General features: G+C 44.7%; 2 protein-coding genes across 2 annotated transcripts; one reads left to right on the forward strand and one right to left on the reverse strand.

Moving 5' to 3' along the window:
* The first annotated feature begins 16,412 nt into the window (after positions 1-16,412).
* Positions 16,413-19,419, forward strand: LOC8025357. Its single transcript, XM_029988056.3, has 2 exons — positions 16,413-16,693; positions 17,808-19,419. Exons 1-2 carry the CDS (start codon positions 16,413-16,415, stop codon positions 19,417-19,419), a joined length of 1,893 nt encoding a protein of 630 aa, XP_029843916.3.
* An 11,777-nt stretch (positions 19,420-31,196) lies between these two features.
* On the reverse strand, positions 31,197-81,693 carry LOC115327112. The gene is made up of 9 exons (XM_042289634.1): positions 81,607-81,693; positions 81,291-81,363; positions 59,731-59,819; positions 58,235-58,327; positions 56,805-56,864; positions 52,997-53,080; positions 43,189-43,425; positions 39,103-39,166; positions 31,197-31,264 (listed from the first exon to the last, which is right to left on the reverse strand). The coding sequence occupies exons 1-8, from the start codon at positions 81,691-81,693 to the stop codon at positions 39,149-39,151; spliced, it is 741 nt and encodes a 246-aa protein (XP_042145568.1). The 3' UTR covers positions 31,197-31,264; positions 39,103-39,148.
* Positions 81,694-144,179: the final 62,486 nt, after the last annotated feature.

Here is a 144,179-nt window from a genome sequence, read left to right on the forward strand (position 1 = left end):
ACTTTAGTATTGTATTCCGGTACGTTGGGCTTGTCGTTTGGCGATCAACTTTTGTTGCATTACAACCACTGGAATAAACATTTGTTGGAAAACGATCACTCCAAGAAGCACGTCGTTATTGGGCTTCCTAATTAAAAGGTAGGCCGCGGGTGTTCCAGCTAGTCATTCTGAATGGGTTGGTGGTTGCCTAGCATTTCAAGCGCGCGAGGCTCTGGTTGGTGTGTGCCGTTCCAACAGCCGTACATACTTGCACTGTCGATCAATGTTAAAATGTGCAACGCAGAACGTTTGTGTTCCGTGTGTATCCACCCAATAACTTTCTCTCGCGTATTGCCGTGTGGTAACTCGTGCTGTTTTACGATATCATTCACGCGATGTCGTATACGTGGGCATACCGATATCCACATGTAGCTTCACGAACGCTCAATGTCCATTTTGAAAAAAACAGCGCGAAAAACACACGGACAAGAAGAGAGAACACACACAACTTTCCATTCTAGTACGCTCAATATCGTGTAACGTTTCCGCGGTATATGCCGGCGTAATTCATGTTGGTAACTTGGTATCCGTTCTGAGATATATATGCACGCGATATAATATTGTATTCTCCTTTGGGCCCGTGATTAACGACCAATATTTATAAATTGCGTGGCCGTACAGTATGTCCATGTCGTAATCTATTCCAATAACCACCCTTTCGGAATTTCGGCAGACTAAAAAAAATTTAGCCGGAATAGTAAAACATCTAGCAACATTGGGTGATCGCCGCCATTACGCAGGGTTCGACTCGTTCGACCGGTCGGCGTGCAGCGTGTATACTACAGTGTACTAGAATACTTGGGCAGTGTTGGGACCGGAGCGGCTCGGCAACGGGAGCTCGTGAGGGCGCGTGTATTGACAGTTCGTGGCGGCGCTGTAGTCGAGTTATCCGGCTCGCGCAGCCCGCCTTTTTTTTCTTTTTTTTCTTTTTTCTCTTTGAGCGGTGCATGTATCGAAAGCTAGGAGCGCGAGCTCATAGCGTTGGCAGCTGCCCTTGGTGCACGGGGGCTCGTGCCGCCGAGATGTGCCCTAGAGCAAGAAGGTCGCGCTTGTAGCCTTTCCTGCGGTACAACACAAGGTGAAACAGAGTATAAGGCACGTAAAAAAAGTCAGTATTTTCAAATCTTTTTTTTTTTTTTTTTTTAATTTTTGCGGTAGGTTAATGAAATGTTTGATGGGCCATGTTGCAATTGCAGCTTTAAAGGGAGCCATCATTAAAGGCCAACCTAATTTAAAAAGTTCGCGAACAAACAACGAGCTTTGAGCGAAAGTAACAAGGCGTTCGTTTTTGCTGTGTTTGTCCGTCTATTTTCGTTTCTTCCTCAAGCTTAATTATCTCTACCAACCCGCTCGTTCTGTCCTGAGATATTCATCGCAAAAATTTTGCCTTTCTTCACTTAATTAAAAAAACTGCGCGCTGAAAGCGTGAATGAGGTTGTGTTGATATTGATGCGTAGAAGAATGACGCAGTTGTTTCTGTCCCCTCGTCACTAACTCGACAGCATTTCTTCGGTAACCTCGCCGGCGCCACACATCAAGACGACTAAGTTACTATTCTACGTATTATTTTCATAACGCGGTTTCTGAATCAAGCGAAGAAAGGCAAACTTTTACGATTAATTTTGCGAACCTCGTTGCCTTTTCGCGAATTGTCGAAATTGTGTTTGCCTTTAATAATGACTCCTTTTAAAACTGCAATTGCACCATGGCCAATTAAGCCGTTAATAAACAAGTTAACTAACAGATCTTGGTTCATTATTAAACATTGCAACGGTTATTCACCCATTCATTGTCCACCGAGCCCTAGAGATATAACGAAAGACGGCATCCACATATCTGCCACATCCTTTTTTTGTAAAATATGTAAAGTTCTGTAAAGAATAAAACAAAAACACCCTGAATGTCTGCGTGAACTAGATACGCCCCCTGTGGAACCATGGGTGTTTCCCTTGGAATACCCGGCTCAGGCGAGACTTACCTGGTTGTCAGAAAGCAGCTGTCGGTTAAATGTATTGTTGTGAGCGTGTAGGTTTCAGATGGTTTACCCTCAAGAGGATAATGCGCTGCATATTGTAACCATGTATGCGCTGCACATTGTAGCCAATATTTCAATGCCGTGCTGTAAACTATTACAACTTTTTCCTTGCCTGATCTACGTGGGCTCATGTTTTCTGCTCAAAATGATGTGAAATAGTTGCTTGTTTTCTTTGAATCTTATAAAGCATTACTTGTTCAGCCCACATTGTCTCAGTTTTTGGACTTAAGTTAAATGTTAAAACGCGTGATAAAAATTGTCACGGCTTATAAGCCATTTCTTACAAGTGAATGTCGGGTGATTCTCGGATGGTCGTGGCAGCCACGAAAAAATAGAAGATTCTCACACCTTTGCGACCGTCACTTGGGTGGTTCGTCGCATAAATGGACACAAGAATGAGTGACAAAAGAAGCGAGCTGATTAAGGTCAAGAAAAAGAAGACGGGCAGAAAAGAAGACAGAGAAGTTAACCTGGGGTATTAAAAACATACTAAAACAATCTCGAACTTTAGTATGTGCCGTTTCGTTCCGTTACAAAATAAGATAGGAAAAAAAAAAAAAAAAAAAAAAAACTGCTTCCGAGTTTTAGATATCCCTTTCAAATATCTAATGTTCGGCATTTGCGACCAAGGAAATGGGCATTTCATTTAAAATGCTCACCATCCGACAAACCGAAACCGCTTTTTTAAAGTCGCAATTGTTTTTATGTAAAGGAAGGGTAATGTAGCTTGTACCGTCCAATACATTGAAGCATCATGTTGCTAACGGTCGTGCCGCAGCGTAATTGATGCCGCGGTACGACTGCTGGCAGGTCGTAGCTGTATCAGAAATCCTATGTGCACTCCACCAAAGCGGCACTAAAGATTCATATTTTCGCGCGTGCAGCCGCGCACGCGCACACCTTCCGGATAAGGCGCCGGACGCGACACCTGTCGCGATCAATACCACGCGCTTCAGGCGAGCCCCTTCGGTCCCAACACTACCCAAGTATTCTAGTACACTGCAGCGTAGCCGCCGTAGCGTTTTGAGCTATGGCTTGTGCGGGTGTTTTCCTGATCACCTGTTGGTCTAATGATCTATCGATACTGCCACATATAAGTGACAGAGAGGTGGAGCAGTTCTACAGAAGCCATTCAGGCACAAACCGGTGCATGGAAAGAAGCTAACTTCTTCATCGGAACAGGCAAGTTCTTTCTTGTTTTGTAGTGATTTTTTTTTTAGTAGCATTCCATAATTTTAATACAGTTAATCATAGTGATCGAGCTTTTAGCGTGGCCACTCCGAACGACCCGGTACGCTGCCCCCGTCGTGAGCTTGTCGTTCGGTGACAGCCGAGAACTCGCTCTTTTCGTTTTTCGTACCCCTCCAATAAACTTACGACCGCGTACCAGTAACTGCAAAAGGTGCCCCACGAGTCACAACCTTGAGTATTCAAGAAATCGTAATCGCAAATCGCACAGAACCGCAGAAACGGTTGTACGGGTGGGTGGCAGGCAGCATTTAAAATTCCTTCCTCGGTAACATTTTAAAGACTAAGAAGTTAAGCGGTTTATGGCATTGCTCACAAAGCTACAGAGTAGACTTTCCAGAACCACTGATGTATTGGGTTTATTTCACGGCGTTTGTAAACGTACCACGTTTGTTTGAACCCACTCAAAATGCGACATCGCACAAAAAAAAAAAGTGTGCTGGAACTGATCTTTATTTGCACAGAAAATATGCAGAGCTGTTCGAGTGTAACACCGGTGTGTAATTTTTTTTTTATTTCATTCAGTGCAGGAAGTTTTTTCATCAAAGGTTCCTGCTACCGAAGCAAGGGGAAGACCCAAGAACAACATACAATATGTTCGGGAATAAAAACCGTTGAACAAAAGAACAATTGTTGAACATGCTCTAAACACCAACTCTTTGGCTGCATTCTCACAAATTTCCAAGCTGATTAGTAGTGTAACGTCCCTAAACGTCTAGCGGTACGGCCTTGGCACTCTGTTCAGGCCACCACCCCAAAAGTTCCCACGATCGCAAGGCGGGTTCGAGTGATCTTCAGATTCGGTGTACACTGCATTTAGTCTGTACACCCACTCCACCCGACGTCTGTTTTCTGGAAAACTCTTTACCGGCGTGAGTAAAGGAAACGAACTTGCGGAAGAAGTAATCATGCATCTACACGCCGAACAAGTACCTAAAATGGCCTCGGTTGCAGTGAAGAAGCACTGAAGGAGGGAGCCGCTCGCGCATGCGAGCCGCGCACTGAACCGCGGCCGTACCTCTCTAGTTAGACGGGGCTCGACACACGGCCACACTACTACAACATATAATCGTTCGCGATGCTTCCGCTTACGGATGATAAGAGCGTTTTCTTGTCTAACCCGCGAAAGTTTTGTAAACAACACGAGGGCTCGGTTTTTCTTTTTGAACACTTTAGAAATTGTCTGACACGTACATTTTTTTTCGTCTCCGTCAACGTATCCATCCTGCGTACACAAAGGTACGCAGAAATGCGATGGCATATTGAAGCGGCGCGCGCAGACTGGGACTCAAAGTGTAAGCAGCACCGTTGTAGGCGGTAAGATGCAGGCGGTTCTGGCGGGACCCCTGCGTGATGGCGGCGGACCTAGTTGCAGTTGCGTGCAACAGGTGGCACTCCATTCCGAAAGGGGTCTATATCGGGGTATCGTGCTCCAATATGGTGTTGATACCAATAACCGCAAGTTCTATCAGGATATTGTGCTCCGATATCGTGTTGTATACCAATAACCGCAAGTTATATCAGGATATTGTGCTCCAGTACCCTGTTGTATACTAATAACCGCACACTATATATCGGGATATTGTGCTCCGATATGAATTCCCATTGTGCGTATTGGGTTAATTGGATAACAATACGTTTTTATTGGTTTCCATCAACTTCGTTGGAATACAATATCTCCAATAAGCCGGGTTCATATTGGCCTTTTTTCAATAGGGTTGTTATTTTTCAAAACGGAGCAGGCTTCATTTACAGGAATACGAGCGTGGTGGCTCACTGTTCTACTGTCGTCGTAGTTGCGGCCCACCAACTTTAAAGACTTCCTCACAGCACACAACTCCCTCCACTTTTTGAGGTAGCATTGCATTACCAACGCGTGAAGGCCAGACAAAACACAAGGATAGTTATACTGTCACAAAAAATTAGGCAGCGAAAAGAAAAAAAAAAATCTCGACGATGAAAAATCATAGAACCAACCAGTGTGGCGAAATGGGCACCCCCATTCCATTTCAATCCCCTTCCGGGGAATGAGAGTTTCAGATAATTCCATTCCTTTCAACTCCTCGGAATGCAGGCACTGGGCCCATTTTCACTCCTGGAATGACCGAACTTCACCATTCTATTCCTGTAATTTCTAAGGGTGAAAAAATGGCCACTGACAGCCACATTGTGTTACTGAAAAAAAGCAGCATAAAGCTGTTAACGTTATCGAACGCGAAGACGACTGCAAAAGTATGGAAAAACATCCTCAAGGCACTCATTCTGCTAAGCCGAAGGGTGGTCGCACAAAGCGCTTTGTGTCAACCTCTTGTCACTGCAGATATCCTGTACGAAAATGTCAGCTACAGGACGGAATGAAAAATGCCGGTTCCGCCTGGATCTGAAATTGGGGCGCCAGGTTATATCCCGTCTGGAACCGCGCAGTTCCAGACGGAATACAAACGGGTGCCCCAATTTCAGATCCAGGTGGAACCAGCTGGTTCCAGTGGTTCTGCAGACCCACTGGTACCTCGCAGTACCAACCGGGATACAAACCAGTGCCCCAATTTCAGACCCAGATGGTGCGCCGCCGGAATTCCCGCTGCGCTCACCACTGTATTCTACAAAAGTATTTCGCGCGATGCCCTTAACCGTTACAGCGAGAGCTCGTCGCGATTTCAGACTCAGGCGAAACAGCCTGGGTCTGAGATCGCGACGAGCTCTCTCTTGTAATGGTTAAGGGCATGTTGTAACATGCGCATCACTGGCTTTATTATGTGTACGCCACATGTATGTAACAGCTCAATATTGCGTACGAGGATGCATCCGAGCATAAATTACAGCGCAGCTGATTGCGACGCGGAAATCGGACAAGGACGCCACTTTTCACAGATGAATACAGACTGCTTCGAAGGCGTCATTTTAATAAACAAACTATTTATTAATGCCAGCAAAGATACGGTCGAAATCGGCTGAAGACACTCACTGCATTGCATTGGTGGTTCACTTATGCCCATCCCACGCAGCCCATTACACTTATAAAAAAGAGTTTGGTGACCACTGCATTTTAACGTCACTCCACGGAAACCACTGCGAAGAAAAGACGATGCGATGTTCAGACTTCGGGCGCAACCTGACGCAGACGAAGAAGCAGACGGCCTCCAACGCGCGATGCTAAGCCTTGCGATCGGACTTTTCGATGGCAATACCGTCGCTGGACTCTCACACTGTCGTGCAGAACCTATTGCGAATAAAAGTGGACGCGGTTATGTCTAGCGACGCATGCTCGAGTAGGTGTGAGGAGCAGGATGATTGCTGCAAGAATCTGAAGTAGAAAATCTGCCCGCCAGCCACGTGTGAAATAACATATTCGTTTGCGAAAACAATTGATTGGTTCGCGCAGATCGTTACCTCTCGGAAACGATGGAACAGAAATAGTGGCGGAGGAATACAATTAGATTCCCTTTAAGGGGCATTTGCCGCTACCTTCATGACTTGTAACGCGTGCAAATGACCTGCGAGATCAAACCCCATGCTCGCGCCAGCAGCGGGGGCGATTTCGTAGAGGTGAGGGAGATGTTCGTGATAAGGCCCCTCTTTTAGGTAAATGGTCAGCTAGAACGAGAGGGACAAACACAGACAGGGAGAAACAGAGACATACACACCGCTGACTATCAACTAAGACTTTATATTTCTTCTTCATCACTGTGACCCACAAATTCACTCCTAAAGTAATGCCAATGAATGACCCTAAATCCTTACAGTACACTAATAAATGAAAATACTGATTAAATAATATTAAATTAAAATTGAAACAAATTAATTACATTAAATTATTAATTATTAATTTTGGTCCAACCCACAGACCACCGCCGAAACATGTCCCTCCTAGTCCCTTTCACGGCGCCGTGCCACACTGCAAAAACTGCCTTTCTTTCTTGCTGACCGTGATGGAGGGCATGCTCACGCAGTCGTCGCCGGTTCGCTCAATGGCCAGGGCCTCGAGGATCTCGCGCGCGAAAGCATTCCTGTGTCTGTTAATAATGGAGACGCTACTAAACTAAACTTCAGCCTGTTATTAAGGCCCCTCTATCCTGGGAAAAGTGGCGCCAATCATTGTTGTGAAAATGCTCGATATACGCGACGCGCGCCACTTCTGGGAAGAGCATGGTGTCTTCAATCTAAGCTCAGTGCTACGCACTGCCGCATGATCTTCCCAAGGGCTGAACGTTGCGCATCGACACACGTTAGGCTACTTTTAAAACATGAAGGGGCTTTAAGCCTGGTTCAGACAGTTGCGTTTGACTGCGTTTGACTGCGTTGCGGCAGCGAGAAACAAGGACATCCCTGCTGCTTATATCACGTGCCAAGATGATTCCCTGAATTGGATTCCACGCTTCATACGAAGCACATACGTGCCGGTGACTCGCTTTCGGTTATCGACGCAACACAGTCCAACGCACTCAAACGCAAGTGTCTGAACCGGCCTTTAGTTCTTGCAGGGGTTGCACTACAACATCTCCCTCACCTCTACCATATCTCACCCCGCTGCTGGCACGAGCATTGGGTTTGATATCGTATATCACTTGCACGGATTCTCGCGCAAACAAAACCAGCAGCTTTCATAGCGTTGTACACGTGCTCCGCGGTAAACCAATAAAAGACGACGACAAAGACAGTCATTCTAATTCAACCTTGGATAGCAGGGAAGTATACAGCCTACTTCAGTTTCAGCAAGTATTTTCACGGCACGACACAATCCTCATGATCTTATAAGGCAGTTCCAGGGCCTCCTCGCACACCTCCGTGGGACGAAGCGGACCGGCAAGGTTGAATCTGCTTCTTTATCTCGGCTTGTGATGATGGATCAGAATCGTCAGATTAGCGTACGGTTAAGGTAACTGTCTTGAACGTGCCCATATAAAAAAAGAACAGATAAACTTATTACCTAGACATTTAGGCCTTTACCTTAACATATTACGCGCTTAATATAGTACTTTACCCATCGTTTCTGGGTGACACTAATCTTTCCCATGTGGCACCGAGACACTTGAAGTGACATTCGGTTGAAGTGCACTAAATTAAATAGTCTGGCAGGGGTACAAACGCGAAGAGTGAATTTGATCAAGGGGCTTAATGTTCAGCGGAACCTCCTAACCCCCTGCCGGCCACCTACATAGCTGGAAAAGCTACGAGTGGGTGGCAGAGGAAGAGGACGCGTACGTTCTTTCTTTGTCAGGTACCCTCTTCAAGTACATACCAAAAAGCATTAGGAAACAACAACAACAACAAAAACGAGAGTCTGACCTGTCGACCAAAATACTGCCGCCGCAGGTATTTACCGTTTGCAACGAGGGAGAAGAGGTAATACAGCGGAGGAACCAAGATGGTTGATGTGCGATGAAGGAGAAAAGACTGAAAGGGTAGAGGGAAAGATATTGTACAACGTCATGTTGAGTGGTTTTTGCACGAAACGTGACGTCGCGTTTTATGGCAGGAGGAAGCCTTCCTCGGGTTGTCGGGAACATATTAGTGTCCAGCTCACTTTTAGACATAATAGAGAATTTTAGAATGGGGAGGGCCAACGCTGCTCGGGAAACCCAAAGCGGTTAGCCCCCTATTTTAAAACTCTCTTCTAACAGAGAACAAAAAGGGCTGTGCATTTGCTGTGCTTCGTTTCGGACTACGTCAAAACGTGAAAGCATTTCGACTTTTTGTTTTTCTTTTTCTAGAAGACAGACTTATTTCATATTCTCAATGCGTTGTAAGGAAATGTCCGTATAAGAAATAGTTTCCTTATGTCACCATCGTGAGATGCTACTACAATAAACTCTTTAGCAGGGCTGACAGTTGAAAACAACTTTCTACTCGGCCTAGGGTTGGCCATCGAAACGTCTTTAGAGTACTGAATTACTTGAACAAAAATATAAAGACAATATTGTTTTTTTTTTAAACATTCTATGCGTTTTTACATGGGGGTTTCCCGGTCGGGAATTTTCACAAAACGTCGGTGTCCTCGAAAACCCAACAGTGAGCACTAAACCTGCGAGTTCATATGTTCTCTGTGATTCAGCACATTGTTAGTCAGGTCGTCGACCTGCTTTTTCACTGTGCATCCAAGCATTAGTCTCTTGATTAGTTTACTTTTATGGAAACCAGTATCAGCGGGCTTCTCCCAAGTACGGCCGAAGACATTCGTAATCCTTCCCCGGCATAATTACAGTCGTCTCGCCGCTGAAGGTGCTCGTGAAAACGTCCAAATTTTAGGTTCGTAACAGCGTCGTAGTTCTCAATCTTGCCTATTACTACTGCATCACTGGTTTTCTGCAACAAGGGATACGTTTGTATCATAAAACTAAGCGAAAACAACTTAAAGGGATACTTCAACGAAATTTGAAATATTCCCGTCATGTTCAAAAATAGGTTGAATATGATCCACAATATCCGTAAATGACCATCGCACGTTTGTATTTTGAGCCTGGTGGCTGTATTTTTCGTTGTAAACGGCCCACTCTGGCAAGCGCTCGGAGAGGGCCTAGCGGAGACCACGTGACATCCAACGCAATCGTGACGAAGGTCGTCTCAGGACGAGCAAAGCTACGGCGAGGCTGACGTCGATAGGATGGCCTAGTCGTTCCAGCCACCGAAGCGGCTGCTTTTGTACGAATTTTGAGTGACGGGTTAATCTTCTGTAATCTTGTAGGGGGACAATAGCGACTTCTGTGACACACAAAAGGCATTCTCGGGAAAAGGGGAGTTCCTCCTGCCCCTCTTCTCTCGTCGTGGCCGGATCCGAGACAACCTCCGTCACTAGCTGTCAAGGTTCCTAGACGGGCATTACAAGCGAGGCGTTAGCGACATCCACCCGGTGCTCTTTGCTAATCGTTAAATTCGTTTTAAAATTCCTTTTCGCGACTTTTTTTAACAATATATTGGTATGTTCGATGTGATGCTGCTTTTTTGAACACATATAGACCAAAAAATTAGCGCCGAAATTTCGTTGTAGTATCCCTTTAAGATACGCGTGTCAAGAAATAAATATGTAATATTAAGATACGCGTGTCAAGAAATAAATAAAAAGAATATGTTTTTAGAGGAATATTGACGGCGAAAGATTTATAAGAAAGTCTATGACGTCACGGGTCATTCCGGAATCACCATCTCGGGCATTTGCTTTTTCCACCTCAGTGTGACGGCCATGCCGATCTACATCTCGTCCACGCGCCCGAGATGCCGAGAGAGAAAACAAGTGGAAAGGAGGTGACTGCCGGCTGAAACCGAAACCAATGAACCAAATTGAAGCCACCTTATGGCGATGATGATGATACTGCGGCTGATCCCCTTATAACGGGCGGGCTCATTTAATCGTGTTCAAGCCTGGGGGTGAATTCAGCGCCCCCTGTGTTGTGTTTGATGCCACCAATCCTCCTGTTGTCTTTTCGTCCGCTCGATGGTCTTCCAAAAGGCATTATTGACTCTCTCGCTTATTGTCGAGAGGCCCAGCGCTGTCGCTAGAGGCGGGTCACCTCCGTGCAGTTGGTTCGCCTCTTCAGTGGGAGAAGTGGCAGATGGCCGGATTCCGCCCCAATGGAGTATCATGTGCTCCGCTGTTTCGCTTTCAACCTCGCACACTAGGCACACGGTCGACTACACATTATCGTCGAAGCGTCGTTTGCACACTAGTGTGCGCAGGGCACCCGCACGAGCCTCGAACAATAGACGGCTGCTCAAGCTGTTGTCGTACAGCCGTGTCTCTGCAGTGATTTGATGTTTTAATTCCGCATACATTGTCAGGGTTAATTTTGTCCAAGCAGCTTCCATCTATTGCACATTCTTCTGTTCGCGAACCCTCTTGCGCACCACAGACTCCCATTGTTTTTCTGTGGTCGCCTCCACCGGTTTTATGAAGAAGCCGAACTTCTTCTCCAGCTGGTAAAGGCGCTTTCGCCAACGGCTTGGCAGAGAAGTAATATGTGTGTATACGAACAGCCTCTTGGCCAGCGGCCCCGGTCCATGAGACTAAGCCGCCCGTCGTAGGAAATCTTGCTTGTCGCCTCCCTCGCTTCCAGAGACGACCAGCCCAGGTTCCCCTGCGCTGCCTCATTCGTCACCATGCCATGGCAGCCGAGCACTTGGCGTTCCACTTCTCGTTGTCTGCGCTCCAAGGTGGTTCTTATGTCACATGGTACACACACCACTGCGTTGGCGAATGTCAAACCTGGCACCACCACCGCCTTCCACATTTCGCAGCCCACTATGAACCTTTTACAGCTCCATAGGCTGCGCTTACGTAGGATGTTAGCTCCCTGTGCGGCGGATTGACGGAGGTCGTCGTAGTGGTCTTTCAGGTAGTCTGACTCAATGGAAAACACAACACCTACGTACTTAATACTTGCTCAGTACCGGTAATACGTCAAGGCTCAATCTGAGGCGGTCGAGCTTTTCTTTTTCAATGCCCACGAATCGTATCACGGCGGACTCGGATGTGTTGTACTCGAGACCAAGGACGGCAGCCTTATCAGCACATACGTCGAGAAGTTGTTGCGTCTCCGTTTCACAGGCCGCCGTCAGCACAATGTCGTCCGCGAAAGTGAGACCCGGTAGCACCCAGTTCACGGCCTCTCCGTTTTCCAGGTGCAGTAGCGAGAAGCCCAGTCCTGATTCTATTCAACCGCTGCTCTAGTCGCACGACATACAGCATGTAGAGAAGCGGCGAGGATCCTTCGCGCAATGGACATCCTTCGCGCTATCCAAGTGTCACTACGCTTTCTTCTGTTCTGACCTCTCCCTCCTGAGTTGTCACCGTGTTGCATGTGTGTGGTCTACTGAGTCGGCATATAGAGCTGCTCCAGCCTTGATAGAAACTTGTCGTGTGGAACGCTGTCATAAGCCTTGGCGACGTCTAAGAAGGAGTATATTAGTCTTCTCTCCTCTTTTCGAGTCACTTCAATGCACTGTGTATGTGTACGCGTTGTCTTCCAGTCGTCGGCCACGACGAAACCCTCCTTGGAGCTCAGTGAGAAGACCCTCTTTCTCCATGCATGTTGTCAAGCTCTCTTTCACGATGCATGCAAAAACCCTGTACACAATGCTGGTGACTGTAAGGGGCCTGCAGTTCCGGAAGTAGCGTTGATGTACTAATTTCTTTGGTACAAGCACAACCTTTCATCGCCTCCAGTCTTTAGGTAAAGGCTGTCTTCCGATGAGAATCTCGGTGAAGATCTCAGCCAGGTGTTCTCTCGAATCCATCTGTAGTGTTTTGAGGACGTATGCCTAATCCTGGAGCTGTGCTGCTTTTGATGTGGGCTAGAGCACGTACAAGTGACACCAGGCCAGTCTTCTCGTCGAGACTTGCGAGGGTACATTCCGTGCTGCTCTCTGTGGCGATAGTTTGGCGTGGCGCCGTTTCGTGCGGTGCGAACACTTCCATCAAATTTTCTGTGAGACACTGGTCAAGCGCGTCCACCTCAAATCCTGTGCGCTCGTCTATGGTGACTGGAGTTTGATCCCTGCCCATCCAGGGCTCCCAGGTATTTCCAAAACTTTCTGGGCGCATCTTTCCCACTCGACCGTATTTCCCTAATTTTATCTATGCCTGCAGCAGCTAACTTTTATTGTATGAGTTGTTTGGTGGCGTTTTTTTTTTGTTCCTGGTACATTTTCAACTTTTCAGCGACCTCGTGGCTGGACCCCGTGTGGAGTGTGAAACGGTGCTGCCGATTCACCTCTTTTCGCAATTGGATTACAGCTTGGACCTCCCATCCCACCGTCACTTCCGTCGCCTTCGGCCACCATGACTCTTTGTTGAATGCTGTCTTATCAGTTGTTTTAGTGTATCTACGTATTCCACGTACCCTGATATCATACTTCCTCTGGTCGCTCTTCTCAAATATTTCAACTACCTTAGCCGCAGCTGCGTGGAAAAGACACGGCCGACTTGTGTCCTGATGCTTGTTTATTTTTTTATTCCACACTCCTTTAGACAGCTGAAGAGTAATTCTATTGTGATCACTGCCTAGACTATTCTCCCCCGCTTCGTCAATTGGGGCGCGTACCAGGTATCGCCCAAGATGATGTGAGATCAGGGCGTAGTCAATGCAAGATCTGCTGTCGCGTGCATCCCATGTATATTGGCCTTCACAATTGGAGCTTAGGTTGATCCCTTCTAAGTCTAGCTCTTCCGACAATTTTCGTAGCACGCGCCCATTGTCGTCTTCCCGTCCATCCAACTCGTGTAAATGTCCATTAAAATCTCCCATGATTAGCAGAAATTTTCCGCGTGCCATTGTTCGTGTGTCGTTAGCTATACACTCCATAGAAAGACGGTTCTCCTCACGGCGCGCGCTTCCCGAGAGGTACAGAACACACTCTGCCACCCAGTTAACCACGTGTGTTCCTTGCACCCCTGGCGCTCTCTTTGCCAGTCTGACCCAGTGCGCCAAAAGGCCCCCACTATGGCGCCTCGTGTGTCAGCGTCCTCTGTCCACCCGTCACGTAACTACTGGGATGGAAAGATCTGTATAGTTTGTTTGAATCTCTGAAGAACTGTTGCCATTTTACAAGGCTCCCAAGAAGGCTTGCGAGCGTCGCTTTTCATGTTCTCTTTTCTTGTTATTATCTTTTTTTTTATTATTGGAATCCTCATACTTTTTATTCAATACACCCTTTCCGAATTTCAGTGCCATCTGGTACCAATGGCGGCAACGAACCTGTGGCCTGCAGTATTCTATCAGGCACCGTCACTTTCGCAAGTCAACAGCAAGCGAAAATGTGCTCCTTCACTGTACAGTTCTTTCTCGAGCATCTTTTTCAGTGACGTTGGCCACAAAGATGTAACCAGTCAGAACAAAGCGCCAACCCAGGTAGACGCCTTGATAAAGTTCTATACATCAAGGGACTTTGAAGTCGATTCTGTGCTACTAACAGATTAACTGGGCTCGAGCTATGGAAATGAACGCTTACGCAGCTCTCGCAGTCAATTTTTGCTTCGCATCGTGCTAACATCTCGAATGTATAGGCCTCGAATCCTCAGCTTAAGCTTAGGAGTATATCTTCAACATGTTCCTCCATCAGTAAACAAAAGGCCGTCTTTAGTACTGCACGGACATAGAGCCATTAAATGAGCTGCGCTTAGAGTATCGCCACTCCGTTCCCAAACATTGTAGTGGGCGCCTCCATTTTGGTGCTTGTGGAGAGCAGACGCAACTGTCGATCGTCGTCATTCAAACGTGAGACTTCCTTAGCATTAGATTCGGTGTTAGGAAGTTCATGTAATATTGCTTTGCTTTGTCGCGAACTGTTTAAACATTTGTGAAGGACGGAAACGCGTTTTCTGTGATTAAAAGAGAAGCTTAAGATAACTGGCAACCATGATTTTAAACCACAATATGGCCAAGTGTAGTTACTCTGAAGAGTAGCTTATTGAGTGGCACTAATACGGCACATAGGCCATTTTTCAGATGATGATGATAGTGATCAAAGGAGGGTCTATTGCGCCCGCCTCCTTTGAAATTGTAACATGGATGAGAGTGTCTAGCTGCATCACGGTCCATTCAATATTTTTTACAGCGGCGGCCTAATAACACGCAGTGTCCCCGAGCAAACTGACCTCAAACGAGCTAAAAAAATGCTTTCACTACCTTTACATTTGCTTTTTTTGCCATTTGTTTCCTCAGCATAAAAGGGTGCCTGTCTAGGTGGCTTTGTTTGCGACGCGAACCCGCTATCGGTGAACATTTTTTCGTTTGGTTCCTTTTTCTGCACTCGGATATGACGATACCATGATACAGTTTGGCAGGCAAGCAGCTCGACCTTCTGAAGCTCGGTCCAAAAATTATGCCGGAAAATTGTCGGCACGCGCCTGAAAAACACCACCCGAACAGCGCGGACCCGCCGCCCATTGACCACGCGAACCCCCTTGCCAAAGATAGGGCAACGGGAAATGACCACCCGAATAAACGAGGCTCTTCGGTTGCGGGAAGCCCCTTGTGGTAACTGAACCAATCTCGGGGGAAGAAGGTTTACCGCACCCACTAATCTATCTATTAGCTGCTGTGCTATGTCATGGCGTCATATGCCCGCTGCGGGGGAAGCTACGAACGCTTCTTCCCTTGGGAGCCAGCTGCGCGTACCGGCTGTCGCCTGTTCTGCAGCAGGCTCCCGTAAGACGTACTCAATTCTGCGATTGGCGCTTTTCTTTCACTTTCTCTCGTGGCGCCGAGCGAAAGCTTCGGGCTGTGGATAGCATGGTCCGGAGCAGGGTGTAAGATAGACAGGTGGGGAAACGGCCCATAGAAGCCTACCGCAGCGCCGTCACCGGATTGTGTACTCGTCTGCTTGTGGGTACCGCCGATTTGCGACAGATGGCGCTGCGGCGAGAAGAAAAAAATCGGAATCGGATTTGCATGGAACTTTATGGGAGAGTGCGCAAAATAAACCAAGATCACGACAGTCCTCCATTGAAAATCCACGAGAAACCATCTCCGTCAGTTTAGCCGGTCGCCACCGGTCGCCCACTCGGAGTGAGAGTTCGCGGTGCTCCACATAGATGGCGCCACAGAAAAAGAGAAAACCAAGGAGGACACAATCCGGTCGCTCAATTGGCTCTTGTTTCCCCACCTGTCTATCTTACACCCTGGTCCGGAGCTTGATTCTTATTAAGCTGCTTGGCAAACTTCGCGTGTTACGAATACTTACCTTGAGCATACGCAAGATAAAATATGACTGAGGATTCCTACTATATATGGATGCTTATGCGAGGCCAATAGGCTGTGAGCGCTTATGCGCCCTTGGATGTGTGTATTGATTTTTCTTTACACTTGAGCATTACACTTTTTTCACATGAAACACATACTGCGTTAATAAAAAAAGACTGATGGAATATACATTAGCAAGTTTGAACAGATAGGTACGATCACAGGCACAAAGAAAAAAACAAGTAGGTGGCTCTCAAGCACTGGTTACCGCTCATCCTGTATGTTCGATTGAGGATCAAACGAGAATATTTACTGACGCTTTCACTGAAGTCAGTTTTGTGCAGCATCTGTTAAAGCAGTGCACCCTCCATGTCTCCTTCCAGATTGCTGCTCGTCACAGCAAGAAATCTCGAACAATGAATTGGCCGCCAACCAGCTTACGATCCTTCTTTGTGTTAATTGTCGCCTTGACCATCGTGGTCGTCTTTTGTTTCGGCGTCTTCACCAAGACGGCCGGGCCGTATTTTGTGGTGTTCCCCAGCGAAGACCTTCCTAGCGTCAATCACCTCGCACCTCGTATTCAAACATCTGGATGCACGATGCCACAGTTCGACCCCTTTGACCCGTCCGTGAAGAAGCACTTCAAAAAGGCGAACGGCAAGGCGTGCCCTGGAAATCCCAACTTCATCTCAACACGGTCGGTGCACATTTGCTTCTATGTTGGGGATAAAAGAGGGCGTACTATTTTTTGTTGTTGTTTTGTTTAGGCTTTAGAATACAATAAGAAAGTCGTAAAATCTTCATTAAAGGAGATAGTGCAGGATAGTTAAACGGTGAGGGGGGCAGAATATAGGAGGCTAATTGTAACGATAAGTGAAATCATTACCTAAAGTTTGTTAATAATGTTTTAATTAGTGAAAATAAACATGGTTCCAATTAGCAACTTGCTGGGCGTCAGCGAAAGCTACTAAATCACTCAATTTGATAAATGTTTGAAGCTCGTGGGAAGCACGATAATGGTGCAACAGGCGCAAAGCCGGAGACGTGAAAACGTTGATGATTTGAGACGGGAAAACCACGCGGGCTTGTTTTCGCAACCCCAGCCTTGAGCCTGTTGCACATGAAGGATATTTATCGGCCCGCCGCACTTCCCAAGCTTTGCAAGGATGGAGGAGGAGGAGGGGAGGAGGGGGAGGAAGAGGATGAGGAGCTGAGGAGGAGGGGTATACCCTCCCCTCAGTACCCTTCCCTCCTCCTCCCCAAGAGCTGCGCTCTAATTCGGCGTTACTGGGTGTTGTAAACGCCTTTCATTTTTTTTCTCGTCTCACCGACACCGACGTCGACACCGACACCGGCTTTTTTGCGAAAAAAACAAAAAAAACTAAAAAGGTTTTTGAAAAAAAAAGAAAAAAAAAAGAGAGTTAAAGGTGAATTTGAGAGTATTTTTATCCCGCGAACCTGAATATCGCGTTCGTTTTCCCCGAAGGTGTAACTAAACGCGAGAATACACGAAGTATCTCCAATTAGTCGTCACGTCATTAAAAAAAAAAAAAAAAAACTCTTTTGGCCGCCAAGCCCGTGTCACTCGTGAAGGCAGCGCGTGCAATTGCAAGCTTGCCAGTTCGCCGATTATCTGATTCACTGAGTCCTGCGGATTTAATGTAATGTATTTGTACCACTCATTGTTTTATTTCCCGCAGAGAGAATCAAATCACCTAGACGTTGGGGCTTCAAAAACGAGCACTTTTGCTAGAGGAGTCTTTGAACTTAAAAAATAACACCAAAACTGTTTGTCTTTTTTTTTTTTTCAGAGATGGTATACCTTTCATCGAGAAGGCGGCCCTCTTGTTACATAAGGTTCCCCTCGAAGATGTGGACTGTTTTTATCGGGAAATATTTCGAAACCCCCGACACTTCATGCCAGATAACAAGCATTTCTACGGAGAGAAAGTCCCGCTGAAATTCGGCGAACATCTAGACAAAGAGTTCGTTCTCGTGGAGTGTTCCCAAAAATCGAAGCTTACAAAGGTCTTCCACAAGCAATTCTTGCTCAATCCCATACTAAAAAAAGACGTGGAGTTGCGGTGCCAGGGCGTAAAGAGAAGCACGTCACACAACTTGAGCGTTTTGATTTTAGGTTTGGATTCAGTGTCTAGCTTAAACTTTGCGCGGCATCTACCCCAGACTGGAGCTTTTGTTCGGAAACAACTTAAAGCATTTGAACTCTTTGGATACAACAAAGTTGGAGACAACTCTTTTCCAAACCAACTTCCCCTCGTCACTGGAATGAAAGAAACGGAAGTCTACGATTCTGTTCTGCACACATTCTGTGACAAACTTGACTTGATCTGGAACAAATACGCGGAGCGCGGCTACAGAACTATGTTCATGGAAGAAACTCCATATTACAGCCTGTTCAATCATCACCTAAGTGGCTTTCGAAATGCCCCTGCCGATTACTATGGTCGTCACCTTTTTCAAGCCATAGATGTTTTTCCTAACCAAAGGAAGGTTGACGGTGTGTCCTGCTTAGGGCCACGCATCCAATTTGAGATGCTGCTTGACTACCTAGCCCAGTTCATAAATGAAATGAAAGGTCGACCATTTTTTTCTTATACCTGGATTAGTGAGATAACGCATAACACTTTAAACAATGCTGGAAAGGCAGATCTACCTTTCCTCCAGCACTTTCAGAAACTAAACAACTCTGGAGTTCTCAACCAGACCGTGGTAGTCTTCCTCAGTGACCATGGTGTTAGGTTTGGAGGCATTCGAAAGACACTTATTGGGAAGTACGAAGAAAGACAGCCTTTCGCTTTCGCGATTTTTCCGCAGTGGTTTCTGGCATCGTATCCTCACGTTGAGGAAAACCTTCGAACGAACCAGAGGCGACTTCTTACCACTTTCGACATTCACGCAACGTTGATGGAGCTCCTCGACTTCCCTCAACAACCCCGTCCACGGACCAAGTACGGCCTCAGCCTCTTCCACGAGATACCGGAGGCACGGACGTGCGCGAACGCTTCCATTCCGTACCACTGGTGTACTTGCCAAACGGACGAAGGCGGCCAAGTTCCACCGGCATTCGCCACTCTTCTTGGCGAACACCTCGTAGCTGAGATCAACGAGCGAATTTCGAACGAATCAAGAAGATGTCACGTGCTTAAGCTTGACAAGCTTATAGACCTTAGGACCCGCCTAGCGTCGCCACGGGAGAGGAATGCCACTGTCAAGCATTACTGGGTCACTCTTCAAGTCACACCTGGCGGCGGCGTTTTCGAAGGAACGCTCCGAGTGAATGAAACGGGCGGAGGCGTGTCTGTGCTGGAAGGAGTGAGCCGGCTAGATAGCTACGCGGACTCAGCCCGATGTATCAGAGACCACTCGTTAGAAATGTTCTGCCATTGTTTTAAGAAAAAGTGAGAACGATAATAATGTTTTATATATGTTTTTCACCGTTCGTCTCGACGTTGTCAAGTACGGCCTGGGGGCGCCGCCATCTTGCTGCTGGTGTGGGTAGATCGTCTGATAGACAGGCACTGCTGAGGCGTACCCACGACCTCGACAATGCTTGACTATCAGACGGTCTAAGCACACCAGCAGCAAGATGGCTGCGCCTAGAGGTTGTACTTGAAAACGTCTATAGTCGCTGACAGCTTGCAGGGTCCGGCTCATTATTTTAACGGTGCCTGCTTTGCGATTGGTTCTTCAGCGACCTTATCGGCCGATACCGCAACGTGAATGGCTGTGATAATCTCGAGACTCCCATGCCCTTCATTTCTCAAGCTGTCTCTGACTCGCTGCATGTATCCCTTTTTTTATGGTGGTCAATAGAATCATTAAACTTTTACTGTATTGGCGGATTGCATGGTTTGTCATCAATAGCATTGCACATCTTTTAATGAAACTATTATGACTGATCTTGGGGTGTTAACAGTCGCTTCTTACCAAGAAGCAATAAAACTTTATTTTGTTACGACGAAAAAGTTCACAATAATTTTCATTCAGATAATGTTTTGCTCCCTTGGTTTATGCGAGCACACTCAATGCCATGCCTTCTACGACTGCCTGTAAAGGTACGTAACCTTTATTTTTGAGGCTACGGGCTTGATTCTTAAAGGTTCGATGCACGTACCGGTAAATAAAAAAGTAAAAAAAGACACGCTAAATTTTTATCCAAAATTAAATTTTATTGTAACGCACTTGCTCTGACAATTCATGAGTTGCGATCAAAATGTTCAGATACTAATTTTGTAGCATAAAGAGAAAGACTAGAGCAGTAATGCGCACCTAGTAGTCGAAGGCGGGGACCCCCCATTGGTCATTATGCCAAAGGGCGTTCTGTGAACATTTAGAGTTGCGCTACATGAACTTCTATGGTACGTGCACGAGCGCAATGAAGATTTCAGAATAAACTGGAAACCACCCCTACAAACAAATATTCCTATCCAGAGTCACGTCGTATCGCCAATTTTCAATAGATTTTCTATAGACCTTCTTTCAACCGAAGTCAACAAAGTACAGACAATATAGGAAGGCTATTGAATGTTTATCGAAACGTGTCAATAGACTTTGTCACCACACTTTTATAAAATATCTATAGACTAGATTTGATAGAGTAAGAAGAAGCAGTGCGGAAAAGCGACATCACACCCAGTTGGAAACTCCTTGCAGAGGCTGCTTTTTTCGACTGCGTCAAATAATTATCACTGCTTGCAATGCTTTTTAGTTGGAAATAAGAGTCACCAATCACTACAGAGCACATTTAATATTATTGGCGATAAAAAGCAATATACTTGTAATCTTTTTATTTTCTCGGGTGGCCCTCGCTTAAATGATTGCCTTTCAAGTGTAAAGTTTATGGCCGTGGATCAGTGAAAACTACTGAGTTCGGGTGACCCTCGCTCAAATGATTGCCTTTGAAGCATCAGTGAAAACTAATGAATTACTAGTGTCCCGAGCGCTCCGTAGCAAGTGAATTTCCGATAGTTGTGATGTTGAGTCAAGGAAGTTATAGTGGGCGGAAGGTGGCGTCCGCATTTTCCATACATAAAGCGATGTATAACGGTAGTACGAGTGGCCACAAAATGTCCTCTCATTCACTCGGCTATTGAGACGATTATTTTCCAGTGTCTTTTTACATCTACTAAGTTTTCCATCTTTGACCACAGTCTCGGATAATTTTCATCCTGATTAGAAAACTCAGTTAATGAACGCCGCCATGAAAATATGGGGCAAATAACCTCGTTGTCATGGCATTGCCATGGCAACGCGATTGACGCGATGCCACAAAATGTTGCCTTCGTCTTTAGGCCATTGAAACGATCCTTTTCCTGCGTCTTCTTTGTTCTACAAGTTCCAATCTCTTACCACAGCATCAGGCCATTTTCATCGCAAAAAAAAAAAAAAAAAAAAAACTCAGTTCATGAGCGCCGCCATGAAAATAAAGGGGGGGGGGGGGGGGGGCAAACAACTGCGTTGCCATGACATTGCCATGGCAACGCGGTTGTTTGCTTTATATTTTCATGGCCGCATGCACTGAATCAGTGTCGGACAGGTGAGATTTGGAGCCCAACACTTGCCTGACAAGTAGGAAGTCGGCGTGTAGCGGACGCTGTCGACGCCGAGCCGGGAGCTTCGGTCTAGAGCGAGTCGTCATAGCGCGGCTTTGGGAAGCGAGCTATGTTAGGGCGGGTTAGGAGAAGCGTACAAACCCTGCGTCCAGCAGATGTTCGTTTCTCTCCGCGATGATAAGAGTGTGCATTCACATCGAAACTTCTTTTGGTGCACCGATCGTATCGAAAGCAAGCCGCGACAGCGGGCGGACGAAGCAGACCGCAGGCACGGAGCAGACGACCGAGCGGCGAGCGGGTCGGTGGCGTCGGTGCGCAAGGCAGTCCGGGATTGAATTCTTTTTCCGGCGCCGCTAGGTATGACGTCATGCCTGGTACTGCCCTACTTAAACGTCCTTCTGGTGAGTGCATGTTTCCCTGGATGCACTGTGACAAACTTAAATGAATGCTCAGGACTTATTATTTTTTTCCTCGCGAAATGTCAATGTATACACCAACTCAACTCTCCTACGTCACGCCGCGGTGGTGGCGCGCCGGACGCACTTCCGGTCTGGAGCGGTGGGCAGAAGTCGCCGTGCCAGACATGCATTCCTGTGTTCCTTTGGAATAAACGAGACAAAACACCTGCCTTCTCGTCAAAATGCTGCGATGGGGGCTTTACCAAGACAGTCTGGAAAGGTTTGAAGATCAGTTTTCATGTGTTTTTGCACCCTCCGTTCGTCCGAGAACGTGGACAGTAGCCGTGAAAAGGGCAAACCAGACGCTGTCGAACTACGATTGCGTGTGCGGGCCACAATTTGTGGTCGCCAGATGTATTTGCTTTGTTCTAACATGAACGAGGGAAAACCCTCAAGTTGTCCGGACCACCCACGGGTTCAGTGCGTCTTCAAATTCACACGGCCGCCTGATCGTTCGAACTTTCGTCTGCTCTTTCAAAGTTGTCTGCTTTTTGTCGTCTGCTCGTTCAAACAAAAGCGGCCCGTAGACCAAACTTTGACCCGGTGATTGCAATAAGAAGTAATTGCAGGCCTCAAAAGGTTTAAGTAGGCTCGGTGTAAACAGTAGATAGAAGATGTTAATTATTGGTACCGGTGGCCATCACCTATTTGTTACGCTTGGTCTGTTCCCGCTTCCGATTTTCAGTATCGACGTCGATCATCGCCGCTATCTTTTACACTTTTGCAGCACGAGCGACGTCGAGACCGAAAATAGCTACAAGAATCTCTTCATGGTTTTGGCGTCCATTTCTACAGCGTTCTTGCGAATGAATCGCCGCACGTCAAACTATTTACGGAAAGTTTAGCGGCGTAACGAGCCTTGATATTTTCGCTCAGGCGATTCAAGTGGTAAGACATTGCGATGAGAACGTAGAATCGACAACTCCAACGCGAAAAAGAGTATGCAGACTCACACAAAAGCCTACAACGTGACATTCGAATGGTTTGTTGACGCGGGACGCGGTGCTTCTTGCCCGTACTCCATTGCGCGTGCGTTCGAACTGTCGTCTGCTCTTTCAAACTTGGCTGCTTTTTGTCGTCAGCTCGTTCAAACGACAGCGGCCCGTAAACCAAACGTTGACCCGGTAATTGCGATAAGAACTAAGTGCAGGCCTCAAAACACATTTGAAGGTTGGTTGGGGTAAGTCGGCTAAGTGTAAACAGATACAAGAAGTTGTTGATCATTGTTACCAGTGGCCATCACCGACTTGTAATGCCCGATTCTACTTGCGGTTTTCAGTATCGATGTCCACCATCTCAGCTACGAATTTCAGTCCGAGCGACGTCGCGACTGAAGATAGCGAGCAGAATCTCATCGTGAAAGTCAGGCTTTAGAGACCATTCTGCGGCGTCCACGTGAAATGAATCGCCGCACGTCACATTATTCACGCAAAGTTTTGCCTCGAAAGTTTTGCTGAAGCTGCTCAAGTAGTCAGACATTGTTAGGAGGGCGTAGAATCAACAATTCCAACGCGAAAAAGAGAACGGGGACTCCCACCGACGCCGGCAACAACGCAATTCAATGGTTTGTTTATGGGCGACGGCGGGCTTCTTGCCCACCACCCACCGCGCATGCGCGGCGCCGGTGGCGTCCGCTAGGAGCGCTCTGGTTTGTTTGTAAACATGAGTTGGTGTATAGAAAGGCGATAGAAGCGTTGTTAGAATTTATGTATGTTTTTATGCAATTTTTATACAATTTTTATCAAGTCTATTTACACAAAGGCCTACAGAAAGTTTAGTTATAAAAAAAGTCGAAAGGTAATGAATTGTGAATAGACAGATTGACACATTTTCTTCAGAATATCTATAGCCTCTATACATACTTTTCTATAGCAATTCTATAGAAAGTTGATACATATTTTTTGTAAGGGCGGCTGTACAACACTAGAGCGCACGACACTAGAGCGCCGACAGTAGAGCGCCGACAGTAGAGCGCTACGACGTTAGAGCGCGCGACTCGAGAGCGCAGCGACGTTAGCGCGCGGGACTCGAGAGCGCAGCGACCTTTGCGCGCATGTCATTAGAGCGCCCGTCACGAGAGCGCAGAACCAGTCCAACGCGAGTGGCCCGACCCGACGGACCACTTGTTCGGACATCGCGTTCACCGCGCGCGAGGGAGGAGGAGGAGAAGAGGGTACAGATGAGGCATACCGTCCCCTCCGTACCCTCCCCTTTTTCTCCTCAAGAGCTCCCCTCTAATTCGGCATTACTGGCAGTAGTGAACATTTTTCATTTTTCACTTCGGAGCTTATTCCTGTACTACAGTTCCATTTGTCTTTTTAGGAACTCGTTTTCATAACCGGCATCTCCTAACATTTCCCACTGTCCTTTGACGGCTTGCGCGATGAAGTGCACACATGATTTCTCCATAGCGTTCCTAATTAGTGATTTCACAACACCTGCTTTCACCGACTTTGCGTGGCAACGTTTCTCACTTAAAAACCGGCTTTGCAGCTATCTTTCCGTAGTCCCAGCAAAGACCACCCTCCATGTGAATACGCAAATCCATATAACTACAATACTCCGTTGTCCGGCTGTTCTACAATGAACATAAGCTCTGGAGCTGCACCCCTTACTGCCTGTTCAATGTGTAATATACTTTTCCCGAAACGCGGAAATCACTATATCGTCAACCTATCTCTTTATAAAGCCTGTGCACGGCGAACGGTCAGCCAACGCATCAGTGACCGTAGAGTACAAGTTGTTTAAGTATATTTCTGCTAGCATCGGAGCAACCGTTGCCTGCAAATGCAAATCAAGAATGCAAAGAAAACTGTTTATCGCTACTCCTGATTTTGACTGTAAACTCAACAAATTCAAGTCCAAGACCTCTGAAACTTGCTGCATTAGTCTTGCCTTCACTAGAGATTAATTATAGTCCTTTTATGACCATTGAATCAACTGAGCAGCCCTTTTCATAAAACCCCTCAAGGACATTGATGAGTTCATTTGAATTCTTCAGAGCGAGACTCTTCTCCAGATGAACCAGATTTAAGCCTCGTTGAAGGAACCACGAAACAGTGTTTCGCCATGTGCGGTTTTTTACTTAATTACTGTACGCAAGGGCTTTTCGGGCTCGGGTTTATCAAGCATGATCATCATCCACCAGCTCACCTACGCACTCACAATCTTTGCGAATTTGCGATAGATCTTGACGCATTGGTGCTGTGTCTCTGGAGACGTTTTTTACAAAAAAAAAGCTGACCAACGAATCCTATATAATCAATCCTTTAAATTTATTACCGCAGCACAAAGAGAAATAACAACTCGAACATAAACGTTTTAGACATGATTAGACACCGAACATCTACAAGAGGATAGTGCCTATCCTCTTGTAAATGTTCGGTGTCTAATCATGTCTAAAACGTTTATGTTCGAGTTGTTATTTCTCTTTGTGCTGCGGTTGTTTCTTCGATATTCAATACATTTCTGAAATCTTTGGTATTCGAATATTTCTGAATCAAAGCACTCTGGCTCGGCCCTAGAAGATTGGACTACTTTCTAAGAACAAAGGTGGAGAAGCTACGGTTCTGTAGAATGGAAAGAACGTACAAAGCGATAGACAAGTCTTTTTTCTTCGTAGACTCTTTTCTGAGACATGCAGAACGGGCATTGCCTTAAGGTTGTGTTCATCAATAACAGAAGGTGACGTCGTCACCGTACTCGACGCGTCAAAGAATTAAGATTTTGGAAAAAAGTTGTCAAATATATTTCGCAGATTTGCAGGGGAGGTTTTCCAGTGTCCGTCAAAAGGCTGGAAAGCTCTGCATCCGGTAAACTTGCGTTGAGCTTTCTTCCGATGAGGTTTTTACTGAGATTTTTTTGGCGGTGACCTTTCTTCATAACGGTTATGGACGTCACAATAATATTTAAAATTATTTGAGGGACGTTTAAGTAGCCACCATTAAGATCGGAGCCCAAATGCTTGTCAAGAATAGACCAAATATAGCAAAACGTAAACCCAACTGTAGTTCCGGTACCTATATATATGCCCAACCCTACTTCCCTGCCCCCTTTTCTTTCCGATGTCAGTAAACAATTGGATAGAAAGAGTCGTATCCGTTTTATTTTTATTTTTTACTAAAGGCATATTCAATAAATCAAAAATCACCAACGCTCCGATAAGGGGAGTAGCACAATTTTGTTCTGTCTGTGGAGCCGCAGGTCCATTACATATTTTGCGGTTTTCGCTCAACTGGGGTGCGCTCTCGTGTCGCGCGCTCTTGTGTCGCGCGCTCAACTGGTCATGCGCTCTCATGACGTGCGCTCTAGTGTCAAGCGCGCTACTCTCGCAGCGCCCTCGTGTCGCGCGCTCTAACGTCGGCGCTCTAGTGTCGCGCGCTCTAAAGGCGCTCTCCCGCTTGCAGCTCCTGCATTGTTTTCTGAAATCCAAATTCCGGTTCACCATCCCTTTAAGGGCTAGTTTCCCCAGTTTCGTGTCCATGGGAAAATAAATCTCGACACAACCCTCTGGACAGCTACCGCCATCTATGAGCAACGGCGGCAACCAGACAACCGGCTGGATGTCACATCGAGTAAGGTCACGTAGAACGCTCTCCTTCTAACTTTATGGTGAGGCTTTGGCACCACATAATCATGTAACGTAACTGTGATGCAACGTCATTGTGCCACATGATGTTATAATTTCTGTGCTATACACCAACTCATGTTTACAAACAAACCGGAGCGCCCCTTGCGGAAGCCACCCACGCCGCGCATGCGCGGTGGGGGTGTGGGCAAGAAGCTCGCCGTCGCCCATATACAAACCATTGGAATGGGATGCTGTCGGCGTCGGCGTGAGTCCCCGCGCTCTTTTTCGCTTTGGAATTGTTGATTCTACATCTTCCTGGTGATGTCTGACTACTTGAGTGGCCTCAGCGAAATTAACGAGGCTCGTTACACCGCAAAACTCGGCGTGAATAATGTAACATGCGGAGATTAATTCCGCGTGGACGCCGCAGAATGGACGCTAAAGCCTGATTCACGTGGTGAGGTCCTGCTCGCTATTTTTAGTCATGACATCGCTCGGGTTGCAAAAGCCTGAACAGTAGCTGAGATGTCGACGTTGATACCGAAAATCGCAAGCAGAATCGGACCGAGTGAATCAGGCATAACAAGTCGGTGATGGCCACTGGTAACAATTATCAACATCTTTTTATATCTACTTTTTACAGCGAGCCTACTTACCCGAAGCAACATTCAAACTTAAACGTCTTTTGAGGTCTGCACTTCTTATCGCAATTACCGGGTCAACGTTTGGTCTACGGGACGCTGTCGTTAGAACGAGCAGACAACAAGCAGAAACGTTTGAGAGAGCAGACGACAGCTCGAACGATGAGGCGGCCGTTTGAACGTGATGACGCACTGAACGTAGTCCGCAGGTGGTTCGTAAAACTTGACGGTTTTCCCGCGTTCATGTTGGAACAAAACAAATAAATCTGACGACCACAAATATTCCTGAATTCAATCCAAAGTGCTTTCCGCCCAAACAATCGTGGCCCGACGGCCCTTGTTCACGTTCTCGGACGAATCGAGCAGGCAGGAAACGCATGCAAACTGACCTTAAAACCTTTTCCAACTCTTTTGGTAAAGCCTCAGTCGCGGCGTTTTGACGAAAGCAGGTTTTCGTCCGGTTTCTTTCAAAGTAACACAGGAATACGCGTGCCCCATGGCGGCTTCCGCCCACAGCCCCAGACCGGAAGTGCGCCCGACGCGCCACCACCGCGCCGTGACATAACAGAGATGAGTTTGTATATATATATGTATATATATATATAGAATGAGTTTGCATCCCCTGGTATGCAGCAGAGTGAGCACCGCCTCGGCCGTTGCCACAGTTCTTTGGCAGGACACCGCGAGGTACCTGCCTTTTTTTTCTCTTATAAAAGGTGTCACAAAAGAAAATTTACACGGTCTTTTTTACCTCAAAAATAAACTAGGCATTTTTTCTTTGCGACGCCCTGTACATACTATCATAAAATATCGCGCAAGTGGCCACTTCGTTCAATCGCCCACTAGTAACATTTCCCAGACTGCAGATTGCACTTTAACCGCCCGCTTTGACCGAACAAGCGCCCATATCTAGGTTAACCCAGCTTTCAATAAAAGTGAGAGCGCTTTACGTAGTCACAAAAAACTACAGAAAAAAAAAAAAAAAAAACAACAAGAAGAGCAGCTTTTACCTTTACAGCTTGCAGTCAGAGTGAGGGGCCACGTGGCCCGTTGCCGACTAGAAACAATACCACATAGATGAAAAAGCCTTCACGCTACTCCCGTGACGTCGCCAGTGTAGAAAATATTTTTATTTTTATTTATTTATACTACCGGCCGCCGTGGGGCGGCCAAGGTAGGAGGGATACATGGATCAAGTTTTACGAAAAAAGCAAGCACAGAGTGTGGCAGCGCAGCATAAGCCACAGCATGGCAGAAAAACTAGACAGCCGTGCGAGGATTGACCGTCGTGGCCACGACTATTAGCGGCGAGATGTTTTGGTGGCGCCCTCCTATGGTTCCCCCTTGTGACGTCATTACCTTGCAAACAACAAGTTCAATGGTGTTTGTAAATAGCATGGTGGAAGCTTGAAATCATTGCGCTCTCAAAGGAACACTGTACCGTCAAAATTAAAGTTCTTTCATTCCTCCTATTTCCGTCGATGATAAATTGTTTTCTGACGTCATAGTCACCGTTCGGCCAAACGTGGAAGTCCGACCACAGCGACACTTTCGGTCGCGCACGTCGCCAATAACGTTGAAAGAATTAACTGCTCGTATTTGTATATTGTTTATTTTGGTGCAAGTGTCTTTCCCTAAAATACCGCAATTGCAATGCATAATTGCAACAACATTATTTCCAGATTTGCAGCCGCATATGCGGTTAGGGGAACATCAGTGTCATGTCTGGGGAAGCACACACGCTTCCGTAGAGCCATCCAACAAAAATCAACCAAGCCATTGCCTCTCCACTGCTCCCCTTCCCGTCAGATCCATCTTTTGCCTCGATCGGTCGTCGAGACCTTTGACGATTATAGACCCCATAAAAAGTCGACAATCGACACTGGGGGTCTCGAAGACAGAAGCACCGGTACCCTTTGTGACATCACTCGAAGGACGGTGTGAAAGTTGAGGAGTACCGCGAACTTCCATCTGTTTCATTTTTATTATGAAATCTAACGCACGCAAGAAAAATGGGGTTTTCGTTCTTCATTTCATAGGAGACATAGACTAATTCCGGTGGTTAATTGTCCAAAGTTCGAAACTCGTTGCACCGCCCTTTAAGCGTGTTTTATATCCGAGACGTGAGCTACGATCAATACTGAAATCCATTGCAGAAGTATACTCGCATGTAGACCCAGCTGCACCTATTATACTAGTACAAATGTGTGACATTCACAAACTAGGATAGATAAAATTAAGAACTAGGGAAGCATAAGTAAAACTCTAATCAGGGTGCTAACGGTGGGGAGCTGAATCCCAGTCTATGCTTCACCATAACAACCAGAGCACGAAGGCCAGAAGTCACGACGAAAAGCCCGGACCCTAAAATAAACTATACGATGGCGAGCGTTGAACTCGCAGCAAACTGCCTGCCTCTCCAAGCGTTCGCAGCGCTGAACCCTGTCGGCGTTTTGTTAGTTAAATAGCTTGACGCGCAAAATGCCCACCCAACAGAGTATAAAGGGGAACGTACCAGGCGTTTCCTCTCGCGTAGCTCTAACATTAAACGAACCGAATCAAAGAATTTTCATTAAACTCGCGGCTCGTCGTAACGGCCCACCTCACACCCAGCACCCGCGTAAACATGGAACTGCAATCCTTTGATCCCAAAGCTGACAGTGCAGTAGAAGCTACGCGCCTGTTGGACCATTCTTAAGATCGTTCTTCACCACGTGATCGCGCTGCAGCCCATAGCTTCGCGCAGAGAGCGCGGTCAGGAGACTCAAAAGAAAAGGGGTTGATGAGTCCGGCGAGCGCGTAACTCCCACCATGCTGTCAAGTGAGGGTAACGGAGTATACATGGCTCGCTTCAGCGACCGTGCCAGCAGACCATCTTACGACCCCTCGTATACCGTCGCGCAGAGCGGTTTGTTCCAATAACCGACGACTCCTCCAACGGTCCTCGGTTTAAGGGAAATTGGGGTGATCGTGTTGTGGAGGCAAATAGCGGTGTACGCGTGTGCCACCGTCGAGGCCCGGTTTGCAAGTGCGGTCAAAAACCTTGGGGAAGGCCATCGATCGCGCTGCGCGCGACGGCGAACGCCGGGACTCTGCAACGCGGATTGTGATTATTAGGCGTGCGATAACGAAGTCTATCAATAGAGGCGCTCGTTTCGGGAGATGCGGGTTCGAGAAAAAGAAGTTATGAACCGCCTCCTACTTTTGTTCTGCAGGACCTGCGCCTTGTCGCGTGCGAGCAAGAGATACGATCCTTCGAGGTACATTGGTTTTTGATCCCGAAACCTAAAAACTCTCTTGGCATGTTCTTGTTTTATTTTCCTGACAAGATCTGGGTAAAGACGTACCGACGAGGGTTTTGCTCGATACATTGGGTATTCTAAAATTATAAGATTTTTTCGGGGAACGAAGTGTAGCACAAAAAAAAAAAAAAAAGTGTAATTCAGGGTACACTACTCCCACCAAAATAACAAATTCTGCTCTCATCTTGTGCACTGTGGAACACTTAGGAACACTATGTGACACTTTTAACACGAACACTACAAAGCCGCTTTCTGGCATTTCCCAAAAAAGTGAAGACCACGCGAGTACAGCTGTGATCAGCGCTCAATGTACCCAAGCACACGGGTGCCAATGGCTTTAGCGCCAAGAAAATTGCCCCAAGTAACAGAACTTCTAACGTCACGGTTGTGTGCTGCACACATGAATACTAACCTTGTTGCGACAACTTCTCCCATACTAAGGAATTATGGAACATGTTCTGTAATTCAGTGATATGGAGCATATCATGGCAACAAGGTTAGCATATATCTTACCCATATTTGAAAGTTTTTTTTTTTTTTTTCTGACAGTGTAGGGTGAACCATAACGCGAACTCTTATCTTTTGAAAACGGTTTTAATAGTACTAAAATATCTGCTATATACATATTTACAGAATTTCTTGTAACCTAGGTCAGTTCGTCGGGACAGCGGATGACTTGCTGCTGGCGATTGCCCAGTATGGTAGCATCGACAGCTTGTCGGGGCTGTGGGTAGAAGAAAAAAACGTCGCAACTTCAGCTTAACCGTCGACCGAGCTGCCAGAAGCGCCAAGTAAATGGTCAGGTCTAGAACTCGCTGCTGCAGGTGGTGCGGTCATCCGCATGCCTCCGCCTGAACCAAGGTAACAAAGAACGAAAGAGAACAAAAGTATGACGCGCTGCAGCAGCAGATGAACGAAGTGAAGAGCCGCATCGCAAGCCAGAGGACAGGATATGACGATGGACGATTTGCATTATCTTCGGTGGGTTGTAGGAGGGCCATGAGGTCAAAGATGAAACTGCAAATGTACCAAATGATGACAATTTTATAGAGCTATAAAACTTTATTGTTCAGTTCAAGGGTACCGGATTTCATATTCACATCACCAGAATATCTTAATTTTTAGGGCGGCACATTGCGGTAAACAGCTGTATACTTTCTGGCATAGTCGCCTCATGCTGTGCTGGCAATTACATTATAATAAAGCGTAGCTATGCAAAACAAATACTACATACTTACGAATAAAGCAAAAACTAATCTAAAAGACGCTCATAAATAAAACTAAAAGCGTGTTTGTTACAATCAGGGTACATGCAAAGAAGAAACAGACAACAGAAGGGCCAAAAAAAAACAAAAAAAAACACTTGTTTTGGGAAAAGGCTGCTCACAACCCATGTACAGTATGTTGATACTCTCTTTTAGCCGACAGCCGACGTGCGTGTGTATATCAGTTCCGCATGATGTACATTAAGACCCAAGGCTAGCTGACATCTGCATTGGCTCATATTGTCACATAGAGCAGAGGGATAATGCTAGAGGCCGCTGCCGTTGCTATCAGCAGTACGCGTAGTACTGACGTCACCGGGCGCTCTATAAGAAGAGCACCGTCATACGCGCAGCCAGATCGCTGCCGGCCTCTGCGGAAATAAAGCTGTTTCGCAGTCCTTCCTTCGTCTGGCCACTCCTTGCACCGCAGACATAACAACTGGCGACGAAGATGGGGGCAACAAAGCCAAGACGAAGGTGAGAAGCCTTGAAGCTGCGTCCAAACAGACAGCGAAACATCACCGCACGCCGCTGGGTACTCGGCGACAGCAAGTTTCTCAAGATGGCATCCTCCAGTCATATCGGCCAAGTAGAAGCCTTCGATGAAACTGTGAGTGACTGGCAGTCTTATGAAGAAAGGTTGACGTCCTTTTTTCTGATCAACAAAATACCTGACGACCTCAAGGTGCATGCTTTTTTAAGCGTTATTGGGCCTAAAACGTACAGTCTCTTGAAGTCTTTGACGGCACCTGCCAAACCGTCAGAAAACACGCTAGAGCAACTAACCCAATTGCTGCGAAATCAGCTGTCACCGAGAGTATCAGTGATTGGAGAACGAGCGAAATTCCATCGCCGTAGTCAGTTGGAACACGAGAGTATCGCACAATATGTAGCGGAGCTCAGGAAGCTCTCTCAAACCTGTGAATTTGGCGGTTTCCTAGATGAGTCGCTGAGAGATCGGTTCGTGTGCGGTTTGTTCCGTGCGGACATACAGCGGTATTTGTTTGCAGAGGATAAAACGTTGACATTTCAAAAAGCCGTTGAACGCGCACTCGCGTTAGAAGAAGCTAAAAAAAATGTTCAGGAGGCGCACGCAAAAGAAAGGAGCGATGACTTGCACAAGATGAGTACCGAAGATTCCGCGAAAAGGAAACAGTCGTTCGAGTGTTATCGCTGTGGCTCTGATAAGCATTTCGCCCGGGCGTGTCCGCACATTGCAGATAAGTGCATGAATTGCGGCAAGAAGGGTCACGTTCAGCGTGCATGTCGGAGTGCCAAGAAGAAGACTGTTGGCGGAAAGAAGTGGGTCCGGACTCTTCAAAGCGACGACACATTCAACGTCAAGATGCTGTCACCGCAAAGCCGGCGACCCATCACCGTCGACGTGGAAGTTCAAGGAACTTCCTTGAGCATGGAATTGGACACGGGAGCCACGGTGTCCATAATACCGAAGCAGCAGTTCAAGAAATTTCAGCCTCCTTTGAAGCTTGAACCCACCGAGCTACGCCTCAAGACTTACACCGGGGAAGTCGTGCAACCCTGCGGTTTCGTCAAAGCGTCCGTAAGATACAAGGGTCAAGAGGACGTTCTACCCCTCTACGTAGTTGACCACAATGGCCCGCCTCTTTTGGGCCGCGAGTGGCTCACACGTCTTCGTCTGGACTGGGACAACATCTGCGGCGTACACAAGCTGTCGGACCCTCATCGGTCTGATGCAAGCAAGAAGTACTGTCGTGAGCAAAAGTCTGGATAACACGGGAGCGCCGACCGAATTGCATCGCCGCGCTCCCTGACGGCGCGGCGCCTGGTGCCGAGACCCGCGCAATGCGCACGCGCGTCCTTTCTTATCTGCTGGCCCTCTCGTTTGCTCGCTTCAACGCGATGCGCTCCTGAGCGATTAAATGGGCGCGAGGTGCCGCCCCGGGAACCAAGATTCCGAGAGCGTCGCTCACCGCTCGGGACGAGCTCGCGTGCTCCGCGGCACGCGCCGTTCGCGCATATCTTTCCCGCGACTCGGCGACGCGTTAAAAACTCTCGCTTCCCTCCATTCCTTATTTTTAAGCTTCCCCCTATATTTGCCCCGGCTACAATGCAAACAGCTGCTGCTCAATTTATTATGCACGCGTTGTAATGGGTCAAGAAGTCAAGAAAATAACGAGAAAAAAAATGGTACTGGCCACAAATTCTCAGCATGGTTGTTCGCGAAGTGACCTTAAAATGTTCAGTTTGACATCAGCGGTAATGACTTGTACCGGAAGTCATAAAATAAAGCGGCTATGCAACGATTTACGGACAATGGCCAAATAATTATAGGAGTTGTTCTCCGACACTTCTAAAGTAAAGAGCAGAAAAGCGATTTATTCTGTGTGCCCTAATTATGATTTTAAACAATAGCAAAGATTCAAGCTTCCGGCACCCCTCAACTCTCCGAATGACGTGCTCAGTGACGTCGACGTGAGGATGCACCGGTTTCCGAGCGCTCTCCTCAATGATGTTTACTCTTTCTTTCTCTACTGCTCTTCGTGAGGCGTTGAGCTGCAGCGATCCCCGCGTCACCGTCACGGCGCGTTTCCCATGGCCGCCGCGCACGGCAGTAGAGGGGGAAATATTTCCATTTCTGCTTTGCGATTACGCAACAGAATTGCAACATTTTGCTGGAAAGTGATGCTTTTTCGATTCTTTCTGACGCTATCAACAATATAAAAATTACAAGCCACCCAAACTGAACCAGCGCCTCTTTTTCCTTCCGTTTTGTTTCTTCTTTTTTCTTGGGAGGGGGGTTGAATAAATATTTCTTTCTTATTTGGCGTTTTCTTTTTGCTAGTCATTCACCACTTTACCGCGCGTGCATGATCACTCGGAAGGAAGTCCAAGGCTGCCTCGAGTACGCGAAAACAAGTTCTACAATTCATTGCGGCTGCATCAACATAAGCGAGAGTTTTTAACGCGTCGCCGAGTCGCGGGAAAGATATGCGCGAACGGCGCGTGCCGCGGAGCACGCGAGCTCGTCCCGAGCGGTGAGCGAGGCTCTCGGAATCTTGGTTCCCGGGGCGGCACCTAGCGCCCATTTAATCGCTCAGGGGCGCATCGCGTTGAAGCGAGCGAACGAGTGGGCCAGCAGATAAGAAAGGACGCGCGTGCGCATTGCGCGGGTCTCGGCACCAGGCGCCGCGCCGTCAGGGAGCGCGGCGATGCAATTCGGTCGGCGCTCCCGTGTTATCCAGACTTTTGCTCACGACAGTACGAGGCACGCCTAAAAGAACTTCAAGCCAAGTACAGCCGCATCTTCGACGGCACCCTTGGCAAGATAGAAGGTGAGCGAGCCACTTTATTTTTGAAAGAGCAACGTCCGAAATTCCTCAAAGCGAGAAACGTGCCTTACGCACTCCGGTCGGCCGTAGAGGAAGAGTTGCAGAAGCTTGAACAAATGGGCGTCATTACGCAAGTGTCAACCAGTGAGTTTGCTACGCCTATTGTACCGGTAGTTAAAAAGGACGGCACCATACGTGTGTGCGGGGATTACAATACAACGTTGAACCCTGTCCTAGACACGGAGCAGTACCCCCTGCCCAAACTTGAGGAAATACTAGCTGCGCTCGCCGGAGGCAAATACTTTTCCAAGCTAGATCTTAGCAGGGCATACCAGCAGGTAGAGATGTCGGAGGACTCAAAAAAACTTCTCACACTAAACACGCACAAAGGGCTTTTTGCGGTGAACAAACTCCCTTTCGGAGTAGCGTCTGCGCCCGCGTTGTTCCAGCGCATTATGGACAACATACTTAAAGGACTACCGGGTGTCATATGCTACCTTGACGATATTCTCGTCACGGGAGCAACCGCTGAAGAACACCTCAGGAACCTTGAAGCCGTGTTTTGTACACTTCAGCAGAAAGGTGTTCGCGTCAAGCGTGAAAAATGTGAATTTTTCAAAGAAAGCCTGCAGTATCTGGGGCACATTATCAGCGAGACCGGCGTCAAGCCAAGCGAGGAAAAAGTTCAAGCGTTGCTGCATGCCCCAGCGCCTACTAACATCGCACAGTTGCGTTCACTGCTTGGACTGATAAATTACTATGGAAAATTCACGCCACGGCTAGCAACGCTGGCAAAGCCTTTCTACAGGTTACTACAGAAGGATGCTCCCTGGTGCTGGAATCGGAAATGTCAAGATGCCTTCCAAGCCATCAAGGAAATCTTGTCTTCGACGGAGGTGCTGGCACACTACGACCCGGCACGCCCGCTGCAGCTATCCTGCGATGCGTCTGCGTATGGTCTCGGCGCTGTGCTGTCGCACGTCATGAAAGATGGCACGGTAAGGCCAATTGCCTACGCTTCCCGAACATTATCAAAGGCTGAGGAAAACTATAGCCAGATTGAAAAGGAGGCGCTCGCCCTAATCTTTGGCGTCAAGAAATTCCACTTCTACATTTATGGTCGGGAGTTTACGTTGATTACTGATCATAAACCTTTGCAAGCGATCCTTGGGCCAAAGAGTGGGATCCCGGCAATAGCCGCCGCAAGACTGCAGAGGTGGGCGGTAACTCTGTCAGCCTACAAGTATAAACTTGCCTACAGGATATCCGCAGAGAACGCGGACGCGGACTGTTTTTCACGACTTCCGTTGCAGTCCACAGAAGTAGACGACAGTCACGACGAGACGTTTTATACGCTGCGATTGGCATCTCTACCAGTCACCAGTAGGGACATCACGCGTCATACAGAGCGTGATCCCATCCTCGTCGCCAGTTATGTCTGCGGTGCAAGGAGTGTCCAGACGAAGGAAGGACTGCGAAACAGCTTTATTTCCGCAGAGGCCGCCAGCGATCTGGCTGCGCGTATGACGGTGCTCTTCTTATAGAGCGCCCGGTGACGTCAGTACTACGCGTACTGCTGATAGCAACGGCAGCGGCCTCTAGCACTTCCTCCACCGCAATTTGGAAAGTCATGAGGCTTCATAGCGATCGGGGGGTCTTCTCTGGCGTTGTGGGTATCGCCGAGGCGCAGCGTTAGTGGGGGTGACGGGCACCGTTTGTCTTGCGGAGACAGTAGACGGAGGTGGTACGTCGGCTACAGACGCAGGGAACTCACAGTCCACGAGCGGTGCCTGATGCATGGAATGAGAGTCGTCGTGCCCCCGAAACTTCAACAGCCGGTCCTGGAGGAGCTACACCAGGGACACCCAGGAATAGTGCGGAACAAAGCACTCGCCCGAAGCTACATATGGTGGCCCTCCTTTAAACGGACTTGGAGAACCAAGTGAGACACTCCACGGCATGCCAACAGCAGCGCCACATGCCAGAAAAGGCACCATTGCACCCTTGGTCATGGCCGACACAACCGTGGTCACGGGTACATGTAGATTTTGCGGGCCCTCTTCGCGGTCGTATGCTACTAGTCATTGTAGACGCGCATTCTAAATGGCCGGAGGTTTTTGTCATGACGTCTACCACCGCAGAAGCGATGATAACAAAACTGCGCGATTTATTCGCTCGGTATGGGGCACCAGAAGCTCTGGTTAGTGATAACGGTGCGCAGTTTACATCGTCCGAGTTTAAAGAGTTCCTTAAAGAACAGGCAGTTCGACAGGTTCTCACTTCTGCATATCACCCCAGCAGCAATGGACTCGCAGAGAGATTTGTGCAAACCCTAAAGAACGCACTACGAAAAGGCCCTGCAACTGAAAGTATGGAGGAAACCTTGTCAAAGTTCTTAATGACATATCGCAACACTCCGCATGCGACGACTCAAGAAACCCCATCTTTTCTTTTTTTTGGGTCGTCGGCCACGAACACGGTTGGATGCACTGAAGCCGGCTCTGGATCGTACTATCCGAGCACGTCAGTTTGAACAGACTTCACGGCGCAGGGGTGCTAACAGTGTGTTCGAAGTGAACGATGAAGTGTTCGTGCGTAATTTCAGGAGCGGCCCCACATGGTTCCACGCAACAGTACTGCAGCGGACGGGACCAGTGTCCTACGTGGTCAAGGTGCGGACACCGGATGGACTCCGTACTTGGAGGCGACACAAGGACCACCTGCGCTCAGCGTCTACTGCAGTGACAGCGCCGTCCCTTGTGGGGGAGGACGATACCGACACCATCTATCCTGCGTCTGAAGCCGACGTACCACCTCCGTCTACTGTCTCCGCAAGACAAACGTTGCCCGTCACCCCCACTAACGCTGCGCCTCGGCGATACCCACAACGCCAGAGAAGACCCCCCGATCGCTATGAAGCCTCATGACGTTCCAAATTGCGGTGGAGAAAGTGCTAGAGGCCGCTGCCGTTGCTATCAGCAGTACGCGTAGTACTGACGTCACCGGGCGCTCTATAAGAAGAGCACCGTCATACGCGCAGCCAGATCGCTGCCGGCCTCTGCGGAAATAAAGCTGTTTCGCAGTCCTTCCTTCGTCTGGCCACTCCTTGCACCGCAGACATAACAGATAACACGCCACTTCGAGCAGATTGGCTTAACTGCAGCCTAATCTTCCATAGAGCAAATGACATGAAATATCTGAATATTGAAATTTGTGAGCAAAATTATGTATTGGTATTATCATTAGAGCTTCATATTACTGGACATTTGTTTGTGTCAAACCTATGTATGCACAGTCAGAACATGCAATGTGAATGCATTTCTAGCGCATGACACGGCGTTTTCACAAAGATGCATATACCCTATGAAGTTTTTTTATGTTACTGAGCCATTGGACTTACATGGAAACTATTTTCGCTGGCAGATAGGGCCTTTGAACTTTCGTTTTGAACTTTCGAACTTTCGCAGACTTAAAGTTTGAAAATTGTTGCATGTCTAGTGTGATAATATCGAAAGCCAAAAATTGCCGAAGTTTATATCCTGATAAATTCGAACGTCAAAAGTAATCGAATTTCTTAGCGTAAAAAGTACAAAAATTGTTTAATTTCTTAAATGTAAACTTTTTAAAGATTGAATTGTTTCGAAAAATTTTGCGGCACCTGTAAATATAGTTACAACTTAAACAGTCAAACATTCAGGTTCCCCAAGAATTCCTGCAGGTCTCGTTTAACTGCTGAGCAAGCATACATATCTTAATCTGATCCATCGTATGCATTTACCAAAATCTGCCTGCATACAATCCAGTAGAATGTTTAAACGAGCAAACTTAAGCGTAAGCTTAAGTTTCCTGGCAACTAAAAAAAATGAACGAGTAATTACACTTGCAAAATCAACCAGCACCTATCCGAACTTGTCATAATCCCCTTCCCAATGCCCTACAAGGTCAGTAATGGGAGGGAACCATTCCAATGAGAAGGCGCTACTTACTGCGCATATGGTTCGCAGGGTCGGGCAACATGGGGCTGCTTGCCATTCAGGGTGGAGTTGTGATCTGCAAAAAGAAAACGAGAAGTTGGCAGGAACCAACCAGACTTTATGGAAATGAAGTAACTAAAAAGGTTTTCTCATTACTAATTCAAAAGGTAACTGCGTAAATTACTCATTACTGCTATTCCAAAGGATCGCGTAACTTCAGCTTAAAAGTAAAGCGCTATTTTTTAATTTTTTTTTATAAAGCAGCAGCAGCTTTTAGTGTTTGTCGTGGTCGTTACTAATTACTTGCTTGTAAAGTGCTATATTAGGAATACTTGTGGCTATATCAATATACCTTCTGCGTATCTCGTCATACTAAAGACAGGCGCGAGCTGGTGCAAGAACTATAGTTTGATTGCTTGTGTTGTGCACGTTCCTCTTCAGAAATAGCCAAATAATATTCCTCGTTGCTTTATGGAAAATAACGAAAATACGTTACTCGTTCCTTCTGTTAAAAACTATGTCGTTTTTTCGTCACCGAAAAAAGTAACTATAGGAACCAGCAACTCATTACGTAAAAGTCTGGCATCGACCTATTAAATGAAGTCCATCCCAAAAGATGTGTGCAGCAAGAGGAAAGGATTGGGCATCGCCACATCTCTTGCAAATAGCCGTTATCATAGTTTGTTACGGCGTAACCTAATCGCAACTCAAAACTACGTAATAGCTTTTCTTTTTTCTACACATCCAGTATTGCACGTACAATGCGCGACACGGTTATTGCGAACGCGACGCCGGCTTTTTTACGCATTTATCATCGAAAGGGTAGTGGCAGGCATAAAACTTCGCCGCTTAGGATATAGTCTCCCCAAACGAGCTCTCGTTATGACGCTTTAGTCACTGACTGAGTGAGAACACCGGGGCGTCTCTTTGAACGCCTGGCCTCCAGGATGCTTTTGCTGGCATTTGCCGACACTTCGGCTGCGCGCGCACGCTCGAGTCTCACGAAGACGACATTATAGAATGTCGAAAGCTCAAGCTAGAGACATCTCTCAGTCGTTTGAGTCCTGTCAGTGACTATGGTAGTTTTGAAGCAAATTTGTTCATTCTAAAAGTAAAAAAAAAAAAAAATGAAAGCAATTGCTTGTTTGCGCTAAGAGTGTCACGCAGGATACTTTCCCTTCTCAGACAGAGCATCGAGGAGACTCTTTTAAGGGGCCACTGAAAAGAAAAAAAAAAACTTTTTTTTTTTAACAGTCTGGTTGGGACACACGTGTTAAAAAATAATTACTAACGAGAAAAAAAATTTGCAGCAATAATGACGGCGCGAGACGCGATTTAGTCGGTCGTCACCTCCTTTCCACTTTTTTTCTCTCGACATTTCGGTCGCGTGGAGGAGAGGTAGATCGGCTTGGCCATCACGTTGAGGTGGAGAGAGTGTGTGACCATCTTGCTATGGGGGAAAGAGTGTATGACCATTCCGTGAACATCCACGGGCAGACTTGCCCATTGAAATTCGTTGTCCTCAAAGCCTGTTCGAAAGACGTTACACTTGGAATGGATTTTCTCTGTAAATACGGCGCCGTCCTCGACCTTGGAGTGAACAGTTTGACGCTGCGGAACCTATCCCTACGGCGGAAGATCGCGATGAGATGTCCTTGCCGACCATGTGAACCTGCCGCCGCTGTCAAGTGTCTTCGTGCCGGTCGCGATCGCAACAGTCATGTCCGGTGAAGCTATGTTAGAAGGAAACGTTCAACTGTTCCTGGGAAGCGGAATGGGCATTGCCAGCGGCGTAACGAAGCTCAAGGACGGGCGTGCCATGGCTCTTGTGACGAACTTCCGAAAAGATTTACAGCACCTGACAAAAGACACAGCTGTGGGCCACATCGAAAGTTCCAGACTCAGCCGCAATCGCTTCCCCCTCAGACGACTCTTCATCGCTGCACAAGAGGAGGCCGCCTTCGGAGCTTCACATCGACTCGGCCCTCACAGGCCCAGAACGACGACAGCTTACTGATCTTCGCGCCAAGTACAGCGAATGTTTCGCAACGTCACCAAACGACGATATCCAAGCATCATATCGTTACGAATGAACACGCCCTCCCTGTCCACCAGTCGCCGTACCGTGTCTCCATGAAAGAACGGGAGGTCTTTCGTGAACAAGTTCAAGAGATGCTCGAGAACGAAATCATCCAGCCTTCAAACAGTCCCTGGTCCTCTACCGTATTGCTGGTGAAGAAGGAGGACGGAGCGTTGAGATTCTGCGTGCACTATCGGAGGCTGAATTCTGTGACGAAGAAAGACGTCTATCCGCTTCTACGCATCGACGACACGAGGGATCGACTTCGCCACGCCCGTTATTTCTCATCGACGGACCTCGGGAGTGGCTACTGGCAGATCAAAGTCGACGAGCGGGACCATGAGAAGACGGCCTTCGTGACGTCGAATGGACCGTACGAGTTTAATGTGGTGCATTCCGGACTTTGTACGGCACCAGCCACTTTCCAGCGTTTCATGGAAACTGTGCTGACCAGTTTGAAATGGCAAAGTTGTCTCGTCCCCCTCGACTGCGACTGCGACGAGCACCCGCGACGACTCCCCGCCGTTTTCCAAGCCATCAAGACAGCGAGATTGACGCTCAAGCCTTCAAAATGTCGGTTTGCTTACGGCAAACTGAACTTCATAGGTCACGTCGCAAACAACAACGGTGTTCGTCCTGAGCCTGAGAAGACACGCGCAATGGCTGAAATTTCACCGCCGCGGGACAAGAATGCGTTGAGGAGATTTTTCGGACTGTGCGCCTATTACAGGCGTTTCGTCCGAGATTTCGCGAAGATCTCTGCACCGCTCACCGACCTGACAAGGGGCACCTTTAGGTTTCACTGGGCAGAACAGCAACAGCGCGCATCCGATGAGCTGAAACAGACTTCAGACACCTCCGATTCTCGGCCCTTTCGTTTCGACCAGTATGCTGAGGCTGAAGTCCACATGAACGCCAGTAATACGGGACTTGGCGCGGTGGTGGTGCAAATACAGGAAGGCACAGACCGTGTGATCGCTTATGCAGCTCGTCTCACAAATATCTGCAGTGCTGACAAAGACATCGGTGCGAGCGCGTTGCTTTGAAAAGTGCCTTTTTATACGCGAGTTTTAATACAAACGAATCATACGACTGTGCTTTTTGCATTTTAATGACTAAAAGTTTGTAACTTTTACTTACCTAAAATATTCGTAACACATTTTTGCCCCTTAAGATACACCATTTTACGAGCAAAGCCAAACCCATTACGCCTGAACTCGGTGCAAGTACCTTGAACAGCGCGAAAGCATGAAAACAAAAACTCAAAAGCTCATCAGCGTGCATGGTTAAGTTAATATAGAATAAAATATTGCCGTAATTTGATGGTGTTGCTGGATTGCTATACCCGAAATTAGAGCGGTATATGATGAACACTGCCACCTAAATAGAACGTCCATATGCAAGCTGAGACAACAATGTGTTGGTGATGTGTACTAAGTGCAACATTTTATATGGATTGGCGAACAAAACATTCTTATATTTTCTCAATTGATGTTTGCATATTGAGCAAGTTTTGTTCATCGATTATGAAATTGAAAAGTTGGTCTGTAACAGGTGGCGTCCAGTGAACTTTGACTTATACACCAAAATATGCATGACCAATCGGTCCAGTCATGCTGGTTACAAACGGAATATCGCTCTTTAACAGCAAGGCAGTAACGCGCTTCGGGCTGAGTAGGGTTTGCTTTGGCTATACTTCGCTTACGGGGCAGCAGAAATTTCAGGCCCTATCATCCTAGGGTCTGAAATTATGTTATTATAGTATTGGTCAATGTATGACGGCTTCAATTACGTCGGGCTATAGGTTTTCCAAGGCTTTGTAGGGTTGGGTTGGGTTGGGTTGGGTTTTCGGTTGCGTTATCGGGGTTGGGGTTGGGGTTGGGTTAGGTTAAATAAAATCAGGTTAGGCCAGTTTCGGTTGGCTAAGGTTAGTTTGGTCTAGGGTAGTTTGGATTAGTCGCGATCGATTAGAAACAGGTACGCTCCACCGCCTCTTAGAAACCGTCGCACGTGTATACCTTGATGAGGGTGGCTGTAGGACACCGTTCCATGTCGGCGCTGGTGTTCTCCGTGCTCATCCTGCGGGAGCTGAAGACGTCCTCCGAAATGGAGCTCATGTCCGTCGACAGTCGGGGTCCTCCCGTCGAGCCCGACACCGTCGGGACCGTGAGCAGCAGCGAGGAGGTCGGGCCGTTGTGGCGGGACTCGCCGGCGCGTCCCTTGTTGCCCTGCCGGTAGCGAACGGCAGCCCGGTCCTGCAGGACGAGCGACCGAGTCGTGTACTATATTTTTCCTTTCGCTCGCGGAAGGCAGGTAGGTGAGTGTTGGGACCAGGACCAACTTAAATAAGGGGGAGACCTGTCTACTGAACGGAGGCTCAGCGCCGGCTCAGTAGTACGCGCATTCCTCACGAACGCTCGTGGTGGCGCTTGGAGCCCCCCTACCTTTCCTCCCGGATCCAGTCCGGGACGCCTTGGGAAACACCGAAGCGAGGTGGCTGCGCCTCTGGAATCTGTGTGTTACGATACGAAAATTTAAGTGTCGACTCGAACTGCGGGTAATTGGTGCACTGTTGCGTGCCGCTGTGTACCTCGCACAACAAAAAGGGCGAATGATTTCTATTTCACAAATTTCCATCACCAAGTATCCGCAGAATGGATTAAAAGAATCTCAAGAGCGGGTAAGTCTCGACTTTTTTTTTCATCTCAGTCATTTGGAAAAATAAAAATAATAGCGTCATATTGTATTAGAAGAAAAAAAAGGCATTCAGGACATGTTTCAATGTTTTTGTTTTTTTTCGTTCTTTTCTTTTAAATGCGAAAAGAACTCCCAATGGCGCCCAAGTGATAGCGGGGGCACTGTCCTTTGCTCTCAAAATTTTACAGCAGATGACGATGAGGAGAATGTAAATTTGAAAAAAAAAAAAAAAAAGAAAAAACCCAGAGCGGTGCCAACGATGTTCCGTGTTCGAGATTTATCCGATCGACAAACAGTGCAATTCAAAGCTGACTTGAAAACACCCGGCGACGCCCGCACCACCATCGCAAAAAAAAAAAAAAAAAAAAAAAAAAAAAATGCTATTTTTTTATTTTTTATTTTTTGCGTGCAATTCATTTTTTAGGATAATTGTAACAGTTATACATGGCGACACAAGATTTTTATTTGCTACGGACGGCGAGCCCGGTGAACGAAAGGAATACTGCCTCAGAGGGGCCGAGGTGGAGTCGATGGACCCCTTGATATTTTCGCTTGAAAACAGATTCTTCGAGTGCGTGGACAACTGGAAGAGAACGGCACCGTCGTTCAGCGTATTTCTAACGTCCGAGACGCGCGAGGCCTTAGCAATCAGAACGTTGTCTACTGCATTGTGCACACGCAATCTGTTGGACCAAGGAGTCAAGTACGTTTTAACGTCCAAGTTCTTTTCACACAGAGAAGAGTCGCCCTTCTCTGCGGTGGGGCTGAACGGATGCCTAAGGCGCCCTCTCCTTTCTGCACAAAATTCTTTTCATCATCATTTATTATCCTTGTAGGTTTTTACGGGCATTCCACAAAGGAGCGGCACAGTTCGATATCGGTGCACTGCTGCAAAAGCCAGGACTGCAGCCTGCTGCTCCGCCACGAAATATGAAGAATATTTTGCAACCCTTCTTAAAACAACTTAAAACGTTCCCAGATAAGGAACCATTTTATTGTTTATAACAAATTAAAACTAGTAAAAAACGCAAAACAAAATTTTTGGTAGGTTTTCCAGCTCCAGGACTGCAAACCAGCGCGGAGGCACACATCGGAGGTTTCCTCGTGAGAGCGGCTGAAGACAACATTGCCAGCGACAGGTGCTTGCACCAGCTCAAGTCCCCTCTACACAACAGGACAACCGTTACGATAGCATACAACCTGGACCGTGGGGTACCGCGCAACCCCAGCCCCCGCTTCGTCAACTTTCTGATTACGTTTGAGAGCGCAGCCAATTCTGCCCAGACGTGGTTATTTGCACTGAGGAAGCCACTGCTGACGTTTACTAAAAGGGTTCTGCCGGCAATTGCGAGCAACCTGCTATTTGCCTGTGGAGTCAACGACTGACAAGATCACAGAACCGGCCCTGGCTGCAGTCGTCGTCAGGAAGTTTACGAGGCCTTTTCTGACGATCATTGCATCAAACATGATGGAGGAGCACCAGGCAAAGTAGGTCATAAGAGGAAAAACCGACTTCCCGAATTGTGTTGAAGCTGTAGGACTTCTATAAAAAAGCACGCATAAAATTTGTTTTGTAATTAGTGAAAAAAGCTATATATATATATTTTTTTTTTAAATTATTACTCTGTGAATTCAATAAAATGACATATTTGCGCACATAAGCTGCACAAAATCACCGGTTTCAGTATCGCACCGTGAATCGCGCAGCCTTTCCAGTTCAAATCGATGGGAGGGCTTTGCGCGCCGCCTCGTAGCCGCAACGCCAACTAGAGCTCCAGTAGCTCTCCCATAGGAGGGGCGCGCGATAGACAGGTCTCCCCCCTATTCAAGTTGGTCCTGGTTGGGACAGTGGGCTAACACCCCCCTCTTTCCACCCTATTTTCCGTTTCACAATAGGGAGTTTTAGGGAACCGTGTTCGCACATCCGATATACCGTACGATGGGCCATACGGTATACGAACTGCGCATTTGCCTACCGCATAAGACTTGCACATGCGCAGTGCGTACCGGAGGACCCATCGTAGAGCATCGGATGTGTAAAAACGGTTCCCTAAAACTGTAAAGTGAGTTGGACCGCAGCCGACGCTACGGCGCGGCGGAGCCAATGGAGCAGTGACAAAAGTGCAACGTCACGACGCTCCTCGCATTTGCGCGTTTGCGATGGCCGGCTTAACCAATCGCGCACAGGCAATGTGCTTTTTTGTGCGTGATGGGCTGAGCCGCTGTCGGTAAACGCATGAAGACGACGTGGAACACAGACGCGCAGGCTATAAACTTTTGCAAGGTCGCGGCTCATTCACTGCGATGGGTTGTCTTAGCTGGTGGTAACGTGCGCTCAAGAAGTAGACAAGGGTCGTAACGTTGAGGTATCAGCGCCTTGCGAGTGACCCCATCTGCTCATCGTTTCCTTACGATAAAATGAAGTGTGAAAATTAATTGGCAGAGCAACATGCGTTCTAGAAAAAGGGAACGCGACAGAACAGCACACAACAAAACAGCACGCATGTAAAAAGGCTGTAATAGGTAGCGTTTTATGAAAACAAAACAGAACGTAAAGAAAAAGGGTTAAACATTGCATGGCATTATTTAACAGCTACTGGAGAAAGAATAAAAAAAAAAAAAGTACGCTGGCGGCGACGTGATCGCACTCAAGTCAGTGTCCTGAGTGCTGCTGCTGTGTGATTGCAAAAAAACAAATAAAGTTATCAGTAGTTACTACTACTTAACTAGGCTAATCTCTGAAGAGATTGGGTAGTTAGAGGGGGTACCTTCGCGCCGATGTTGGTTGCGTTGTCTGGTTTTTTTGAAGTATCAGGGAAAGAGGAAAAATTATTGGGAAAAAGATATCCATAAGTTCGTTATGAACTGCCTGGTTTGTGGCGGTCCGTTGAGGTTCCGTAGTAATCCTCGTTTCGTAACTACCACCTAAGCGTAAAACGTCTCCCCCTCCCCCCCCCCCCCCCCCAAAAAAAAAAAAAAAAAAAGATCGGGAGATGCGTTGATTACAGATGCATTGATAGAAACGGTAAGATAAGGTGACTTTAATGTGGAGCTTATTCAAGGCGCACCATGGGCACCGATTCTGCGGGGTTCAATCGACGTGAATAAAATCTCCTCGAAACACGCGGCTGGAGCTCGCAGGCGAAAAGTTGTACGTTTTGAGTTAAATACACAGATTTTTCCGACGAAGGCCTTTATGGAGTGGAAACCGGTGAAGCAGTAACATGCCGCAGCCTCAATACTGTGGCCTTACACTGCAGCATGGGCTGAAGACACCGTTGCCGCACACGCTTTCTGTTTTTTTCTTTTAACAACTAACGACAGCACACTGCCGTGCGATTGAATTATTTAACGTAGACGATATCACCAGCGAACCTGCACGTCAAAATGAGCAAAACTGCTCGAAAAAATTGCGCTGGCTTAGCACGGCTAGGCCAGGATATACGTAGCGTGAGCTTATGCGCACAAAATGAGAGGCGCTATCAAGCGGCTCTGGCGCAGCGTCAAACTTGGCTACTGCGCAACGGAGGCGCACAGCTGGGCACGCGGTGGCGCCAGTGCGTGTGCCGCGGCTATGACGTCATTCCTCTGGAATGCGCAGACCGGCGAGGCGGGCGCGGCGTCTCCGGCGCGCCAGCTGTGCGCCATGTGACGTCACTGCTCCTCGCGCACGCGCAGCACGGAGCACGGATCATTATGCGAGCCACGCGAAACTGCTTAACCTCGGCCAGTGTAGCTCACGCTACAAACTAGCCAGAATACGCACCAGCGGGGGCTTCGGTACTGCCCAGGGAACCCTCATGCGCGCATTGAGTATGCTCCCCACTCCGAACTTGCTTTCAAAAGAACAGATTCAAAAAATTGGCCGTCGACGAGTTGGCTTTCGACGAAATGGCCTAGAACCTCAATTCCTTTACAGTGAAATATTTGAGACGCGCATTTTTTAACTTCAAACGCTATGTTTAGGGTATGTGTGGGGGGCCCGGGGGGGGGGGGGGGGGGGGGGGAGAGAATGTGACTCATAACTAGGGTTTCGTGTTACCCGCCGGTAAAAGTTTCGTCTATTAGGATTTATCTGATAAACTCTGAATTTAGATGTGCCAATCCCCCCCCCCCTTACACACACACACATACACACATATATTTTACAATTAATGGTTTAAACAGCGCGTAGAGTAAAAGGTCCTGGGAAAATGCCACCACAAATAGCTTTCAAATTTCGGTCAGGACAACAGGTCATTGTACTATCGGGTCAAGACAAAAGTCACTGTTTATGTTTCCGGTTTGGGTCATACTATTTGTGCCTGAGAGGAAGGAGAGGTTGTGTTTATGTAGCCGTGAAAGCTATATTATAGAAATTACATAAAGTGGGGAAGAGGACAGTTGAAACTCCTTTATTTCATTTCTGTTGAAATGAAATAAAGCCTGTATTTATTCCATGCTGTTCCATCAACCTACCGCGCGGCAAATGAAAAAAGGAGTTGAAACTCCTTTTTTCATTTGCCGCGCGGTAGGTTGATGGAGCAGCATGGAATAAATACAGGCTTCCCAGCAACTACCTGCAGTAGGATATTGATTTTAAGGTATCGACATGTATCGAAATAACGCGTGTGTGCCACTTTTGTTCTAGGACAAATTAGTATTGCCAGTAGTAATGGCACCAACGCCAAATCCAACTGAAGAAAATATTAATTATTACAATCGCGTTTTTTTTTTCTTTTTTGTCAAGCATACGTTTACTTTTGGATATTATTTGTTCATTTTTAATACGAAACACTGCAAAATTGAGCTCCGAATTTTGGAGAATTCGGAATCAAATAAAAATAAACTCCGATAAACTCCGAATTTTCGGCAAAAAATAAACTCTCAGAAAAACACACTCGGAACTTGACGAAAACTAAACTCCGAAAACACGGAACTCTACTCATTACCTCATGACCACTTCCTTTCGAAGTTTTCAGCTTGTCTGCGAGATCGGTTCAACTTTCAGCAAAAGCTCCGGGGACGCAGGGGTCTTCAGGACGAAATCTGGATTTTTCACCTGATAGGGATTTGTACCGAATTTTTCGTTAAAAGAAGAGAGTTTAATCGTGAAATCAAAAACAGAAACCAAGAGCGTCCGTAATTGCCGCGTATTTTTTAACACCCCTAGCTTCCGTCTACTAGAGGAGGGCATAAATATAAGTGTTTTATTGTCATTTCTGCCGTCGGCGCGAATTTATCACCTCTCGCAGTCGTGAAAATGGGGGAAAGCGCACCGAGTACAATGCTTGCTAATTTCTCCATTTTGACATTTGCCTCTCCTACCGAAGTGGTACTGAAGCTCATGCTCGTCCTGTGTACAAATACGAGCACACGACGATAATGTCACATCACGATAAGGCCCCAGTGCGTCTTACAGAACAGGTCGCGTCGGCTGCCAAAGACGGCAACAAATAAGAAGACCAGTACCTGGTACTCAATATACATTTTACACAAACGCTTTTAATTATTGCATTTTCGTTAGTATGCTGGTTTTCGTCGATAAACCTAATATAACTGAGATGTTTGTGAGTCTACAAATATCCACCGCAATAAACCGTAAACTTTTGTTTGGAATAAAAACCGAAAAAAAGTGCGCGGAATTTCAAATAATACAAACCGAAAACGCCGAACTCTAGTTATATTGTCAGTGTCATGTTTTGACGCTGTGCTGTTTTGACGTCGTGCTGTTTCGTCGCGTGCTATTTTGACACGTGCTGTTTTGTCGCCGTGCTGTTTTGACGCTGTGCTGTTTTGACACGTGCTGTTTTGACCGTGCTGTTTTGTCGCGTGCTGTTATGTCGTCTGCTGTTCTGTCATGGTGCCCTAGAAAAACACACACACACACACAAAAAGTGCGTTAAATCAACGTTTGAGGCAGGGCACCTAATGGGACCTGATCACTGCTGTCTACGGAACACAACGAATAGCAAATCCAAAGAAACGTTTTTGAAAACACTTCATAGCTGCCATAGGATAGTGAGAACGATATGACGGTGAGCAAAAGCATATTTGACGTTAGTTGCCCAAACAGCGTGAGATTGGCCCGCCAATGCATGGCGACACTGGCTCACGCTGTAGACAAAAAAAAAAGAATATGATTTATTCGGTGCAGTGCGACTGCTAGTCTGAGGTTATTATAGTGTTTCATGGAGAAGTGATGGTCAAAGTATGCCGTCGCAGTGTTAATGGTTTTTCAGTTCAGTGGTTCTAGGTTTTTTTATCCACCGAGAGCTCCCCACTGGTTGCAGATATTGACACTCACAGCGTACCGCGTGAATCTGGAAGCTGCATAATTATTTTGCCCTCTTTAGAGGAAACAAAAAAAAAATTATTGAGCGCCCTTAATCTCTCTCAGATAGCTTAATAATTTATTAAAAAAGCACTGTAGTGGATCTTGAGATCGTCTATTTATGATGATAACTCACTCTACGGGCTCTAAGTATCTTGAAAATTCCGAAATTACACTCATGGGCGGCGGATCTCCCTATTAAAAATTTAATCAAAGGTCGTGACACGCCCCCTTTTCTGCGCCTTGAACCAGACACCAGGGGCCGCCGTCAGACGGGGTTTTGCAGAGCCGTCTATAGTGAGAGAGTTTGACCAATGGGCGTAGCTTGTTGCCCACTAGAACAAGCTGATTTTGCGATAACACAAAATGGCGTTACATTTTTGTCTTTCTGACTCCCGAGAAATCGCATAGGGTTTTTATGAGTTAGAGTCACAAAATGGCGGACGAAAGTAGTCATCCTCCTGTTGTCAGACTACGCTGCTGTGGTTGCCAGGCTGTCAAAATCTTCTTAAGAAGGCCGAACTTTCTCAGAATAAATGGCTCTGGCGTTTTGAAACAATGATTGCTGAATTTTGTCTCCTACACCCATAAGTGGACGTTTTGGTCGTAATATAATGCAAAACGCGCCTACAAAGAGTAATAATAGGAAAGTTCAAAATCTCCACGCATTGAACTGTTTTCAATGTTGAAGTTTTATAAAGGTAATCGGTACCCGAAGATGCCCCCCCCCCCCTCTCAAACTCCCCTAGCCCCTCAACAAAAAACAGTGGGAAAGAAACTCCGAGTTTCGTGTATGTCCGTCCTACAAGTTGGGGTAAGGTAAAAAGTGGAGAGGATATAGGAAGGGAGGAGGCGGGCCAAAGTGGAAAGCGCGATGTGTACGTCGGCCTTTAACAAGCTCGCCTGCCTATACTTGCTTTAACTTCTAGAAGACATATGTCGTACCAAAAAAGAAGTATCTGGGTTTGTGAAGCCGGGTCTGGGCAGAAATATTCCAAAACGTATTCCCTAATAAAGACAATGAGATACACGTCAAAAGAGTTTTGAACGCAAGTATGGACAAAGACAAACAAGGAGAAACGTGACAGACACGGGCGGTGTTCGACTCACAACTCTACTTACACTACCTCGGCAAGGTCTTCCCAATTCGTTTTCTCTGAGGGCAAGACGGAAATGCAGATACTGAGATAGATTTGTCGATCGTGTAAGGGCTATCTCTTACATACTTTTGCGAAACCAGTAAAAATAAGTATTCCGGAATACAAATGCAGATACATAAAATATAATCTTTTTTTTGTCTGAACATTGGTAAGTGCGGAGGGTGCAGTTCGTGGCGAAATCAAATGGTAGGGCTTATATTCCTATCTTCATGTCCATTTATGCGCCTTCCTTTGACCTCAAACTCTTCATCGATGTACAACTTCAAACTTGAATGCCGCTGGAAAAAAATATGCTGCTCCCAGTGACCTACTGAAGACCAATTACTGCTTTCCATGCTTAACAAAAGGCGTCTGCCCTAAGGGAACCCGATTTTGCAGTGAGAGTGCGTCTTGTGAGGCGTAGTCATTAAAGAAGTGGCGCTGGGTTGAAGTTTTTAGTAAATGTGCCGCTGTAGCACCTGTGGCATTTCACTAACAGCTGGGCTGTCTAAATATTTTCTGCGATGTTTTTGGTGTTTTTGTACTGCTGTATTGTCGCAGATTTTCGCAGTTTTTTCAAACGGCCGATGCGACTTGAATTCAGGCTTAGAGGTTTTACGGCGAACACTCTGTCCAGCTTTGAATTCTCTACAATTGGCTCCAATTTAATCTACGAAACCCGCAGGGTACTCAGGTTTGGGCGTCGCAAGCGTGCAACATTTATTTCCGTTTATCATCCAGAAACGCAACTATTGGTGTAATTCATCGGAGGCCTTTCTGATGTATACTGTTGCCTTTTCGCGGAAACTTTGATGCATAAGTTACATAACATGCTATGCCGCAGCTGGACCGTCTGTCCCATAACAGTCGTTTTCAAGTCCCGACTGTTGGACGTCATGTTCTGTTCATCGCGGGATTGTGACTTATGCCAGAACGGAAGCACGTGTTGGGATGTGGTGCCTGAAACGCGGCAAAAAATTGTGTTACCAACGTCTCCATTTTATAATAGCTCGATTTCCGCCTGATGACGTGAACTAAGTGCCATCCTATCGCTTGCCGCAATCCTGGTGATGGTACAAATACGGAGATACAGAGGTGAACGCATCTGACGCTTGTTCTGCTGCAGATTAATCTCCAGCTTCACACTCCACGGGAGATTCAGCAGCCGGAAGTTGGGACGCCGCAACGATCGCGACACTGGCGTTTGATCCTAATTTTTTTCCGAAATTCCTACGATCAACAGCCAAGCTCCCGACGTCCGGCAACATGACACGCCTTCTCCTTTGACTTACGTTGTCGCCATTTTGAGACAACTTTGGACGCAAGGTCGGTATAGGCACTAACACACCAGTCGGGGAAACGTTCCAAACACACTTGGGCTAAGGGAAGTTCGTGTCGTGGTACGTGTGCTGCTATAGCTCTATGGATTTTGATGAAATGCAACTCAATTAGGGTTACTCTACTTACAAAAAGAGATATAATACTCGTATACGCCGCCACACATTACTGTTATTAAAGCACGATAACGTCCTCACTTCATTACTGCAGAAAAGTACACTTCGAACTAATGGCGGTACGTGCAACACGTTGTGTGGAAATTTTTAGTTACGAATGCGAGCATCTGTGAACCGCGAGTAGTAGCTGAGCAGGAACGCTTCCAGGGTGATGCACACGCACCTGTACAGCCGCCACAGTGTCGGAGCGCCCTCTTCCTGCTAGGTACTCTTGGTATTGGGAGACGACGCACACCAAACAGTAGATCTGCAGGTTCAACACAATGGAAGGCGTTCAGTTCAGTTGGAGCACGAGGTTGAAATTTTTTTTACGAGGTTTTAACAACCCGCTGTAAAAAACAATTTATGTGGGCAATACAATACAATACAATTAGCTTTATTTTTCAAGCAGTACTGGAGGGGTCCCCAGACAAAAAGCTGCTAAAAGCATCTTGACTTGGTCTGGGTTCCCCTTATACATGGCAGCAGCTCGGACAACAAACGTATAAAACACTTTATCAGGAAGATGAGAAAAATAAAACAAATCTACATAACACTGAAGTAGCAGAAAACTAAAATTTGTTATCGATAGTATTTTTTGGCGAGACACAGTTGACAATCCTTCGGAGCAGCGAGATGTGCTCAAACGACTCATGGACCTGCATAGCGACTGCTTCGCCCGCAAGATTTCCGAGATTGGACATATGAAAGTTGCCGAAACGAAGATTGAGCTCACGACCCAGGAGCCATTCAAATTTTGACCTTATCGATTTTCCTTTGTGGAAAGAGCTCACTCGAAGAAGTTGAAAGCAAAACTCAAAGAAACGGATATTGTCGTCGACTACCTCGTTAACGAAGTCTCTGCCGGAGGGGTACGACAGGGAAATCTCAAGGTGTAGTGCGTAACCAACTTTCTAGATTTCACGAATGTGCATCAGGTGAATCGATGTTTGGGTTTTACGAGCTACTTCCGGCAATTTGTGAAGGGGGTTTTCCGCCATCGCTGAGCCTGTGACAAGGCCGACGCCCAAGGACAAACCCTGGAGTTGGACGACGGAGAACGACGCTGCGCTTGACAAGCTGAGAAATAGATTCATTGAAAAGTTTCTCTTGGCACATTTCTCCTTCGACGCAAGAACAGAAGTTCACACAGATGCTAGCAAGAATGGGTTGGAAGCGATCATCCTACATAAGCAAGCGAACAGACTCCAGAGAACTCCAGCCGAGAAAAGAACAAAAGACGAAAAAAGAAAGAAATATGACTCGCATGAGCCAGAAACGTCTGCAGTTGTGTGGGCGCTCGAAATGTCTAGGACGAACCTGGTCGCACTGCACCTCAGAGTTGTTACTGACTGCAATACAGTGCGTGCAGCGATGATCAAGAGAACTCTTCTGCCACAGATTGGAAGGTGGTGGATTCGCCTCCAGGAGTTTACCTTTGATATCGAATATCGGAAGGGATGGCGCACGTCGACGCGTTCAGCCGCTCACTTTATGACCCTCACAAAGAGATGGAAGTTATCAGCGGTCTATCGATCCTGGCTACGAACATTGAAATCGAAGACTGCCTCGCTATTGCCCTCCCAAATGATCCGAATGTCATGGCATTAAAGGAGATACTCGAGAGAATGCAATAGCCAACGAGGTAGAGCGGCATAAAGCGATAAACTGGTATCCCGTTCACCAGCTAAATGTGATTTCCACCTGGTTGCCGCCGTGTCGAGATATTTTGACCACTAGACACGATACCGTATCACATTTTGAGGCTCTTACGCAAAACCGAGCCGAGATTTGTATTGCGATCGCTGCAAAGAACATAATAAACTATTTTTCAATGCTGTTAGCACTAGAGATCAGTATCTTTCTCCGACAAAAACCTAAAGTACAGGATCGCGGCTGACGGCATCAAGCGGAGCCATTGCGAAACTGTCTCAGTTTTTGTCGTAAAAGCACATTTTGGACTTAAAACAAACAAAACAAACAACTTATTTCGTCGGTACTGTTATTAAAAATCTATAAGACATTTTTGGTGCGCGGTACTTTGTTATAATATAGACGTAAAACCATAAGGTCACATGTCTAGTGGTCAAAAATGTGCAACATGGCGGCGGCCGGGTGGGGGTCATTTTCAGCTGCCTGTTTATCTCTCTAAGCCCCTTTACCTCGTTGGCAACACCTAATTAAAAAAGACCATCGCCTTCAAGATGAATTCTTATTGCGACACGATAGTTGTTCAAGAAGTTTCAAGACAGACGACCTTGACTGCAAAGAGTCCCAAGAAGAAAACCGACCAGGCGCTCTAATTTGGGCACTTGGTGGAAAGCTCGGCGAGGAATCTGATTGGTGGTGCGCGCTTGACCTTGGCGCCGGCCATTCACGGCGGTCAAATTCCTCGCCGGCTTTTTTCGCCAAGCGTCCAGATTAGAACCCCGCACGATCGGTGAAGCAGGACGGCAGAGTGTAACCCACGGTTTGCCACGGGGAATTATCAACTCTACTTACTTAGTGCCCATGTTTAAGACTATTTAGCTTTGTAGGACCGACAGCTTTAATAAAATTAGCCTTTAGTGCTCCACTACGTACATTGACGGTATAAGGCTTTGGGGACTCTAAGAAGGCCTTCAGGGACTTCAAAAGGTCTACGTAGTTCAGTTTGAGATCTTCTGCTTTAACGTACTGATAAATATAGTTTGATTTTATTTTAAACGTGCACGAAGTTAACATAGACAAGCCGTGCCAAAAGCTCAACGTCACTGCTTTCATCATCTATCCGTGCGTATATGATATCGACTCCTAATTGTCAAGTACATTTCACTTCCCTCTGATACAAAGTGAAACAAAGTAACTTCAGTCGAAACGTCAGAGAAAGAGAAGAAAAGAGCGAACAAAATGTTACTGCAAATAGTAAAAGGGTTCGAAACCTGTGGTCCCTTCATTGGGGCTTAGATGTTCTTGAATGTGGCCGCTTATATACCCGATGCGGAGGCTGAATGGATTAGCTAAAATTATTCTGTGGGTTTTCGGTTCAACAGAATGTTATACCAAGTATCTCAAAAGATCTGTGCAAATAAATGTTTTGCTCTCTTTACTTCAAAATGATATGTTCTTATGGCACAAATAATTAAATTCACTCCGTCGAATTATCCGTAAAAAGTACTTTGGAGCTTGCATTCGACAACGCAGTCACAGGTGGTTTACTGGTTTACAAATAATTCTACCAACGGCTATACCTGCCAGTTATACAACAAATAAAAAAGAAACATTTTTTTAGTTTTGTATTCGGTTCAATACTTAAAAAAAGCAGTACGAGCTAACAGCAATGTTCCATATGGCACCCATGCACAACCCCTTTTAATACACTGCATCCTGCTCAGCTCGGCAATCTCTTAACAATACATTACTTTTAAGATGCACAACAGGCCGCAAGATGAATAGTTTCCTAATAAACCATATAGCAGATTAAGTACGAAACGCAAAATAGTATACCGTTCTTAAGGGAGACGTTTGGAGAATATCATTCAGTAGAACAAATTACGGAACACTACTCTCGATACATTGACACCACGTTTCGTCAAAAAAATATGTTTATTTAAACCATTCATCGTATTGCATCTTTCACTAATGTAAAAAAAAAAAAAAATGGGTGTTTTTGTTTTATCAGGTTCAGTGATTTTGGTTTGCTACTTTTTTTCGATGGAAATATTTTTGTCATAGCAATTGCGTGTAAACATGAGTGCTTTGTATTTTTATATATGTGCAATTGCGTAATTTTGTTTCGTATTTTCATTGAGGGAAAGTCCTGTTTTTATTGTAGTTGTATTTATTTTTGCCACCTCTGCACGCCCCTGCCGAGTAAGCGGGAAGAGCGGCCTCGTTAAGCCACCAATTGTCGGGTTTTTGCATCCTCCCCCCCCCCCCCCCCCAATCGTCTGTACGTTTTGCGCAGACAGAATAAAATAAAAAAAAAAATTATAAAAAATGAAGGTTCTTACGTTTAATGCACAGATGGTGTAATCCACGACGCAGAAGATAATGGTCACCAGGTCACTCAGCTGTGAAATAAATAGAAATCGAAACATTTAGTAAAAGTGCAGTTAATGACCTCGAATCAGTCAAGTTACCCCAGTGGATCCCACCTCGGTTATGCGAGGGCAAAGTTGGCGTAGTTGCGGGCAATGCGAGGGCCCGCCCACTTGGGCTTTCGGCGCAGTAGCACCCTGGGTATGCCCAACTTAGGCAACACGGGGGCATGCCCAACTTGTCCTGCCCGTGTCATGCCCCCGTGGTGTCCCACCTCGGGTATGCGAGGACAGAGTTACCACAGAGGTGGGCATGCCGAGCTGGGACTGGCCATGCAATGTCCTCGTGGGTCACACCTCGGCTATACTGGGACAGTGTTAGCAGAGAGCTGGGCTTCAGGGGGGCACCGCGTGGGCATGACGAACTTGGGCTGCCCGAGCAATGCCCCCTTGGGTTCCACTGTGAATGCGGGGACAAGGTTAGCATAGATGTGGGCTCCAAGGGGGAAAAACGTAGTCATGCAGATCTTGGTCTACCTGTCCAACTCCCGAAACGGCACTTTCCGCTGATATTGGGAATATTTAGCGCACATTCTGGAAATTCCACATAAGAGATCGGCTTAACTTGATACCAAATCACCGGGAATCGCAACTTTAAGTGCGAGAAAGAAATTTTAGGATTGAAAAATCTTTATTACTAACTTACTACTGAGCGTTTATAGACGGAAGGCCGTTTTACGTGGGGTGGAATTTTTTACACAAAGTGAATTCCAGGCACGCTCGTTGTAATGCCGTTATCTGTTCTAAAACTCGGTGTCTGTAGCCGGTTCAAGCTGGCTATGTATCCCGATTACCTGTTAAGCAAGATGTTACGTGAAAATCTGCAGAGCTTTTTCGTTGAAAACTGTAAACTGGGCACTTGAAATGCCCAGTTTTTGACGGCCTTGCTCAAGACGTTTTAATTACCTGTCCAAATGCATCAAAATGATAAAAATATTTCTAATATACAAACGCAGAACGTTAGGCATACTCAATTTGGGATGCGCCGCAATACCCCACACCGTCGGGAAACGATGAAATAACCTCGAACGTGATGAGGTTCTCGGGGGGACCTCATGAGCGCTGCCTACGTCGGCTCACTATGGGCCCCACGAGGGGGGCCCACTTGGGATGCCTAAGTAGGATCCACTGCGGGTTCCACGACGGGGAGCCCATGTGGTCTGCCCAAGTGGGCCCCACTTGGGCCCGACTTGTAAAACCGACGTGGAACCCACGTTGGCTGCTCAGGTGGGACACACGTTGGCCCTCTTTTCAGGGATAACTTTGTGCTACTTCAGACATACTAAACGCATGGCCGACGGCAGGGAACGTGCACACAGTCAAGGGACCGGAAAAAAACTTACCGCGTCTGCGAGAAAGTAGAACGACAGTGCGACGTCCAGAATGGTTGTGATCGACACACAGACTATCCACGGAAGGAGCAAAATCCGATTATCCTGTTCAGATGAAAGAAAAAAACAACAGAAGCGACTATAAGGAATCATTACTGAAGGTGAGTACGGAGACGAGCTGTTTCGCATGAAATATCTTGCGCGTGCATTTCTAGCAAAACGCATATATCTGCTGGAATACTCACCTGCAACCCTATAATTAAGCTGCCGCCACAGCTTCCAAAAGGCGCATTCCTCACGTTGTCATGTACAAACCAGTGTTAAACTAAAAATCAGCTACCAAATTTACGATTGAAATCTCCGACACTGAGCTAGCATATAAATCATTTTCCCTCCATATATACAGCCAAGGGCACAAAGCTTATTTTTTTTTAATAACATTACCTTCATAGATTAATGTAAATTTTCTAGAGACGAGTACTATGCTTGGCGTCAATTGCACATATATCAAGTTAGTTCTTAAGATATATTAAATTAGCCCAATTTACTTAATTCTGTATTTAATTTTTTACGAAGAAAATTAAGAATTCAGACAGAAACCCTGACTGAACACTTAAAGCCTGCCAGAAAAAAATTCACCTACAAAAAAAAAAATTGTTCACAGAGGATTTTTCGTGGCCTTTCTCCCTCCCTCTTTACAAATAATTACGACAGTATATCCAACAGTAGTCTATAAAAATTATGAATAATTAGAACTTGAAAATAAAGTGATTCAAAGCAAAGAGCAACATTTATCCCACGAAGGAGTGACAAAAAGTACCGCCTTCTATTGATAGTTTTACACCCTGAGAGAGAGAAAATTAATGCAAAAGCGAACTACAGAGCTCCCTGTTTGGTGGTTCATGTTTTGATCTTGTTTTTAGTTCCGCGTGTCAACGTATGATTTAAAGTAGCTTTACATGGAGCTCCCCTGTGTATTGGTTCTTTTCTTGTATTTTTTAAAATTTAATGTTTGTTAGTTATCTTAGATAGTACTGAATCACTGCTTCAATTAATTTGGTTGTTCCAAGACCGGCTTGCCTGCATTCGAGCGGTTTTATACTATATAAATGAAGCTTAATAATATCAAAACCTACCATCAAAGTCAAATTGGACGTTTTAGCGATTTATACAGCGTAAGGTCGGTCTGCCAGGATGAGGCGACACTGGTTTACACGGTAGATGAGCAATTTTGCCAGTGCAGTATGTCTGCTAACCAGGGGTCTTTAACGTGCATCACGCAGTAGTGATACACGACCGCACGCCGGTGCGATTCTCATCCAGATCGAAACGGACAGGGGTGGGGCTCGAACCCAGGATCCCTGGGTTCTGCAGCGCGAGCTTTCGCCCCACGCGCGTCGAGCTGGGTGTGCGCTTTAGCCCACTTTACCATCGATCCCCCAAAACCTACCATCCTTTACTCTAGCGGTAATGGGAATTAAGCTAGAATAAAATAATGTTTGACTTACTGTACAAAGACCAATAATCAGGACGAGAGATGCGATGGCGGACAAACCGGAGAATATGACCATCAAGAGGACAAACACGAAGATGACCGCTGTGAAGGAAAAAATAGAAAACAGGTTAGCTTATTTTTTTTTTACATTATTCATTATGGTAATGATGCACAGCATATATAAATAAAATATTAGTCACGAACAACTTAAATGCTACAATACTTACGTGAAAACTGTCAATATATGGTGTTCCGATACATGTGTTGCATGAGAGTGATGTGACAAAATAGGCTTGAGTCCGTTGTGTTGCAACTCAAGAAGGTAGGGCGAGGGAAAGAGAGGCAGGAGAGGAGGAAGCAAGCGAAACGCTGGAGAGAGGAGGAGGTTTCCCCCTCTCCTCTTCAGCGTTCCATCTGCTTTCTCCTCCACTGCCTTCCTTTCCATCGCCCTTCCTTCTTGAGTTTCAAGGGACTATAGTTTAAGAAAAGAAATCGGAGAAACTTTCTATAATTGTCTCAGAACATGAACATAAACAGCTAACATAAGATGAGGGTCATTAATTTATGAATGAAGGCGTTTATAAAAAAAAAAAAATCTTGTTCCCCTCTCTTTTTTTACTCTAAGTGCAGGAACTGCATTAAAATTTAAATATTTTTAATAAGAAGTTCGACAAATATGACGACATGGCTTAGAAAACGCTGCTTCGTTTTAGCACTAGACTTAAAGCAGACTGCCAGAAACAATTCTAGAACAGGAATGGAATTAAGGACTAACATTTTGTTTCGAAAAGCAAGACATCAATAAGACTGGTTGTAATATCGGACAATAGGTCGAAATCGAACCAATGATAATTATTAGGTGATTGATATATTCTATAAGTTAGTCGCCAACAACCGATTGAAGTGGTATGAAACACGACATTATGGGTAATATTTGTACAATGGTTGGCCGTAACAATATTGAGAGCTGAGGAAAGTGACCTACCTCTATCTATATGCTTATAAAAAGGAAATATACCCGAAAAAGCGTTAAATTAAAAGCCACCTTCACATGCATTTTATTTTCATATGGTAACCCGTTTAGTAAAGAGCTCAAAGTTTTCATCAATAGGAATGCTGTGTTGCGAGCAACCTGGAATATGGAATAAAATCTGTTACTGGATGAACATTTCAACTGCTCTGTTTTTAATGCGAAAAAGTGTGTTCGAAGTGTGAGCAAGAATTTCAGATGTTTTGCAAGCTAAAAACAAAATAATTAAAAAGAAATACATGTACTGTAAATTTATTTCCGGTCAAATTTCTATAAATATGTAGACAAAAGCTAATAAGAGGCGAGAGCGAGTTGATTCGTACTTAATTTAATAGTACACAGCCCGCTCGCTTTTTTTCTTTTGTATGCTTTATATTTTTATTTTAAATAAAGAAAACCTCAAAAATTCAATTTCATTTTTTGGTATTTATTTTTAGTGTATTCTGGGTGTGATATCTAGCTGCACGTACGACAAATATTATGTAAATAGTTATGCCGATCACTAGATTATTAGGTATCAGGCAATAATAAATACGAAAGGCTTGAACGACAAAAATCTTCGTTCACATCGTCTGCATCAACATGTTTCTTTTTTTTTTTTTTACTATTCTTGACTTGAATATACGCAGACCAAGTTAAGGTGTCAAAAATGTTTAATTTAATAAAGTTCTGGGTACTCTCGTTCAAACTTATCCCGAAAATTGAGCCTGCAAGTCAGCCTAGTTGGTTTTGATGCATGCTGCAGGTTTTACGCCGAAAAACACAAGGCCAAACTACACATGTGGAAATGTGTAGTTTGGAATTTTTTTTTATGTTTCGTATAATAAAAGTTTAGCTGAAAGTATGCCTTGTCCTCTGTTGCATCTAATTTTTCGCCCTGGTGCTTTTCGCCCCCCCCCCCCCCCCTTCCCTTTTCCGTAAGGCTTCAGTATTTCCCCCGGAAAGTTTTTGACCCTTGTTTCTACTAAGAACCCCACCGCGAGGTCTATTTGTTTGACAAAAGAGAATGCTTGTCATGTACCCGAAGTCTCGCGCACTCCGCTTTGATTTTCACTTGTAAAAGCCCTTTAAACATTCTCACAGTGATTCCAGATTCATGCGATGTGGAGGAAACAATAACTATCTCCTCTGCCGTTGTGGCCGCATGTCTTATCGTTAGGTTAGGGACTTCATGTGCTCCAGTCCTGATAATATTTTTCCTAAAATCCTCTAGTCTAGAACACCCTCTCAAATGGATATTTACACTGTACTAGGTTGAAGGACCTACCTTCTGTCTGGAAGGTAGGAACAGGCGTTCCAATATTTAAGAACGGTGATCGATCGTTATATTAAAATAATAAACCCATGTTGCAAAGTTTTGTATCATTCCGACTTCGATAGTACATCATTTGTTCTCACGTCGTTCCTCACCGCAATCAAAATAAATTTTATGCGTTAGCTTGAGAAAGCTCGTTTTGACGAAACCCCGGCGGTGTGTTTCGTTTGTCAGCTGTCGCGTGCGACGCTTCTATTGGTCCGAAGCGCTGACGTGAGCTTCCGTCAACCTTTCCCTCTCTCGCCGGCGCTGACAAACTGACAGACACCGCCGGGTTTTCGTCGAAACGAGCCCTTTTGTTCTCGGCAAAGACACGCACACAGCTGTTGCGGAGCCAGAGATGGGGAGGCGCCGCGCAACACCTCCAAAATGACAAAGCCCTAGTGCTGAATGGGATGGCTTAATCAGAGAAGGCCAACGCTGGACAGAGATTGGAAACGTGTGGTGCGTCAGCGCTTGGCTTCGAGTCAAGTTTCAGCTTAAACGTTGTCGCCATCGTCGTGTGAAATCTGTGCCCAGAGTTGGCCTTCTCTGGAAACGCCATCTCATTCAACACTACGGCTTTGTTATCCAGAAAGTGCTGCGCCATGGCACGGTGGGATGCGGGCATGCTCAGTTGCCGCTCTGCCATCGCCGGTTGTTCTTCGCTCTAGGTTTCCGTAGTAGCGGTGCGTGGGCCGTGATGTTTGTGTGTGTGTGTAGTTAGAACGATGGATGCAGATGACTCCATGAGTGATATGAATGCGCTTCCTTCTACGAGTGGTACGAATGTGGTTCTTTTCACGAGTGATATGGATAACCGTATCCAAGAGCGTCAACGTGCTCTGACAGGCACGATACAAAAAGGGCTAAAAATATTATAGGAAGATCTATTGGTGAATTTTTGGAGAATCCGTTAGCAGGACCCTTGGGAAATATTGCACGCGTCCCCTTTTGAGAAACGCGAACGCTGAACCCGTAACGAGGCCAGAAAGAGACAGCAAAAATAGAGGAAGCAAAAGAGAACGACAACAAAAATAGGGAAGGGGTCAGCGTTAGCATTTACCAAAGGTGGACGTCTGTGGCATTTCCAAGGGTCGTACTAACGCATTCACGAAGAATCCACCAATGAATCTTCCTGTAATTTGTTTCTCTAAAAATATCAACTTTTCTTTCGAAGGGGATTCTCTTTCGTGCCTCAGTTACTGGAGTACACCCATATCTTACACACAAGCCTCAAAGCTCACAAGCAAACTGGTGCGGTACTTCGTCTTTTTAAAAGCTTTTGATGGGGTCCATCATTTGCATTGACTAACAAAATTGTCAAGTGTTTAAATAAGTCACAGCCATCTCATGGGTTCGTAGTTTTTTTGTTATCCTCTGGTACACAATTCACTTGTCGACACTTTTCTATCTGAACTGTGCAACGTTACTCTAGGGTTCCTCAGGACACAGTTCTTAGCCCTTTCCTTTTTCTAATTTTTATCAATGATATCTCACACTTCATCACCTGTAAAGTGCGAATATTTTATGATGGCTGCATGCTATGCCGACATGTTAATTCCCGTAACAACCACATACTTTTGCAGAATTATTTAATTACCATAATGAATTGGTGCTCTGACTGGCTACAGCTCCCAAAAGTGCTAAAAATGAAGGGCCGTCCAGTTCTTCAGTAAGTAAATGGATTAATCATGAAAACATTTTTTTTTGAAACCCAACCTGGGAAGCTATTCCGTCATTCAAGTACCTTGATGTGCTTTTAAATAAGACTTATCCTTGCCCCCCCCCCCCTTTCCCCCGGCCTTTCCCGGCGCACACACACAGATATTGAACAGATCTTTCGCCGCATCACAAACTCTGGGGTACATAAAGCGTTGCTTACCCTCCGCATCTTCGAAATATCGTCAATTAGCCAATCTATCGTTTGTCCCTCCAAGCCCGGAGTATTCTGCTGCTGTCCGGATTCGCCACCAAGCGTATCTTATCACAGAATTCGAAACCGTACAAAACCGTGCCACCCTTAGGGCGATCGTCTCCCTGCTGTGGAGAAAGATGGCGGAGTTCGTGTAAGACAACGACGGCTTCGGGCGGACCACTTTGCAGCAGCCGAAGGCGCTCTGGCCAAGACCCACTCAGACCGCCTTGACGAAAATGGTGGAACCTTAGGCCTGCACTGATGCAGACGACAGCGGTGCACTGCATGCGTGTATAGTATGCATATACATATATTGCCGCGCGCAGGGCTGAGAAAGCAACGCTCGGTCTCGGACCTCCAGAAAGTTCCCGTTTATTCATGTAGCGCACGCACGTAACTTCTATTATTTATATCCATGTATCTTCTGCTTTTGTTTTCTAGAAAGTGCGTGTTCATTCTCGCCCCGATCACGCGACGCTCGAGCCGCTTTCGCCGAATCTTCGAGATAGCGACGTACTCTAGATAAGAGGCCGCCCGCGACCTTGTCGAGTCAGTCTCGCCTCAGCGTTTGATCGTGCTGCTTCGCCGCCTTCGACGCCCGCGACGCTCTGTTGTTATCTTTCTCTTGTACCCTTTTATTTTTGGCACAAGTTCGCCACATTAAACGTTTATTTATTCCTGTTTATTTCTTGTTTATTAGTCACCACCCGTGACAATATGTATATGCATGCTATACACGCATGCATTGGCCAGTTCTTTATATAGAACAGGCCAATAAAAAACGTTCTAACAACAACTAGATCAAGATACGAGCGCACCGAAATGGTCACGGCTAGAAATTATCAATTGGGCCTAACTAAATTAGTTACGCCCCGTAAATATTCGCGCCTCTGCATCTTTCACAAGCTATTTTACAATCAGAAGCAAGCTTTTGATTTCTGTTATTAATCCTTTAGTAGAATAACAAACTCTTCACTCTGTGCAGTCAATCTCCGAGTTCACTAACGCAATTAATAACTTTTTTTCCTCTTGGAAACTTGAAATAGAATATTCTATCCAAGAGCATAATATAACTACAAAAAAAAAGCATCGGATGAGAACGGGACAAGAAAGGCGAACCAATAAAGCGCTAGCAATACACCAAATAGCCCACTTTTCCACGGTCCAACAAAACGGCCCATGTATACCTACAGATGTTTCGTTGTGACTTGCTTTTATGTGATGAGGGTCAAGACAATGTGCATATTTTAATTTATTAATTTCTTGCGTTGGAGTTTCTCGTTGTTACATGCACTGATGCTTAGTTGTTTTCTTTGTTGTTTCATATTTGTTTCATATATCTTAAAATTACTTTATCGACACATTATGGAATCTGCTCCAAGGAGGGTTATTCGAACATGAGCTGAACGGCTTTGTTCAGAGCCCTCTGGTGCACTGTCGTTTCTTTCTCTTTACGTTGTTATTTTCATTAACTGAACGCAATGAAAAAGTGGCGTCTGTTGTGCATTGACATTATTCACAATAACATTCCTAATTTAGTAAAATAAGCATCGCTGTTTTATGCTGAGTAGTTTTAAAAATAATTCTGGAACTGGGAAACTAACCAATATAAAAATTATTATTTCCATACGTTTTGTAACAAAAACAACACACGCGCTTTCTAGCAAATGAGACCTAGGAACCGAGGCATTTCTGGACTTTCCTTCGCTTATACCAAGAGAGTACTCGAAAATTTAAACACCTCCTCCGCCTCCCCCGCCTAACAAAACAACAGAGAAAATGAATGAAAAAAATGTTTTTACAGAAATTGTTGCTTCACCACAACCGATCCTTTCATATTTAATGGAAACACTATAAACAATACCGAAGTTCTTCAATTCACTAATTATTTTATTAGCCTGCGGCATAGAAAATAAACATATTTTTTAATGTAAATTTTAGACGCGTATATTTTTGTAAAACATGATTTCACTGGCCAAAGAAACAAGAGAAGTAAATACGTGCAATTTTTGTCAGGCCTTTGCCGGCAGCAGAGGACGCGACACTGCTGCCTGCCTCTGTTCAGCGCAAAGCTGGTGGCGCGATAGGAGCTACACGCTCGTCTGCGCGTGAGCGCAGACTTGGGAGCGTGATCACGTGACAGAAGATCAAAGTATGACTGGTCCAATGAGCCCGTAGCTTCCAACGCACACTCAGCGGTGGACGGAGCATATTGCATGTGCTTTCACCTTGACTACGCGCGCGGCAGAGGCACTTGAAAGGTTTTGTCTTTTTAGTGTTTCTTTTTTTTTTTTTGAAGTTGTGTCTGGTCGAGTTTTTTTGTTTCATATGGCATTCCGCAAACATCTAGCGAACCCGCCTCCCTGGCAATGCGATATTAGTCAGATTTTTTTTACCGCGTAGATGAGCACGCACTAACAAAACGACCCTGATGGTTTCTTATCTGGCTTAGTTGAGATTGCAGGGAGGAGAGGAAACGCACAAAACAACATCCGTAGTAGGTTTGTTTTAAGTTTATTTTTATTCTGCGCGTTTTGAACACACATGAGGATATAAGAAAGGGGAAACCAGTCGGGTTTCTGGAATATGCTAAACATCCGAGTAGGGCTTCGGGTTGCAATATATATTTCTCCCCCAGGTCCTCTGTAATTTTTCAGAAAGGTCTTTTTGCGCCCGAGTTTTTTTTTTTTTAAGTTTCTTTTTTTTACACTTTTGCAGTTCAAGTGTATATTAACGGCGGTTATTTTGAGGCTGCCGTTATACTTAAGATATTCTTTATTAACTCTTGCTTTCTTTCCCTTCGGGTTATGAGCTCATTTATTTGAACCTCAAACAAAACCGTAGGGGTTGAGTGTTCATCTTGATATCGCACGCTGGTTCTGACTTTATACCCGACTTTTCAGCAATTACAAATGATTACAAAGTACTATGCATACGCAAAACATTGACGTATATTGTGTTTTGTATCGCTGACCAATAACCTTACATTTCTTTAATCTTTAGACAGGATATGTACACGTTATTGATGAAGTGAAAGGCAATTTTATTCTCATAAGTGAGCTAATAATATTTTTATATATAATAATTTTATTTAAGGGGACGAAAACAGCCATTGGTGGTTAGATTGATGCAGTACTACAAAAACACTACTATTAAGACACAAAAATATATGTAATTTTACTCAAGACAAGCTAATACAAAAAAATAGTACAAAGCACAAAAACTGGAAGTTAGTAAAAAGCGAATTACTTAACAGGCGGAGGAACACGTAGCCAGGATTTTGTTTCGGGGGGGGGGGGGGGGGGGAGGCGCCCATGACAATATGCTGTATGAGGGGGAGGGGGAAGAGGAGGACAGCGAAATGGAAGATTTCGGGAAGGGGGGGGGGGGGGGGGGCGGGCCCCATGGGCTCCCTCCCTGGCTACGTGCCTGTGAGCAAGTGTCATTCTACATTGCAGATCGAGGTCCATCATCGTTAGGCACGGGCGCCGTCGTGGCCCTCGACATCCAAATGAGCGGAGCAACGCGGTCTTATTTTTATTCTGCGACCAGCGACACCGGTGAGGCTTCTACAAGCGGTGCAGAGCAACCATCATAGCCGTCATCATCACCTACACTGACAACTAAGCCGATGGCATTAAATTCAGCCACGACCTCGCAGCCGCAAGACTCGTCAGCTGCACTGGAAGAAGAGTGTACTGAGCGGTTTCTGCCACCTCCAAATGCAATACGCCTGACTCTATTCGATATCTTAGAGAAGTCTGTGTCTTCTCTTCCTCGTCTTCCATTATGTTTGACACACTTTGAGCATATTTTCAGTTCAGGACTAGGCCGAGTCAAGGGAGTCGTCTGTAAGGTTCCTCAGTCACTGCCCCGGTAAACATCGTGTAAGACGCAGCCCTCAAGCTGTTTGACAACCAGTTTCTGAGGAGGTTAAACGTCCTGAGGAAGCTCTGGTAATTGAACGCAACGATGCCTTCGATTTGGTGTCACCGATAGTAGTCGTCCAGAAGGACGGCAGTATCCGAATGTGCGTCAAGGCTTTCGTAAAGCAAAGCTGTTGTAATAGACAGCTATTCGCTTCCACACGCTGGAGAGTTGCTGAACACTGTACACGGAGCCCAGCGTTTTTCGAAATTGAATCTCGCTACCTCATGCCATCAAGTGTCATCACACCCAGACAGTCGGAATTTTCCAGCAACGATCCAAACAACCGGCCCTCCCTTTCTACAGCAACCACTCTAAATCGGTAAAGCTTGGAATTATTCGAACCCTGTTTGCCTCTTCTCGTTCAAAATCATGTCCCCACCTCTCACCAGCAAGCGTCCAACGTCAGCATGACCGCCTTCTCCAAGCCGGGTATCCAGCAGACCTCCTCCGTGCTACTCTTCAGCGTCTCATCACAGACCCCAACCGTCGTTCATCTAACAACAAGGAGCACAGCCACACAGGCCCGGCTTGCGTTCCATACGTGCCTAATACTGCCCACCGCCTGAACGGTCTCGCTACCCGGTTCGAAATGAAGGTGGTTTTCACATGTAGGATGAAGCTAAACCAAATGTGCCAAAGGGTAAATAACGAAAGTCGTTTACCAGAATGCACCATCAAGCACTCCAACAAATGCGCTAAATGCCAAAAAACGTCAATTTATTCAATTCCGCTCAGTTGTGGCCAAAATATCGGCCAGACGGGACGATGCCTGAACGTTTGCCTTACGGAACACTTTCTCGAAGTAAACAAGGCGTCGTCCGACTCCTACCATCCAATAGTTGTCCATGCCCGCACCTGCCAAGATTGCGCCCCTAGCTATGAAAACACTACCGTGCTAGGCTCACACAAGGACAAGTATGGGCGAGAAATAATTGAATCATTCAAAATCAAAACTGCCACAGACAATGTTTCCGAGCCCTCGATGTCGTTATCGACATCAGAGATGGAATTCCTAGCGCCAGAGTTGTCAAAGAAAATGTCTCCTCTAGTTTTCTTCTTCTTCTTCCATTTTGAGGAGGTTAAATTCACCTATTTTTATTTTTGTCTTTTCCTAGTATCTTCGTACAGTATTTTCGTCTTCACTTAATTTTCTCTGTGACCAAAGCGGTTCCTCATAGTGTGATGGGCATCATTTAAATGTCGGTGCGCGTTGAAAGAACTGTGTGTGTCATTCCGACGTATATTTTCAGTGTTTTTATTATTTCCTAGGGAAATGGAGTCACATGTTTGCGCGCTTGCTGAGCGCCTCGTGGAATATGTCCCCTTCGTTTTTCATTTTTTTGTAGAACTTTTTTTCTTTGTTTTCTCTGGAGTTCTTGTTACCCTAAACCCAGAACGTTGATCTCGCTGGGGGTCAGAGTCACCGAAGATTGGCTCACATACGAGCTGTCGTTCGTCGTGATGTTGATAGGCTTCAACCATCTCTCGAAATGTTTGGTCGTGGTGTTGATATAAAATAATGGTGCCTTCTAAGCGTTGTTCGCCACCCCAATCTCGGCAATGTATCGCTAGACATTTAATAACGGCATTCGTAAAACATGTGTTTTAACGCGATTGCGACCGCACTACGGCCCCTTCTTTCTGAAATACCGGAAATCGGAGTCCGGTGTGATGTCGCCTCCTGGCTTTCTATCCCCACTCGGAAAGTATGGCGGCGCTCGACGCATGCAGCAGAGGATGATTGGAGAGTCGGGGAATCGGAAGAAATTTTAGGTGCCCGACGACCTCTCAGACTTCGAAGAGCGAATCGTCAAACGATTAAAAGAACTGGGTTTTGTGCCTGTGTATCGTAGTTTCGGTTGTGACTCCGCCGGGGCAGCCTTTCACACAGCATCGGCGCGATGTGGCCCCTCACCTCGCTCACAAAAGTCCACTGCGTGTTCTGTTCCACTTCACACAGTTTCAAAGTATTTGAGATCGCTGAAAGGGCCCTAAAAGAACCTCAAACTCGAAAGTCAAGCGTCGTCTGCTCGCAGCGGTAGGCGGGAGCACCAAAGAAATCGGTTGTTCGCGGGACGCCGGCGAACACGACACTTCGGGTGGCGGCGGCAGCGGTGGTTCGGATATAATAATAATAACTTTATTTCCATCAAATGATGGGGGGCCCAACGGAAAAAAGCTGCAGTAGGCAGCTTGACTGGTCCTCGGGCCCCTTACATTCGTCAGCAGCAAGCAGGCGGAAAAAAAATGCAAAAAAAATACAAAAGAGGCAAAGTATATAGTGAAACCGTTGCACATCTCCGGTTGACATTTCTACAAACCAAGGTTCACCCAAGTACAAAACATAGAATGATCACGTACAAAAATATAAGCGCAGGTCTTGGAAGGTTAAACTATCAAAGTCAATATCATCAATGCTAAAACTATTTAGTAAATGTGGAAGTGTGAAATTGAACATTTGATAGCCATAATTTGTTCGTTGCGTGACCATCCTCCATTTCTCTGCGTTGCGGGTGGAATAATGTGGGCAAGTTTCCCTTAACGACGCAAGTCTTTCCAGAAAACACAATCCCCTTTTCTTTTCACTTTTAAAACTTGTAGCGAGTCTGTACTGATATAATTTAAAAATGTTAATTATTTTACAAGTCTTAAATAAATCGGCAGAATGAAAGTCATATGGCACATTACATATTCCTCTCAATATTTTTTTCTGGAGCAAAAACAGTTTTTCTTTATTAGTCATTGTGGATGTGCCCCAAACTAGAAGACAATACGTTAAATGGGAATAAAATAGTGATTTATAGAGCAACAATTTAACGTTCGTTGGTAAAACAGATCGGTAGCGATTTACGATTCCAACTACCCGAGCAAGCTTTGGAACAATATAGTTTATATGATTATCCCAGCTCATTGTCTCACTAAAAAACACTCCGAGTGTTTTGAAACAACTAACGATTTCGATGGGAGACGAGTCAAAGCGGAGAACCTTCGATATAACCAGAGACTTATTTTTTGGTCGAAATATGACGGCTTTAGTCTTATTAATATTAATTTTCAGTGAGTTGCTATCCCCCCAGCCTTTTATATTTAATAGAGTAAAGTTCGCCATATCAATTAATTCGTCACAGGTTTCGCCAGAAAAAAAATGGTTGTGTCATCAGCATAAATTAGAAATTTCGCCTTAGTATTTACGTTGATTATATCATTAATGTATAAATTAAAAAGAAATGGTCCCAATATGCTTCCTTGTGGAACGCCTGACGTAATAGATCTTAAAGTGGAAGAATGACCGTTTATGTTAACATATTGCTGACGATCTCACAAGTACGATTTTAAAAGCTGTAGGGCATGTCCACGAATGCCATAAATTTCAAGCTTTTTGAATAATACTTCGTGACTAAGACAGTCAAAGGCTTTTGTGAAATCTAGGAACACTCCTAAAACTAATTTTTTACTTTCAACATTTTCTAAAATAAATTCTTTTTGATTAAGTAAAGCTGTCTCTGTTGAACAGTTTTTTCTGAAACCAAAATGCGAGGAAGTTATGAGGTCACATTTATTCGAGAAATCTACTAAACGGTGATAGAGTAGCTTTTCCAAAACCTTCGAAAATACGGGCAATATAGAAATAGGTCTATAGTTGCCTAAGTCATTTTTATCACCTCTTTTATGCAGTACAGACACCTTCGCTACTTGCATTCTTCTGGGAAACACACAAGACTCCAGAGAAAGATTAAAAATATAAGTTAACACGGGAGCAATTAGGTCGGCAACATACTTAATTGGGCGAATTTGCATTCCATCAGCGTCGCAGCTACCGCTATTTTTTAAGTGCATAATCACATTAGTTATTTCTGAACTAACAATTGGCTCTAAAAATATAGATCTACAGTTTCTTTGACAAATATATTTACACGAGTCATTAGTGTCGGCAATACTAGATATATTTACAAAATATTCATTAAACACATTTGCCAAATCTTGGCCAGTTAAACTTACACCTTTGCACTGCAATGTTTCAATAAAGTTTGGTACAGGAAACCCCTTAACCATCGAACCAAGATGCTTCCATATTACGTCAGTGCGACCATTTACCGACGAGAAAAGGGAAGAATAATAACATTTTTTGGCATTCCTTAGCTCCTTAAAAAAAAAAAAAATGTTATTATTCTTCCCTTTTCTCGTCGGCAAATGGTGCTGGATTGCGTCTTCGACTGGTGTGTTTAGCGTCCTATCCCGCCCATACATCAAAAGTGGTCCCCAAGTGGCAACAAATGACGTCACAGGAACCGGAGTGTCATGCTGTTGCCTGTCGCGATCCAGGCGGTTGGGCGTAGAAATGCTGGCGAAAAGCACGAGCGAAGGCGAGTGTCGCTGTCGTCACGGCGTCCCAGGCGTCCCAGCTTCCGGCTGCTGCATCTTCCGTGCACTGTCACGATGAAGAGCGAACTACAGCAGAACAGGCGTCTGCCATATACACCACGACTGTTAAGACGCCGCCAGGATCACGACCGGCGACAACATGGCAATTGTATGACGTCATCAGGCGGAAAACGAGGGACCACTTTTTTGAGCGCAGTAAACACACCAGTCAGAGACGCGTTCCAGGCACCATAGTTCGGAGGCATCAGAGAAATTCGACACGCAGGACGGCTCAATATTTGACGTCACTGCACTGGCGCGGATCGCGCGGGACCTTCAAATTCTGAATTTGGAAATTGTTTTTTACTTCACAAATACTGAATTTTCAAGTTTCGAATTTCGAGGGTAATGTCCAGGCATCGTTTTCAAAAGTTTCGGATAAAAAATAAGCGGTTTTGACGTGTCAGTTTAAGCTTGTTTAATCTTTTGCTTTTGATTTAACCAGTTAGCCACTTAAAACAAACTTGAAACTCTATCCACGCTTTAATAAAAGCAAAGATCCCGACGTTTCGGGGCCAACTCGGCCCCTTGACCAAGGGCCACCGTGTTTGTCCCGCGGAACGGCCTTCCCACGGACCCTAACACCCCCGGGTGCTTTCCTGATTATCCCTCTTAACCGTGAAACGTATAGCTGCTGAGAAGGGCCCCTGTCGACCGGTTTACGTTGCCACACGTGCTCTGAATATGCCACTACTCTAACAGAAGGCGCTTCCGCCAGTTTCTCTCCATTTCAAGGATGGCGCTGTTGTCGAGGTCGCTTCAGGTCGATGGAGTGGTCTGTCTTCTCGACGTGTTCCGCCAGCGCTGGCTGATGTTCAACAAACTAGCCCCCCAATTGATCTTGATGGGTTATGCTCCCGTTGGCCGGCGCGCGTCATCAAGGAACGAGGCTCCCATTGGCTCCCGTGCGGCGTAATTCCAAATAAGGCCGCCAGAGAAGCCCTCTCCATGACGGAGCACTGCACGCACGCAGCGGCGCGGCCGCCGGTAACAGGAGGGAGCGGTGGCGGCAGAGCCAACAGAGCCCGTCCGGGCAGACTCCAGAGAGGCCGCACGGCCAAGCTCAGCGCGGCCACTTCAGGAAAGCGCGCGCTCGGCCGTCCGCCGGCGAAACCTGGCCGTCCTCGCCACTACACCGCAGACGAACTAAAGGAGCAGAAGAACAACTTTCATGCTTTCGCATTCAGAACTCATAAAAAGTGCCTAAGTGTCCTTGTACTTTTTTTATTTGTAGTTTGTAGGTAAACAATGCAGTGTAAGGACCCAGAGCAGCACACGCATTTTCCAGGGGAAAACCAACATGCGAAAAATAAGTTATTGTGAAGTGACTTGTGTATAAGTAAAAAAAAAACATCTACCAGACATTCGGGGAGAAGTGGTCAACATGGTTGTTCCGTCGCAGGTCGTAGGTAAAGCACGGATCTATATACTGAAACTGATTGATTTCAAAAGAGAATTTTTTTAAATAAGTAACTAAACGCCTGTACCGATACCTTCCTTGTAAAAGTGACGTGTATAATTTTTAAAGCATGAATTGGTTCTCTAACAGAGCGCTCAATGCCATGATTTTGATTGTCTGTCCGTTCGTCCGTCTGTGAATTTTCCGCTAAATTTAGCGGGGAAATTAACGTCATATAACCTAACGTCACATCAACGATACACCAAGTGGAGCAATTGACTTCACGAGATCTATAAGTCAAATCCCGCAAAATTTGGAGGGAAAATGACCGTCCTTTGACCTAATCAAAACAATTAACATTTCCCGCTAAATATAGCGGGAAATTAACGTCACGTGACTTTACACCAATCCAGTTTGTCCGCTACATTTAGCGGCGAGAATCAACATAACGTGGCCTGATGTCACGTGACCTATACAACAATTTAGTTTCCCCGCCACATTTAGCGGGGAAATATACGTCACGTGACACGCCAATTTCCTCGTCCCATCCCTCTCCTCCCTTCCCCCTTCGTTCCTCTCCCCCTCCTTCTCCCCACCCTTCCACCCTCCAATTCCCTCCCTTCCTTCTCCCACGATTTCTCCATCTCTCCTCCATTCTCCTACGGTGTCCCCTCCTCCTCCCCCTCCTTGGTCATGTGACCCACCAATTCAGTTTCCCATTCCTCTCTCCCCCGTTCCCACTCCCTCCCTCTCCAAATCCCTCCTCTCACCGTCCTTCAGTGTCCTCTACCCTCCCCAATTGCCTCCTTCCCCCATCCCTGTTCACGTGACACAACAATTAAAAAAAATGAACCCATGAAAAACAATTTTTCTACCTGGTTAGGCCCAACATGTATAAGAAAATGCTCGTCAAGAAAGAATTGTTTGCCCAATATTTAGGTTACAATACGAAATTTTTCGATTTGCAGGATGAAACCGAAATTGTACTCCAGTGGGATGATGATGATAGCGTTTGTACTCAGTCCGTAGCAACTCAAGAAAGTAGAGTGAGGGAAAGGAAGGCCGGAGAGGAGGAAGCAGGCGGAAGGCTGCAGAGAGGAGGAGGTTTCCCCCACTCCTCTCCCGCGTTCCGTCTGCTTCTTCCTCCCAAGCCTTTCTTTCTGTCGCCCTACCTTCTTGAGCTGTAACTTACTATAATGTACACTAGAGCCACTAAATAAGCTACGCTTCATAGCAACCACACTTCAGCCATCTTGGTGCTTAAAATCATGGTTGCCAGGTGTCTGAAGCTGTATTTGAAATTGCAGGAAACGCTTTTGCGTCCTTCAGAAATGTTAAAACACTCCGCGACAGAGCAAAACAATATCACCTGAGCTTCCTCACACCACATATAAAGCTGAGTGAGTCGCATCTTTGAATTGTGACGATTGACAGTTACGTCTGCTGTGCACTAGGCACAAAGATGGCGGCGCCCACTAGCAGATCGGAAAACAGAGTGCCGATACTCTAGGCGTTGCTCAATCAGGTGTCTCTAGTATGCGCCCTGAGGTCCGACGAACTCAGAGCGCCCACTAGTTGACTACAAACGCTGTCATCGTCATTATCCTGCTAGGGTACAATTTCGGTTTGGCCCGCAAATCGGAAAATACGTTTTGTAACGTAAATATTGAGCAATTGTTTTTTTGCGACGAACATCTACTTTTGAAACATGCTTGTCCTAATTAGATAGAACAAGTTGTTTTCTCCTAGATGCGTGATAAATATTTTTGTTTTCATAATTTATTGCTGGCGCCAGAAAGAAAGTGCGTAGAAATGGAGGCGATTGCTTTCGAAGTTGCTCTAATAGTCCCCATAAACCAGTTTTTTTTTATGCTTTGTGAACCATTCTACAGTGCGAAACCTTCTTGCACACGCTCGTTTCGCCCGAAAATGATTTGAGCGAATTTTTGAGTTTTGTAATGAAACGTAAGAAAATAAAAAAAAGACGCTTGGGAAGTGCTGTGAGGTTCTTCGCCTGCACAAGCAGCATGTTTTGATACGAGGCTGTAAATAGGCCGCTTCTGGCATCCCCAAGGACAGAAAGCTATACTATTACAAGCTAAAATCGCCACGTCAACGGTGACGGTTAGATGAATATCATGTCTCCAAAATGAGGAACACGCATTGGAAGTAAACCTAAGTAGAAACTCAATATTACAATATTGCTCACACACACACAAAAAAAATGGTGCTGTCGAGCGATTCTCGGAGAGAAAAAAAAAATAAACAAATCATCTGGAAAAAAAAGAAGAGATGTTATTAAATATTATGATCAAGCTTTTGCAGGGAATGTCTGTGCAAACCCACCGTTTATTTGTCTTCCAGTATGTAGCCGGATATGCATTAAAATATACGCGGGCAGAATTACCATATTTTTCAGCCGCTTTGTTTGAGTATCGCGGAACCTAATCGCATTTACGCGAGCGAACGGAATCTTTTGATTGGATTCCAGAACGTTCAGTCCTCGTCTGTTTCATGCACGCAGAGAAATCAATTTTTTCTCGAGCTAGGCTAAACTGAAACTATATGAAACTCACCAAAGCTTCGGTCGAAATCCAACATTTCATTCCTGATTAATGCAATACGTAATTTATTTATTCATTTATTTTTGAGTTGACAATGTCCACCAACAGCTAAACGCCTTACCGGTGGTACACCGGTAAGGTAATGATAGCAGTATTCAAACAAAAAACAAATATCGAAAACTCTCAGGAACGAGAAACCGAGAGCCGAATAACGCGTAATAAGATTTCGTACATCAGTCGAGCAAAAAGGAGTGCTTATTTTTCGAGTATATAACGCAGATAAATAACTTGAATGTGCGTTTCAAATTGTCGATATACGAATATTCTACAAGAATAAATACGACCCTCAGGCTCATGGGTTTCTGTACCAAAAGATGTTTGCCTCACGCATATCCGAACGCACATAGGTTATCTCTTGGGTCTTGAGTTAGATTGTTGAGATCTGCCATGACGTCAGATTTGACGTTTTGACACATCTGCATCTTAAACGGTATCACATACCTTCATTTGCGATTTATGCGACTAAATTAAATAGAATTAGTAGCAAATGTTATAAATTCTGTAATGCATATACTGTAGCATGCTTATGATGGTTCCGTCATCTGCCAGTTGCAATTTAAAACTATTTGGCACTGCTCAGCTTCATACAGTTAATAATACATTGATTGTTGCTTATATTGCCGTCAACAAGTCTTACCTTAATGAACTGCCCTTGTGCGATCGTCAGCAATCAACATGCTATCACAATCTACTTGGTAAATATGGCTTTCTTGCTGTGCAAAAATTGGCATATATCGTGGTGTGAATAAACCTCATATTACTATTTTCACTTCACTATGATTTAAGCATTTCCAAAGAGTATCGACATGCTATTTGCCGAATTGTAAGGCGAGAAAACGTTTTCATACATAATAAAACTTACAGCATAAAACTGCACTAACGTTTCACGTGCTCCTGGTTTTATATCACAACCTTCATTATGTTAGAAATGTGATTGTGGCTAACATATCAAACAAAAAATTACGCATTGCTACTCCCTTACTACACGGGGCAGAATGATTGTTTACCCTTAACGTTCATACTTCGCAAAGCATGCATAAATATCAAATAAAATATGTATATTTAGTAGAGGTAAAAATGGACACCAATAGTTTTATTGTGATTTTGTTTAGTTCATGTGACTTCAAGATGTTTGAAACGTGCCTGATAAAAGGAGAATACTGCTTTTACTGTGATTTGATTTTGTGACACGATATATGACATGCGATATAAAAACCTCTGAATCTGCGATATAAACACGTCGTACCTCAGATGTACTGGGTATCTTGCTCCAGGTGAGAAAAAGAAATTAATGATCAATATCAATAAGCATTAAAAGCATTTAGATGGGCAAAACATGTTGAATTATATTACAAAATTACATGACACCCAATGTCATGATATGATCATTTTAAGTACGTCTGTTCAAGATAATGTCTAACTTATCCTCACATATGCATAATACGCACGTAATTGATGATCAAACTTGTCTAGGTACTGCAGTTGTCTTTAAATGACATTTCTTAGTAACCTACATTAATCAATCAGATGATCCTTCTACCAAAACAAATAGGACACCAACGAGACGCCACACACACACACACACACAAACAGGATATGTTTACAGTACCGACATAACGCAAAGCCTTGGTTTGAGTGAGGTTACTAACCAAAATACCGAAAATATTACGCAATCCATTCTTTTTTTGGTAGCTCGGCGGTTTTTGTTCTAATATTCATCAAGCTTTAAAAATGCAATTTTACAATAACAGCCGCTCTTATCAAGCTACGCTTATTCCTTTTATAATTACCAAGTTCAGGAACAATTTTGCCTGGAAATTACAAACGTTAGTAAGCTGCTGAAGCATATATTTAATGAAATGATCCAACCCAAATGGTGGTAAAAGCGCACAACTATATACTAACAGGTCCTGATATATGAGTCATACCAATATGTAATTCAATTATTATATTAATTACTGCTAAGTACTTCCTCGTTGTCCACTTGCTGATTAATGTTTTAAATCACGCAGCGGATTGTTCTTGATGACTATGGATACATAAATCAGGGATGGAACTGGGCAAAGCAGCTTTGGGTCAATCTTGGGAGCAGAAAAAACTACAGTTTGGAGCAGGCTGGGAGCAGCAAAAACGAGGTCTTGGTGCAAGTTAGGAGCAGCATACGAGCTTTAAGAACGTTAAAATGGTGGCTAAATGTCACCTGGTTTTCAAAACTTAAGGAAATATGGCACGCATGCAGATAACTCCATGGGTGAACTAACGGTAGTTTCAATTAACATTTTATTTGAAACCTTTTTCACGAAATTACATGGAAATTGCACAGAACATATAAAGCAAAACTGCATGAACAGTGTGAAAGGTGATGGAACCGACTTTCAAAGAGGTAAATATAAACAAACAGGTATAAATAGCTTTCAGTTCGTGTACCTTGCTCCGTCATAATACGCCTCACTGCTTGCTCGCCTTTGTTATGTTTCCAAGTTTTCTGCGCGGGGCCACGGGGGGCGGGCCAACGCGGACAGCGGGCTTGCAATATACGCCTTTCCACAAAAGCGTATTCGGGCGCGTTCATTGCAGTTTGTGTGTTATGCAGGCGCAGTTTCTGTCAGGCCGCAATTGCGAGCGAGCGCTGGCTGGACTGTGATTTTTGTAAACAGCGGAAACGTCTGTAGTCACGCAAGTACAGCCAAAAGGGAGACGTGCCAACTTAAATACATTTGAGTTTATCGCAATATGGCGCCGCTGTTCGCTCCACTATTTAGATAAAGGAGCTCCAGGACTCAAAAAAAAAAAACGCACAACAACGGCAGTTATTCGCGACTCCAGCGACCTATAGGGGCTGCCACCACCAAACAAACATGGCGGCTGGGTCCAGGTCGCGTCGGCTCGGCCGGGCCGCCTGAATGGGTGGCGCATTCAATTTAACAGATTTTCTTTTGTTTAATGCCCAATTTTATGGGTATTTGAACTGAGGCGGTTAAGTGTAGCCGGTGCGCATAAACTTGCAGAGCATAGTTTTGTTTTGCCGGTGTTTTTTTGTTATTTTCATGTCAAACTTTCGTTTCGGAGACTTTGTTCAAAACCGAAACAATGGGTTCCGGAGAAACGGTAATAGACTCTAATTAGTTTTGATCATCTAAGGAAAGCGGCGATAGCTACAAAATTGTTCCACCAAGAGTAATTTTAGCTAACTCGCATGCCTCGATCATGCGACTTATCTGTCCGCGAAATTACGAAAATTAAGCAAGCGCTTCTTGAGCCAAGGAGCATGTCAACCCGCTGGCGCTTCACTAAGCAGCTGATACTCGTATTTAAATTCAGGTTTTAGGAGCAATCGAGTAGTCATTTTGACGAATATGCGGCTTATGTATCATTTTACGTACTATGTCCCACTAAAGCGATATTAGTATATTCTTCGGGTTGAAATATTAACTTAGTTGACTAACTATTAGGTGAACTGCTGAATAAAAGTATATTTGGCAGACAGAGAGATACTACTTAAACTTAGCCAAATGGTTCTAGCCGGCAGAACGGAGACAAATGCGGACAAACTGAGGAGAGTCTTCATCGGAGATTCAGTCAGACCTCTCTGCGTTGAACTTGACTTCGAATCCTGAACGGATAAAATGAGTATTTTTTGTGGCCGATCAACCTGAGCAATGTAGACGTATATTGCTGCTGGCTTCGATAGGGGTTATAATATAAACATTGAAAGCGCGGTAGATCCTAATGCCGTGGCAGCTTCTAACTTTGCAAGACGCGTTCCCCACCCTTTTAAAGCAGATAATTTCCCTCATTAATCATATGCAGCGAGCAGGTTTTCTGAATCAAGTAATTCCGAAATCAGCCCAACTTCAGTGTGGTCTTTTTTGGCAAAAAGCAGCCAAGATGAATAGCCGGCGTTAGTGACTAAAACTTGAAGCTAATCGAGCAAACCAAACTCAAGAAAAGCAGCTATCGAACCTTCCCATTCACCTGACTGCAACGTTGGTGTTCCCTCTAGTGAAACACTTCGTCTGTCGACCTCAGTCCACTGCTCTACATACTTATAAAGAAACCACTTATCAGTCACCAAGTAGTCGTCACTTTGAATGTGATTATAGACAGACAAGAAATCAAAACGTTTTTCCGTGATTCCTCCCCATCCAAAAAAATTGAAAGCACGCGACCGTGTGTTGTGGAGTAAACGGGCTTTGAAGCACGTGATGGAAAGAAACAATCTTCCGAGGCTTCACCACACTATTGAGCACTCAGGCAAACTTAAGAAATGTTCGGACCTTCGTCAAATTACATTGCTCGCCCCCGCGCCGACAGCACGTGTCCGAGAAAGCCACTAGAGACGCGGCGGAGCGCGGAGCGACCTGGACCGACTGGTTCCCGGTTTTCCCGCTTGGCGGCGTCCGTTTTGCTGGAGTCGCGAATACTTCGTTTCAGCTTTTGTCCAGACGCAGCCGATGCTACAAGGGCCAGCATGTGGCGTTCTTGGCAGGGACGTTGAAATTCCGGAGATCGCGCTTGTAGCACCACTTAGACGAAGCAGAGCGACATCAAATGGCTTCAAAGAGGTCTGGTGGCAAAAGCATCGCAATGAGGGACGCTGTAAGAGCTATTTTTAGCTAAAACGAAGTATAACCATGGCAGCGACCTTCGGATACAGAAATTCTGATTCGGATACAGCGGCGTTTCCTTTGGGCCGGAAGTTACGATGTCAATGTTGCCAACAGAAACTGCGAAACGGCTAATTTGGACGAGGCACGTTTATAATTTCAGTTTGGGCGCATTTTGGTCAGTGTGGCGCAAGAAAAGTCATTTAGCAGAATGGCTTAATTGGCGCAGCAGTTCCCTCCCTGAATTAAATAAGAATTAAACTATTAATCCTATCTCCCGTACTAGGAAAACGGAAGAACTGAACTTTGATAGGACGTATACAGATTGATAAAAAACAGGGCTACTCACATTCGCCTCCAACCGTAGCGTAAAACGCGTTTATCTGCAACACTCCCGCGCAGAGGTGCACCGAGTAGAAAAACTGCAAAGAAACAAGACATCTTTTAGTGCTATATGTACACTGTTAAAAAGGAAAATCTATAGAGAAAAGACGAACAGAACATGTCCCGTCTTTCAGCATTGCACACAACGTACTGCTTTCGTTCACTAACAGGAGCTGTACCGTAGAAACGCAAACGAGCTATTCAGGTATGAGCGTCAACATCCCCCATGACTAAAGAAGACTTTACAGAATAACCTCTATGTGCTTGTTACAACTTCTTACAACGCGCGTGTGCTCGCTCTGCAGATTAACAGCTGCGATTGGGTTCCGAATAATCACCCCATTTTGACAGTTTATGTCCTCGGTCATCTCGGAGACTCCCGAACCTCTCTTCTGCCTATTAAGGAGCTTCAATCCAAGAGATAACCCGGTGACGTTTCATGGAAAGACCGTTTAGTCGACATACGATGTTTGCAACCCCCACATTGCGCAAACAGGCCGCCATTTTTGCCGGCAATTCAAAGGAGCAGTGAACGCCTGAAACCGCGACGCGGAGCAAGCGTACTGCGAAGGCATCGTTTCGGAATAGGGAAAGTAATCATGAAACGTGCATAGGGTGTGCGTGTGTGTGTGTGTGTGTGGGGGGGGGGGGGGTGAAGCTTAGAGGTAAACACGCCTCAATGATTCACGCGCAAGAATTTAGCGGGACCCTGGGTTTGACTACGCGTATCGGGCAAGCAAATCTGGGAAAGGCATCTTCATTATAGGCCTCTCTCGCTCCCCCAATAAAACGGGTGAAGTGACGTTCATAAAATTGCGCCAATCAGAGTGCCGAATTCGGCCTGCTCACTTAGTTCACAAGCTTTTCCGAATACGCTACTCACCTGACTTTCCGTCTCATATTCAGCAATGTTGGGAACAAACATCCCTTCAATGCAACAGGAGCGACTGCGGGTCGTTTTAGTTGTTCGAACATACATTATGCCTAGTGTGACCCTCAGAGAATTGTTTAGGTCCTTCATCAAGACAAGATCGCAAACAAAAATGTTCTGCTAGTCATTTAACATTTAAACCCTCTGTTCAAAATGCTAGTGCCGTGGTCCCTAGTTGATGGCTTTAAATTTCTATTGAGGTGTCAGAAATCTCACGGAGACTCCATGCTGGTTTTCCCCTTGTAACTAAATATTTAGGTGGCAGGCTATAAACAGCCTGGTGGTCTAAATTATTTTAACTTCTCTCGCGGGTGTAGAAATATGCATTTTATTGTTTTGGAGAGGACGTGGAAACGTATTTTATTTATTGACCCTCTTTTGGTTATCACAGCGAATGTGATTGTGGCGCACGAAAGGCTCTGGTTCCTTGACATTCCGGATACTTTAACGGAAAAAAAAAGTTGTCTTAACTCTTAGACTACGCTGAACATATGCTTCAGTTTTATTCAAGAGCCATAGAGATAATGATCCTATAAAACAACACCGGAATATTGATTATCTACAAAATACTTTAACTTCGAAAAGTTAGATATCGTAAAAACTTCCGAATTGAATATAATTGAGGTTATGCATTTATGTCAATATCATCTCCGTACATGCAAAAAAGTTCCAAAAGCCGGGATTCATGATTAAAAACAAATACCTCCGACTTGCATAACAATACCAACAATTTATCAGGCGTTTCGTCTCCTATGCGGGAGACATCACCAGTGCGGCCTGGGAACACCCGACTAGCTACCAGAAATCCAACGCTTCTTCCTCCTTCTCTTCATCCGTAGCGCTGGTTCTGCCGACTTCTTCGTCCATGGCATACGGGAGACATTATCATCGTCTGCACTCGCGTCAACTTCTTTTACGTCCATCCTGGATGGGAAGTGAAATGAAAAGTTATTTCAGGATGTCGGTGTACACGTCGGGGATGGGGCCGCGGTTAGAATTGCAGGCAAATAGGTCACTGCGAATACACCATGATTCCAGAAATCTTCTGGGGCCCCACCTTTGTTCGCGTGCCAGGGTCACAGCATTCGCAAAGGTCAAAAGTGTGACCAGTCGTCCAACCATGGTCCACCAGTTCAGTATTTGATCTTGTGGCATGTGTTGCCTTCTCCGCGTATCTTTTGTGCTCTTTAAGGCGGGTACTCCGTTTGCGGCCAGTTTCTCCGATGTAACACTTGTCACAGTCCTGACAGTTCATTTTGTACACAATACCACTTTGAGATTCAGGAGGGGTTGGTTCTTTTGGCTTCGAAATGAGGTCACGTAATTTTATATGGGGTTTGAAAGTTGTTCGTATACCTAGTGGAAGGAGGGACCGGCGAATAGATTCTGAGACGCCTTTTACATAAGGGATAGTCACCACGCCTGCTTTGTAATTATTATTATCGGATCCCTTTTGAGGCGCGGGTATTCACAAGGTTTTATTTAAAACACACGTAAACAGATGCAGCAGGGAAGAACAAAAGCGACTAATAATTACAAAGCAGGCGTGGTGACTATCCCTTATGTAAAAGGCGTCTCAGAATCCATTCGCCGGTCCCTCCTTCCACTAGGTATACGAACAACTTTCAAACCCCATATAAAATTACGTGACCTCATTTCGAAGCCAAAAGAACCAACCCCTCCTGAATCTCAAAGCGGTATTGTATACAGAAGATTTCTGGAATCATGGTGCATTCGCAGTGACCTATTTGCCTGCAATTCTAACCGCGGCCCCATCCCCGACGTGTACACCAACATCCTGAAATAACGTTTCATTTCACTTCCCATCCAGGACGGACGTAAAAGAAGTTGAAGCGAGTGCAGACGATGATAATGTCTCCCGTATGCCATGGACGAAGAAGTCGGCAGAACTAGCGCTACGGATGAAGAGAAGGAAGAAGAAGCGTTGGATTTCTGGTAGCTAGTCGGGTGTTCCCAGGCCGCACTGATGATGTCTCCCGCATAGGAGACGAAACGTCTGATGAATTGTTGGTATTGTTATGCAAGTCGGAGGTATTTGTTTTTAATCACCTCCGTACTTACGTCAGTCATCGCCTGTCTTGACAGAATTGAAAAACACTAAACTCAAATACTGAGTATAGCGACGCAAATACCCTCTGGCAGCGTAAGTGCCCAGAAAACAAAAAATAAGGGTTGTATATTGTGATGAAAATGATTTTATAGTATTAAACAATCTAATAGACCCTGTCCTAACTGCACTGGAAATGATTGTTATAAAAATGTACCAAAACTATTACGGAATACATAACTGAAGATAAGAATTAATGAACTCATACAAGGGTAGAATCACCAATCAGTGTCAATCTAAGTTAAAGTATGTTAGTAGAGGATTATAGATGGTATGTGTATTGACAGGAGAAAAAAAGGAAAAAGAAAAGTCTAAATTAAATTCGCACCTAAAATGCAAATAAGCACAGGGTACGTAGGCTCTAAAAGAAATTCTAGATAGAGATGGCCCGAATATGCAAAGTAGGTAAAAAGAGAATAAGCATTAATTCATAGAGTGTGACTCGAACTACCAAGTGAAGTTTGATAGTGCTAGTTTACTACACTGCGATTCAACTTGCGGATTTCGTGTGAAACGTTTTTGAGCCTTGCGGGACACCAGTTACCGCAGTACTACAATCAAAACAATGCAAAACGTGGTGACATATGAATTTACGACAACACCAGAATGTGTACGACGGTCTATAGTGCACGATATTGTTGTTGATGCGCTCGCACAGATCCCATTGACTGTTTGGAGGCCGGGGGTTTGCTTTGTATTGCCGATGTGTTTGCTAACTCGGAAGGTTACCTCTTCCTATGGCGTATGCATGAATTTAAAAAGACCAAACTCTTCCTGTGGCATATTCATAGATCTAAGAAGACCAAAGTAGGAACTTCGCGTTTCGCTGCTGTATGGGCACCCGGTAAGACTCGGAGGCCTTTCTTGTCCTGCAGAACATCAGACACTCCTTTCAGAGTTACCACGTTTTGCGTATCTTGACACAAATTCTCATAGAACGCCGTTCAATCCAAAACAATACGCCCCTTTTATATCATGGTAGCATTGAATGTTTACTAGATCAAGGAGAAAGAGGTAGAAGACCTACGTCGGTACTGATGGCAGGAGACCAGTTCATGCAAGATGTCGGGTCTATGCGACACAATCATTGAGTGTGAAAACCGCTTAATTCAGCGTTTTTCTGAACTGAGATGCAGTCAATCTGCCGGGGCACAGGAGAGTCGCCACGTATCGAGCGCACATTTCGTTTGTATAAACTGTTGAACGCCACTAGAAGCAGAAGGGATCAGCCGGAAGTTTAAACTGTACTTTGCTTTCCCCTACGCCGGAGCGAGGCCGATGCTTCGAGCAGATGAATCTAATTAAGCCACTCTGAAAGCTCAGCGTCATAGTACTCACCTTTCTATGTACCTTTTTGTTTCACCGGCTAAGCCAATTGAGAGTGTGAGGACTGGGCACTGACTTTCCGTTCTTTAGTTTTTGCGTCTATGTACGCATGTCCTCCGGCCTTTGACTGCGTTCTGGATTATCTTGGAACGAAGTATACTTAAGGTTTGTTGTTGATTAATAATAGTTTCACAGTTTTATAAGAATAACGTGCTGCAACACTTAAATAAATGAAACTGGTTGTTGAGCCCTTGGGTTGTACTCATACTAAAACAAATGCTCTACGTTAATTTTATTGCGTTCTATAAATTTAAGGGAATTTTCTTCGTGTTCCCAGTATATATTCGGGGCTGTGTTTGCGTGCGGGAATACGGATACTAATTTGGGTGTATTTCTGCATTTTAGCTGCTACCCGAAAATGATGGCTCGCTAAGTCGCAACATAGCTAGTATCATAATTGCACTATAAGGAATGCTCAATTATTTGTGTGGGACATGCTGCTAAGAATGCGGAATACGCAATTTATGCCGTCTAATGCACGTTTACAAAATTTATTAAACTAGCGACGCCCACATTTCAATCCCGACGCCGCGATGGATCGATCGATGGCAATTTCTAGGAAGGAATGGAATGTTCTCCTTTCTATGAACAAAAAGAACTTTAAAGAAACCTATTACTAAACCTTAATTGCTTCCCATTGCAGAGGGACATTCCAAACGTCCAAATGGGCACCAAAGTTAATTGAATTTGTCATTAGAACACCCGGACCACCAGAAATTTATCATCCTTCCTGAAGCAGATATGCGTTTTGAAAACGCACCTTAGACATCTGTAGAACTTTGATTAACAAACGGGCACGCTAGGGTTGTAAACGAACAGTCCCTCAATTAACTTTGATTTAGTAACAAAGCAACAAGTATATTTGTATTAGAAGTGACAACAGGAAATATGAACGCATATATCACCGTGTAGGGGGTGTAGTGCCGGCCTACCTTTACAGGATCAATAGGTATTACTTTCAAGGAAATGAAAGTTGGAAAAGAACCCCTTCAGGAACATAAGGATATTTTTCCAGGTGGCTGAGATCCTATCCTCTCACAATTAGGCACAAGTTCATCGCACTGCAGTTTGGGCGATTTGGCTGTTCATACCTCCAGTGTCATAGGCACACAAAACGACACGCAAAAAGAGAAACACTCACTCAGCGCTGTCGTCCTTGTTTCCTGCACTCTCGGGGTTCTGTTAAGTCTAGTAACAACTCTTTTTTTCTTAATTTCTTCGTTATTTACACTTCGACGCGTGAAATGAAACTTATTCAGAGCAGCGTGCTAGAATCGGGTCTCTAACGTGAATTACGCTGTAGTGATACACGACCGCATGGCGGTGCAATGCTCATCCAAATCGAAAGGGGCAGGGGTGGGTATTGAACCCGGGATCCCTGTTTTCTGCAGCGTGAGCTTTCACTCCACATCCTGCGAGCTGCGCTGCACTAACACCTTCAGCCACCAAGTGTGTTATAGCATTTGATAAATTTCTCATCTAGCGAGGGTAACAATGTCGCATACTCTGTCAGACTTAATCCTGCTGTCTAAAGAACTGACGACCCATTTGTTTTTCTTTCAAGCAGATATTTTAAATTGTTGTTTTTAACGCGTCGAAAAAAAGTAATTGACGACGAAATAAAAAGCAAACAAACAGTTTTATTCAGCAATGAGGGAGTGTTTTCTTCTTCTTTTTTTTGTCTGTGCGAGTTGCGTGCCTGTTTTTGTTCGCTGTAACACCGGGGCACTTAAAATGTTTCTTCACAACGAAAAACTCGAAAAATCCTTTTTAGTAGCGGAATAACGCCAACTAAATGTTCTTCTTTCTTGTGCCCTCGACCATTAAAGTTTTGGTTCAAACAATGTCTCAGGAAACTGCCACAAGTAACAACAAAAGTAACATCGAGACAAAAGTAACAGAACTACAGTTACAGGTAGAGGTTCCAAAGACTAACACAATGTGTTACGTGATGATAATGCAACTAATGCACAGGTGAAAGCGAGCTGGACAACGACAATACTGAGCCCTGTCCAGGGACCATTATCGTTATACGCGTTACATTTTAAGGTTACCAAAAATTAAAGAAGTTACAGTTAAGCGTCACTCGTAACGCGTCGCTAGCCAAGACTGGACGGCGCCAAGGTCAAGAGCGGCGCCAAGGTTAATCACGGCCGCCGGACTCCTTGCCGACTTTCTCGCCATGTACTGAGATTAGAGTTCCTGGAAAGACTATTCACACCTTCCCGAAGAAAATGCATCCAGCGGGTCCTGTTTGACGCCACTGCAAGTTCTCCCTTTACGAGTAATGCACCAAATTGTTCACGTCTTCACACCATCGATCCCAAACTGTTACGCTCATGATGTTTGCAAGCCCGAGAAAAATCTTAGAACGAAAAGGTATAGTACAGCGACCGTGTGTGTGTGCGTGTTTGTGTGTGCAACCATTTATGTAAACGTGATAGAAGTGTGATAAATAAGCGATGCATAGCGGAAACTGTCTTGGAAATAGAGCGTTTCTCGACAACGTCTCTGACAATAAATTCTACCACCCTAAGCAAAACGCACGTGAAGGCGCCAACCTTGATACCAATACGGCTAAAGTGGCCAAGGCACATTCGAGGCCATTTCCGAGCTCCGTTGTTCTAAATAAACCTCATCCTTCAGTTCGCCCTTCGAGAGCGATCACCAGAGTGCTGCCCATAGAACGAAGCCGCCACAATCCCTCTTTCCTGTACGAGAAGGTCGCTTGCGGACATACTTTAACAACTTTCCTATTTACGCCAATGCAATGCTTTACATGTGAAAGGTCGTTCCTCTAAGGCTGGCTTAGAGCAGATGGCATAAACGCGGTTTAATTACCATGTCTGAAAAATCCCGTCAAGGCAAAAACTTAACACCGAACATCAAACGCTAGAAAATGGCCATGTTCACTCTATGCTCTATCTCACTATAGTCGTGGCAGGTTAAGAGTTTAGGAAAAGTTCCTCCCACTTCTCCACTTTAGAAGAGCGAACTCTGGAGAGGACGTCGCCTCCTCCCCAGCCTTCGCTCTGCTAAAGTGGAAATGAGTGGGAGGAGCTTCCCTTGAATTCTTAACCTTGCTACTGTTCATAGAAGCACGCAGCGCTGTCAATGCCACGTTCGGGAGAGAGAGGAATGCCGATTTGGTACCAACGTTTTGTAAGGGGTGAGAAAGTGACGCCTGGGACAGAAAAATCAGGGTCCGGGTAAAATGGCAGTAGCTCCTTCCCGTTCCATTATGAAAAAGAAATTAACGTCTTAGAGAAGCAGTACCTATATACAAATGGGGATTCAGTCTATAGGCTTCTTGTCTAACATGTATCTACTTTTTAACGAGTTCCTTCAAATCATTGTCGATCACCTTTTTATCAAAACGCATAGAGTGAAATGTACAAATTTTTTGAGACGCGCAACACATGTGCGCCTTACTTCCCTTCATTCTACGAGGAAGGCAGGGGGTGGCTTCGCGCCGCGACCATCGGGGAGCAGGACCGCCGGTGCAAAGATGCGCTCCGATGAGAAACCGAAATCTAGAAGCGCGTCTAAATGGAGCGTTCTAACAGAACGCCGTAAGATGCTGTCCCTGCGTTATATTCTTTTGAAAATAGTTGAGTTAGTGGTTTTCGATGACGCTGGGCAAGTTCCTAATTGGAACTTTGTGTCTATTTGTACTAACTAAAAAGTTAATGAGCAAATTTTGCCTAATTAGCCGAGTAATAGTTGCGACTATCTCTCTGTACTATGTCCTCTTGGCCGCATAACTCACCTGCACAAACCGAATTAGTGTAGCTTTCACGGCTTTTTTAAAACAAATCTGAAAGTTTATATATATATATATATATATATATATATTCACAAAATATTCGCCCTTACGGAGTTGGTCGGAGAGGTCGACAAAAAAGGTGAGCTGCAGAAACGTTTCGAGCCTGGTAGGCTCTTCGTCAGTCTAAACACACACACGAGTGAAGATTAACAAGTGCAGCCGTAGTAATATTGTGAACGAAGAGGGGAGAAGGTGATAATTGAATTTATTGCATTAAAGTTAGGGAAAGGGAAAGGGAGCTGGCGAAAAATTGGGCCAGGAGTGGGGATTGAACCCGCAACCTTCGCCTGTCCGGGGCGACGCCTTAACCGATCAGACCATCCCGGCCACTGGTTTCGGCGGACTCAATTTTTGACCAGCTCTCCGTTTACTGTTTAGTTTCGAATTCGCTTAACTTGGTAGACGACAACCGTTACTGATTTAAGGCCCGCACTATTTCCGACATGCGGCAGTGACGTGGCACTTCATCTCAGCTTGCAAATGTCGGAAAGGGCCCGTCTTCCAAGATATCTAGGGAACCACTCCTCCCCATAGGAACAGGCTGCACCGTATATATAATGGGAATGAGTGAAGATTGTCAATGGGAATGAGTGAAGATTGTCAATCTTCACTCATTCCCATTATATATACGGTGCAGCCTGTTCTAGGGAACCACTCCTCCCCATAGGAACAGGCTGCAGCGTATATAAAATGGGAATGAGTGAACATTGTCAATGGGAATGAGTGAAGATTGTCAATCTTCACTCATTCCCATTATATATACGGTGCAGCCTGTTCCTATGGGGAGGAGTGATTGTCTAGATATCTTGGAAGACGAGCCCTTTCCGACATTTGCAAGCTGAGATGACGAGCCACGTCAGTGCCGCATGTCGGAAATAGTGCGGCCTTAAATCAGTAACGGCTGTCGTCTACCAAGTTAAGCGAATTCGAAACTAAGCAGTACACAGAGAGCTGGTCAGAAATTGAGTCCGCCGAAACCAGTGGCCGGGATGGTCTAATCGTCGCCCCGGACAGGTGAAGGTTGCGGGTTCAATCCCCGCTTCTGGCCCAATGTTTCGCCAACTCTCTTTCCCTTTCCCTAACTTTAATGCAATAAATTCAATAATCACCTTCTCCCCTCTTCGTTCACTATATATATATATTTATTTGCTCATGTTCACGAATAAATGCTTTAATTATGCGACGCACGAGATCAAGTTTGGGGTGAGTGTTCATTGCTATTTTATAAATTTCTAGTCGAACTGATTTTTGAATAGCTAATATTAATATGTGCTTTAACGACTACAACTTAAAGTTGTTGTTTTTTTTTCAACCAAGAGAAACAAATGATATCCCCTCAAGTCGATAAAATGTATATTGAAGATCCACCATTAACTAGTCTGATTTGGATATATTTTAACCTGTGTGGTCTAGTGGCTTCTATATCAATGAGGATATTCAATATCTTTCAAATTATATAGTGATGTGTATTCAATATGGGAATTGACTATCCTATTAAATCTAGATGGACGTTATAGCGTCTTCAAGTTGTAGCTTTTTGTCTCAACAAATGTTATATACGTATGTCCACCCAGGTTGAGAAAAAGTGGACGAAATATGGCCGATTGAATTTAATTCAAACTTTTAACAACTTGGGTATATAGACGTGTGTTTGGAATAACTCTATAGATAATGAATACAAATAGGGTAATAAAAAGTGGGTCGGATAGAAAGTCGCCAGAGTTTCTAAGAAGTCGAAAGTATCTTTATAAACCGCCCGATTTGTCCTTTTTTTCAGAAGGGTCTTTTTCATATGATTTGGGTTACGCTTTTGCTCCTGTACGTTTGGTAGCACGGCGCAAAACTACAGTCGGTGACAGATTTAGAGTTCAAAAGAAGCTCTTCCCACCTTTTTTTACTTTAACAGAGCGAACGCAACAGAGAAGACGCATTGTCATCGCGGGTTAACGCAGCAAGTCACAGCGCAAATTCCCCTTGCCCTTCAAAAAACACACACATACACACACACACACAAAAAAAAAAAAGAAACACTACGTGTAAGTCAGGAAAGCAAAGAACCATACTTCACCAACCTGGATTCTTTCGCGTGTTTGCATCAAAAGTACTACACCATGTGGCATTACATGAACGTTTTCTCAGTGTTGATATGTCTTTCGTTGCTGCAATTTTGTTAGTGGCCAGTGCTTCGCGAAAAGTAGGAACACTTCACAGTAACAAATAGTTAATGAAATTTTATTTTTGAGAGCCTCTACAATCTTCAAACTTTGCCCGTGATTGTTTGCAAACTTTGCCCGTGTTTGCAAAAGGGACCGGAATGGCTAAAGGATAGAATATATGTCCAAGAAAGGAATTGAAAATGAAATCTGCTGGGCGACACAAAGACACAGTTGATGATTTGAGAACGTCAGGTTTGGCCCGCTTAAAAATAGCGTGGGCAATAGAGTACGAACGTTATAGTTTTGCTTTTAACATTGAGCGTTACAGTTAGTTTTCAGCAAAGTTAATTGTTTTCAGTTTTTCAACAAACGATGTTGTTGAAAATATTTTTCTAGACACGGTGGTGAACATTTCAAAACATTCTGTCGCAGATATATATCGGAGATTACAAGGCTCATCAGATTGCTGCAAAATTCTACAATCAGTCGCCGGCCTCAGCGTTTACTAAATCACAAAGATAATGCACTCCGCCTGAGATACAAGAAATAAGCGCCAGCCATTTTAAGCAGCATTTGGATATATTATTAAGTCCCGCAGTCCTTTATTACCCCAATACTTATTGATAAGAAGAAAAATTTTATATACATCTGTTACTTCAAGGTATGGCTATTCTTGAGCTGAATATTGTTTAGCAGAAGATCAAAGAAATAGCAGAACGGGCCACTCCGTCAAACTAGATTGATTGTCGCACGACTGTGTGATCAATAAAAACATATAAGCTATCTTCCTCTGCCGTCATTCTTCAACAGACATTCATTACTCATCCTACGTACAACCCTTTTCGTTCTGGCGAAATTTTCCGAGAAATATCTGCTTGCGTTTACGTTTCTCCCGCAAAAATTTCATCCAGCGTTTCGCCCGAGGATAAGACAAAAGCTCTTAAAATAGAACGCAGTCAAATTGAAAAAAAAAATTAAAAATAATAATAAAATAATAAAAATTCACCAAGAAGGAATCTCATACGAAACAAAATTTCTTTCGATACATTCGGCAGCATTATGAATGGCAGTTTCAGATAAAGCCATCTCTCCCAGACCTTTCTTAAAAGCATTGTCGTATTTCGTTTTTCCTATTTATTCCTCCGAAAGCATGAACATATAAGGGCACGGGGATTTCCTTTCTTTTATTTTTTATTACCTAATGTAATCGTTCCGTTCAAGGCTGCCCATCTTCAGATGGTCAGCCCTACTACATAACGAAACGATCGTATTTGCTACACTCCATTTGCCCCTACGCTTACAGTGCGGTGAAGGCTGCGTTCTTTTTGGGCCAGTCATGCGTCTATGTATCGCCACGTGATTACGCTGCTTCCAATATCTACGTGCAGAGAGCGTGCTCAGGGGGATCAAAGGCAGGCGTTTGGTTGGTCCGGCAATCGAGTATACCCCCCACCGCACCGTCAGAGCATAGGGCTAAACGGAGCACAAAAACCACTGGCCGCGACCTTGAGTTGTTCCCGGCAGTGCCCTGAGTGCATGGCAGGAAGACGCAACAACTCAATCGCATCATTCCGAAGTAAGAGAAGCTTTTTTCCCGAAAGTAGGCGCCTCCCTTTACGGCGTCCATCATTCCTGCTTTATCGCCCAGTGCAGCCCCGTGTAGGACGCCTCTATTTTGGGTTTATGTCGGGACATAAGTTGACGACGCTATGTTGGCATCAGTGCTGGTTTTACTCTGCTGCAGCGAACCACTTCTGTCGCGGATTGCTCCTTTAGATCCGCTTCGGAAGAGTAGCATTTGAGTGTGACTGATGGCGTCACGACTCGTCGCGTTCCACTGCAATGTGTGGCCAGGAGCTGTATCTAGGTGGCGCCAGTGTACACGTAGCACTTAAATGCTACTGGACCTAAGCTCGGCTGAAGCCTCTGCAGTATTAGGGGTATATAATCTGCGTAGAGGTATCATTAAGGAATCGCCGGTCATTTATCTCTTTGGCATACTCTGGACCTTGCGCTCTACACGGAAGGGAAAACAAAACATACATTACAAAATATTCATCATGGACTCCAAACAAATAAGCTAAACAAAAACATGCACAAGAAATATTCAAACGCGCACTTAAGGAGTTTACTAAACAAATAATTCAACTGAATACCAAATAAAAAAAGCCTCCATCACAATTGACAATTTACGCGTGCAGGGTGATACAAAGAGCAATACACATAATCAATATCTATTCTCGCACTCAAATAAATTGTCTAAGTAATTAATTTAACGGTACTTCTAACAATTCAGGATTACAAGAGTTGACAACTTGATCGGTCAGAGCATTCCAGTTAATTATAGCTCTACAGAAGGTATTTAAAAAAAAAAACATTATTCCTGTACTGAAACGGAGCAAAACCTTCAGTGTTGCTTGTTCTCTGGAAGTGCGCTGTTGAGCGTTGCAGATACCATTCGGAATAAATCTTTGTCAGGCCATTCGCTATAAAGTTTAATGTTTTTTAATCTGAGAAGTTGTCTTATTCCTTGTAAACGTTCAAGACACTTTTTTTCTCACTGTAGTGACCAACACCGTCCGCCTGCATTCAAAACAAAAGTAACAGAAGTGCAAAGGTTTTCATGCGCTCTATATGTGCGATTTGCTATTGTCTGTGCGGAATACTCCGCACAGACAAGGCATCCGAAATACTCTTTTGGACGCATATAGCTTTTATATGCTGTTAAAGGTTTATCTTTATTTGCATGTCTCAGCTGCCTTCTGAAGAGTGCTAGCTTCTGGTATGCTAAAAGGGTATTCACTTGGGCTAGTTGGTTTTACATTTCAGGATTTCTGGTATGCCTTTGCGCATATGTTATTTTTGTGACCATACCAACTCGAAGCATTACCAAAAAATCACTCTTAAATACCTAAATTAATCTAATTTACTCATTTCTACGTCAACCATAGTATAGCGAAAGTTTAGAACTTTTTCTTTTTTGTAATCTAACAAGAGGCAATGTTCGTAACCGGAAAACTAAGTGGGTTCAAATTTACGAATTGACAAAAATAGCTCCGGAAAGTGGTACAATCAGTAGGCAGAAAGAACTCTGTCATTGCGGTATACGGCGTAAAGACGACCGCTTTCTGCGATGTTTCGATCGTAACGTCGAAGAGTGCACACGTTGGCGTCTTGGGCAACGCGAATGCACTCAGAAAACTTCCCGCTTATCACTTAAGCTGACAACTTGCGTTCGAGGCAGTTTTGCGACCCTTAAGTAATAAGTTTCGCCGTGGCGCTTTAGCCTTCCCATGATTCAAGATATCAAGAAAGAGATGGGTTCGCCATGTAGCTGCTGATTACATTAGGGATATAAATGTTTAAAGATGTCAACTTCCTTAACACCCGACTATTCAGAATATTAAGGTATCCGCAAAAGAAAAGGGATTTTTCAGTTTGTGACAATGGAGCGTGTGCAAGAATTTCTCATTTGGCTCAGCTGGTTCGTATCAAATTTTGTTAGTAGCTCCCACTTAAATTTTGATTTAGTTCATGCTTCAGTCGGCAACCAATCAAGTTGGAACCTCCGGCTACGAGTGCTCATTCCCATGTCTCGAGCGCTAGAAATAACATGCACATGCACTGATCTCTTCTCGCCGGTTCATTTTCGCACAAAAAGTAGCTCTGCTTTTTTAACGTATTCAGATAGTTTATACTTATCTGTGTTCATTTGCCATTTGTTTTTCTCATATTTTGCTTCCCACATTTTTGTAATGCGCATCGATTCCGCGAACTCTCCATCAGCTGGAGCGACAGCCAAAGATAAAGCCACACGCTCAAAATTCTCGCCTTAAAACAAAAATCGTGTTTAAAAGGCAAGTATTTGCTCGGAGTGATGTAATAAACATCATCAGGAAAGTAAGAGCTGTCAAATGAACTGACCGTTTTTAGGTACGAGTTGAGCTTGGTTGATTCCTGAGGGAATTGAGCAGTGGGAACGACAGTATACTTGCCCCCTTCTTCTCTTAAAAATGAGAGCACCTTGGCGGGGTGGTGTCGTTTTAATTATTGCTATCGCAGCAGGTCAGGGGCCAAAGTAGTCATTTAAAGAGATAAAACCATAAGATGACTAGACAAACTGTGAATAAACAAAGAGCGTAAAGAAAGAGACCTATTCTCTCTAAAATCTTTAGACCACCTCACCGTTCTTGCGCTTGCCTTCGACTATGTGGGCTATCTGGCCCTCATAATCAAATGTGTTTGAAACCAATGATATATAGGTTAAATTCACCGAGGCACTAATTTCTTTTAAGTTATAAAAAAAAAAAGCATACGCGTTACCGTTACCGCAAAGCATAGGTCATGCTTTCTTTTTCCGAGAAATGTAAAGGCGCCTAAACGCTACAAAAAGAAGAAAACAGAAAGGTGCAGAAATAGCTTGGTTTCATTTCCCCGGCCTAGGTGACAAGTTCTTGACGTTCTGCGTGCGTCAGACGGGATTTATTACCGCCCTCTATCCAGTGTAATTAGTCGCCGCAGTCAAAGGAAGGGCTGCGCGATAAAAAGGCCCTAATCTGGCGAGCTCGGTTCGCTTTCATGAAGGCTGCTTTTAATTAACTCTGGTTCGATTAACTTGCTTCAAAAGTTACACTGGGTGTCAAAGTTACCTGTGCACGACGAAAAAAGACCTGTATCTGATGAGTTTCAGTTTGCTGGATTTCTGCATCTTTTATTTATTTTGCGCTGGACGCTCGAAGAGTCTTAGTATATCTCATTTGCAGGTCCACAGATTACTATAGGTGCTTTTCAAGGTTTGTATTTTGCAGGTTACGGGGTATCTTAAGGTAAGGACGATAAACGATATGTTTTTTAATGTTATCGTGATCCCCAGACAGAACCATGCGGCGTGATCGAGATTACTCTGTTTCACCATGTATCAACATAAATTAAAAAAAAAAAAAAGTTAGCATGGAGTGCTGTTTGTCGGGGAAGTAACAAATTCCTTACTGGAAAAAGCAGTATAACGTTTCGCTAACTGAATTGTGGAATAGGAAATCTAACTGGATTTCTTGCTGGCATCTTGCTGGCAGACATCCCAGTTAGGTTTCCTGTTCCTCAATCCAGTCAGCGGAAAGTCATACTTTTTTTTTCGGCAAAAATTACCTTCTATTTTTTTTTTTTACCGAGAATTTAACACGGGTGAATTCGACACCTTCAGGCCAACACGCACCCGGTGCCCCATTTGTTGTATTTTGTATGTATTGCTTCCCGAGTCTGGGCATGCGTATTCGTTCCTTATCGTGCTTGGGTTTCTCGGATTCAACGTGCTCCCTTCGAGTGCCCCGGTAATGTATGACCCAGAGGGAACGTTCACCGAGTCACCCCAGCCACCCGCGAACTGGCAGGCGACCACGGACCCTTCTGTAAAAAGCGCCACCTGCGCCTCGGAGGGGCGACATCCGGTCACTCAACACCGTGTAGCCTCTTTCCCCAATCCTCGCGCGTGTTTAGGGAGTTTTCGTAGATGGTTTTCGCCGTCCCGCAACGCTCTCCGCAACCCGCTACGCTACCCGGAACACTACAGCCAAGGCCATCGGCGCGCAGGCGCAGTAGCGGCTTCTTTGCAGAAGACTTAGCGGAGGGGAGAACGTGGTCTACGAAAACTCCCTAATCTACGAAAAGCCCCTGAAAGGAAGTTTTCGTAGATCGTTTGTTGGCTTCTGTGATAAACAGTCCTTCCTGAGAGTTGAAAAAAACCGCCTCGTGGTCTGTCCCTCAGGAACAGCGGCTGGCTGATTCCGAGCCACCGGCGTGTAATGAAGTTAACCGGCATTTAGTAATTGTTCCCAACACCTTATCCGAGGAACCAAACCTTTTTAGCTGAACTCAGCCTCTGGAGCGTACACTGCGTGCGGGCTATAGTTCGGAAAAGAGGTCTGATCAGATTAGACCAAGGTAAGCCCTTTGGGTTCACGAGAGTAATATAGCGAATGAGAAAGGTTTTATATGGTGTAGATTCGTAAATAACCTTTGTTCGCGGATTCGTCTACCTGACTGCGAGACACTTATTTAAAGTTTTACCCAGATCGGCTTCCCGACTCACTTCAAAGAAGTCCTGGGCAGACGGCGTATGTATCTTAAATTACGCAGCAAAAAAAAAAACGTAGTTGCGAGACATTTATCCAAAGCTTTACCCAGATCGGGTTCCCGACTCACTTCAAAGAAGTCCTGGGCAGACGGTGTATGTATGTTAAATTACGCAGCAAAAAGAAAAAAAGTAACGCTTTGCGTCTGATTTGAGATATAAGCTGTATCCCTAAGCACGACGCATGTGGCACCGGGTGCATGGTGGGCACAAGCTCTCTAGAGAAATCGCTTTTCTTTTTTTGTAGGTTGGCACTTTTTTTTTTGTCTTATCGATCACGCACTGAGTTAGCAATGCAGATCTGAGTTGTTCACTCCTGACATATCCTGTTAGAAGTGGACGCAACGCTCTACATTTAAGTCCTGGTACCGGTGTCAGATTCACGGAGTTCAGCCTCAAACTGGTATTTCTAAAGGTAACTAGATATAGTAATATAAATATCTCGTTCGGTCGAGTTTAAAGCGCAGCCTGGTAGTCAATGAGAAAGCGCGCAACTTGGCGGTTATACCCCAAAACTGAAAAAAAAAAAATGTTTCGGGATTTGCAAAAGAAAGAAAGGAATTCTCAGAGTGTCTGAACTGGGTTATTCTTTGTTAGCTCTAGACAGGTAGGGGCTGGCTGCTTCGTATTGTTTTAGATAACCCATGAATACCTGGCTGGGCATGCATGCCGTAAACTCCCAGTATTGCTTCAAGGCCGAAACACAAAAGGAATATATATTTTCGACGTATTTACGGGCGTTTCGGCGGACGTCACCCCGTCATATAGTGGGCGTCGGGACGAGCGCTTTCTCGACGCCTCAAAGTCGGCGTAAATACGCGGCTATTCGGCGATCCGAACGAAACAGATCTCGGCGATTCGGCGTTTTTTTTTTTTTTTTTTTTTTTTTTTTTTTGGCGTGTCGTGTCCGGGAGCGTACGGCGTGATGCCAGCCAATCAACTCGCGAGTTGGCAGCCGGAAGTTTCTCGCGAATCGGCTTGCCTAGCTTTACGGCCGGCTGGCTGGCTTGACTCAGCCGCCAAAATGGACGCTTGCTTGTCGCGTTCGACGTTTCACTGGCGAACTGCACGAAATCGATATATCTCTTTTGAACGAACGATGAACGACTCAGACAGAAGAAAAGGTCATCTATGTGGCGGGTGATGTGAAGAAAAAAAGTGATAAAAGGAAAGGTTTTGAGCAAAGATCGTGACCGTCCTCCTGCCGGGACTTGATGACAACGTGGCTGATACAAGGGACCTTTTTTTTAGACAAGCATTAGCAAATAAGGCCTTCGTGGTTGAGTAAATATTTAGTTATTTTTGACATCCTAAGGAAAAAAAGAATATAGCGGCTGATCTATATATTTTGACTCGTTTCATGAAAAACGCAAATCGGGCAAAACTGCAGCAAACGTCGAGGAGACGTCGGCGAAAAGCGCCGTGTGTGGTTTGGCTGCCTATCTTTCATCCTTTCTGGGGGAAAAAGAGCGCCCGCCAAATGCAGTGATTACGCCCGCCGAAACGCGCGTAAATATGTTAAGAATGAGCTCTACGTGGATCTGCCTTCAGAAGCTTGTTTTACGCCGAGGGTGTATCCGAGAGTTCTCGAATAAAAGAGGGGGAACTGTCTGCAAATTGCAGCAAACAAAAGTTAGCTATATTACAACTCTGTAGGAAATAGTTTGTTTCGCATCTTAAAAACAGAAATCACAGCAAACTTTAAAAGATGAAAAAAAAAAACCAAAAAAAAAACGCAGTTTATTTTAGAGATTGAGTCACATTTAATCTAGAAGTAATCGATACCTTGACGTAGTCGTAATATTTAATTTTCATTCGAACATATCTTTATTTTGAAAGAGCGGGTTATTTTTTAAGATTAGCTAGACTATAGTTTTGTCTTCAACATATTCCTCAGGCACGGCGCAAATAAGACGAGCAGATAATCATTACTATAAGGCGACCAATGAACTCAAATCTCTTGATTAACTTTTCAATTACTGCTTTTAGGGGTCATGTTCGAAATACAGTATTAATGGCAATTACTATTAGAGGCTAGACCAGTTCACACAATTTAACGAAAGGGTAATGTTTTTTTGTTTTTTTTAATGTAGTAATTGATAAATCTTTGCGTTCTATTTCACAACTGAGAAATGGCGCACACAAAAGAGCATCGTAAGCCTCGCCCACAATGACGCTTGGAAGAGTGACGTCATAGTTTCAATCATGCCGTCACTATGTGGGCATGATTATCCTTGATGTGTGCGCCGACGACAAAGGTGACGACGTGTGACCTAACGACAACGTCACTCTTTCAAGCGTCATCGTGGGCAGGTCTACAAGCGCTCTTTTTGCGCGCAATTTCTAAATCAGGCGAAAAAAAAAACGCGAAAATTGATCGATATATTTCTTTCGACACCATTACCTTTTCGCAAATTCTGTAAAGTAGTCTAGCCTCTAATAATAATAGTAATTTTCGCCAATACTGCGATTGCAACATCACCCCTAAGGCCAATAATTCAAAACAGAATTTAGAGTGAATTAATCAAGTTACTGTGCTGATTATTTCTTTTTTTTTACCTTCCGCCGAGACCGATAGATATATGGTGAGGGCAGAGCTCGTCTAACTCCCAGCGCTATTTAATATATACTCCTTCAGAAATACGTCGGACCCTATGTTCTTCTGCGTCGCCTTTCGCCCACAAATTATCAAATTTCACCACTATCACCCCCCCCCCCCCCCCCCCCCCCCCGAGATCACCGACCTGAATTCACCGACATCGTTCACGCTGCAAGGATGAAACCCTTCCATAGTCCCAATGACGCCACATCAACCTGACTGACACCCGGCCCTCCGCCCGACCGGCGGGAAGTGTTAGGAAGAAGACGAAGCGCCCCCTGCTGGAGAGTTCGTGCTGTGTGCTCGAGGACAAGGCAGTTGGCGATCGAACCGTTCTGTAGAGCACTCTGTTACCAACCTACTTCCATTTAATCATCCCCATTGAAAGAAGCCTTCAATATATATACGTTGGAATAAAAATAAAACACCCAGAATATGTCGCACATATACCAATGATATTGTGATGATCGCTAGTACCGCCACGGCGAAGGAGAAGAAGCGCGCTCTGGGAGTGCGCGCGACAGAAATGCGAACAGATATAAAAAATGGTAGCCTAAGATCGAACGCTGTCGCTTCTTGGCCATCACGTTACAATTGGTGGCAGCGGTGGGATGGCCACCGAGCCTGTACACCCCGTTCTCCCGGACGTCTTCACCGGTGAGGGAAGCTTTGAGTCATGGGCAAAGCTCTTCTCCAGTTGCGCGGCAGCCAACGGTTGGGACGACGCCAAAAAGTCGGTGTACCTGCCGACACGCCTCCGAGGATGGGCCTTCCGCGTCTTCGAGCATCTTCCCGACCAAGACAAGGCCACTTTTCCCGCACTAGTGAAGGCGTTGACACTTCGTTTGGCGTCGGCAGGCCAGCGTGCTGTGTCTGCGGCACAGTTTCGGTCCCGCGGCCATCAACCCACGGAAGCCCTAGACGTCTATGCCTACGACCTCGTGGACCTCTTTGGACAGGCTTATCCTGAGGTGTCACTACAGGTGGGCGACCCGATGATACGGGACCAGTTCATTGTGGGTCTCCAATCCAAGCTGCGTGACAAGTCCTCGCCGCTGACCCTGCAACATTTGAGAAAGCTCTTGAGATAGCCTCAAGACTAACATCCTTTGGGCATCTGTCTGCGACTACGGGGACACCAATACTGTGCGCCGCCGTGGGTAACACTTCAGAAGCCACTACGCGGCCCACGGGCGATGCCATTGCGGCGTTGACCAGCAGCGTGGCCGACCTTCGCGCCACAGTGAACAGTTTCATCGAGTCGCAGAGTCACTTCCAGGAGCACAGCCAAAGCTTTCCCCGCAGAAACACTCCTAGGAGGCGACCACGATTTTTTCAGTGTGGCGGTACTGGCCACCTCGCAAGATCGTGTGCAAATTCTGATCAGCGTGCGCCACTGCGAAGTGACAACCCTACATTTGTGGAATGTGGAGATCAGGGAATTCTCCCGCACCCCCAAGTAACAGTGAAGGGGAAAGTGGGCGGAATTTTCATGAACATGCTTATCGACTCCGGGTCATCAGCGACCATTTTACGAGGCGACAAGTGGCTTGAGCTCTCGCGCGACAACCCTGACCTTGAGTTCACTCACCGAGAGGGAGTCATTGGCCTTAACGGCGCCGCCTTCGAAGTATGGGGAACATGCAGCTTAAACATTGAGGTTGCAGATCTCTCGGTGAGCCACCCTGTCATTGTTATTCCCGGCATCCTACATGAGTTCGTCCTGGGACTGGACTTTTTAATAAAACACCGATTTCGGGTTGACTTCAGCGAGAGAAAACTCGAACGACAAGCACAGAGCCCATGTGCCCAGACCCAAAGAGTTCAGCTTTCTGTCACGTCGGTTCTGCCACCGAGGACCGCAACCATCGTTCTCGGGACCATTTCACCGAATACGGCAGAGTTCGGTACTGGGCTTCTCGAACCTCGCCCGGATCTCCTCGTGAAAAGGAATACTGAAGTCACCTGGAGCGTGTTGACAGTGTCCGATAAGCTACCAGTATGTGTCATCAACCATTCCGAAGAGCCGGTCACCTTATTCAAGGGTACAAATCTCGGAACCCTGCACGCTTTTGACCACCCTGAAGGCGAGTACTCCGCTGCTCCACTTGACAAGAGGCACGCGCAGGCGGCACGAGACAGCGTCTGCTCTGCGACGAAAAGAGAGAAATGGACACTCACCTCGCTGCAAGATGAGCTTGCCGCATCACAACACCTCCAGGGTAATCAACAAAAACTGATCGAAGGTACGCTTCTTGACTTCGAGGATGTAATTTCTCAGGGTGATTGGGACTTGGGGAGAACGTCAGTTCTGACGCATTCGATCGACACTGGTGCGGCCGGACCAATAAAAGAATCCCCGCGCCGCTTACCTCCAAACCGCCGCGAAGTTGTGACCACGAAAACGCATGAAATGCAGGACATGGGAGTAATTCGTCCTTCTAACAGCCCATGGGCCGCGCCCGTCGTTCTGGTGAAAAAGAAGGACGGAAGCTTGCGCTTCTGTGTAGATTACCGTCGGCTGAACGAGGTCACACACAAGGACGCATATCCACTACCTAGGATCGACGACACTGTCGAAGCCCTGAACGGTGCTAAATATTTCAGCACCATCGATCTAGCGTCAGGATATTGGCAGGTGGAGATGTCGGCGGCGTCTCGAGAGAAAACAGCGTTCGCCACACATCAGGGACTTTTCGAATTTAATGTCCTTCCATTTGGGCTGTGCAACGCTCCTGCGACGTTTCAACGGTTGATGCAAATGATCGTGGGAAAATTTGCCTTCTGTCTCTGCTATCTCGACGATCTTATCATCTTCAGCAAAACGGAAGCCGAACATATCATACACCTTCGACAAGTTCTGGAGGCGTTGAGACAAGCAGGTCTCAAGTTGAAACTTTCAAAGTGCCGCTTCTTCAGCAACAGCGTTTTGTACTTGGGGCACAAAATTTCGGCTATGGGAATCGGAACCGACGAGACGAAAACAGAAAAGGTCTCGAAGTGGCCACGGCCATTAAGCGTCGAGGATCTTCGCTCGTTCTTAGGACTTGCCTCGTACTACCGGAAATTTGTTGCAAACTTCGCCGGCATCGCGGCCCCGCTTCACAAATTGCTGGAGAAGCAAGTCCAATTCGTCTGGACACCACAGTGCCAAGACTCATTCGAAGAGCTGAAACAGCGCCTCACAAACTCTCCAGTTCTGGGTTTTCCAAATTTCGACCTACCTTTTATCCTCGACACGGATGCAAGTGAAAATGGCATCGGCGCGGTACTATCCCAAGTACAGGATGGGAAGGAAAGGGTAATCGCCTACGGCAGTCGCACCCTCACGAAGCCTGAACGCCACTACAGTGTGACCAGGAAAGAAATGCTGGCCTTGGTTTATTTCGTCCGTTACTTTAGGCACTACTTGCTTGGACGGCGATTCACCTGCAGGACGGATCACAGCGCGCTTCAATGGCTGCACAGCTTCAAAGAACCGGAAGGCCAAGTCGCCCGCTGGATTGACCAACTCAGCGAGTATGACTTTATCGTTTCGCATCGGCCGGGAAAACAACATGGAAATGCAGATTCGCTGTCCAGACGGCCTTCCCCGGCGAATGAAGGCCAACATGTCGCGCTCATGACAGTTGCACAGTCTTCATTCACCATGACAGACCTTCGAGAAGAACAACGACGTGACCCGCAGCTTTCGCCCATCATCGACGCCCTGCTTGCAGGCACGCCGGCAGGAGATATTCGTCGATGCAGCGCGGGAGTGCTCTTCCGCAACCGGCAGAAGCTAAGGCTAGTCGACGGCTGCCTCATGTGGAAAAAAACACCGGAGTCAACCCCTGTTCCCGTGATCCCCGAGACATGGATACCGCTGGCCCTAGACTCCGTTCATGATGCACCGGGGGGCGGACATCTTGGGCGCGCCAAAACACTAAAGAAGGCCGCAGAAAGGTTTTTCTGGATTCGAATGGCACCCAGTGTAGCCGACTGGTGCTCGAGATGTGTTAAGTGCTCCGCTCGTAAGGCACCAAACCCCAGAGCACGAGCACCACTGATTCAGGAAGCGGCCACCTTCCCTTTTGAGCGAGTGGCTATTGACATCACTGGTCCGTTTCCAACGACGGAAAGAGGCCACAAGTACATCTTGGTGGTGAGCGACTATTTTACTCGATGGGTTGAAGCGTTCCCTCTGAAGACTCAAGAAAGCAAGGAGGTCGCCAATAGCCTCGTCCATAACTTCTTCAGTCGCTACGGGATACCGTCAGCACTACACTCTGACCAAGGCAGAACTTTCGAGAGCAACGTCTTTCAAGAAATGTGCTCAATTTTGGGCATCCGAAAAACAAGGACCTCCCCTTACCACCCCCAGTCGGACGGATTGGTTGAGCGATTCAATCGCACGCTGATGAACAGCTTGAGTGCGTACGTCAATGACACACAGACTGACTGGGACATCAAGCTCCCTCTCGTCATGATGTCCTATCGCTCGAGCGTGCACGAATCGACTGGTTACAGTCCTTACTATCTGCTTTTCGGTAGACACATGAATATACCAGCTGACATGCTGCTCGACGTGCACGTCCATACCAACATGGCTTCGACGTCCAGTTATGAGCAACACGCATCGCGCCTACTGACAACATTACAAAGGGCTCGCGACCACGCAATTGTAAACGACATGAAAGCAAAGGATGCGCAGAAGCGCCACTACGACAGCACGGCCAGGGAAGAAGACTACGAACCTGGCGACAGAGTTCTTCTACATTCTCCCGCTGTGCCGCGAGGACAGTCCTCGAAGTTATATTTGCCATGGTTGGGTCCTTATGTAGTCCTCAAGAAGCTTCCTAACAACGTGTACAGAATCCAGGAAGAAACTGGAAAAAGAAAGCGGCGGGTTGTACACCACAACCGTTTGAAGCGGGTAGCCGATGGGAAGGAGCCAGTCTTGTTGCCTGCCAGGACGTTATCACACGCCACAGAAAACAAAGATAACGACCCGACTCCTACACGCCCAGCAGTCCCAGACTACCCAGACATAATAGACATTGAAGGCGATGATCTGTACGTCGATGCGGTCGAAAGTCTACCGCCGGTACAAGCAGCTGAGGATCCGAACCTGGCCGACGCTTATGAGAACCCACCGCTGTTAGACATCCTCGACAACGAGCTTCACGTTGAAGACCAAGTAGAAGAAAACGGGGACCAAGGCACTGACGGAGGCCAGCACAATACGCCACCAGCGAACGGTGCCGAACTCCTGGACGACGATCAACATCCAGTTGTTCTTTTGCCCCCTGATGACGTCACTTCAACGGACTTGCCTGTAGACGTGCCACAGCAGGCAACGCCAGCAGAGCGATACCTCCTTCGGCCACGAGAAACATTGAGTCGACCCGCGCGGTATCGCGATTGAGTGCTTCTAGCATGAGAAGCCTAGTGCCGGGACGGCAACTTCCTCGTGAAGGGGGATGGTGTGATGATCGCTAGTACCGCCACGGCGAAGGAGAAGAAGCGCGCTCTGGGAGTGCGCGCGACAGAAATGCGAACAGATATAAAAAATGGTAGCCTAAGATCGAACGCTGTCGCTTCTTGGCCATCACGTTACAATATCTATTGTGGTAGGTTGGATCGCGGATCGGGAGCCCGACGGTAGCATCATAGGCTGCCATTGCTTGATACTAGGCAATACGTGCAAGTCATGGGGGAATGAATAAGGAGTAACATTCTTGAAGGGTGTGTGAAGTGCGTCGTAAAAAAAAAAAAGCTTTTATGCGGTTTCGCAGGAGTTTCTAAGAGAACTGATATAAATCTCACATTTTCACGTTTTGCTTTTCCATAGGGTTCAATGCACTTGGTGGTGTCAAGCAATGGTCACCAGGGGTGCCCACTGCTTGTTTTACCCAGCAAAACAAGCCTCGATGCGGGACCCAGCTTATGCTACAGTATACATCAACGGTATATGATTAAACAAGGGCCTACCAGGCCCGAAAAGTTTTCGAAATTGCAGACTGTGACGGAAGAACCATAACAAACTAAAAGCAATGTTGTTTCATAATATTACTCGCACAAGAATATTAGTTTTTTGGTCAGGATTGTTAAAATGTTATTAGATACACTGTAAGGTAAAACGCATAACAAAAAAAAAAGGCTTTTTTATTTATTTATTTGAAATGCTCACATAGGAAGAACGAGGTTTTCACTTTTAAAATATTTTCAGCTTCAAAATATATTGGATTACGTCTTATACAAGCCCGTGCTGAGTATGCTTGGACCTCGTCTGAGCAAATACGTAACCAAGCGGACCGAGTACTGGTTTAAGAATATACGACCGTTTGGGCATAATTTTTGATACGCTCTATTCCGGATATTCCCGAAACCCCTCAACCCTCATGTTTGCAAAGCCCCACGCGCGAATGGTAAACACGCGAAGAGTCCCGCCAAACCCATTATCTGTTCGAAAGGCTGCAAATAAGCTTATCCGGAAAAATATCCGAGCATCGAAGTTTTTCTGCATGGGCGTAACGGAAAAGTAGAAAACGCATGTTGAATGCTTCGACTGTTTATTCGAGTAAGAGTCAACGACTTGCCAGGAGTAAGCTTAGTTCAGCCTGTTCTGCTATTCGCGAAGCTATAAAAGAACGTTGATTTGCAAAAATCGTCTCGATCTGTTGGGGTGTGCACAGGGAACACAATGAGAACTGCCTTCAACCTCGTTGATGGTATGTGGAATAACTGTGACTTTTTCGCCTGCTGCCGAACACAGCAATTAGTAAGTTGTTGCTCGGAAATTGAATCCCAGAGTGCTTTAGTTAGCTTCAATCTCCTGTTCTAGCGAAAAGGGCTAACCTAAATTATCGCACCATTTTGCATAGCCTAAGACATAACAGCCATGAATGATACACCCACCGCGTACTAACTACCATGATCAAACGCTTCATCTCAACCTATCCACGATGCTGGAAAGCTCAGGTAAAAAAGAGATCAACATAGATACACTATCACAGTGGTCCTCAACCATTGATGTTTCGCAGCCCCTTGTGGATCGACGAAGATGGTGGAGGACCCCGTTTTTGATGAGAAGAAGAGAAATGGATAGGTTAATTATAATAATAATTTAGTAGATGAATAGAACTAAGGGCTAGTATAAAGCAGACTTTTCTTATTGATATACACACAAGAAAACTCTCCCGAAAGTTAGAATGTTTCTTCTCAACCTGAAAACAAAGAACTTTTCTTGGCGGATCTTGGCGGAACTTCACGGATGAAGCAAGGCTTCGCGGACCCTCAGAGTTTCTTCGTGACCCCCAGAGGGTCTGCGAACCTGCATTTGAGAACCACGGCACTATCACATCAAGGTTTATTTAATTTTATACTGTCTTTGTTTATTGAATGACCAAAAAAATCAGAGATGTTGGATTTCTATATGACGTGTATATTGATTTTTTTTTTTTATGTGGAGCACAATCTGGTTCTTTATAGAGTTGACGTTTTTGCTGTGCAACAGGTTGTGTCATCTGATATCATGGTTCTATGCTTTACTTCTATTGTGCTTTTTTTAATTGTTATAGTTTGTTTGCGTCACACCAAATATTGCTTACATAAAAATGTGCCCTCACGCTTTGTATATATATATATATCCAGACTTGTACACGTTACTGAAAAATAGTAAGGAATTACATTTACAATTACTCTAGGCTAAATTGTAATTTATTACAATTACAATTACCCTTCCATGAAAGTAAGTGACCGTTACCCCAAAAAGTAATCCTTTACTTTCGTGGCGTTACTTTAAACAATATTGCCTTCGATTAAGGAACAAAGGAAAGAAGGTTATTCAAGTTCTTATTGTTGCAACCTGTTCCATTTGCGCACAGGCGGCGGCGGCGTATCGCCTATTTTTAATGTAGTCATCGGACCGATCGACTAAAATTCTCCATTCTCGAAATCGCAAAGCTGTAAAAGTCATCATACATCTAGCCAAAACTAGAATAAGAATTGATTCGTGTCCCTGTTGCTACACCGGCATATATTGCCAAATAATAGCAAAACATAGTTGTAACAGTAAGGTGATAATTAAATAGTAAATAAGGTTTGGCTCGATGTATTTCTTCCTTTGGTTCTGAACAGGCCTAGCCTCACTTGAGACGTTGGTGAATAAAAAAAAAAAGTTTCCAGTAAATAAATATGTAATCGAAAAAAAGGACACCCGTAACAACAATTAATTAGAACGTCGGTTAAAAAAAAAATGAAATGTAAACGCACGTGACGTTTGCCGTGTGTACCTTTCTTGGTGCCCTTCAAAAACGCAGGGAGCACGAACCGACTGCAGTTTACTCCGGTGTTCTCCAGATAGACATCCGCTGATGCCACGGGCAGCGAAGGGCAGAGAACTAAGTAAGCCGCGCTATGGCCCCACTCACGAGTTTCACTCCCTCCTCAAGCCCAGAATATCAAGTCTACGTCAGCCAATATTATGTTCATTTGTAAAAATATCTGTTTGAGATAAGATGCGTCCTGCTTGGGGAGAAACAGGAAGAAGAAAGGAAAACTATCACCATTTTCAAAATGCCCGCAAAAAGCTGTATCACAAAAAGGGTGACTGAGGTGCAGATAACCTTGCTGGAATTCACAAATAAGGTGGGCCAACTCTAGAAGTTGGACTACAAAAATAGGGTGAAAGAAACAGAAAAAAAATACATCATGTTTTCGAGAAGATGGTAAGTGTGTAGCAACGAACGAGGATGCTTGTGGCAATAGCATCTTCACATATTATCACATCTCTTTTAGGGTATACGGTGCGTTGTCTGGTGTTGTGACGTAATGAAAATGGACGGAGTCATTATAAACGAGAAGGACATTGTTAATTGTTGTCTGTGCACTTACCGTCTGGAGCGTCTCGAAGAGGTACACAATCACTTCGCGTCCTCCTCTCTCCATTTTCGATCACACAAAAAAAAAAAAACTAAAAAAGTGGATACTTGCCCCCCCCCCCCCCTCCTCTTCTTTTTTTTTTTTTTTGTAGAAATGTTTTTTTTTTTTTGACATTGTTGTTAGGGTCTAAAAAAATAGATCTAGGGGATTGGTGTTGTAAACAAAAAAGGCTTTGCGGAAGTGAAGGGTGCTAAGCCTCCCTTTGCGCGTGACAGTGTCACTGCGCTCGGCTTTACCAAAATAAAAACCCTTCCTTTAGAAGGGGGGGGGGGGGGTTGGTCCTAAAAAAAAGTAACGGATTACAAGGAGTCCGTTACATAAAAAATGTAAGGGAATTACTTTGAAATTACTCTAGAAAATATGTAATTATTCCTTTACTAAATTACTGGTAAATGTAAGGATTTACAAGTAATTTCGTTACTTGTAACGGATTACGTACAAGTCTGTATATATATATATATATATATATATATATGTATAAACGAACATACGCAGATGAATAAAGCGTACTTAATCCAATGAATCAAAGAATCAAAGTTTTCAAAAACCTGCCGAAAGACAAAAAAAAAAAAAAAACACGGCGGAGCGTATGAACTTTGGGCCTCCCAATGTCCGGTCGGGTGTGCTAACCTCTACACCACTCCACCTTGACTTTCTGGCGTTTCCTACCTGTCTTATTACTGCACAAGAAACGAAATGCATCTAATCGGAGGTGTTCTGGAAACACAAGCCGCCGCGTGGAACGCGGTACGACACTTGGTGTCACGTGGTACGTGCTCGTTTGTGCTCCAGAAATCCTCCCACTGTTTCTCTCGTCCCGTGTACATGTAGCATTCTTTGTATATGAGCGTTAGAGACACGGTATCATCATCTGCGAGAATGAATTAATTACATTAAATTTAGTAATATAATGTAAATAATTATTTTTATTTAGCATTTTAATTTAGTAGTGTAATTTAAGGGTTTAAGATGATTCATTGGCATTACTTTAGGTGTGAATCTTTGGGTCGAAGTGATGAAGAGATATAAAGTCTTAGTTGATAGTCAGCCGTGTGTATGTCTCTGTTTCTCTCTGTCTGTGTTTTGTCCCTCTCGTTCTAGCTGACCATTTACCTAAATTATGTACCAACTAGCTCAACTTCAGCCTGTTATTCAAGAGCCACGTTATTGAATATACAACACGGGCACTTCACATCAGCGTACTGGTCTCCGAGGAGGAAATAAACGAACATATGCAGATGAATGAACCGTACTTAATCCAATGAGTCAAAAAATCAAAGTTTTCAGGAACCCGCCGAAAGCCAAAAAACGGCGGAGCCAGGAGAGAAGCGTTCCCTCTCGGACATGCACGCGGCAATATAACATAAGAACAGAACGTATATCCCCGTTTTCTCATCGCCAGCGTTGCGCACATGTCTCGCAGGTGTTAACTGTAGCCGGACGAACGCAATTCCGACGCGCTCCAAATCATTCTAAAATGTACTGAATTAGCGGTTTCCAATGATGCTGAGGAAGTTTTTAATTGAATTCGTATGCATATTTTCACGAACTAAAAAGTTTACTAGCAACTTTTAGTTAATTAACTGACTTATCGTGACGACTATTACCTTGTATAATGTTCCAATTCTCATATGCAAAGGCCGCATTAGTGTAGCTTTCTCGCATTTTTTAAAAACAAATTTGTAATGTCTAAAACATAAGCAAAACACCCTATAGGCATGTACATATGTATGTAAACGAGAGTTCCTTACCTATAACTTGGGAGAAGAAATAAAGCGTGATGGATGCGCCTAAGGAATTGTATCCTTCTAGACTAGAATGAAGTAGGAAACAGAAAATGCACACGCCTTTATGGAACTCAAGTACGGCCATAAACTGGAGAGGATTCTCGCGGAGTCCGCAGATGCAAAAATAATGTAGTATACATTTTTCTCTCCTGGAAATATCAACCCGGTAACCTAGCTATCGTTTTTCCGCTCAAAGTGTATATCTGAAAAAAGTAAACAAAATGAGAAACAGTACAAAGTTTACTTAGATGCAGATCCATTTGTTAGAACATAAACAAATAAAATAGCTCGCACAGTTTATCTTCGCTTTGTTCCAGCAATGTTCATCTCACTTTAGCACCATGCGACTTCCTAAGCGCAAGAAATCAGGAGAAAGGAGGCATGCAGAAACTGGCTTTCGCATGTTTGTTCAACCGGCGCTTTCTCAAATGCCTTCTCGGGTTCCCTGGTTCATTTGAGAGGCTTTTTGCCTCGACCAATGTTTGCCTGACTGGAGAGACTGATTGCCGCTCGAGAAATATATTATCGCTAGAATTCCGTGGTTCGCAGTTTATTTCTCGTGAAATTCGGAGGGTGCGTTTTTGAGTTTATTTTCCGCTGAAAATTTAAAGTTTGTCGGACTTTATTTTTGTAAGATTCCCAATTCACCAAAATTCTGTTTAATTTTACTCTGTTCTCGCTTATTTTTTGAATAAAAATAAATAATGTCCGGACAAAAACGTACAGTGTGCTCAACTGTTAAACATAACGCGGGAGCGGTGGCTGAAACTGATAGCAGAGCTGTCTAGAGATTAAATCAATGATGCGACAGAGAATAAGCCGGCTCTATACTTGGGATTGTCGCCAGTCGCCGATACAATTATCGCACGACCTCCTCGTTCCTTTCTTTATCACCCACGCTTTAAATTTTTACTTTTTTTTTTTTTTTTCAGTCACATCTACGTATTTACCGTGCCGGGCTACCATATCTCGGTGATCTCCGAGTTTCTCTAATAAAGGCCACATTCTTTAAACAACAACAAAAAAAAAATCAAAAAGCGATTTTTTTTTTTTTTTTATCGCCAAGTCACGCATCGGTGATTGTTTCGGAGCTGGGAGTGTAACTCCAGAAAACAACAGCGGCATAAGCTTCCAGAGTGAGCCGGTAGATGGCGCATGCAGTCTCTCCGGCCACCGCTCCCGCGTTATGTTTAACACTTGAGTACACCGCACACTACATACATAACAAGAATCACCAGTATAATTCTGCAGTGTGTTTGACATTGCCGCCCGGGCGATTGGCAGTACTAACTGTCCCACGATAAATCTTGAAAGCAAGAATTACTTCAATAAACGACGGTACTTTGAAATAGCCAAAACCCTGGACGCACAAAACCTTCAGCTGCCCTCCCCATCCCAAGAAATCAACAGGTTCCCATCTTTCACTGTTATAAAAGCACAACATATCCTTCCTCTCATAAGCACACCTAGTATGGTCCAAACACGAATCCGGAACAGTGGCTTTTTGTCGTAGACCATGGTCTAGAAGAACATTTGTTCACATTGTACTGAAGAACCTTGAGGAGATAAACGGGAAACAAGTTTTTGTAAGTAGTCTAAAAAAAAAAAAATAATTGGCGTTTTTTTTTAGAATATTAGCCCTTTGCTTTGACGAACATCATTTGCAAAATACCGTCCTTTTGGCTTTTTATTTTGGAATCGTGACTTCGAGCTTCGCAAGTTTTCGTGTAAACCAAAGCTCTCGAAAATTCTACCGGCGAGTGTTTTTCGAAGTTTTATCAGATTTATCCGAAAACACGAAGCCCTAATTATCGCATAGTACCATCCAGCGATATAATTTTTCTCGCACCCAATTTGTAAAAAAAAAAAAAAGGAGAAATACATATGGCACACGCGGGCAAAAAAAGAAAATATACAGGGTGTCCTTAGAAACAATTTACATTTTTTTTTTTTGCGCAAAAATAAACTACGTATCGCCGAACCCTCGTTCGCCACCCAAAGGTAGCGCAAGGGGTCAAATAATATGCCAAACATTTAGCACGGACCAGCCACGTAGCCAGGATTTTGTTTCAGGGGGGAGGGGGGGGGGCGCCCATGGCAAAATGCTGTATGAGGGAAAGGGTGAGAGGAGGTCCCAGCAAAATGAAAGATTTCGGAGGGGGGAAGGCGGGCCCCATGCCCCCCCCTCCCCCCCCCCCCCCTCTGGCTACGTGCCTGGCACGGACAAATATTTTTTTCAGAAGTTACAAGTGATTTCCTGAAATTTTCAATGAGAGAATGGTGGCAGACTCTAGAATACATGGAACTCTATGGCGCCAGAAATCGAGAACAGACCAAAATGGGCCCCCTTTTCTGGGACCGGACATTTCATCGAACGCCATTTCGTCGAACTCCGTTTCATCGAAGCCGTTTCATCGAACGCCGTTTCATCGAACCCCGTTTCATCTAAGCCGTTTCATCGAACGCCGTTTTATCGAACGCCGTCTTATCGAACGCCGTCTTATCGAACGCCAGGGTGGCATTCCCGCTTCCTGAAGCTGGTCGGAGGTGCCCATCCCGGGTTCCGGAAGTTTTTGACTTGCATCGACGCAGAACATCAACTGACAGAAGACAAGCTGGAGGCGATGCTGAGTTCCCAAGAGCCTCCTTGCCAGAAGAATGCCATAGCGGCAAGAAATGAGAAGGTCCGCCTTTTTTATGAGAACCGACGGACCATGGCTGAGGGGGACTTTTTGAGAGCAATTGCTCATCATTTAAAACGGTGAATGGCTGTCGCACGAACACATAAACCCCCGACGGTTTTCAAATAAAATTTGAAGGGGCGTACTTACTTTTTACTTTCTTGAGTCTTAGACCCTTACAAAAATGGCATATCTGGACTTATATAAAAAAACACAAATATGGATATATAAAAAATTGGGCAGATCTGGCCATATCAAGCACATCAGTTTATATAAGCCTTATATAGCCAGATCTGCCCAATTTTTTATATATCCATATCTGGGTCTGCCAAATAGGGGTATACCTGCCTCCCATATCAGGGTGTTTTTTTTTTTTATTATTCTTGCAGATTTGTTTTAAAAAAAAAAAATTCATGAAAGCTACACTTATTCGGCTTCTGCGAGTGAGTTATATGCCCATGGGAACATTACCTGGGCGCTAAGCTTTGCGATTACTCGGCTAATTAATTAAAATTCACTAATGAACTTCTCAATTAGTGAAAATAGACATGCGGTTCCAAGAAGCAGCTAGCGGGGCGTCGTCCAAAATTTCTAAATCAGTCATTTTCAGTATTTCAGCGCGTGAGAAGCGCACTAAAGTTACCAATCATGGAACAGGTACAAGGCTAGCGGCTTCGGTAAGGCGCTATTTGTTATCTAGCCCCAGCCTTGTACCTGGTCCACGAGTGGTAACTTCAGCGCACTACTGCGCTTTACACGCGCTCAGTCATTCTAAAAATTACTGGTTTAGGGGTCTTGGACGAAGCTCAGCAAGTTTCTAACTGAAACCATATGTCTATTTTCACTAATTAAAAAGTTAATTAATGAATTTTAACTAATTCGCCGACTAATCGCAAAGATTAGCAAACTACATAACGTCCCCCTGGGCGTGTCACTCTCGCACAAACGGCATAAGTGTAGCGGTCACGGCTTCTTTTAAAACAAATCTGCAAGAATAAAAAACAAACGGTATCCACCGTGCTGGTAGTTGACTCTTCGACCCTCCACAGCGGGAGCAATGGTAAGCTGTGCCGCGCTCGGCTGTGGCGATTACCCGGTATCCCGACGATCGTTTCGTCGGCATGAACCGCGAGACATCCGTCAAGTTAGAGAAAGTACGAGCGGGAGGAGAGGGATACGCCCGCGGATGACCGAGTTTGCGGCACGCATCTCATAGTGGCGAGCAACGCCACTTTTTGACCGTTGTTTAAGTTCGTGCACTCCTTTTCATCGGCTTTTGCCCATTTGTGGAGTAGATGTCCTGTGCCTATCGTTACATAACGCCGATAACGGCGATCGGTCGGCGGCGGCTCCGTGTGCAAGCTCGCCGAGACGCCGCCGTCAGGGGATCGGTTTGTGCCGTCCGCGAGACGGTAGCCCTATCAAGGAGCGAAAGCATGTTGCCATGCCGGTTAGGAAACATCACATTATTAAGCTTAGTCAATGAGAGTTTTCCGTTATTTGATCTATCCTCATCTCACGGTTTAGATTATGACGGTAACCTAGCATTGTTTTCCAGTATTTCGGAAAATCATAACAATCTTTCTACAAGCGACTCGTAAAGCCGCTCGTCAAATTTTGGAACGCGTAATTAAGAGCCTGTGCTGAGGTTGTTTTTTGGCAACACGTCAAAACTTTGTCGGCGGCATATCGAAACTTTCTGCTTGTAGCGCAATCGCACCAATGCCGAAACATTCTGCACAATGATTCTCCCGGCTGCCAGGAGAGAGACACGGCCTAAATCTAGAGGTAATCTGGAAGAATACATTTAGGAAAAACGATCAATTGTCACGAAATAGGTTGCAGCGCACTTACGTTGACGAGACGCGACTTGAAAGGTGGTATTTGAGGGAGATGTCGACACGGCCACGGCAAAACCACCACTCGAACACAGAAACGAGAAGGTGCCCGTGAAGATTCAACACAATGTAGCACAAGCTGTCGTTTGTAGAACCGAACACTAAACGCATCACAAAATATTCTTGGGCTTCTTTGAAGAAATCGCTTGCAAAAGCGGACATACGCAGCGGCCACAGAGGGAAAATTCACACGCCAAACTAGGTCCGGCTAAACGCATTTCGAGATCGGCAACGGCTAATGCGTCATCCGTCAAACCACGTGACCACTTACCTTTTACAACGCTTTCAGCTTAGGGAGAGAGAGAAAAGGATCGAAGGAGCGGCCAAAACGGGGTTTCACGAACAAAAGGCTTATCTTATGGGGCCACAACAAGGGGATGTGTCACTTGTAACGAGGGTTGACAGTGCTGTGAATGCTAAGTGTGGCCTTGGGTACCAGGCAGGTGCGATGTCCTGCTTTGTCACCAGATTCTAGACTGTAGTCACGTGACCCTAACCGGAGACACGATTTGCCTAAAACACGCGTAGCATCTACCCTGCTGTCAATACCGAGTGAACATACAGCTCTATTAAGCCCAGCTTTTGAACTCAAAGCGATGCGAGTTTCAAGAGACTATGTTTTACGCTGTATAACCGACATTATAATTTTAAATGAAAAAATAAACCCGACTATTTTTGTGCATGATGTTGACAAATAAATAGATAAATAAATATGTATATACATATTTTTACCAATAAATTTAAAATCATGTGTACACTGTTTCCAATTTTTTTACGAACGAGTTACACATAAAAGACACCACGGACAGCACATCTTCCGACTTTCAACACACGATGAATCGCCGACGCTCGCAAACGAACGGATGCGATGCTGCGCGAACCGTTTTGAAAGAGCTGCGTATTGTACTCCGGGCGCAACGGCTTCCGTTCGAAGGGAAAAGGATTCGTGACGGCGGAGTAGCGTCTTGCATCTTGAGTAAGCTAACGGTTCGTGTTTGCCCGCTCAATTTAGCGGGGAAACATAAAAAAATTAGTTTCACTGCCAGATTTCGCGGGAAAATTGACGTCACGTGACATACGTACAAATTCAATTTCTCGCTAAATTTAGCGGGGCGGTTACACCGATGGCGACGCCAACACCCCTTAACTCGGAAACGGGTGCCTCAGAGCTGCGACTAAAATCCATTATTTGATTAACTCGCGTTCCGATCGCACTTCGTCATATTGTCACACATCAGACATAAAACCAAATTTTACTTGTCTTTCAATCTTCAAATTGCGCAATTGATTAATTGGTCCAAATTCCTGGAATAACTTCACTTTAAGGATGTTGACAATAGTTAACCAATTACATGAGACTCATGCAATATAGATCAATCAACTGGTGTCTTAGCGAGTACATATAGCTTGTTGCTTGCACGACTGAAACGGGCCCATATATCATTATCAGGTGTTATATTTGCACGCGTATATGGCGATATATGAACGTATTTACGCACTTATACGGCCAGATCTGGCAGTATTTGCCCACCTATTTGGCGAAATACGGCCGTATTAGCTCCCAGATCTGGCGAAATACAGCCCTATTTGACTGCTTATATTATCATATCTGTCCGTATATAAAATATATCAGGCCCATATCTGACATTTTCGTACGGGGAACTAAAAAAAAAACAATGTTTCGTTGTAGTTTCATAAATAGCACCTCAGCTTTAGCTGCTGCAAGCTTCGGGCAGTAAAAAAGTATCAATAGAAAGACATGAGAGGCCAGGAGGCTCACATGGCTAAAGTTGTTGCGCCTGCGCAAGACCTAAGTCGCCTTCTGGCCTCCATGAGTTGGAGTGCGCTCTTACCGAAAGTGCGACTTTTTATTTGTTATAATATACCCTAAGGGCCCATCGGGTGATACAGAGGGGGGAACAGATAAGCACAATATGCGAAACAAACATAAAAAAATCGGTACAAATATCCTCATGGGTTACTTGCATCAACATAAATTGTAACAGCTACAAGTTTGGGCATTAAAAACCTGACCATGAAATGGGTGAATGACGCGAAAATGCACTCGATCCGTGCGTAAAAGAGCATTTTTCACACTTTTTATTAAAAGACATTTGATGAAACGGCCGTCAGCGATTCGATAAAACGGCGTTCGATGAAACGGCGTTCGATGAAACGTCCATTTTTTCGATGAAACGGCGTTATACGCTTCTCACGCGCTCAAACCCTTTCTGAAAATGACTGATTTAGTGGTTTTTGATGGTGCTCAGCCAGTTTCTAATTAAAACCATGTGTATTTTTTCATGAATTAAAAAGATATTTAGTCATTTTAATTAATTGGCAATCTTGTTAGTAAGTATTGCGCATTTTCTGACGTTAATCACCTCGAGTAATGGCGTACAGAAAAAGAGTATCCTATTTTCTCGAATACACTCATTTTAGAAAATTTTGTCACTCTTACGTGCAACACCCTATATATATATACAGATATAGATATATATAAAAGAAAGCATTTGAATTTCCTGTGCCCACAACGGTTGACCCATCTGTGCAAGCATAAGTGTCATCTCCTCTTTGGGTTCCAGCTGAATCATTCCCGATTCTTCAGGCAAGCGGTTTTATTTATTTACAAGTTCGCTCAGGGCCCCGAGGGGCGTTACAGAGGGAAGTGGTGGATTAGTGCGAAGAGAAACTTGGTGTTATCTGTGATGGTGACGATGTTATCGGGAAGGCAATTCCAGCCCACAATAGTTTCGGAAAGAAGTGAATGCTGGTGGGCTGTAGATTTGGTCTTGGGTCGGGCAATCTTGCACGTGTGGTCCAGTCTTGAAGAAACATAGTTGGGTGGGCTCAAGAGAGACGATTTTATACTTTGCAAGTATAAAATCCGGTACATTTTCGTGCCGCCTGTAATCACGATCGCAGCACTCCAAACATTCGGTGGAAGGTGGGGGAAAAATCGATCAGTAGAAAGTTACAGTAAGTCAGGTCATCATTATATGTCGTTTTATGCTTCTAAAGTAGACTTCGGCGCTAGACAGCACAAGAACACATTGCGTTCTTTCATGTGCGCGCCTACCATATACACACACACAAAGAAAAAAAAAACGCATTGATCGTTAGATTTTGGCGGGCTCTTACGCCAAACGCGGCAATCGGATCTCTCAGACCCCCTAAAATGGGGGTTGCAAAGGACGAAAACACCATTTGGACGGCTCAAAAAAAAAAAAAAAAAAAAAAAAAAAGCAAAAAAAAAAAAAAAAAAAAGAAAAGCTACCGCAAGAAGATAAACTTTTCAATTTCAGTTTTCCACTGTTTGTGCTGTTTACTTCGCGCTGCGATTGCCGATGGACAAACTTTAGAGTTTTTTTTTTTTCTTTCTGTTTGACAGCATTTCTCCTAGTCGACGTCGAGTGAAGGCGGCGTGGAACTCTCCCGTCGCAAATCGGCCCCACGGAAACAGTAAGGATGAAAAAGCACGTCCGGGAGAGTCAGACGAACAAGAGATAATCCGCTTATAATACAAAAGCAAGCCTAACCGAGTACACGCACAGACAAAAAAAAAGGAATTGACAAAAAGAAAAGCGCTGGAACACTGTAATCTTCCTCTCGTTTCATTTTCTTTTTGTCTTTTTTGTTTATCAAAACATCTTTGATTTATTGTCATGCCTTTTTCTAACCCCATTGACTTCCGCGGCTGACCGTGCGCACTTCTGCCAACTGCCGAATTGGCACGACTTCATTTCGTCGTTTCTGAGCCTTAATAAATCTCTCGGTCGGTAAGGCACCCGGAGTGACAAGTATTGATCACCGACACGTCAACAAAGTCATCACTCCATATACAGAACAATAAGGGATCGATTTTCGCGCAGCGTTGACGGTCTTCGTCGTGCGCACTCATCATCCTTCGAAAAGGGCTGTTAAAAGCAATTAATGCACAGACAAGAATACAAAAAAAAAAAAAAAAACTATGGGCTGTAGAGGCAAGATTGTGGAATGCCGGCTTCTTTTAGATGTTGGCGGGAGGTGCGATGGCCAACAGGGGGGCACAACGGTCAAAATTGGTCAGTGTCGAATACTGCCTGCCAGAAACCAGGATTTTTGAAAAAAGATCTATTCTTGGGTTCACCTACGTCGTGCGAAAATCACGAGCGGCGCACGAGAGATACGAAAGATGGCGTTGATGAAAAGAGAAAAACGTCGGTCATTATGCGCCTGTGCGGCGTCGTGTGACCGTCGAAACCTTAAAACGTGTCCAAATTGATTTTTCTTTTTCTGAATGACGTAAAATGTCGTTCAGAAAAAGTTAGTACGTTAAATCTCTCTGAAATTAGTTGCTTTGGTGGTCTTCGATGTAGCCCAGGAAGTTTATTATTGAAGCCATATGCCTTTATATTTTCGAAATAAAAATTAATTCATTATTTGAAAATAGACAATAACTAATTACACATAGCGTTAATTAATTTTTTTCTAAATGGGCCTTTTGAAAAAGACCAATATGAGTATCCTGAGCCCTGTGCGACACATAGTTTTTGCAGGAGTGATTTGGCCAGCGTTTCGAGAAACACCTTGTACATGCTTAACACCTCCCTGGACTTGACCGCCATTCATAGCGCCTCATTTTCTGTCTGAGTGAACAAAAGTGTTTTATTGGTGGAATCAACAAATGCTTTTTCTCTGCAGTATAACATTTGGCCCGGAAGAAGAGGAACCCAGCTTGGCCTAGGACGTGTTTTTTTTTGTTTTTTTTTCATCGTCAGAGAGCCAATCGGACCAGTGGCACCCACCATGTCTTCGATCGACAGAGTGGTCAAGCTGCTCGGTTACAAGCTCGACCGCGACATGAGAGACATTAAGGCCCTTTTTCGCGAAGTCCGCCGCCCGGCCAACACTGGCGCACTCCCTCGACGCTCCAGCACGGTAGTGCTGGACTCCCTGCGTCACCGGGAATTTGGCCGGATCGTCTGCGTGCTTGGCAAGCAGGGAGACCTTGCCTGGCGCTCGATTCTGACCTGCTAAATGTCAGCAGCCCATGGCGTCCCCGCGAAGACCACCGTCGCAAAGATCTCTGCTGGACTGGCTCTCTTTTTCACCCTCTTCATCATCCTATCATAATCGTCATCATTCTTACGATTAATTTGTACTATACAAGGGGGGGGGGGGGGATCGGTGGCCGAGTGGGCTAGCGCACACCAGCTCGGAGCATGTGGAGCGAAAGCTCGCGCTGCAAAACCCATGGATCCTGGGTTCCATCCCCACCCTTGACTGTTTTGATCTAGATGAGCATCGGACGGACGTGCGGTCGTGTTTCACTACTGCGTGGTGCACGTTAAGGACTCCAGGCTAGCAGTCGTACTGCACTGGCTAAATTGCTTATCTAGAGTGGGTAACGATGTCGTCATGTTCTAGCAGACTAGACTCCATGCTGTATAATCAACTGACTAATTTGTTTTTGTACCATACAATTTCATCATTATTAGAAGCGGTGCCACAGGCGTCCATGATATGGGCGATCTGCCTTTCTGAGGCACCGCGGCTCTCCTGAGCTAAAAAAATAAAAACGTTTCTAAGGCAAAGACATGTTACTCATGTAATAGAAAAACTGGATAGTTTATTTGAGAACAGTTATTAAAACGTACATTGGTACAAACTTTGAAACTTGGGTGCGAGCCGGATGCCCATCCGACCGCCTCGATGGTCTCGATAAACACAATATGGCGTATACTCAAAAAAAGGCGTGATGTCCATCACGCTAATGCTGACGCTAACACTCATGTAGTGGTGTGAGGATTAGCGAGGAGCTGGAACACGCGAAAGAGTGAGCAAGGAGACGCGCCAACTGGGAGGACGAGCATGGACTCCGAGAGCGCGCGGCCGTTCGAGCCTATACTATATTTTATCACTTATTAAATGTGTGAGTTTTTTGGGATCTAGCGTTGGTTTCCATACATAACATTTCGCGACGAGGATAAACCGCGGCAAGGAGGATGGAAACGAAAACGAACGGGCCAGGACCGGCACTTGGACGTTTGGAGGAGTTGGACACATCGACACCGGAGTCTTGGCCGCAGTATGTTGAGCGACTCGAGTTCTTTCTTTTGGCAAACGGGATCGTGGACAACAAAGTGAAGCGGGCTATCTTCTGCACCGTGTGTGGACCTTCCACACACGCTGCAGAATCACTTCGATCACTTTGTTCTCCGAAAACGCCGGGTGACGACAAGAAGGGCCTCCTCACGTGAGGCCACAAAAAAAAAAAAAACACTATGATTTTGTTAACACAACCTGATCCTTACCTGAAGCGCCTCTGGAAACGACGGAAACGTATCCTGAGGCGAATCAGGCAACAGCCCCTTAATCACCAACCTCGACAAGGATTAGACAACCTCAACATGGACAATAGTAAACGCTGTAACGTCTTAGATAGCTCGAACCTGAATAACGTGTGCGACAAAATCAACAGAACCCTCTACCAAAAATTCAAATAGATCCTACTACGATCCCAGCTGGATCCCCACCAACCTCCCATATTCACCATAGCTAAATATTTCACTCTTCAGGGCTCCACGCGGCAGACTCAGACACTACAGGATATGTACATCCCAACACCCCTTAGCGAAAACTAATACGTTTGAAATATACCACATTATAATTTGAGTGTATTTGAAATACAATTCATAATTGTAAGTACACGAAAAATATATCGAAAATATAAACTTCTTTTTTTGTTACTTAGTACTAAAGTATACTTCCAAAAATCATTTTAAAATACCTTTACTTAAACTACATTTGAAGTTCCCTTCATGCGTTTTAAAATATGTAAATACTAAATTAATAGGCACAAAATACCTTTCACATATATTTCTTGAAATATTTATTTAATTCATGCAAAATATACTCCAACCGTAAAAAAATGGAGCAATCAAGAATACGTGCAGAATACTCTTAAAATACCTGAAAATCGTAAATACTGTTGTGTTATACTCTAAGTACCTTTTGACTGCAATACTTTGGTAGTTTGACTTAAACTACCAAAATATTTAAAAGCTCCCCTTCTGAAGTTCACTTCAAGCAGATATGGAGTACACTGAAGCGCCTAAATACATTTGATTAGTTTGGCAATTGAATTGCGCAGCATCGCACTGATAAATCAGCCCAGTTTATATTATTGTTTCCTTTTTTCTATCAAGAACACACCTGATCAGTTCCTTGCACACCAATCACAAACGGGGTTCGGGAACTACAACCACAACATTTGCTGATGCTGGAAAGCTTCAGCAGGTGCTGTGAACAGATACGTTTGGCGTGGTTATGTTAGCACATTGCAATGTTAGTTCACTGAACGTGTATACTCACCATTGTACGTGATGTGAATAGTGACTTTAATACAGTGACATTAACTACCATATTAAATAGTCAACTACTAAAAAGGAAAAGCAAAACAACTACTGTAAAATATTTATTTTTCGCGGGCTGAATATTTCGCGATTTAGGTCAAAGTTGGAGTTTTTGAATAATTCGCAAATTCTAATTTTCGCGACGCGCTGGGATCGCAATATAGATTTTAATGTTTTTACATTTTGCCGGAATTGTTCACGGGACCTATTTTTCGGAATTCTAGGCGATTCGCCAACTTTGCGAGAATTAGGTCCTCACGAAAATAAAGTCGTTTACAGTATATTAAAGTGAAGAAACTGCCTTGATTCGCTTCGCCCTGAGTGGTGCTACGCAGAGAAGCAATAACATGTATTTTATGAGCCGTTTGTGTGGATATTGTTTTAGGGACTGTGCTGAATTGTTATTAGTTGTACCAATGCCTTTTAGTAAGAGATATCGTCCACGAACTTCAAAACACTGTTTCCCCCTTGACAGACTCCCGAGGAGAAGATCGAATACTTGTAACCTTAATAAGCGCAGAGGTGGTCACCGAAAAAATTATTACCTTCAATATGTAGGCTATATAAGGCTCTAGAGCAGTCAACGGGACTGTGAATGAGCTCTTCAGTGCGTCATGGTGTTTGTGTTAGTGTTCGTTTCTAATGTGGCTTTGTGAGATGTATTTAGTAGTGCCTTCAAATACCACCGGGACACCATTTGCTGACAAAATCGAAAATAAAAAAAAAATTGTGTAACCGGTTTTTAATCCACAAATGGCATCTTGAGTGTGAAGGAATAATATTTTTGGTATATCTAAAATATTTTTGATTCATATTTATAATGTATTTTGAATACATTACGCGCGTATTTCGAATACGGCCAAAATAATACAGAATAAATACAAAATGAATATTCGTACTAAATATATTTCAACTTCGTTTGAAGTACGGCCCCTTTTTGCTAAGGGTACCACTTGCGTCGAACTACCACCCTACACAACCCAAGAAAATTCCGACTCAGATCAAACCTTCACCCTAGCAGATCTCGTGCACCGTGGTCTTGGCGAGCAAAGCACGAGACGACACGAGCTGTCTCGTGCACTGGCACTTACCGAAGTCACGCATTCGTGTAACATTAAAGCCTGGTTCATACTAGAGCCACTCTATATGGCAGCGTACTGCCAGAGTAGCGACACGACGCAAAATTATCTAGATACACGACGTTAGAAGCGCCTATAGTGATCTCCATTTTGGGCCTGGGAGGTTTCTATGGTAACCGTACTGCTAGCGACGCCGGGCGGCAACCTTTATCTAGTTGAAAGACCTAAAAGACGCTTTGCATGGCGGTACAGCACGGGCCTCTGGAGGAGCGGTGCCTGTTTCTTCTGTGAAATGAGACGATTTGCAGCGTGCACGGACAAGGCGAGTGGTTTTCCGCGCCGCCAGGATGGTGGCGGCTTCGTGGGACGAACGTACCGTCCTTGTACTTTCGGACTTCGCTCCTATGGAACAAAATCCGATTACGCCGGTCACGACAGGACGATTGCCTTGGGACATGACTGCTGCTCGACTGCCCCATAGTAAGAGAATGTATGCTTAGCACCATACTTCTTCAAGACCCAATCATTCATTCGAGATGAGATTATCTCACCGACTGGCGAGGAACGACGTCGACGGCGGTATCACCCTCGTTTTGGGCGATGAACAGTCGACGGGGTTAAACCAACAAGGACAGCACGGTGGTCTACAGAGGATTGTTAACGCCATCAAAAGAGACGGACGCCGGATATGAAGTGTTCTTGCCGACAGGCCAAGTGGTCGTCCGGAAGTTTACCGGCATGCAAAATGTCAATATTTTTACCTGGTGTAGCACGCATACCCGTGTTAAAGGGGCCATGCATTGATTCTTTAACTTCTTCTTTCCTAGCTTTAATCAACTAAAAAAAAAACAGTGGAATCACGCGGTCGTGACATGCTAGGGCACCGGTGCGATGACCCCAAGCTTCCACCGTGCTTTTTAAGCACACAATAGAACTTGTCATTCGCAAGTGCACTCACGTGCACTCATTGGCCACGAACGCGAATTCAAATATTTATCGACGAATTGATTGTCGACGAGCGCATATGTCCGAGTGACGCAGTTTTCGTGTCAAATGCGTGAGCTGGGGTCGGCTGACGTCATTTTGGCTTTTGTAGGCATTGCAAAGAAGATATTTAGAACCATACACATATGGTGATAGCATCATAGCACACGGACATTAACGAGTACAAAACGGGTCCAGCTACAAAAAATAAATATTACACTCGTAAAAAATAATTGCCTGTAACTTGTTAATTACAAAGACGAACACACCTCTGAGCATATAAATTTAATAGTGTGTGTTGATGCATTCTTTTCTAGCAGGTCATTTCATATACGTCATTTGAGCAAACGCCAGCTTGTCACTTAAAAAAAATAAAAAAAAACATTGCGATCAAATGCAAGCTATTGCAACGAAAGGACGTTTATCAAAGTCTTCTTCAGAACTGTCAATTTATAAAATCGTCGATTAGTACAAAAGGTTAAAGGTCTCAGGCGCTTCCTCGCTTAAAGTTGCTGCGATTGTTCGGTGACCCAGGGCTGAAACAACTTCCCCTAGGCCCTACACACGACGTATACCTTTCGTTTCGATTCTCAGAAATTCCAACATTCAAAGGAAGCTAGAAAATGCGAAAATGTTATCCTAAAAGCTATATCGTAAGATCGTTGATTAGTACAAAACGTAAAGGTCGCAGGAGCTTCATCGCTAAAAGTTTGTGATTACGCGGTTACCTGGGGCTGAAATAACTTCCCCAAGGTCCAACATGTGACGCACACAATTCACATTGATTCTCAGACATTCCAAGGTTTAAACAAGGCTAGGAGTATGCGAAGATTGCAGGCAAAATGTCTTATTGATCCTCGAACACATCCAGGAATACGAGCACCACTACGGCGATATGACTGATGCTGTCGCACAAGTGCTAATAACCAGAGCGATCTTGCACAGAAAAGGTATGAAGTCACATTCTTTCAGATCTTCACGTTATACCTGCGTCAGAGAGCACGAAGAAGTCCGAAATCGACGGCAAGCAGGGCACATTACGACTACCGCGCACCGAACAAACTCGTATCCACCAGCTCTGGGCGCTGCCATCTTACCGGTGACATCACGGCTCTTGCGAGGTCACGTGACGAGTAGTCACTCAGTTGCTAAGGGAACGAGCCAGCTCAGCTCGTTGCTATGGTACCGCGTGTGACCAATCGCGGTGAGAGGCGGCACAGGGAAAAGCGTGGCGCTACTCTGGCAGCTACGCTGCCATATCAAGTGGCTCTAGTTCAGACAGTTGCGTTTTACTGAGTTTGACTGCGTTGCGGCTGCGAGACACCAGGACATCCCTGCTGCTTATATCGCGTGCTAAGACGATTCCTTGAATTGGATTCCACGCTTCATACAAAGCACAGATGTGCCGGTGACTCACTTCCGGTTCTCGACGCAACACAGTCAAACGCACTTGAACGCAAGTGTCTGAACCGGCCTTTTGTTAGAGCGGTCTGATAACTCTCGCGCAACTCTTGCAAGGCGAGAAGTGTCGTGAAGTGTCTCCTTGAGATACGAGCCACAAGGGGGACTTTTCCTTTGGCTCCGACTCAGCGCCGTGCCGCTTCTGCAGCTTGGCCGGGTCTTCCACTCCGCCGTCCTTCGAGAGCGGCCGATTGCCTCCAGGGATTTGGAGCGTCGTGTCAGGACCGGCCGTCCTATTATCCGCCGCGCTTGGTCAAGAGTCGCCGAATATATTTGCGAAGAGCCCCTTCCAGCCAATCCACACCCTGACTGTGTTTACGCAGGAAGGGGACAGTAACCGTGTTGGCGTTCGACCGGTAATAAATATCGGGTCTCGCCGAACAAAGTAGTCTTGGAATAGCCCTACCCTTGTCGCCTCTACGCCTTTAGAGACACCGACGGCAACTTACGCCACCGGGGGGTCGCCTATCTCGTAATGGAATGAACTTGTATTTATTCGCATGTAATTGCGGCGAGCCGGATGCTGCTTCGAGACAAGAGTCTACCTTTTCGCTTTACTAGAACAGCGGGAGCGGACTTGCTTTGCCAAACAATTAGGTTAGGGCAAGTACCATCCTATACTCCAACTCAGTGTCTGAGGAAAACGTCTATTTGTGGACGTGCGTGATCTGGACAAGTGTCCCGGTGGCATTCCTTGCTCCTCGACGCTTAGATCAAAGCCCCTTGATGTGTTTTGGGAAGTGTGCAATTTGTGAAGAGGCTTTCGCTTGAACGGTTGGTGCACGCCACTTGAAGCTACGTGAGCTTGCGTTTCAGAGTGGCGGATTTAGTCTTCGGCGTCTCGGAAATAAAAATAATAGTTCAAGCGGGAATTTGTGCTTCTTGTGAGCTCCCACTTTCGCTAGGTTCTACTTCAACGCTGCTTGTCGGTACTTTTGTGTGACACCGAATGCATGCAATCGTTGAAACAGGGTGCTCAAATGTGAGGATGTAGGCATTTTTGAGAGGGCTCAAGACACCCAAAAGACCTCAAATACACACAAGGCTGTTTTTGTGTTTCTAACGGCGATTAGTTTGGTGTCTTCACTCGAAAATACACACCCACGACGCGCTGCGCCTGTGAATGTAGCGATTAATATAACTACGTCATGCTACACTCTAAAAGAAAAAAAAAAGGTTTAGTCCTACACGCTTTTGTTCTATATAATACATCCCAAAACTTTCGTTCGACGTACAGCGCCCTATAGTCGAAAAGACGGCCCCAACTGTTACGCGCGATATTTTTAAAACATTTGGAGGCTGTACTTATTAAGGATATGAGTGTAATTTCCAGAGTCTAATTTGTCACCCGTTTTAAAAACAAGAAACACCCTAGCCGTTAGCCAATCATTTAGCAGACAATCCTGGTTGAGAGAGGCATTGAAGAGCACGTAAAGGTACGCAGAAATCATCTCAGAGTAGCGACGTAGAAAGAAAATTCAGTATACCGTCAGCACCGGATGATTTATTGGCTTTTATATTCAACGGAAGTGAAAATATGCCCTCGCGACTTAGTACCACGTCACGCATTGAACCACGATCCGGTAAAGCTACATAATTTACATTTTTAATGAGAGGAGATTTTGGATCTGTAAAGGCTCTATGAAAACTGGCATTTAGTTCGTTTGCAATGTTTTTAAGATCTTTAGTTATACTACTGTCGATTCTTAGTTGGTCCAAGAAACCCTTAGAGTCAGACAAAAAGCGCCAAAACTTTTAGGGAGATTCTTCAAAAAAGTGGTTTGGCCTTAAAATTTGTCTAGTGGGGCGTGTAGATTAGTCAGCAGATCGTCATTGAGAGCGTTTACTCCGAGTTATTTTTATATCTTGCCTAACGTTTCCGTGCGACTCGTCGCTTTAGGTGAATTTTCTCTAACTATTCATGGATTGTGCCCTAGACTTTTGGCAGTACCAAGCTCCTAGGAACACATCGTCGACAATTCGTACATGAAATCATCGAAACACTCTTCGGCTAAAAAGAAAAAAAGAACATCTTGTTGGCACCGTTCACCCTGGCAAGACGTAAAATGAAATTTAACAGGCTAGAACTAGAAAAATAATAAAAATGGTAAGTCACGGTACGGTGGCTTAGTCCTACTCAATCATACCTATTTCCTTGTGCCCTCCCCCATTTTTACCTAGATTCTGATCGACGCGCGAATGTTTCGGGCACGAAAATGAACATTCGTCGTCGTTAACTGAAAGAGTGTGGTTGTCCCTGAACGGCCTCGGTGTTTTATTCTTTCTATCTTAAAGCGACAGCTTTAAGGAGCTCGTGTCTTGCGTTATTAAACCCCAATCAACAAAGGAGCCCGTGTCCCGGAAAATGGCGTCGGTGGCGTGAGACGAGAAAATCCTAATTCGTCGATAGGGTCACGACGTTACAGCCCCATGACCTAGCGCGGGAATTTTAAACAACCCATAACGCCCATGTAGAACGTGACGTCACCCGTGGAAGAAAAGTGACTAAAACATGACATGAAATGCGAATTAAGGGTCGCCGTATGCCTCAAATACTTTCACTTTATAAAGTAATTCATTTGCCTTAAAAAAACAAAATCGGAGGACTTTTAGGCGGAGGCGAGATTCGAACACACGCTGACACGCTGCCACGGCCTAGGGAAGAGCAGTTCATTTATATGTTTAACTATCGTGTTTCACTTTTAAAGCCGAAGCTTAAGCGTCCTGCTGTAATTTTAAGCATTCTTCACTCATTTTTTCCACGGAATATCATAAAGGGCCTGAGAGCTTGAACCAACACCTCAATAAACTACGACATTTTGGAACAGCTCAGAGTCGTCACGCAAAGTCCTACATTTAGCATCATTATTATCATCGGTATTCTCATCATCATCATGAGAGCCTAAACGGGTACTGCCTAGAGATACAAGACCATTGGAGACACTTCGGAACAAGCATCGCATTTCGCATCGTTGAAGGCAGCGTCCGGAATGCGTATTTCACCGGAAACGATTTCGCTTTGAAGGCAGAGACTTTGGAGTGGCCCAAAATCGAGCGTGGCTCCCGTCGTTGGCTTCTTTGAGACCGACGACGGGAGCCACGCTCGAGTTTGATGTAGTTGGGTTCAGACGACAAAACGCGAGGTACAAGGTTTACAAGTGACTAAGACAAAAAACTAAAATCCAGAAAAAGCGAAGAACAATTTATACACCAACGAATGTTCCTGAAGTCACACAGCTACGGTTTCACTGGTCTCACAGCGTGAGGTGATGCGCAGACGCATCACCTGACGCGAAACTGGTTTCTGCGCGCGCGCGTTACTGACACTCGATTTGGACAAACGCGCACTGGCTTGTAAACAGCGTGTTCGCTTCTAGGAGTCGTTTTCCTTTGCAAGCGGGACAAAAAAAATGTATATCAATTCGATATTTTCTTCTAACTCAACATCCCAAACACTTTCGATGAGAGGGTGTGTGCTCGAATCAGCCCGTGTGTAAACACATTCTCCACGACACCTTTCCGATAGGGGTTGGAGCGCGAACGTCGGGGCCAAAGAGAAATAATCCGTCTCCAAAAAGGGAAAACTTGTGGCGGAAAAAAAAGCCAACGAAGTCACAGCTGTCCGAAACAGAACGGGACTCGTACACCAGGAAACTGATTTCTTTTTCGGGCGCTCTCCTCCTCCAGATTTCTTCTTTCGCTTTCGCACATGAGACGACACTTGCGAGGAAACATTTGATGGATCGTTTTCATTTTTTGTTTGCTCATTTCAAAGCGATATAGATCGCGCCCTCTGGAAAAAGTAAATATAATTTACACCTCCTCCTCCATGGCGCCTCGTCCATGTGCTTGGTTTGTTCGGCCAACATGCGACGTGCGTACTTGTTGTCAACCTGTTCGTCGAAGGTCGACGCTATAAAGGGGGCCCAAAAGTGCGGCGATGCCTAAGTGCCCTACAAGTCTGACGAGATTGTTGTGTGCATTTCTCACGAGCGCTCTTGCCGTGTACTGAGCGAGGAGCGACATATGAGCTTCTGGAGTGTTTTGCAAACAGAGGGAACACGCTCGAGCGACGCCGGTAAGGGATGCCTGGCCAGGTGCTGCTGACGTTGTATGATTTTCCCGTACCAAAGGAGAAGCGAAATCATGAATCTCTAGCGCAGTTAGCACGATATTTGCCCGAAGACGGAACCTTCGCCTCTACGTAGTTTATTTTTACTATAAAAAGACAAGCAAAAAACACAAAAAAACGGTTAATTTTTTTTAACGAGCAATTTGTATTTGTGGTGCACTCTTCCAAAACAAAATTCTTTTCAGAACATACTTGCAGGATCAGCTCGTTAACCTATTAAAACACGACCGTAATGGTACTGCGGTCAAATTATTAGGAAGGTTTTAAGCATGCCTTCATATGTATTTGTCTCTTTCAGGCCGTCATGGGTAAGTTACTTTTAAAAAGTAATTCGTTACAGTTACAGTTACTTTCCGAAAAAAGTAGCGAAGTTACCGTTACAGTTACCGCAACAAAAGAGTAACTCGTTACAGTTACAGTTACTTTTAAAAAGTAACGACGTTACTTTTCAGTTACTTTTCTATAACAAACAAAAATTAGAAAAAACTAGAAAACGCTTTTCACCAAGTTCTATTGCATAAAATTAAAAAAGTATGCTTTTTAGTTTGTATTGTCACTTAGCAGCAGTTGCTTCTCGAAATTAGTGTCTGAAAGTTTCCCTTGTTTGATAAGGAACACGTCCCTGCTGACGTCTTTGCTGAACACGTCTTTGCTGAACAGGCGCTCGTCTCGCGCGCTGGATGGGATGCTGTGTAGTGTCGCAGGAACAGGTTTTAGATTGCCGGGTAGGCGTTGAGGCAACAGAATGCCGTTTCCTGCAATGAAGTTGTTAGTAACCACCTACGCCACAGCAAAATACTCTCTGTACGCCGGCCATGGTAGTTCTTCTTTGTTCTCATCAACATTCATATCCTCGGTAGCACAGGCGTATTGCTGGCTCGTTGACGGTTGCGCTGGGTTCATAAAGTCCCTGGACATATTTCAGTTCGTACCCGGCGAGCCAAAAAAACAAACCCCGCGTAAACAACAGTAAGTTTTGCCTCGACTGCTGAGATTACGCCGGAGTAGTTCCGCAAATCAAAATACGAGACATGCGCAGTTCCCTCTTCGTGTATTGTTGTGTCACAGTTGATTCACCCGACTAAAAAGCGTTCGCGCAAAAAAATAAAAACCGCAAAAGTGATAATGCTTCAAGAAACTACGATGCAATTGTTCAGTCACAAAGTACAAATGGGTGCTAAAGATAACAACTTTTTTTTTAATCAACTCTACACGTGGCTATATTCGGGTCGTGACTCACGAGAAAGAACGTATTCACAAGTTTGTGCGAAAATAACTTGACACTCAAAATGTCGGAAGAGGCAATTTAAAAAGCGCAAAGAATTGCTAAATTGTACTCGTCCAGTGATATATTATTTATAAAAAAAAATTGGAAAGTAACGACAAAAGTAACGTCGTTACTTTTATCGTTACCGCAGAAAAAGTAATAGAACTACAGTTACAAGTTACATTTAAAAAAAAATAGCTCGTTACAGTTACAAGTCACCAAAAAAGTAACAAGTTTACAGTAACGCGTTACTAGTAAAGCGTTGTTATTTAAGACTGCTTTCAGGTTGGTCTCATCGAGTGGTTAAGTGGCGTGATGATTTTCTTTATCCTCTCCTCTGAATGGCGTCAAAGAGCGTCCCGCACATCCAGCACAAGCCGTCGATCGGTGCGATGTTGGTACTTTGGGATCACGCCACTAATTGTTTGTACTTTTTCCAGGAATTAAAATGTCTCGGCATTGTGTACTGAAAAAAGTGGCACTTCGATAAAAAATATAATAACTTTCAGGCACCATTGTTTCTACCTGTATAACACAGTGCCGCTTCATTACTGAAGGATGTTATGCCAGATTTGTAAAAGCTCGTTTCAAATCTTTTCTCATTATGAGTTTGAAATAAACATTTATGCGGCGCACCTTGGCATACCCATAATGCATTTGTGTGGGAAGCTACAATTGCACGTATTAATAATAAAATTTTTCATGCCTGTTGGTGTGTACCCACACGAACATGTATGAGCGATTGTCATATATGCAAAATTATTTATGTTTTTGGCATTCGTAATGCAGTTTAGTTACGCTCCCGAGATACTCGGATTTATAAATATGAAATAATTCTAATAAAAAGGTAACAGCAGGCGGCGTAGCATCGATCTGGCTTTGAGATGTGGTGACTTTAGTTGACGCTGAAAATCAAAAAGTTAGCCAGTGAACTACTGCCAGACCGTGTTTTTTGACATGCAACAGAAAGTAGTGACTTCCCGAACGCACTGCGGTACGATGCTCATCCAGATTAAAACAAACAGGGATGAAAACCGAGCCCCGGTTCTCGGCATTCTGCCCTGAGCGGCGGTGCGCTAAACTGCTCGGTGTTTTTCCAGAAAGTTCACATCCATTGTGAATGATTTTATGGAGAAATTGTTTCGCCGTGTTCCTAAATAACTAATGAAACAGGACATTCTGCGATTATGTTCAAGAGTGAAGAGAAGTAACAGGTTTTTCTTTTAAAAGAGTTAACTACGCTTCGGAGCAGCGAAACTTCAACCATCTTAAAATCACCGCTGCCAGTTGCCTAAAACATTTCCAGGAAAAAAAAAGAAAAAAGCTCTTATAGTTTGTTTAAAAATGTTAAAACAGCCCGCGACAAAGCGAACTGATATTACCTGAGCTCTCTGACAGATTACCTAAAGTTCGAGATGTCGCATTTTCGAAACGTAACCGCCAATGGCGCTCGCTCTGCACCACGAAACAAAATGGCGGCACTCTCGAGCCAATCGTAAACGAATTGCCTATACCCTAAGCGTGGTTAGAGGGTCACTGTCTAGCGTTAACTATTCGGAGCATCCCTTTCACGTTTTCCCAAACAGAGTGGCGACACGTAAGGGTCGGTGAATCTATCGGTAAAAAAACAAGTTGAAAAAAAAACTCTGTACCCAAACTACGCACACGGAAGCGAACTCCTGAAGTGCAGGCGTTTTTTATGGTACTGACAAATCAAAAATAAAATCATGTGCATTAAAAACAAAAAAAGGGGGGGGGGGAATTCGATCGTCTTTAAAGGTTTGGCGCACTCGACTGGGGATCCGGCAATCAGGAAAGCTAGAAGGTGCCCCCATTAAACTAACGGGATCTCCAAAGATTTACCTCATCAGCCGACGGAAGTGCGCGTTTGGTTGTGATATGTTTCTTCTGATTGCCTCGGGAAGACCACCAAGAGAGGCTAACTGGTGATTGAGATTGTTCGACCTCTGTTTACAAAGGCAACGTTGCAGGAAGAACTTTTGGGTTCACTTCTGTATGCCGCTCTAGCGTCGTTGGTTCAGCTTGTACAAGAAAGAGAGACTAGGGCAAAAGGAAACAACCTAATTTAGCCTTCACTAGAATCTAGAAAAACTCCGGCAAATGTATGCGATGAGTTAGTTTGCGGTGGGAGCAAGCAGAAACTGTTCTGATGAGTGTAAACGATGAGTTAGTTTTGCGGCCCGGTTCTGTGCGCTTTATGGGAGTGAGATTTTGCTGAAAAGCGAATTCCAGGTCTTGTTTGCTGTCAGAATCTCCCTCTGGCAGATTCTCTGCATTCTCAAGCTCTGCCACTTGTCTTTCATTTCGTGGTCGTCGATGATAAAATTTTTGCTGATTTTGAGATTAGTTTGTGTACGCTAGAACGTTCGCTTTTATATTTATTGACCGAATGTAGGAATTAAAAAATTTACATCAAGAAACTAATTATGTTCCAAGAAATTTGAATACCAGCACAGACTTTCATAACACTATTTTTTTTTTTTTTTTGGTAGTGAAATATGTCTGAACGTATTTATTAACCTACAAAAACTAAATTTCAGGTCCTGATTAATTTTATGTAGCAGGCGAAACTTTAGACGGAATTCCTGGCTATTTTAATCCTTTAAGTCCACTTACTTTCAAGTAGGACGCTGTAAGGTGACGTTTTTATAGGGCCAACACAATCGCTATTTATGAAAGCTTAAAACATTTTTCTGAAAAAAGTTTTATGTCTAACCTAGAAATACTTAAATTCATATGTAGTTAGGATAAAGACACGCAATAGCATCTAGTGACAGTTACAGCTTCTCGATAATATAACTGATCTACGTCACAATTCCTTTCGATACATCTCAGCGTGCACGTTCAGTTGTGCTACTTATTCGTGAACAATGGCAACTTTTTTTTTTAATTAAGAGAAGAAGCACAGTTCCGCTTAAAGTCTGAATTCCGCACACGAGCAATTTTTGAGAAATGAAAACATATAGATCCGATGCCAATAATTAAACAATGACAGTGTTTGCCAGCATCATTATCAGATGCCTGTACCCCCAATAATTTCAAAGTCACTTCAAAATATTACATAACACACAGGTGCACCTCCTGATTTTTTTTTGTAACTTAGAAAACATATAGCTGTACAAATCTGGATTAATTACAATAAATCACACACTTTTATTATTTTGCCCTAAAGCCCGGTAAACAACCATTTAAATCTTTGTTTTTCATTTGACGGCGAAAAACGATATAGAACAAACCTCATTAAATATTTTAAATTATTTTCACGACAGAACAGACAAAGGCATGAGCAGGTCGCACTGGGAATGTCAAACACGTAGCTTGACATTCGCGGTGCAATAAACAACAATGAAATAAAAAAAAAATAAGCGAGTTTTTTTTTTTGGTAGAATAAACAAAAATATAAATAAAAATGGCGTAATCGCCACGAAATAACAAGCTAAACGGCGTTCGAATTTCATCAACCAAACTTCTAAGCGGTTCGAAGAAAATCTGATTTGTCCTCGATTATTGATTGATGCCTGGTTTTACGGCCATTTTAGAAATTCAAACCACGCTCACGCCATATAAAGAAAATAACTTCGTCGAAAATATTTTAGGAAAAGGTTAAAAACCTTGCGGCCCTGAATTTTCTTTTAAAAATCTGAAATGGACGAGCGCAACGTCTGGGACGTTTCGATGGAATGACCCTGCCAGTTTTTCGGTCCATGTGTGGCATCCCTGGCGCAGACCTGGCACTTCAGCACTAAGTGGCGAGCAAGAGAAAAACAATTGAAACGTCAATGTAGACCGGCATTAATTCTTCAGAACAAAACTGTATTCTCGCCCCGAGCGTCAAGGGCTCGGGACGAGAATGAACAGGCACTTTTGAGAACAAGAAACATGGACGAAATGATAAAAGTTACGTCCCGAGTAAGAATTAACGGGAATCTTGTAGATTTCCGTGACCGAGCGTTGTTTGCTCGGCTTTGAGCAAAATATTCACAATATGCTTTCAAGTTTAAATGACCTAAAATATCTACACCGCAAAGTATATCTCCAGTCGAGACAAATTAGACAAACAGCACTTGACCACTTTTCGGCCCTTGTGAAAATACAAACATCCATGTGTTTGTCATCGGTAGCGCGTAAGACCTTTTAACCTAGGTTGCAGGATATATGCATTGATCTCTGCTATATTAACGTTGACATTTTTTAAGCCTTTCAGGTCAAATCACAAGTCACAGAGCGTCATCTCCGACTGATTGAAAGGACGAGTCGTGACAAGGACAAGTTGTGACTACGATCATTCAATCGACCCAAAACAATTCCCCTTGTCAAACGCAGATAGATGATCAAGAACTCCGCCAGCATGTTTATTCTTTCATTTAAAAAAAAAAAGAAAAAAAGAAAAACATAGACTGACCTTTTGCTACTTTATAATATGCCTAATTAACTATTTAACTTGTAAAACTATCGGAAACCCCGACTATTTTTTCTTCCTTTATTTATAAAGTTAGACATTTCACTAAATTCGCGAGGTATCGTTATCCAAACTGAGGTGCTCTAAAAATAAACCTGCCCATAGAACGCAGCTTTTCCACAGGCTTTGAGGTGGTGGTATTTTTTTTTTTTTTTTTTTTTTTACTCGGGATAGTCTTTGTTTTGTCTTTTGTTGAGCTGGAGCCCAGGTTGGAAGAATTCAAGCGCTATATTATACTCAAATTCATAATTGTAAAACAGGGAAAACGGTACTGTAGGTTCTTGATGGCTTTATTGTAACGCGTTCCGGTTTGAGAAAGGAGCGAGTAATGGCATCTAGTTTCTTTTGAAAAGCCCACAGCTCGGCAGTTTGGGAATCGCACGCATTGTGAGCTCCAAAAAATTGATACCGAATACGACATATACAGCCCTATGTCTCTATTCATTGAGGCAGCTATTACGTTCAATCTTGTTTGCGTACGGAGCACGTGCGTAAATATCCGGCTTTCCTATTTTATTCGCCTTGATAATAGGTCGCTCTGTTTTAGTCATATGAAACTGCATTGTGAGAAATACTGGCATATAAAAATAACAAAATGCAACACATTTTTATCACATAAAATGTTATTCGAGAAACCGAATAAAATTGTTTTGTTTTAGAGAGCAGCTCTTAGACGCGCGTTTCGCGGCGTCTGCATCGGCGTCTACGTCGGCGTAACCGCTCTAAATTTAACTGGAAAATTGACGTCACGTGATCTCAACACAAATTCTAATCCTCCCTAAATTTAGTGGGGAATCGAATGGGTATTGAGCGCGGCGAGGAGCAGAAAGCCGACCGCCATCGCGTGCGATTTCTCCGCGGCTTCGACCTCCGTCCTACGCCCAACGCGCGGCAGATAACAACATCATACTTCCCAATTTTCATCGTCATCTAAAGAGGCGAATTCGGGGCAAACTCTGGAAACGACCTTTGCGTCGGCGTTCGGCTGAGACATTGCTTCACACCGACCTATTAACTGCCAGTTGTCATTAAGGGTGTTTCATGAAACGAAAGCTGCTTCCTCAGTTATGTGCTTTCGTGTATCCTCTTAGTTCATGTCGGATCGAATTAATCGCAAGTTGGCAGCCGCTCCCGCCCGACGTGTTAATAACACCAACTTGACAGAATAAAAATAACGATTGGAGAAAAAAAAAACAACATCCGACTAAATTACGTGGATTATCACCCGATCAAGGCACTAAAATTTTTTTACTGTTAGCTATACGGAGACTGTATACAATCTGCTACAATCTGCGAAATTAAATTTCCACTTGCGAAATTCTTTTTTTTTTCAGTCTCTCTTCTTCCTGAGAGGAACCAGCCTAAAAGGAATCGACTGCAGGTTTCTTCTTTTCTCGTTGTACGTCGGGCTTAAAATTAAATCATACAAAATGCGTAACAGGTGTACGTGCTTCGCCTTTGGGAAATGAGATTATTTTTTAATCTCGCAATTTCTCTGGATAATTCACAAAACTGAAGAGTGCCGAAGAAAACGGAAGGGTATAAGCAAGACTTATATGTATAATTTAACTACTCTACTCGAGTTACTGTAGCTAAACTAATTTTCTGAGCAGTTTGGTAACTTTCAATTAATTTTTTATTTCGGTAGTTAGTAGTTTACTTTAATTACTTTTTCCGAGTAACTTCTACTCAAATTACAAATTACTTTCGAATTTTAGTGGCAAGTTTGCTTATCAACAAACATTTCTGCACAAAAAGAGATAAGCCATTGGAAGAGCAGCTGGAATTTTCAACGAGGGCGAAGCCTGTGGCGTAGGCAGGGAGGGGTGGGGAGTTGAGGGTGCGAAACCCCCTATAACATTTACAGGCCCCCCACTGATACAGCCCTGCTACGAGGCGCGGGAAGCGAACAGACGCGTTGCAAGTGAGGCCGTGGAGCTGCGGGATTAGAGCAGAAGACTGGCGTTTCTTTGTGCCCAGAAGCTCAAGGAGATTTGACGCATTTGAAGAAAGGACTTGTCCTCGCTTCTCCCCAACGTAGGAACTCTCGCCCACCACAGGAGGTGTACACACTTAATCCTCACTCAAAGGAGGCAACATAAATGCAGCACCCGTTTTGAAGCTCATCAGGCGCTCCCGTAGTTTGTGCAGTACTTGAAAAATCGCATGCTCAACGACAAAGCCAAGGTGACCTTTTTGCGTTGCCTTTTCTTCCAAAACTGAGAATATGCAGGTCATCTAAGATTAGAAGATCTTTCGAGAAACCTTAGTAGTAACTCCAACGTTCTTAATTAAACAAAATTAAACAAGCGGTTTTGGACGGAACTTTAAGTACATGCTACTTCAACTAGGTTTTAGAAAAACTTGTAATATACCTGAAGTACATTCTTTGAGCGTGCATGTACTTTACTGAGATATTTTCATAGGTACTTTCCCGAAGAAAGCACAACTCCCGACATCAAAATACGTTTATCAAATTAAAAAAAAAAATGATAACGGATCGTCATGTGAAAACGTGTTATCGTCTTTCGAGAGGTCATTTGGTTCTTTCTCCAAAAAATAATTGTGTCTATAAGACCGATACAAATAAGTGCCTTATAAGTTGATTCTGTTAAATAGTTCGTCAGCGAGACTGAAACAACTATATGGCGACTTGATTTTATCCAATATTTGCCGCTATTTCTGAAAAAAATTATGCATTTCCGATTACACTTGGAGCAATGCATACCAATTAAAAAAACACTGCATAGGGGATGAAAGGGCACCATGAAGGACTGCGTTAAAAAGTACTCGAACTTTACTTAAAAGTACAATGTATTTATAGCACTTTGCTTCAAGTACATCTTGAAACCGGTGTACTTACGTTGCTTGAGGTACATAACCTCTCACTTACTTTGTACTTCACTTCAAGTAATTTTATGTGCTTTACGCAACACTGTAAACAAGTAAATACTGCCTGCAAAATCAAGCTCATGCAGTGCTAAGCCTCAAAGTTGAAATGATACATCCGCAGTACATCATTGACCAAAAAGCACAAAGAAAGTACAATACAATTAGGCACGCAAAGGTAAAACCAGCTATTAAGGCATTTCTGTGAAAACACGAAACGCTTTGTATTTGGCTAGTAGTAGCAGAATTTCGATAATCGATCAAAACCTATGTACTTTTTTACCATAAGAATATAAAAGTAACTTGAAAAGTAATTTGCTCCTCTTTACGGCAGCTAGTAATTTACTCAATTGCTTCTCATTTGAGTAATTTCTAGTTTTCTCAAATTACCTTTGAAACCAGTACTCAGTAACTTCAATTTGTTATTTTTTACAGCGAAGTTGTACGTGGCATTCGCGTGCAAACTTTTTGGTATTCGCGTGGAAAAACAAAAGTCAGAAATTGCACGTAAAAGCGCTCCACTGTAAAGAAATTCATATTCACCTCGTCACCTCGATATACATTTTGATAAGGAAAGACGCCAAAACGTGTGATAATGGAGATACATCCGAGAACAACGGACTGTCCCGCACGAGTCGGGTGACGTCACTGCTTTACATATATAAAAGCAGCAGCTGCTGAGCAGGGCATTTTATTGTGCTCTGCAGTTGCTATGAGAAGGCAACTTATAGTTAGGACTCCCGGAAAAGCAACGTGCATATGACGAGCGCCATCGGTCATGTATAAATTTAACTTCAGCAAAGAATCTCACCAAAGTTGTAATGGGACCCATTAGTGTATGTCATAGCACTCACAAAACAATCATCACTACCGTTTCAACATGATGTATATATACCGTAAATAAACATTTGGTGAAGTGGTTTTGTGTGTCTCTCGGTGAAACATTTGTGGTGCTGCTGTACAGCTTTGCTGGCCGACCACCTTCACAAAGTGGAATGTCTGGAATGGGCACTCGATTCCCCAATTGTCTTGTAAACGCCGCCATTTTGCTGCCCCGTGCAGAGAGAAAAAGAGAGAGGGAGCGCAACGGGCGATTGCTAGAATTCGGAAATGCAATTTCTTAAGTTTTTCGTGATTTGCCGGGTACCTCGAACGCTATTGTTTTTTTTTATGGCGCGAAATGTTGTAACATTTCTTGATGGCATAAATAACGTTTCCTGTCACTTTAGATGACGTTTCAGGTTACTGGGAACAATTATTTTACGCAGCAAGATGACTGAGGTGTCCACACTCCGAGGCATACCTCATCTAATGACTTTAGTGACGGAAAGGTGCTTTGAGTATTTTGGCGGCAGTAATTGCGCTTCACCTCCTGTTGTTTCAAAGCCAATGCTCCTCTCAAACGAGCATTTAAGTCGTCATCTCAAGTTAACCTTTCTTCCGCTACAGAATCACACAAGTTGTGAAGGTGAGTCAATTCATAAAGCGCTCACAGAGGCTCTGTAAACCCAAATGAATTTGCCGATGTACACAACTTTATATTTTCTCACGGTTGCTGCGGAATAGGAATAAACTGTAAAAAAAACAAAACAAAAAAAAACATTTTAGGCGCAAAACAACACACGCTTTCCTTCCCCTTTCAAACAGATGTTTAGTTTTAACAAGTTTTTATAGATCCTGACAACAACCAACATGATGCACAGTTCATGTATTTTGATTTGAAAGTTTAGTTATGATAATGAGCCACTTTTTTATATATAAAAAAATCACCGCCACTCGAAGCCCACTAGAAGTATTAGAAACGTGAATATTGCTTAGAGACAAAATAGTTATTGTCAAAAATGTCCCATCATTTTGTTTTGGAGCCTGCTTCTGAGGTATACCAACATAAGTTCTGTTTCCGCATAACTCTTAAATGCAGTTGCGTAGCGTGCAAACCAACGATATTATTAAAACTCTTCCAGTCAACATAGCTAAAGTGAGGGCTCCTCAAAAGGAAGAGCGTACTATTGTTTGTCGGCTATCGCACGACACAACTACATGCGAGGTTTTCATGTTTTTGCTACGCGTTCAGTGATACATTATAACTGTTACCACCCTGTTTTAGAGCGCAGCTTTTAGGCGCCCGTTTCCGGCTTGAACGGCGTCGGCGTCGGCGTCGCCGTCGCCGTCGCCGTAACCGCGCGGCGCATTATGGATAAATTTCTCCACTAAAGTTAGCGGAACAATTTCCCCGCTCAATTTAGCGGAAAGCTTTTCCCGTCAAATTTAGCGGAAAACTTTCCCCGCCAAATATAGCGAAGAATTTCCCCGCTAAATGTAGCGATAAGAAATTCCCTGCTAAATTTAGCAGAAAAAATATCCCGTTTAATTAAGCGGAGTAATCCCTCGCTAAATTTAGCGTAAAACTTTTCCAGCTAAATTTAGCGGAAACATTTCTCCGCTAAATTTAGCGGAGCGAATTCCCCGCTATATTTAGCGGAAAACTTTCGCCGCAACATTTAGCGGAAAATATTGCCCGCTACATTCAGCGGGAAAATTTCCCCGCTAAATTTAGGGGAAAATCAACGCTAGATTCACCGGAAAATTTTTCTCGCTAAATTTAGCGGGAAAAACTCTCCGCCAAATTGAGCGGAAAATTTCCCCTAAATGGGAGGCGAGCAGGAAAGGAGGAGGGGCATAGACTCCTCTCCGTACCTTTCCTTCTCTTCCTCAAGAGCTGCGCTCTAACTCGGCGTTGCAGGGGATTGTAAACGTCTCATTTTTTAGATCAAGTTTTAGAATACATATCAATTTACAATATTACATGGTCTGTATCTCAAGCAGTCTTGGATAGTAACGCGTTACAGTAACTTCGTTACTTTCTGGTAACTTGTATCTGTAACGAGTTATTTTTAAAAATGTAACTTGTAACGGTAGTTATTTTACTTTTTCTTAGGTAACAATGAAAGTAACGACGTTACTTTTGTCGTTACTTTCTAGTTTTTTTATGAATAATATTTCACTGAACGAGTACAATCTAACGATTTCTTGCACTTTCCAAATAACCTGTTCCGAAAGTTGGCCAAGACTGCCGTTCACCTCTGTGCTGTCAATTTGTGAATACGTCCTTCCTTGCGAGTCAAGACCCAAATATAGCCACGTGTAGACGCGATACAAAGATCTAGTTATGTTTACGCTCGTGTTTGTACTTTGTGACAGAACACTTACATATTACTATCTTGAAGCCCTATTTTTGTTGCGGTTGTTTTTTTCTCTGCGCAAACGCTTTTTAATCGGGTGAATTTACCGTGAAACAACAGTACACACGGAGGGCACTGCGAATGTTGCGTATTTTGATTAGCGCCACTACTCCGCACTAGGCGTGTTTTGTATTTTGAATTGCGCCACTACTCCGGCGTTGTGTCAACAGTCGAGGCAAAATGCTCTGCTGTTTGTGCGGGGTTTGTTTGTTGCTCTGGATGCGAGGGGTTTTTCAGTAAGGGCAGGAACGTGTTCGCCACCAAACGAGGGAAACTTTCAGGCACTAATTTCGAGAAGCAACTGCTGCTAAGTTACAATACAAACTAAAAGCATACTTCTTTATTTTATTCAATAAAACTTGGTGAGGGGCGTTTTCTAGTTTTTCCTAAATTTTTCGTGTTTTAGAAAAGTAACTGAAAAGCAACTTCGTCACTTTTAAAAGTAACTGTAACTGTAACGAGTTACTCTTTTGTTGCGGTAACTGTAACAGTAACTTCGCTACTTTTTTTCTGAAAGGAACTGTGACTGTAACGAATTCCTTTTTAAATGTAACTTACCCAAGACTGATCTCAAGGAGAACAAAATAGTTTTTACTCAATCGGGATGGTGAATCTGGTTGTTTCTGAGACAGTAGTAACATAAATGAGTATGGTGGATATATATGATAATAGAACACCTCTCACAAAAACATCGCAGATGAAAAAAACAACAAAAAAACTTACCGTGTTTCTATTTTTCAGTTCTCCAAACGTTTGAGATATCTACTTTTTTTTTCTAGATCGAGCACGCCTATTTTTGGACACTGACACATCGCAAAAACGATAGAGATTCTAGAGAGGGAGTGCGTATGAAGCTGCTACGGTTAAGTGAACTTGTGGCTATGCGCGGAAGGGTGCTAAATAACGAAGCACAAAAAGAAAAAAACATGGTTACAGAGCTTTGTTCGAGACGCTAATATTTTGGTGTTGTTTTCAGCAACCTCTGTCTAGGGTTAATGGTACCATATTTAACAATGGCCAACTAACTTGTACCATGTGCCTTGGGCTCAAGATTAGTCATTGCAAGAGCGATATCTCATTTACCTCTCCCGGTCCGAACTCAGATATTGCTCGCAGACGTTTCGTCCGCTAAATTGATGTCCAAAGAAAACGCAACAAAATTTGTGCCCAAAAGAAAAACTGGGTAGGTTTTACCGGGGACGCAGCAGCTGTGAGGTAAGTGAAACGTGAGGCGCAGGGTGTATGGGGACCTTGGTAGAAACATTACGTAACCAAAGACACAACTTAGATTTATCCACGCATTACAGAGCTTACATGGGTGATCCACGTCAGTTCATGCGATGATGGTCCGGGTCATAATTTTGATATTTTTGTTAAAAATATATATGAAAGCCATGTTCTCGGGAAGAACATTCAGCTAAATATGAACGCCGTAATCATTTTTTTCGCTGATACATAAAATAGAGAAGCTCGAGGCGT

The sequence above is a fragment of the Ixodes scapularis genome, unplaced genomic scaffold, assembly GCF_016920785.2.
Source record: "Ixodes scapularis isolate PalLabHiFi unplaced genomic scaffold, ASM1692078v2 PGA_scaffold13__105_contigs__length_92229423, whole genome shotgun sequence".
Classification (NCBI taxonomy): Eukaryota; Metazoa; Arthropoda; class Arachnida; order Ixodida; family Ixodidae; genus Ixodes; species Ixodes scapularis.

Bases quoted from the DNA above. Each gene is read 5' to 3' on its own strand.
- LOC115327112 (XM_042289634.1), bottom strand. From the start codon at position 81,693: ATGACCGAGGACATAAACTGTCAAAATGGGGTGATTATTCGGAACCCA. The intron at 81,364-81,606 runs GTAAGAAGTTGT...GTTTCTTTGCAG, and splicing joins AGAGCGAGCACACGCGCGTT to TTTTTCTACTCGGTGCACCT. The intron at 56,865-58,234 runs GTAAGTTTTTTT...TTTATTTCACAG, and splicing joins TCTACTTTCTCGCAGACGCG to CTGAGTGACCTGGTGACCAT.
- LOC8025357 (XM_029988056.3), top strand. From the start codon at position 16,413: ATGAATTGGCCGCCAACCAGCTTACGATCCTTCTTTGTGTTAATTGTC. The intron at 16,694-17,807 runs GTCGGTGCACAT...TTTTTTTTTCAG, and splicing joins CCCAACTTCATCTCAACACG to AGATGGTATACCTTTCATCG.